We start from the raw sequence: 126,071 nt of genomic DNA on the forward strand, positions 1-126,071 counted from the left end.
AAAAAAGAAAAAAAAAAGGAGAAAAAAAAAGAAAAAACAATCCCAACATCAAAATCAAATAATTGCTGAATCAGGTTTACTGAACTGACCAAATACATTGAAAACACCACTGGGATCACCATGTTGGGACTGCATGATTTTGCCAGCTGCTGAACTAACTTTTAGAGTTAGTTCTCCTGCAGGAGAAGGGAAATTGCTAAGCAGAACCGTAATCCCTGCACAGTGCCATCCTTTGCATTGTCCTGTGCATGCTTCACCACCTGTATTATTCATTGCAGAAATAGCTGGAATTAGATATTGCACTATGGCCCCTAATAAAAATGAATTGTTGGGGTTGTGGGACACTTAGCCAAAGTGCTTTCTTTTGTGTGAATTATCGATGAAACAGAAACAGAGATACTCAGAAATCCTATGGATCATGTGGTGTGTGGTAAACGGACAAAGTGCTTTCTGTAAGTATCATGGCCACCTTTCATTGTGTCACATAATGTACTCAGTATGGGCAATAGTATATGTCCATGAACTGGTCAGCTATGAATCATTTATACCTTAATAAGTATTATGTTAATCTCTTTTCTTATTTTAACACAAAATTTGAATAAATCCTCTATTTGCTGTACTCTAGGCTTTTACTATCATGGTTTATGACCAGATGATGGCTGTCATATACTGTAAAAGGAGATCACAGGACAAAAATAAAAATATAGACAGACATTTCTGTGGAACTGGAATTAGTCTTCCTACTGAAATCAGATTACTGACTTCTTAACTATTTGACACACATTTATTCCAATTAATTTCAATTATGCAAAAAAAAATATAAATGAATATTGAAACACGGATAAAGAAACCATACTCGTTGTCTGTGATCACTAGGCATGATTTTCATCTAAGGTGATTAGTGGAACTCAGAGACAGTCCACTAAAAATTGAAAATTATCTCTCCTAAACAATCAGTTACATTGGGTAGGCTTCATAATAAGACAGTCCTTAAATAGATTAATATGCTTTGAATTTTCTAATGAATGTTGACATGTACATGTTACTTTTGTTAAGGCAGTTCATAATACATAAGAATGGAGAATCTGCTTCTTCAGTTCTGAACTCTTTCATTTTTAGTATTTTATGTTCCAGAAAGATTCATGCACTAAAATATAGAAATATCTCCTTCTCGTCTTGTTTTCTGGAGGATGCCTAGCTAATTTCTGTATTGTGTTCTTCTGTGAATTAGGAATCGCTAGAAACAAAAACGAACAATCTGGATCACAGCCCATTTGGACAGAAATGCGTCCTTTCCATTAGACAAAATCTGTACCATCCTTTGGATATACTGTTTCTTGGATATATTCTATCTTGCTATGTTGTCTGTTCTCTATAGTAAAGACAATGCCCATAATTCATAAAAATGTGTGGGGAAATGTATGTTTATAGTATTTGTGCAAAAAGAAAAGTGTGTGCTACAGGTCTGAATCAGGTATTTTGCTTATGTCATATTACTTCAGTTTTGGGTACGGTTGTATTACAGATTTCAGTGTAGCTAATGTAGATAGAACGAGCATTTTTATTGAGCTTACCCAGCTGCTGCTTTGCAGTTTAACCTTGTCATCACAAAACTGAACAAAGGTTAATTTATGCCTCTAAGCGATGTTATTCACTATTCCTTTTGAAAGCTACATTTTAAGAGGCTTTAGAATTTTATTTAGTAGTAGTAGTGGTGGTGGTGGTGGTGGTAGTGGTAGTAGTGGTATAGTAGTAATTATTAGTATTATGCATTTTATTATATTATGCATTTTATTATATTTTATTATTATATTTTAATGCATTTTATTTTGCATTATATTTGGCATATTTGGCGTTATTTGACATTTCTTAGGATCTTGATGTTATATTGTAATGGAAGCAGGTAAAGAGCACAGTTAAAGAGGGGGAGAGAAATGAGAATGCAGAATTACTGACTTAAGTGATTCATACCAAAACAAATTTACATGTCCCTAAGCATAGATATGTTTTAAGCAAAATTAGAAACACATGTATATATGACACTGTCAGATCAGGGCATTTAGTCCAACAAATCTGAGTTAGTTCCTGTTAATGCCTTTCATTCAGAAAAGATAGAAGGAAATGAAAATAAAAGACTTGTCCAAACATATGTTTTGAACATAGGTGAAGTAAAGAATAATTTCTTCATCCCCACAGCCACTCATCATGTTTCTTAAATTAATATTTTTTACCTGCCCCAATATTTATTTTTTCTGTCTAATTATTTGGCCTCTTATAACACTGATCAAAATAGTCTGGTGAAATCACACTGAAATGTTTATTTAATTTTGTTTAGGAAATAAAAAAAAAAAACAACAACTTACCATAAATGCTGCTGATGAGGCTGGAATATATCCTCTGTCCCGGTTCTCCAACAACTTCAAAACCGTTACTACTGGATTGTTTTATTCCTCTAAAATTAGCCTTGAAAACTTCTTTTTCAGCACATCTGGAGGGGGAACCTATGTGTTTAATTTCGTTACTTACAATTAACACAAATATGACCTTCCTCTAGAAACCATCACAGGTTCCAGCACATTTCTGCACTACATATATGTATGAAAAATAGGCATTTAGAGGGACTTCCTCCACTGTGCACCCAATAATATTGCTTCACAGCCGTCTAAATTCAATAGAACTTTTCCCACCCAGGTATAACAATGCAGGATAAACCAGGCATCTGCCTTTCCCTACTTATTTCAATGAGAAATGTTTCCCCCTAATACACCACCCATGGCAATAATTGTAAATGTGCTCTTATTCTGGTCTAGATTTTTTAATTTAATGTTTTCCTCTCTGTTCTCCTTATGAAGGTCAGCGAAGCTGGTGTACATTTTTTTTTCTTTTTTTTTAATATCTTTCTCTGGTTACTTGTCTAATTCATATACTTCATGCTTGCATCCAGTTTTTCTATCTTTCAATTTATTTCCTGTCCTGCCAACAGCGTTTTATTTCTACAGAGCCATAAGCCAATGTGATGGTAGTTAATGCTGGGCTTAGCTCTGTGAAAAACACTTCTTTCATCTCTCATTTAAATATTTTTTGTCCTCTGTTTTTAACAGTGGAATCTAACTGATTCAGTGTTACCTCTTGTGATCCATGTAAAAAGGCACATTTTATAGCTGGATAGTAGTTGACCCTCAGAGCCTTTAGATTTATCCCCTCTGAAAGCTTTTCATTGTTCTGTTAGCTTTTTATTATCTTTTCTAGCCAGTACATTCTACATCATGATCTTTATGGTAAACAGTATCCTAGTAACAGAAGTAATTGGCTGTTGTACTCAAAAAAAAAAAAAAAAAAAAATAGCTTGCATTGTATTTCCAACAAAAAACAAGGCTGGAGACAAGCTTACAAATATCTGATGGATACAGCTTGAATTTATGGAATAGGAAAGGCTGGAAACACCTGGCATTTAAAACACATACAAGATTTTTGTTTTAGAGTAAACTAAAGATATTGATAGTAAGAGTAAAACATTATACATGCCTCTGTATGTCCTGTTGATGAAGGATCTCACTCAGCAAAGTTCCTGAACATAGTGGGATGATAAAGACAGCTAAATTGCAAACCTGTATTCAAATGCCTTGCTGACCTAGGATCTTTCTGCTCATATTCTTACTAGATATGTACTTAGTCATGTGTTAATACAGAATATTAAGAAATAAAATCCATTAAGGTGCTGTAACTAGTTTTATACCCAATATAATGCAGGTTAAACATTTTTAACTTAAGAAACAAACTCTAAAAATGCTTAGCAGATGGAGCCCTGAAAAATATTTTTTCATGCATAATTCAGAGCAGTTTATTTGTTTGCTTAGCTAGGAAGTATTTCTGAAGATAAAGAAGATGGAAAATGTATGATATGCATTTAGCAATGTAAACTTTTTAACACAGCAGGTAAACATTCACTATAGTAGAGATTGACAGTTGTATATTAAATGTCACGACTTTTTTCCAGACGCTGTGCAGTATTCTTTGAGTCAAGTTCTTTCAACACAATCATAATTGATGTTAACAGAAAATGTAAATTGGAAAAGATCTTAATTCACTGTTGGCAAAACTCTAGTCTAATTGAAATATCTTACCCTAGTAAAATAATTAAAATGTTGGCATACAAAATAATTACTATGACCTTAAAAACAAATTGCTTGACCTGTATAATGATAACACTTCTTTTAAATACTTTCAATAGGATGTTTCTTCACTGATTTGCAGAGCATGGTAAAGACAAAAAAGACCTGAAGGTCAGAGCCAAAAAACCAAGCAAATAAACAAGCAAACAAAGAAGCTTAGCCTTTAAAAAGTGGTTTAAGGCATTTACCTGCAGAATTCTGATCGTGAAAATCTCTATTTGGGTACTGTTGAAAAATTTATACATGCCTCAATTTTTAAAAAAGATTTTAAAGATCCGCGGAGACAGAAGTGGGATTCAACTCCCTAAACACAGATGTCTTGAGATTTATGCTGTTTATACTGGTTATTCTATGCCTTTTTTTTTTTTTTTAAGTCTATGAAAAAGCAAAAAAAAGAATATTCTTAAACATGTCTGATATAATCTTCACATAGCCATACGAGCTAGGCTAGACACATCTTGCTTTTCCCTCCCCTAGGCAGAAATGGGGGCAAGCCCAGTTCTAGATATCTTCATTGTAAGTGTATGAACTGAAATAAGATAAATCTCAGACCTAAAACCACATTTCTACCTATGATAATTTCTAAATCCTTCTGGAGCCAGGGAATACATCCTCCCTATGACATCTAAGGACTCTGATCCTACTTTCAGAACACTTCTGGCAATGCAAGAATGAGGTTCTTCCTGCACAAGCACTGTTTTCTTTCAAACCCTGGGATCAAAGAAGACAGATAATTCCTTCGAGCCTTGCCTCCTCCATATTTTTCTAGATTTCTAGATAGGACATGCAGTTAAAACAAAGCATCCTTAAGCAGATGGCTGGGTGTGAGAGGAGGGTGGGCAAGGAGAAGCACAACACAGTTTCTGCCCTTCCTTGTAGGAGCTTTGCCAGTCTGCAGGGAAGACTCCTAGATGCACCGGGTCAGGGAGAGAGTAACGGCGACAGAAAGTGACTTTGTAGCCATTAGGTATGTCGCACTCTGCTCCAGAGGCAATCTGTGTACCTCATGAGATTAAAAATACTTAATAAGTCTTGAAGTTTCATAGCAAAGCTGTCATCACAACCCAGGTGAGTGCCCTTACCGCTAGGGAATATTACCCTCTTCCTGATTCCCTGGATTTAAAATTGTTTACTACTCAGTGGCACAATTTCAACCAGAAGATGAAGAGTGATTTTATTCATTCCCAGCCTGTACGCTTTCCTAGATCTTGATTTCATCTCTCAACTCCTGATAACATTCTTGCCTCCTCGATACTGGCTTGTTGATGCATGCTCTTCACAAGACTTTGCAAGACTTCACAGTCTTTTTAAAAAAAAATAAAAATAAAAAATTAGGCACTATATGTGGTTGCCCTTTCCATTTGGTCCACGGACTGTGTACCTTCTCTGCTAGCAGAGCAAGGCCAGTCAGTATGGAATGAGATCATGGCTGGGGCCCATTGCCAACGTCAGAAGATGGAAAGAATGCCCAAGGTCTCAGTCTGCAAACATACTCTGCATCCCTTAAAAGGCTTCCTTATTCTACCTCTTTCCTGACTATGCATTCCTTTGGCTTTGTCAGGCTTCTTTCAGGAAAGCTGAAGGTTCAGTATCCTAAGAATCAATTGGATAAAAGTTTAAGGCACAGCTTATACTAGAGAGTTGGTGCCTTACGAGTCTCTGATCAGCAGAGATTTACTGTTAGCGAGATTTCAACGAATAGCAAAAATTCTGCTCCAGTTTGCATTGCTTTCAAGACACAAGAGGAACCTTAGCTTAATCAGATACAATTCCTCAAGGGGCTCCTACAGCATCGCTGCCTTTCTATGGGTTTACCTAAGACTGTTTTATGGATGCTAACCATTTCTTTGCATGAAAAGAGGTTGTTATACTGTTAGATGAAGGTGATTGTCCACTAAGATCAGGACCCTGGCTTTAATCTGTGAAAGCCGGAGTCTGGATCTCAATGGATGATCAACTTGATTCATCTTACGGTGTAACAACCTTTCATGCAAAGAAAGGGTTTACAATATCATAAAATAGACTTAGGTAAATCTGCCAAGCCAACTTTTTAAAGTGAAACTGCATTCCCTAACATGGGTCTGGAGAGCAAAAAGGAGAAACCCAGGAGATAGATACCTGAAACTGAGCATAGGTTTGAAATGTGAAGATGGCATCCCTCTACGTAGTCCGGTAATGAGTGCTTAAAAACAGATAGGTAAAACTAAGTTTCTGCAGCTTTCATTTATTGTACATTAATGCAGCTTCCTGAGCTCTAGCAAAAGACTTATCATTGTCATTAATTTCCAGAATGAGCAGAATACCATCTAGGTTCTAGGGATGGACTCCAGTGACTGAATTTTGTTGAAAGATAATCAAAGAGGGTTGTCATTCAGTAGCATAAATCTTAGTATCAGAGAGGATTTCCCTTTATTTTTAGTAAGTATCATAGAGGAGAAGGATGGGGCATGAAGCAGCTCCTTTTGTAGAATCATCTGCTTTTTAAAAACTTGGTGAGTGATGACATGTCACTGGATGACTGTGCTTTTCATGTGTATCACACAGGGAGGTGTTAGGATCAAAAATTCTTCTAGCATCATCCCTGGATCTTAAACAATTATTTGAACACTGGTATTAATCAGTTACTTCCCAATGCATTACACATTACAGTGTAAGGTTGACAATTGCAAACCAATCAGAACATTTCCCTAAACCTGAATATTTTGTCTATTTGTCAGGAAGAGGTATAACATAAAAGATAAAAGTAAGAAAAAACTGAAAGAAGTTCTCACACATGGTAGAAACTTCTAGCATTCTTTTTATCACTGTCAGCACAGGTAAAACATTTCTAAAGTTTTTTTTTTTTTTTTTTTTTTTTCCTTCCTATCTTCGTTTTTCATTTGTAGGCAACAACGACTATATTAAACCAAAGTTATTCTCTTGCAGCCCAACTTGAGTCCAGAAGGGTTTTGAGATGCTTTGTGTCTAATCTTTTGTAGTAAATATTGCTACCCAAAACAACTTCATATCAAATTCTCTTAAAATAAGTGTCACAATGAAGAGCTCTCCCTTATCATTTCAACTACTTCACAGTATTTTTCACATAAATCAGGTACAATAAAATATTATTTGGATAAAAAGGCTTTACTATTTGATAACTGCAGAATAAATAATGTTGGAGGGTTGTTGGGTTTTTTTTGTAACTGAGGTGACCATATATGCTAAATCTGTTCTCTTCAAATATAGTTTTCTTTTTCAAGGAAAATACCTGTGGCACCATTTGTTTATATATAAGACTAAAATAAATCTACATAGGGAATCTAGCATGAATTATACTAAAGGAATGCATTTAAAGTATTCAGCAGATGCTGTATAAGCATTGCAGGGCCTATAATCCACATCCTGCAAGGTCTGCAATGTTCCATAACTTTGACAGTACAATTAGAGATGTGAGGATAATCAAGCCAGGTTTTATCTTACTAGCCAGCATAGTGCAAGCTTCAGTGGAATTCTGGAATTCAGCATCTTTCCATATGCATAAGAAACCTTCAGTCGGTAAACCTTTCGTTGGTGCAAGCTCACTGCTGTCAGCGCTGAACCAGCAGGTGAAAGCTGTCTTGGGTAGTCTAGAGAACAATTTGCAACATCCTTTGTTTGCTGCACAGCTGAAGTTTTAGGCAGATTCTTGTTGGTTTTGATGTAAATAAAAGCTACCAAGAGCACCAAAATGTTTTGAAAAAGCCATATGCTCTATCGGGGTGTTTCCAGGACTCCCGGGATTATTTGCAGTTTTAGCAGCCTGGTCGGGCCTTCTGGTCCACAGCTCAGTCAAATGCGTGACCGTTGCTGTGTCAGACCCAGATCTTCAGATTAAGATCTGTCACCTCCTGAATGGTGATTCGGGAGTAGCCTGCTTGGTGTGCTTACTCAGAGGCAAGGGGTCCTGCACCCTGTGGGCCCCCAGCAAATTTCCACCTGGCAGTCTCACACCAGAGGATGCTGCTGCAGAACAGACTGCAGTTCAGTCGGCTGCAGAGGGGTCCTGATTCCTCCTGGTCACCTGCAGTCCCTGACAGACCCAGAAGAACCAGCAATTCGTAGGCCTCTGTCTTCAGGTTGGAGATAACACCCAGAAACCATTTGCACCCTGCTGGTTCCCAGTGCAGAGTTTTCTGTGCCAGTCGTTCCTCCTGCCCACGCGGCCCGCCACTCTCCTTGCAGTGTGCTCGGGCAGGATGGACTCCTCTTGAAAGTGGGCATCTCAGAGCATATTTCAGGTGCTGCACAGGCAACGCCAGAAGACAAAGAAACAACAGACAAGATGAAAATGTCTGTCTTATGCACAGAATGGTCATGTCCTAATGTAAGCCAAAAGCCCCTATGTTTTAATATATGTACTCTATTAGAACATAGGATTTTTGTAGTTGTGCTTGCCCTCTTTTTCTTTCTTTTCCCATTTCTTCCTGTATCAGGTGACATCTTATGTGACATTTTCTACATTGTCCACATATCTGAACAACCAGTCCTCACATTACTACCATGTGAAATAAACTATTGCTGGCAAGAGACGGTTCTCACTGAGCTGTGAAGGATATGGACCATATTCACTTATTTGTCTGTAAACTTTCAGTTGGACTTCAGTGAGCTGACACCTATCTCCAAAGGCTTATATTTCCTTTTTTTTTTTTTTTTTCTTTTTTCCTTTTCTGACATACACAAGGCAAGTCAGGACATCTCTAATTTTAAGAGCCAGGAGCCTGTGATACCCAGTCCCCGCAGGGGAAATATTATTTAAATAATTCCATGTAGTCTCCTATGTCTGCTAAGAGAGAATAAATATAATTAGAAAAAATGTGACTAATATCTTTCTCTGAATCCCCAGTGTGCATCTTTTTTAGCCATCTGTTCTTTCTCCTCCAGGCCCCAGTCACACACGTGCTAAACAGTAAGCACAGAACCTATCTGTAAACCTGAAGCCAAGGGTATCTTATACCTCCTAGTTTAGGGGGATCTTCTACATCCTAGTTTTCCAGCTCTTAACCCATACCTTCTGTAGAGAAGGTGCCTTATTGACTAGAAAGTGCACCTGTATCAGCTTACCACTTTCAGCACTTTTTGTTTGCAACAGTTAGAGAAATACTGTTATCCTTCTTTGAGCACAGAGGAGGAACTGAGAAACAGAGTTAAATGACTTGCTCTGGGCTATACAGGGACTCTGTGACAAACGAAGATGTGATACTGTTAAATAATGCTGTAGAGGAGTGCCCTTCCCTCTGAAGCTTAATTCCCAGTTTAAACTGACGTATTCTACAAAGAGGCACCATGTTACAATACCAACGCTCGTTAAATGATAGATTGAAAGTCAGACTCAAAGTACCAGAGCAGCACATTCTCCTTGAGCTTTCCTTGTTAATAAATTGTGAATCACGTATATCCCATCAATAACCTGTTGTGAAAAGCAAAACTTTTCCTTGTTAGATCAGGCAGTGCCATTACAAAAACAGTATATTTTGCTTCTCATTTTATTTTGCAGGTAAACAAGACTACTTTAATTACCGTGATCTGACATGCCATCTCTAGAACAGAAGGTACAGTACTGAAAGGTATAATACATTTGCAATACAGGGATGGTTTATTTTAGGCATTAAATGAAATGGCATTAACATAGAGTATGAAAAATACTGCCCCATTCTTAATAGAATCTTTCTTGAAGGAACAATTGTAAAAACAGATTTCAGATATTACTGCTAAAGTCAAAATATTAAATGTTGTACTAAATTGTATTTTGAAAAATATGAAGTTTGTGCCAAAACCAAGAAACTGTTATTATTCAGTGTGTCTTGGGTGTATTTTAATTTCTTAGATTTCATAATGCAAAGTTAATCCTTGCTACACATTAAATAAGTAGGAGGTTTGCAGAGTCAAAGAGCCCTAAAATGCAAATCTTTTCACAGAGACCACTTTTCATTTTCTGACTGATTAGGGCAAAAGAGCCATCGCAATCAATATGACAAGCAAATGGGAGGACTGAGCGGCAAAGTAATAGGTGGAAAAGTATTAAAGAAAGGCCACATTCAGGCAAGAAGAAATCGAAGCAGTAGAAAAATTATCGTTTTTAATACCTCAGTCAGGCAGCACAGAACAGCTGCTGTGCCTAACAGAACAAACAATTCTTGCACCTGCAGAAAAAAAAAAGAAATAATAGCAACATAGCATCTTCCCCATGAAATGAAGTAGATGTGTATGTCCTTGAGAATATAAATTGAGATGCCGGTTAAGGTCACAGCCCAGCAACTGTGGGAACAAAACAGATGCAACGACACCAAACACCTTGCCTGAGTTACTGCTGTGTACCGAACATGCAACATATTTTCTCCCATATGCTTCAGCAGGCATATTTGTTGAAAAGTTTTGGGTAGGCTGCAGCAGAGCTGCAGGAGCTGGAGAGAGCATCCCCCCACGCCGCGGTGTTCGGTGCCAAGGAAGCTAGTACCCTGGCTGCAGCCCGAGCCGCCAACCCACCGCAGGGAGAGGCATGCAGGCACCAGCTCCGTGCCCCAAGGGGTTCTTGGGCCACATGGTGAGGTCCAAAAATATGGGATTTATGCACCCTGCCATGATGTGGAGAGGCAGCCACTGATCACTGCAGAACAGTACTTGTATTCAAACTGCAGGCTTCTTTCTTCCTAAGTTTATGTAGTACATTCAGTGATTAAATAAAGCAAAGAGGGAATTAGGCCACATGAATCGCCGTCTGACAACTTTCCAGGTACAATATAAACAGTCCTGAGAGGTTATCAGGGAAATACCTGAACAGACTAACTTTATCAGCTTACACAGGACTTTGCTATCTACAGACACCTTGCAGAGCACACACTTAAGATACACAATCATGAACATGAGGTGAAATATCAAAAATAGGACTTCAAGGAAAAAGTACAACATTTCCCAGGACAGGCATCTAGATAAATAGGAGGAGTCAGGAAATTAACTCCTGGCTCCGAGACTGGTGTATCCGGCAGAACTTTGGCTTTTTTGATCATGGGCTCATCTACAGGAAACCAGGCATGCTGGCAACAGGTGGGGGAAGCCTAACCCGAAGGGGAAGAAAGATCCTGGGACAAGAGCTAGCAGGGCTCATCTACAGGGCTTTAAACTAGGTTTGAAGGGGGACGGGGATGAGACCAGGATTACAAAAGTGGTGCCTGGAAGAAGCGTACCAGTGCTTCTGGGTAAAAGTGTTAGCAAGGTCTTGCAGCCTGTCCCAGTGGTGGTGGGGGATGGCGAATTGTGTGACAGCCAAGGCACGAGGGGTAGTGATAATTTGGTAGCTACAGTAGTGCCTGAGTATGATCAGGTGCGAATTAGGGCTTGTCCCCCCAAGAAAGTGGCAGGACAATTAGCCCAGCTGAAGTGCATCTATACTAATGCACGCAGCATGGGAAATAAACAGGAGGAGCTGGAGGCCATTGTACAGCAAGGAAACTATGATATAGTCGCCATCACAGAAACGTGGTGGGAGGACACACACAAGTGGAGTGCTGTAATGGATGGCTACCAACTCTTCAAAAAGGATAGGCAAGGAAGAAGAGGTGGTGGGGTGGCCCTCTATGTTAGGGGCAGTTTTGAATGCCAGGATCTTAACAGTGTGGATGACAACACTGAGTGTGTATGGATAAAAATTAAGGGGAAGGCCAATAAGGCAGACATCGTGATGGGAGTTTGTTATAGACCTCCTAATCAGGATGTAGAAGCCGATGAAGTATTCTACAAGCATCTGGCAGAGGTCTCACAATCATCTGCCCTTGTTCTTGTGGGGGACTTCAACTTCCCAGACGTCTGCTGGAAATACAATGCAGCAGAGAAGGAACAGTCATGGAGGTTCCTGGAGTGTGTGGAAGACAACTTCCTAACACAGCTGGTGAAGGAACCAACTAGGGGAAGTGCCCTACTGGACCTACTGTTTGTTAACAGAGAAGGTCTTGTGGAGGATGTAAAGGTTGGAGGTCGCCTTGGGAACAGTGATCACGAAATGATAGAATTTTCAATTCTTGATCACGTAAGGCGGGGAGCCAGCAGAACTGCCACCTTGGATTTCCGAAGGGCAGACTTTAGCCTGTTTAGGAGCATGGTCGAGAGTGTCCCTTGGGAGGCAGTTTTGAAGAGCAAAGGTGCCCAGGAAGGCTGGGCATACTTCAAGCAGGTGCTCTTAAAAGCTCAGGAGAAGGCCATCCCCTTGTCTCGAAAAACGAGCAGACGGGGAAGACGACCAGCCTGGCTAAATAGAGAACTTTGGCTGGACCTCAGGAAAAAAAGAAAAGTTTACATTCTCTGGAAAAGGGGGTTGGCAACTTATGAGGATTATCAAGATATAACAAAGCTATGTAGGGGGAAAATGAGAAGGGCCAAAGCTCAATCGGAACTCAGCTTGGCCACTGCAGTCAAAGACAATAAGAAAAGGTTCTTTGAATATATCAATAGAAAAAGGAAGACTAGGGAAAATGTAGGCCCGCTGGTGAACGAGACAGGTGCCCTAGTGGTGGAGGATGCAGAGAAGGCAGAGTTACTGAATGCCTTCTTTTCTTCGGTCTTCACTGCTAAAGCTGTCCCTCATGAAGCTGTCCCTCATGAATCCCACCCTCTGAAGGCAAAGGGGGAGGTCTGGAGGGTGGAAGATTTTCCCTCAGTTGAGGAGGACCGGGTCAGAGACTACTTGGCCAAGCTGGACATTCACAAGTCCATGGGCCCTGATGGCATGCATCCGCGAGTGCTGAGAGAGCTGGCGGATGTTATTGCTAGACCACTCTCCATCGTCTTTGAACGGTCATGGAGAACAGGAGAGGTGCCTGAGGACTGGAGGAAGGCCGACATCACTCCAATCTTCAAAAAAGGCAAGAAGGAGGACCCAGGGAACTACAGACCGGTTAGTCTCACCTCTGTCCCTGGGAAGGTATTGGAGCGACTCATTCTGGATGTCATCTCCAATCACGTTGAGGAACAGGAAGTTATTGGAAGTGGTCAACATGGATTTACCAAGGGTAAATCGTGCTTGACCAATCTGATAGCTTTCTATGATGTTATAACTGGTTGGCTGGATGAGGGGAAAGTCGTGGATGTCATCTACCTTGACTTTAGCAAGGCTTTTGACACTGTCTCCCATGACATCCTCATTAGGAAGCTGAGGAAGTATGGGCTAGATGAGGTGACAGTGAGGTGGATTGAGAGTTGGCTGCGGGACAGGACTCAGAGGGTTGTGATCAGCGGCACAGAGTCTAGTTGGAGGCCTGTAACCAGTGGTGTCCCCCAGGGGTCAATACTTGGTCCTATTTTGTTTAATATATTCATTAATGACCTGGATGAGGGGACAGAGTGTATCCTCAGCAAGTTTGCTGATGATACCAAACTGGGTGGGGTGGCTGACACCCCAGAGGGCCGTGCTGCCATCCAGCGTGACCTGGACAGGCTGGAGAGCTGGGCAGAGAAGAACCTAATGAGGTTCAACAAAACCAAGTGCAAGGTCCTGCACCTGGGGAGGAAGAATGCTAGGTACCAGTACAGGTTAGGGGCTGACCTGCTGGGAGATAGCTTGGAGGAGAAGGATCTGGGGGTTGTGGTAGACAGTAAATTATCCATGGCCCAGCAATGTGCCCTTGTCGCCAAAAAGGCCAATGGAATCCTGGGCTGCATAGGGAAGAGTGTGGCCAGTAGGTCGAGGGAGGTCATTCTCCCCCTCTACTCGGCACTGGTGAGGCCACAACTGGAATACTGTGTCCAGTTTTGGGCTCCCCAGTTCAAGAGGGACAGGGAACTGCTGGAGCGAGTCCAGCGAAGGGCAACTAAGATGATTAAGGGCTTGGAGCACCTCCCTTATGAGGAAAGGCTGAGAGAGCTGGGACTCTTTAGCCTGGAGAAGAGAAGGCTGAGGGGAGACCTTATTATGGCGTACAAGTATCTAAAGGGTGGGTTGAAGAAGGATGGAGCCAGGCTCTTTTCATTGGTTCCAAGTGACAGGACGAGGGGCAATGGGCACAAGTTAGAACACAGGAAGTTCCGTTCAAATACACGGAAACAGTTCTTTACGGTGAGGGTGACAGAGCACTGGAACAGGCTGCCCAGGGAGGTTGTGGAGTCCCCTTCCCTGGAGATTTTCAAGACCCGCCTGGATGCAGTCCTGAGTAATGTGCTCTAGGCAATCCTGCTTTAGCAGGAGAGTTGGACTAGATGATCTCTAGAGGTCCCTTCCAACTCTGATAATTCTGTGATTCTGTGATTCTGTGATATTGTGGACAATGAAATTTTGAATGAAACTGCAGCAGAAAAATCAAATAAAGCCTAGGTTTTACAGAGAGAGAAATATACCATATATCACAACATATTTTTATAGGACAGGCTTCAATAGCTCCCAAGAACCAGGTCACAACCTTAATGTTGGCTGACTGAAGCTATTGCATTACTATCATCACACATCTCTTTTGCATTAGTGATGTGCTAATAACACCAAATGGATTTTAATACATTATAATGTTGGAATTAACTAGAGTTTTCTGATAAGGAGCAAGTCACCTTCTATTATCAGACATCAAATCATCTTAGTATTTTGCTGATATGTTCTCCTCCAGTACAATCTGCCAAAGAAAATAGTTTGCCTGCCTGTATAGTGGAAAGAAAATGTGCCTGAAGAAGATGCAGATAAAAATGGATACAGAAATTAGCCCTGGAGTACTGTAGATTTCCCAAGGCCTTGCTAAGAACTCAGACAGCTATATTTGGCTTTAAGTGCTCAAGCCCAAGTTTCTCCTCAGAAAATGATAGATCCTATTCAGAGAGCTTAAATGATGGCAAAGATATTTAAAGGAAGACCAAATTTTATTTATTTGTGATGCACACTACATTCATTAGTGGAAGAATACGTATGGTAGAAAGATAGTGAAAAATATCTTTGTAGTATCATGTGAATTTGGAACTCAGATATCAAGTATGAACAAAACCTTTCATGTTAGCAACTGGGCTATGACCATAAGGGTATGTCTATATCAGGGATTGAAGGATTTGTGGGGTTTGGGGGGTTATGAATTTGGCATGCATATACAAGCCAGGCCCAGAGAGTTGGGGTTGTTCAGCCTGGAGAAGAGAAGGCTCTGGGGAGACCTTATTGCAGCCTTCCAGTACCTACAGGAAAGCTGGTGAGGGACTTTTTACAAGGGCATGTAGTGATAGGATGAGGGGGAATGGCTTTAAACTGGAAGAGGGGAGATTTAGAACAGATATTAGGAAAAAAATTTCACTCTGAGGGTGGTGAGGCACTGGAACTGGTTGCCCAGGGAAGTTGTGGAGGCCCCATCCCTGGAAGTGTTCAAGGCCAGGTTGGATGGGGCTTTGAGCACCCTGTTCTAGTGGGAGGTGTCCCTGCTCACGGCATGGGCGTTGGAACTAGATGATTTTCAACGTCCCTTCCAACCTAAAACATTCTATGATTCTATGATACATATGGAGACTTATGGTACACACTCAAGCACACAACTTGAAGTGGTTTCCTTTTGCAACAAATGTTGCTGCCACACAATAGGACACTAGCTAGGGAACACCATTTTAATGTGGACACAACATTTTCCACTACATAGCCCTCTAGATTTTTATACCACATGCAATGTTAGACTGTTGGCAATCTGTTTATGATTATATATCTATTGATAGAGGTGCTGTTACAGGTCTGCTCTTTACATATCTATCGGTTATTCAATTACAGTCGCAGGTGGACCTTTCAACTTTTATCTGGTTTTAATTACTTGGCACTATGTCCTATTAATGGTGGATAATACTTAGCAAAAAGGACAGGAAAGTGTGCATTTAGTGGTTGTAATTGACATAAACTATAGGTAAATTCCTTGCTGTGTAAGAAAAAAAGCTGAAGCCGAAGATCTAGAAAATGCCTACAGCCTACCCATTTGTAGATGAGGATGGCAACACATGCTTCATACTGATTCTTGTACCATAAAGATGGAAAAGGTGTGTCTTGCCCTCCTTCATTTGGCACATTTTATTGGCTGACATTCTCTTCTACTGCGATGATGTATTTAAAGACAGGTCCTCCTACATAACAAACTCGTCTGAAGGCCAGTACTGCAGTGGTTCAGGTCAGCTACCCACACTCTCTTGTTCCAGTTTGCGAATGGGAATTGCAGCTTATTTATGCCGAGTGCACCTCCAGCAGGCTGCCTTCTGTGTCATAGTCACAGTAGCAAGACTGAAGGAGAGATGAGCAGCACGGCTGCAGCCATGGCTTCCAGAGAAGGTTGTTCCATGACAGCTGGTCAGGGACAGCATGCAGGGATCTGGTGTGGTTGTCTACTGCTAGTTGTATGACTCTGAGGATTTCGTAGAAACGGCTCTCCGTTTCTGGAGTCAGTGCAACTTTCTCTTCAGGGTCTCTGGAAAGATCGAAGAGCAGTGGGGGATCATGCCAGGTGATGAATCCTCCATGGCAGAAGCAAACGTGAGAATCGTAGCAACCATTGGAGTCTTCAGGACTGAAGTTTGGAGTGAAGAAGAAGACTTTCCAGACAGATTCACCTGCAATTTACAGACACAAAACAGCTGGTGATAAAATGACAAACTAAAAGTCCTCTAGTCTTACAAAACTCTAATTTACACCACAGGAAATCAATCTTTTGGTACAACCTCACTGTGTTCAGGAACTGCAGTATAATAAAAAAGTAAAACAAAATTGAGCAAAGCAAAAATAAGCAAAACACGGCAATTTTCATGCTACACATATTTATGAAATAATTATGATCATTTCATTCCCTTGGAAGAATTCTGATTAACTAAATCATAGAAGACTTAAAAGAACTTTATGTTTTTACATAAACAGTGCTAAGAAGATCTGTATAAATATTTACTAAGCCATTGCACTGTCTTCTTCAAGACTTATGAAAATGTACCTTTGCCCCTTGCCGTATCCAGACACTGTTGGGCCATGTCTGCTTCTCATTTTGCTAATCAAAATAATTTCATTTTTACCTTTTTCTCTCTTCCTCTCTTTGTTGCATTAACTCATCCACCTCTTCCATGTGCTTTCATTGCAAGTACCCGGAGATAGTTTCTTGTTTTATTAAGTGTGATGACATGAAAAAGCATAATGGGTGCTAAATTCCTGTCTTAGGCCTCTAGATGTTTTTTTCCAGAAGTAAATAACTGCTACTGTAGTGCAATTTTTAAATGACATTCTGCTTTGTAAAATGGGAACCAAAGGTCTTCATTACGGATTGGTCGTTCTCTTTCAGCTTAATTTGCTGTGCACAAAAACTGAACTGTCTGCACTAGCGAAACTTCAGTTAGTATTTTCTCTGTTTAGAAATACTAATTATTTCCTTGATTAAGAATAAGCAGATATCAGTTGGCTCCTTCAAGAAGCACTCTTGAACAGAAGGCACAGTGGAAAAATCTGAAAATACTTAACAAGAAAGGACTAAACAAAAAATGGCTACTATTTTCCTCAAGTATCACAGAACAGACAGGGAAGGCAGGAACAGACCAGCATTTCCAGGGAAGCAGACCATCTCCCACAGCCAGGAAGGATACAGTTCTCCAGAAATTGACAAAAGAATAATTAGTTAGAGTCAAAAATCTGTACTTTATTCTTAACAAAAGTAGGATACTAAACAGCTGAGGTCTATGATGTCAGACTACCCACCCACTTGAGTGTATACAGACATCAGAAATATATAATCATCAGTAATTCACATTCTTCAGCACCCTATTGCAAACAAAAACATTTTTTGTATCACCTCATTTTTTATAATACTGGGAGAAAAACTCTTTTTGGTATTTTGTTGAATTTCGTTAAGTTCACAGAAAGCTTGTTAATCTAGTAACAGATTGTCACAGATTTATGTGCACTACAGTGGTTAATATTCATTAATCAAATCATCAATTCAACAGAATGGAAGGCACTAAAAATGTGGGAAGGGCAGAGATGAACTGGTACATGCTATGCTGTAACTACATCACACAGTTTTTAAAGATAAAAACAGGTTTAAAGAAAGAAAAGTTTCAGTGGACTAAAGAGTCACAGGCTGCAGTTCTAGCCTACATCATGAATTTAAAGGACAGTAGGTGACCTTAAGATTCTTTACAGCTTCTTTATCCCACAGCATTTTTCACATTATAAGAGATTGGTTCCTTTAGGAACCAATTCAATGACAGAGCCTGGAGACTTCCAGTTCACTTAGTCTGCACTTAAATCAGGGTCGGAGGGGTGATGGTTGTTACGCACATTAGTCTTGGAGGAACCTCTGAATGCTGCTTGGAAGTCAGCAACAGGGAAGAAGCTTTAAAGGCTCAGAGTGACTTCCTGCCACAGACAATAGGGCATGGCAGGCTTTAAAAGGCTCTGGCTGTGACAGCAGCCATGGCACAGTCTTACTGGGGAAAGGGGAGGGGAGGGGAGGGGAGGGGAGGGGAGGGGAGGGGAGGGGAGGGGAGGGGAGGGGAGGGGAGGGGAAAGGAAGGGAAGGGAAGGGAAGGGAAGGGAAGGGAAGGGAAGGGAAGGGAAGGGAAGGGAAGGGAAGGGAAGGGAAGGGAAGGGAAGGGAAGGGAAGGGAAGGGAAGGGAAGGGAAGGGAAGGGAAGGGAAGGGAAGGGAAGGGAAGGGAAGGGAAGGGAAGGGAAGGGAAGGGAAGGGAAGGGAAGGGAAGGGAAGGGAAGGGAAGGAAGCCTTCCTTCATCTACCTTTCCAATAACATTTTGAAAGGCTGGTTTGATACTTGATTTCTTTAATTAATTTCTTTAATTCTTTCTCAGAATTAGAATAAACAAAATCTAACATTCCCCCTTAAATTTCCTTGAACTTATGCACAGAACATTTCCCACAGCAGAAATATGATTCTCATTTACTGAGATTTACATTCTGGGAAGGTATGTAACTCTATAGTAACTATTCCTTCAGGCTCTTTAAAAGTGTTTAATTGGCATGTTAGACAATGAAGAACAGAAAAAGCCAAAGGGCTTTATTAATCAGTGCACCCTGTGCCTTTGTAGACCATGCAACATTTGCCCCATCTGAGAATTTGATTCTATAACACCTATGACTATAACACCTTGATAGAAGAAGAGCAGGAAAAATTTATATAGCTATTAAAATGTCAACTAAAAGAAATTCCAGTAAAGCCACGCACATGAGAACTTTGTGGTCAGGATGTCTTACCTCACATCCATCTTTCATGGTACACTTGTGCTAAATGACATTGAAAAGAAATTTTAGCCAACTTTTTTTTGGTGTTGGGCACTGTAGCACCAGGCCAGTTCAATGGCTTACAGATAGCAATATAGATTTGGGGATTCAAAACTAATGCAAGTCAGTACAAGCAGCTCTTATAGGTAAGACATGGGGAAAAGCAAGGAAGTTGGACCAGGATTTTTTTTTTTCCCTTACAGAATAAAGAATTGTTCAGGTTAGCCTATATACAGAGCATATGGCCTATGGCAAAATCATGCATGGGGCTGGGGACAGGGCATGTGGGACATCACATCATGTCTGAATCACATTGCTAGTGTTTCAAAGAGCTGATGGTAGTTTATCAGTTATGCAGCTATATATTGTCATTATCATACTGCCCAAAAGACTGAGCTCTGGGAGAGCTAAGTCTGTTATTGTGCAATGTTCGGCTGTTGCACTGCAGTGATGTTTCAGCGAGGACCTGGAACTTCATGTGGTGTTGGAGGAACAGCAGTGCAGACTTTAACTGCCGATTTCCCAAGCATTATAAAAACTAAAGCATATCTGTCAGTGGCTGTGGCTGTGGAGCAGCCAGTGTAATATACTAGGAGACATAAAGAGCTGTCAGACTTCTAATCTGTAAAGCTGATGAACTGTATAAGGCTTGATATTAAAGAGAGAGAGCTCTCTCCCAGTCTCTTTTAGCTGATATAAAACCTCATTTTGTCAGAGGGTTAACTACAAGGATCAAATTAATCTCTCAGCAATTAACGATACCTTTGTTCTGCAAAGCATCTGGATAGTAAACTCTCTTTATATAAAAAGATAACCACATGTCTCTTCCTCAGTGAAGTTAGTAGTAAAATTGTCAGGGCTCCCCCACAGTCAAGTATATCAGGAACCTTCCAAAACAGCAGGCAAGTCCTAAGCCTGCAGCACCCTTCAAGATCCTGTCCCAGTGCTGCACAGCTACTTTATTTAGCGTCCATTTTTCCTGCAATTCTCCAGCTCTCTGAATTGTCCAACAATTTCACCTCTTCAGCTCTCAGAATGCCTCTTTCCTTCACATGTTAAGAAAAATAACAGCTACAGAAGCTGTACATATAAATAGCCTCAAATTAAAATAGATTGCAATTAGTTCAAGCAAATCTGCTCTGAACATAATTGTTCAGAGTTCAATCTCCCTAACAGACTCCTCTTCTGTTTTATTATTCTTCATCCATCTATTTATCCTCTCATAGTCATACAGACAACCGTAGCTCCAACAGACAGGTAGCAGCCATGAAATTAAATAAAAATGTCTCAGTAAAATACATTAATATTTCCAAGATGAAGTGACACACTGGATATGGATGTAATTTCTGTTATAATAGCACTGTTCTTAATCACTGATGGCTAAATGGGGTTTTCTGATAAGTAGTTCTTGAAGTGAATAGAAGGTATTACTGTGTTATTGCCTGGACCACATTTTTACTGCATTTAGTCTACGGCAATAGCTTTATAGGTTTGCTGCTACTGTCTTCTCCTTTGTTTATATTATTTTGTTTCTTCTTTCTGGAGAAGAACAAGTTAAATAAAACTGTTCTTCACTGTAAATTGGGGAGCTGGTCTCTCCTTGACTTCAGATGCCTTTGAGCATAACCTTTCGGGCATAGTGTACCGATGTAAATTGCCCACAGACTTTTCCTGAATCTTGAGTGTGCTCTGTAGCCATTGTCAGCTCCCACGCTCTAACTCACACCAGCTCTTCTTCATTTATACAGAGTACCAGATAAAAGCTGCAACTCACTTGAAAATGACATTTTTCAGATAACTCTCGTTATTGTTAGATTGAATCCTTTCTTCCCGCTTCCTATATTGTTAGAATCACTCAGAATTTTTAGGTTCTCTGCTAATCTGATATAAAGTAGATATCACTTATGTGTATATAATCAGCTCTTCAATAATTTAACAAAGGTTTCAGTAGCTAAATTCTTGTAGAACTATATCTAGCACTTAGAGAATACTATCACTTAGAGAATACTATTTGTTTTCTATAAAGATAATACACATTATTTTCATGACTACGTACATTCCTCAAACAGCTAATAAATATCTACTATTTCAGGTTTAAAATTTGTAACTTCTTCATTCTTTAAGTGAAAATTTTGTGGGGTTTTTGATACTTATTTTAAGTATCTAGGTATCTTATGATGTTATATTGTTACATCAGTCAGAAGACAGCACATTATGTCCCAGTGTAGGGAGAGAATAACTGAGTGATATTCAAAGACACAATGAGAACCAGTTGTTGCTAGAAGAGGCTTGCATAAAAACTGTGCAGAACATACAGTATTTGAGGTAAAACCAAGAAAAAAGCCAGTAGTAGCAATGCTTTTAAAATCTTAAGGATAGAAACTGTAACGTTAAGTGAAAACAGAAAGAATTGCACATTGGTGGATAACTAATAATCATACTCAACAACTGCTGGAGGAAAAATATAAGACATAGTGAAATCATGCTCAGGCTGCTGCAGTCAAGACAGAAATTTCATGACTGAGCTTGTTATCTAGAGTAAGTGCTGTGGTACGAGAAGCTTCCACTGAATTCTTTTCAACAGTCAAGATTATCTGCTGAGCAGTAGCAGTTAACAAAAAATTATTTTCCTGAATTCTTCATCATCATCTTCAAAAAGGATTGATCATTTACAGTGATTTTTTTTCTTGTTGATGAAAGTCCCAAATGGGAAGAATCTGTGGGTATAGAAACTATGCTGCTAAAGTAGGAAGTGCTATAATGCAATGTTATGCATCATATTTGGAAGCCTTCATTAACAGCAACATGGAAGAATACACGTTGTCCTGGAAAAAATTCCACCCATAGTAATTTGATGTACATAATCCAGACATTTGCTAAAGATTTGTTTGAAGAATCTATTTATTTGCTGAATGGTCCACATAATTTTCAGTTCATCCAAGCAGCAGTTGATGGCATGCTGAAGATGATAGAAGATAATGTTAGCACAAAAAAAAATTACTGGTCATTTCCAACCTATATTCAAAAGTCCTTGAAAACAGAAAAGCCTCATTTTATTGCTTGTGAGAGAAATAATGTTAATTTGCATGTACTGGTTTTCGATCGGAGTCAGTAAGAGATACAGTTGAAAACCAAGAGAGCAATACACTTAAGAAACAAAGATGGCAAAAAAGAAAGAGAAATCTATTCAGAATTGTGTTTTGCCTTTTGTTCTTTCTGTCCTTCAAAACCACATTTTATTAACAGAAAATAAATTGAGGACAATCATTACTCTCTTACATAAAGTGAATGCAATCATCTGAGTGAAATGAACAGATCTGCAAGATTCAGACAGCAATTTTCCTGATACGGAGCAAACGGACGAGACAAAGATGCAAAGGAAGTCCTAAAAAACTTCTGCAAATATTTTCAGACAAGCTTGAACTAACCAAAACCAAAACCATCTCCAGGAATTTGTTTGTAAATTATTTTCTCCATACATTTTTCAAAATTTGGATGTCAAAAAAACCCTTTGATACACAGAATGTTAATGAAGTATTCTAAATCATTAATCTGAAAATTGATAGTGTGTTTAAGCTTTAAATAGCAAAAAGTATATCTAAAACCAAAGAAATAACTATGCAAAGTTACTTTAAAAGTGAAAAGTAGAAATAGTAGCCTAGAAATTTGTGCCAAAAGAATACTGTATTTCATTTGTTTTATTTAAAAAAGTTGAGGAGAAAGGTGAATTATGCTTCCTTACAGCTGTTTCAGATAGTTGATTTATTTATTTATTTTAACTTAGAAAGCTACTAGCATCCTTTGGAAAACTTCTGAGAAAATATTTTTGTTTTATTTTGAAAATTTCATCAGTTAAGCATAAATGGTAACATAGCAAAGGTGTTCCTTTTGTCAGAGTAAAAAAATTGAGTTAAAGAAAGTAACCACTTCTAAGTGATATGATGCAAAAATCTCAGTATCAGTCAGCCCTAAATATAAAAAATCTGTGAATGAGTAAATAAATTTTGTTTTTCTTGTAAAGACTATAGTATATGTAGGCTAGTATCTGAAACATATGACAATAGCTTTTGTCCCACTCTTAGAAAATGCATGTGTTTGCTAGAATCTGAAACTAGCAAAAGGTTACAAATGGTGTTAAATTTTGAGGTGAATAGCTGAAAGTAAATAGGAATTTGCCTCCTTAGAAAGAAAAGTTGGAAAAAATGGCAGGTATTAAGCCAATTAGAACTACAAAAAAGGATATTACCTGATAGCTTGGGGATGTTATAATACCCAGTGTTTCAGCTGAAAATTGAGTCTTAGGGGTCACAGAAAAGTTTAAACCTATTTCATTAAGGTTGTTATGAGCCTATCATTTGGAACTAATTCATTTGAAGAAATGGAAAGTAGAAGTTTACTGAAGGTCTTTGATGCAGATTATTGTGACTAATCAGCGTATATTCAAACAATGCAAAAATCCCTCAAAATCCTGAATTAAATCTAAACACCAAAAGTACATATCACAGGATGTGCTCTTAAAGATGATCAGTGGGGACTCTTATATAAATTTATTCCTAAGAAAATTTCTATAAGCCTGTTTTCTATTTCCACATGGACCTCTTCCAGGTTAAGGTATTTCAGAGAAATACAGCAGTTTGCCAGTGGACCTCTGTGCAAAAACCAAACACCATTTCACAGTTCTCCAGTCAGCATGAATGCTCGAGTTTGAAGAGAAGAGTTTTAGGAAAGCAATGGGAATATTTTCTTGTCTTGGTGGTATGCAAGAATGATGCAGAGATCTTCAGCTATTGTCCAGAAGACAGTAAGGGATGGAAAAGGGAAAGAACCTTGACTCTCTCCTCCTAATTTCCAGCTTTAAGGAATGCACGTGTGCAGCATATTGAAAAACAAGCTTTATTCTTCTGAAGTGCTATAACCTGCTAAAATCTCCTTCCTACTAAAGACAAGAAAAGAGAAGGGTCTCCTGGGGCTGCAGATAAGATGAATACATTTTAACTGTTCCTTATATAGGACTTAAATGGAGACGTCAGAATTGTTTTGATGAAAGGTTATTTCAGACCTGTCACTCAATTAATACAAAATAATTTTGGCTGGTAAACCCTGTTCAGTCATGCATGAAGTAAACAAAATAATCAAAGATTTTGGGGGGGGGGGGGTTTGTCTGGAGTTTTTGTTTTGTTTTGTTTTTATTAAGAAATGGTTCATTGCATTGGTGTACAGGAGGTTCGGCTTGTTCCTTCCATGCTGCAGCCATTCCTGCCCCTCAGTTTGCAATGTAAACCAGGAGAAAGGGAAGTGCAAATAAGAAAAAAAAAAAAAAAAAACAAAACAAACAAACAAAAAAAACCAGAAAGTCTCTTATTTCATTTCAACTTAACCAACTTGACCCGGAAGTTGGGTTTATGTTCTTACTATGATTAGGAATGAGGTCTTTTTTTTTTTTTTTTTTTTTTAAAGGTGAGGATTTAATTATCCCTGCCCCCCGCCCCCTTATTTATCTCTCTCTTCCAAAGTAGGGGCACACTAGTACGGGGTGGAGCGCTGCAAGTCCCAGGGTATAAATACCTCTGCCTGAGCCTAACAATAACTCTGCTGCCACTGTCACAGAGCAGAGCAGAGGCAAAAAAATACTGTAACAGTATTTTTCATGCTTGTCAGGAGAAACACTTTCCTACCTAAAATATTGTTAGCAGAAATGTGCATCAGTTGATTAGGTCAATTTTCTTGAGCTTGATATAGACAGTTCCGTGGTGCCTGTTCAAGCTAGAAATGCTCTTCTTCCCTTTGGCAGTTCTGTTATTTGACACTTACCAAATGATATGCCCATACTGTGTCACCCAAATTCAGCTGCAGCTGCTCTGATATGAGGATCAAGATAGCAAATTAAAATACTTAATGAGACAGTTTAGGTAAATGACACTTGATGCTTGTTCTGCTTCCTCCAGCTGTTGTGGTTGAAACACTGAACACAAACTAGGGATTTGGAAGACCATTTGGGATGCCTCCATGAAATGGACAAGATCAGGAAGAGAAAGAGAAAAAAAAACAACAAGGGGGAAAATGAAGAGTGAAGATGATGCTCACAAAGCAAGTTAGGTAGCAGGGGAAACAAAATATCTTCAATAATCAAGTAGACTAAAAGATTGTAATGGACTTCAGCAAGAAACAGTAATGAGTGACTCAGATGTTTGATACAGTGCAAAAAGGTATGTCTTCTTGATATTATCAAAGAAGAAAACGAGGAGCAAAGAAAGTAGCCAAAAAGAACTTAAAAACCAACAAACAAAAATACTAACCCCAAAACCACTTGTAAGATAAGACACTTCTCTAGAGAACAGTGGAAGTGAAGGAACTTCTGAGACTAAAAACCAGCAAAGGTAAATGACCCAAAAAAACCCGTGAGGGTCAGAGCTGATTGCAGCTTCTGCAGTTACAGAGGTGAAAGACTCACACAAGGGTTTGACCAAATAAGAGGATCAAAAGGGGTTTCACTATCAGTGAGAATAGAAGCTCAGAAATGGGGAGGAATAAACCGACAGGAAAAGGATGAAAACCAGGTAAAAGGACATAGTGCAGAGGGGAGAAAGGGGCTGCTCTTTGTAAGTAACCTGCTGTAGTAACCTGAAGAGTAGTAAGTGCTGTAAGTAACCTGAAGACTCATAAGTTATTACTGAAGGAAAATTAAATTTTCTCCCACAACTTATATATTCTGAATAAGATAATTGATGTTATTTAACTATTTCATGGGATTGTGTGGCTGAACTAGTAAAGAACAAACATAAATATACACATCACACTGACATTTCAGTGTTTTTCATGCATGGTGACCCTCAAAACCACAAAAGTGGTCTGCAGCACTTGTCTTCTACTGCTGAGGAAATTTCAAGAAAGAATTTTGCTGCAGACTATAACATGCAAACATGTAAATATGAGTAAAACATATGTCTATGTATCTATGGAAACTTGTTACCTGCTGTTACAGAATCATAGAATCATTTAGGTTGGAAAAAACCTTTAAGATCGAGTCTAACCGTCAACCTAACACTGCCAAAACCATCACTGAACCATGTCCCTAAGCACCACATCTACACATCTTTTAAATACCTCCAGGGATGGGGACTCAACCACTTCCCTGGGCAGCCTGTCCCAATGATTGATAACCCTTTTGGTGAACATATTTTTCCTAATATCCAATCTAAACCTACCCTGGCCAACTTGAGGCCATTTTCTCTTGTCCTAGCGGTTGTTACTTGGGAGAAGAGACTGACCCCCACCTCACTACAACCTCCTTTCCTCCAGGCTAAACAACCCCAGTTCCCTCAGCTGTTTCTCATAAGACTTGTGCTCTCGACCCTTCACCAGCTTCGTTGCGCTTCTCTGGACACACTCCAGCACCTCAATATCTTTCTTGTAGTGAGGGAACCAAAACTGAGCACAGTATTCAAGGTGTTACAAGTTTCTGTACAATTCTCTGATAGACTACATTGCCACTGAATGTTGCTATTAAGACAAAGGCTGGTGACAAGGAATGAGGTTTAATGAGACTTAATGAAGTTTATGAAGTGATTTTGGGGAAGGACATCTATGCCTCCACATTAAAAGATGACCCAATCACCAACAACACTTACCTGTAAGAAAGAATAAAAAGATTCTGAGAGAGCTGATAGCTAACAGACAAGGTAAATGACTGTTTTAGTCTTGTGTTAAAGGGAAAATTGAACAAGCAAAGCAAGTGGCACTTTCTTAATTACATTTTAAAGATCTTCATGCTAGTGTAACACAAGTCAGGATCTGTATCTCATCCATATTTTTCTTTTCTGACTATTCTTGTCAGTTCTTTCAGAAGACTGATACATGGATAAACTGCTGTTCTGTACTACACTTCAGTCTTTGTATTTTACTACACAGTCTAACCAGGCTATCTTATTTATAGCATATTTTTAGACAGACCCTTATTTGAACTATTGCTGATTTAAAAGAAAAATGACACTAATTAAATTACATGATCCTAAAATTGTCAGTCAACTTCAAGAGACTCCCATAGTGCCATTCCTGACACAGCAAAATATTAATGTTTTCGACACTGTGAAAAAGGTGCCAAGGCATTTCTAATTTTAAATTCAAGGTACTGAGTAGGATTTATTGCTCATCACTATGCTGCTTCTTAGTATGCAAGTTGACAATCTGGTCACCTCACCTAATTTTGGATCACTGCAATGTGGAGGTCCTTATGTAAGCCAGTTATGAGCCTGTACTGATTTGCTTCTTACCTTTGTCAGAAGACTGCTTTAGGATGAGAAGAATTCTGCTTGTTTCTCTTTTGATGAGACTGATTAGCTCAGGTTAGCTCAGCTGTAGGTGTTTACACTGTAGACATCTACATATTGTCATCACTATCCTCTGAATTTGCTAAAAATATGAGGTGTCAAGAGGCTTGAGGCCACTAAGGAGCCTCAGCGCCCCTGCCCAGCCCAAGGGTGGACCCCCATCCACGCACCCTGCCCATGGACCAGGATTCCCATTTCAGCTCAGCCCAAGGCCATCAGTCCCTGCTACAGCAGTGCAACAGCAGTGTCAGTTCCCAGCCCTGTCTCTGGATGGCCCCAGGTTGTAGACTTTCTTCCAGCTCTGCTATGCTCCCACCTCCTCCTGTTCCTGACTGGACTCCCTGGATGGACCTTGAACCTGAATCACCACTTTGACTCATTGGAGGCTATTGACAGACCCTGTTAGCAGCACTCAGCTCTACTCACTCTGCTCGGGTGCTGGAAGACGTTGTTCTGTCAGTAAAAACACTGCAAGTGCCGGGGTCACGGTTTTGTTTGAGTCACTTTTAGAGTGAAGCATCACCCAAGTTAGAGAGTCCAGCTTCTTGTCTCTCTAGCATTCTCTAGTCCATCTTTTATTTCGCTTTCTAAGATCAAATGTCTACCTACAAGGTGCTGCTGCAGTGTTCATAGATAGTGGGTTAAACATCTCCTCCTCTCAAGCACATGTAAAACCAACATATTTAACCGATATGGCCAGAAAATAAAGAGGTTTACCTTCCTTGTTCATATACATTACTTCTGTATACTTTTTTTAATGAGTCTTACTCATCCTTAATGATCATTCAATGACCTTTGAAATATGATCACCAGCTACAGTACATCTGCATTGACTCTGCTTATGTGATGTCTGTATCTTTCACATATTAATGTATGCAGTTTCCTCTATTCCAGTTGTAGCAAATAAGAACAATAGCACATTTCAGATATTTCAAATGAATTTTCTTTTTGTCATCTGATTCATCCCCCTGCCACTGCACAATTGTTCCCTACAATGTATTTTTTAAAAGCTCTCTTGACGGATGGTGTCTTCTATTGTAACTTTTGTGCTACTATCATTCATTTCCTTTATTGTGGAAGACAAAGACATTTTATAGGCACACTCCTTTCACTTAGTGTTCTATCTACTAACTTTTTCAAATATAAATCCTTCATGAACTTTTGCTGGAGTTTAAATAAAGATTTTGGTGCAGATGATTGTCTCAGAGTTCATAGAATTATTGAATCATAGAATGGTTAGAGTTGGAAGGGACCCCACTGCCACGGGCAGGGACACCTTCCACTAGACCAGGTTGCTCAAAGCCCCATCCAGCCTGGCCTTGAACACTTCCAGGGATGGCTCATCCAGCATGTTCGTTTGGGTTGCCCCATCCCTCAATTACCCATTGCATTATCTACTCTAAATTCCATTTCTACGTCTTTTGTAGAGTTGTGGTCCACTGAAGTGAATGTTAAGATCCCTGTGAATTTACTGAGGGGATGATTTCATCTTGTTTACTTTCAGTTCAACAAAGTATTTCTACCTTAGCTTAAGAATACAAATAATAACCTTATGCTTAAATTCAGCAAAGTACAATGTAATCTGTGACTGAAGCTGCTGTGTGCTCAACTAATTGTTTAATCCAGGATCTACATATGCTCTTCAACTCCCATCAAATCTCCTACTTCAAATTATTTGAGAAAAAAAAATGAATAATTTTTTTTTTTTTTTTGGCTGTCTGTGCTGTTGCTTAATAAAACAGTTAATGAAAACTTTTATTTCTTTGCTACACTGATAGTGATGGATACACCATGAGGTATTTATTTAATGTTGTCTCAAGGTCTATAGGAAGAAGAAACCTGAATCAAGTTTTACCAAGTCTAAGACAAGTGTCATGTTCACTAGACAACTCAAGCTTGTGGAAAAATCAGTGTTCAGCGTTTAGATCTTAGCTCCCTGAAGTTTAAACACATGTCAGCTTGGCAACATCCTCTAACTCCAAACATAAGCTCCTCAGTTACTCAAGTTCCCTAGGTAAAATATTATTGTTCAAGTTCTTATTATCAAGTTCAGGGTAGAATCTTATTGCTCCTTCTTCTTCTGGCATGTACATGGATATGTATACATGATATACTACCTACTATATCCAGGTAAGTTCAGGTGGTTTTGAGCTATGTGGCACATGGACCTGGGTGCAGTATTTGAACAAAGCCCTTCCCACCTCTTAAGCCTGCGGGAGAGATTCAGCAGAATAGAATAGTCCTACACAACGTCCAGAGTCCTCACCTGAGATGTAATAAATCAGCCCTGGAGTGAGTTCATCACAACCTAGAAGAAAGCAGCAATGGAGCTGGGAAACTCTAGTCATTGTCTTTCATTCTCTGTGTTGTATCTCCTTACACTTTTATGTATAAAAAAGACAAAATTGCTAGGATTTAAGGCAATGTTTGATTTCTCTCCTAAAAATGACTATAACCCAGATCCTAACTTAAAAATTCTAGCCAGTCATTTTCATGGGCCATGATGGATGGGGGTTTTTTGATTTTTTTCCCCATAATACATGAGTGGCAAAATTAATTATATTTTTTTTTCTCCAACTTTGAGGTACAGTTGAAGGAGGGTAGGTAGACTGCTACTGTGAATGAGGTCGTAGAGACAATATTTGTTCTCTTTAGCTTGATCTCCTATTTTTAGCTAACTATATAATTCAATGTGATAATTCTAGCATGCCTCAAAGTATCTTTGAAGAGGGCACTTATGTCACAAAATAATCCAACATTTATTATTATTTACTTTGGCACTATTACAGTGCTGTTATGCAAGACATTTACAAAGATGACTTAAACAAAGACAGTCTCACTCTTAAGCATTAAATCCTACATTATTTTACAGGTGTAAGAGTATGTTCCCATAGATTAGAGTTTAGTTTTATAGCTTTAACCCATTATTTTAGGAAGCAATATAAATAAATATAAAACAGCTTGCAGTCTAAAGTCATTCAGTTACACATTGTACTTCCTCAAAACTACTGAAAGTGCTTTTGGCATTACATGACAAGATATAAATTTTATATATGCCCTCCCTCCTTCCTGCAGTTAAGAGTGATGACAGCACTCAAAGGATATTGTGAAATGCAAACAACTGCATACTGGTAGCTGTTTTTTTGGCTTCTGAATCTTACGTTCAATTTTTAATTCATTGTTCTGTAAACTCAGTCTTCATCTCTCAATTTTAGCTGTTTTCTTTGTCAAAATACTTTTTAAAGATCTGTTACAATAGTCACGGTAGCAGGAAACACCAGGACATGTTTTCCTATTGTATTCATTACTGTGGCTCCTTCCTCTATGCATTTTTATGCGATTCTCTACAAGGCATGTAACCATACACACATTCCTCATCTGTTGCAATGGAAAAGAAAATGGATTACATAAATGACGTTCAGATGTAAAACAGGTTTGGTTTAGCATCCAGCAGTGGTTTGCAGTAATCTATTCTGCTTTATACTGTAGTGCATTTCACACTGACAGACGTTTATCACAACCTCAGTCTAATGATTAACTAAAACATACGAATTCAGGCAATGTTTACGTTATTGCTTAACTTTCTCTTACACTACCGAAGATGTCTCTAACTAGCTGGCATTCACACTGAGTATGCCCAAGCTTAAACTCTGTTTCTTTACTGATACTGGGTCGGTATTCCTAACTGAGGTCTTGGCTGTTTAGACATAAAAAGGAACCTCAAATTCAGTTAGGATTAGAGATTAGGAAATCTCCCAATCAAACTGCATTCAAATAGAAACGAAGCCAGGCAGATGGACTTGGTAAACAATTTTGCTATCACCCATATCCTCACCTTTACTTTGAAAGATTTTCCTGTCTTGTTGAATCTCACAGGTCTGCATAGTTTTCAGAACTTTGGATCATTACATTCTTCTTGTCTATCTAAATAAAAAGACCAAAAACTTAAATGTCAAAAAGGTTGTCTGCTTCCACAACCATCTCCCCATGAACAGATCAAAATTTATCAAGGGAGGAATAAGATGCCCCTACACAGACATATTACACAGCCACGTAGGTCCTTGGATGATCAAAGAATGCAGCTGATTCAAGCCTTCCTAAAGGTGGTCCTCTCCCCGCCTGAGACACAAAGTGTTCTCATACACTTCGTCAGAATATGTAGCAACTGAAATACAAAATCTAACAATGAATAGTGGTAACTATGTATCTGAAGTCAATTTAGTCCACAAAGTGAATAAAATAGCTTGAAATTGGTTAAGAAAGAGCAAGTATAATTGTCATGGGAACTTTTTCTTGTATGTCTAGGCAGAGGCTGCATTGATGGGCTCAGCCAAGCACTGAGGTTCACATGTTGATGAGGTACAAACCTGTTGCTGGCTCTTTCACGCTATGGCAAGAACCCTTCTCTATGAAAGAATTAGCATTTATTTATCAAGCTTGACAATATGAAGAAATACTTAGTGGGGAATACTCAGTCAGTTTTGCATGTAAACACTACCCTTGCTAGTTGTAATCATTTGCCAACATCCTACATTTGAGGACTACCCACTAAAGAAATAATCCTTTGCAACATTCGAACAATTTGTACTTAAATTTTTCACTTGATTATGAGATAGGAATTTATAACGTTTTTCATGTTTAAGCTATGTTAAAGAGTCACAGTAATATGTTGACTTTTGCATATCTTCAATCTTCAAAATATGAACACTTCTCATGGTTACTTAAAACGGGATTAAATGCTTTGAAAGATATGTACTCAAAAATATTCTGTGAAATACAAGTGGTACATTTACTTTTCTTTAGTTCAGCCTGATAGTTGCTAAACATTCAAATATACTTCTCAGAACTTCCTTCTTTTTTTTTTTTTTTTTTTTTTTTGGCCAAAAGTCAGTATCCTGTAACTATTTAAAAGCACTGGCAGAAATTAAAACACTTCCTAACTGGAGAGCTGAAAAAATTTGGCATAAACCAGGGAAAAAAAGAGGCCTTTGATAATGCTCAGGAGCTACAGGCATTGTATTTATTGCCATGTTCCAAAATCCGGTTAAAATATTTATCAGCACCTTTTCTTGATTATTACGGCCTCATTGTGAACACCAACATGGTTTTCTAAGCCAGCCTTTTTTTGCAACTCCATAGTCCTGGTGTTTGGAGCTACTTGGCATTCTTGAGATCCCCAGAACTTCAAAATGACCTAACAGCCCTGCTAGGGCAGTGCTGAATGAACTGAAGCAGATGAATGAACAACCTGTATTCGTGTAGAATTTTTTGCAATTCCCAGTCGCTTTTCTGTCCACTGACTGATTATGTTACCATTGACCGTGAACCTAAACTCAGACATTTGTTTTCAGTGCTTACTCTTGTGCTAAGATAAGCCTATAAATGGACTTTGCAAGATTTTTGGGAGGATAAACCTACAAACTGTCAAAGTATGATATTCAATAGAATAATTTTAGTTGTAAAAAAAACCCTGTAAATGTTGCTCATTTTGAAAAACTCAAATGTCACAATCCAAGAGTTACAAATATCATAATCTGTTTTTCGTAATGGATTTCATTTTACTATAACCCATATTTCAAGTATGTTATTTCATTTTCTACAACTAAAGATTTCTACAACTAAAGATTACTAACCTTTTTCCATACTAAAAAGATAAAAATAGAGAATGAAAATCAAAATAATGTATGAAGTCTCAAAATTTTCCTTCAAAGTATAAAAGTGACCATTGCAAACAGAATTCTACGTGTTTTCTATATTTGCTTAAAAAAAATCAGCTATTCTAACCCTCAATTTCAGCATGACACAACAGCTCCATTTTCTTCTCTCCCTCATTCACTTGATTCTACCTCTAGTCTTCTTATGTTGACCAGCTTTATTAGGATGAATTCTTGCAGATAATATTTAGGTTTTTTAGCAAATTCCAAGGCTTTATGGTAATATGTCCCTCTCACAGCACAATTAAAATCATCTTCACTTCTGTGAAACATGTTTCTCCACATACTTACGCATAAACTCATGATTTTGTGGCATACATACAAATAGTCCTTACTGATGAAACTGATTTTCTCTGGAAAAATAAGAAGGCTTTCTTCTAAGTTGTTTTTTGAAAACTGACCTGAACACTCATGGGCTACAGTTGTTTCTGAATCATACAGATATATGCTCTTAGAGCCTCTGGCTATAGCTGAAAATTGGCTTCAGTAGCAACTGTATTGTTTTCAGTACCCAAAAATCGTTGTCAACTATAAATACTACAAACAATTTACCACTCAGTATTATGGAACTGTCAGCATCATCCTCTATAGCTGCTACTCATAACTAAAAGCTTTTATATGATACTTCTGAATCAAAATTAAGTTTGGGGATTAGGCTTTGAGAAATCAGGTAATGAAAACATGATATTGTACAGTGCACCAGATGCAGATAAAAAAATGGGAGGAGGTCTCAGGCACAAAGCATTATTTTAGTTTCTAAGTTAGGTATGCTGCATAAAACAGAGAGGGAAATACTACAACAAATTCCTTTTTTATATAAATGCCTTAATATCCACAGTCTATATAACGTAGGCAGGAATTGCATTTTCCCTTAACACAACATAACCATGCCTAGGATGAAAAAGTAGCAGCTGCTAGGCTGAATGTTGGGATGATTTGAGAGATGAAGAAGAGAAGTAAAGAAAGGGCATGAAAGTGCCTTCATGGCCAGCTGTAGGAAAAGGAGTGTACCTAGACCCTAGTTGGACAAAAGCGTTTGCAGTTCTAAGACACCGTGGCCATGAAGAACTAGTAAGTCCTAATTTTAGTGTTTTCCACAGCCTTCTAGAATTGGAGAAAAATGTATTCAAAAGAAACTTCACAGAACGTTGAGATACCTTTTTTACAGAGTAAGTAATTCTTTGCTCAGGTAGATTTATTTACTCACAATGTCTTGTCTAGCATTTCTACCTCATGCTTTTGTAGAGCTAGGTTCAAAATCTTCGTGAGACCATTTGAGTTAGAACAATTGTGTGATAATTTTTATCTATTTATAAAGCTAGCAGTAGCAAAATCTTCATGACACCATACTTTGCTATTCCCTCCCTCTACTTAACTTCGTGTATATGTATCATGGTAGTGTTTTAGCAGTTCCACCAAATGATTAATTAACAGTGTGGCTTTTGGAAGATACAATGTATTTAGAGTTTGGAATTGGGGGTGGCACTTCATCCCTTGAGAAAAAGAAGAAAAAAGTGTGAATCAACTCAAACCTTCCAAAATGGTAATTTTATAAGGAAGGCCTAGAATAGACAATTACATTTGGTTTGGAATCAGCAGCAGCGCAATAGATCAAGATATTGTTGAGCCCAAACTATAAAGCTTTGCTGGCTAAGTAGTTTTGCTATCAAGGATATGAACTGTCACTAAGGTAACTATAATGCTCTGAGAACTGAGATTCAATCTCCACTTCTCACTGAATGGCACCATACGGATGGATCAGAGCTACAGAGTGAAACTCTGCTTGTACATCATGCTGTGGCATTGAAGAGAGGCCAGATAATCTAATTAATTCAATCTTGAAGATTCTACTGAGTCTTAAAGACCCTTCTCACTGAGTAAGTGAGATGAATGAGAAGCTTGCTTCTGTGATATCATACCATTTAAAATTAATGTACAACATACAGGTAACAGGTTGTAAATGAAAAATTAGCACACACTTAATAATGACAAAATTATTTTATGGAGGACTCACATTTCCTAACAGTAAAAGGGTCAGCCTTTCTTTATTGCACTAGTGCTAATTCTAAAGTACTAAAGTTATCATGATCTTTATGGGGTTTTTCATGGTCTTGTTGACTTTTTATGTTGTGACTGCACCATTATTTCTAAATTCCCCCTCCTATTATGAATGCTAGAAACCCATTTTGCTTTAAAATGCCAAGGTTGAAAAGGATTGAATGAGTCAGTGAGTCTCACACATTTGCATTAGAGTCCCCCATCTAGGAGACCACAGAGTCAATAAAAATATATGCATTACATTTATAATTCTGCAGAATATGCCTGAACTGCAGCTGAAGAATTATTTTCAATAAATTATTTGGTAAAATTTGGAATAATGAATAAATTTGAAAAATGTCATAATGTCTAGGAACTTGTTCTATGCTACTTGATGGACTTTGCCTTTCTACTAAGACATCATTGAGACAACTATGGCAAAAATTACTGGTGAAGTGCAGCATCTTTCAGGTTCAAAAAGCTTTTGCACTAATCCATCTAATAAATTTCTCTACTAAGAACAACAAAACAAGAAACAAAATTAAAAAACTTTGGGTTTTTCTGCCTTTTAGTTTCAGGAAAGTCTGGATGTCTTAACAAATGATACTTGAAAAATGTAATGCATTGTGTCCTCTAATAGTTTGAGACTGAATAAAAATTGGTCTGAAATCAACAGGAAAGTCACAGTTTGTACTTAGACAAGAGCTTTTCTCAGGCTGAAGACATTTACACTGATTATTGAGTATTTCTGGTTGTGTTGGCTTTCCAAAATACTGATCAGGACTTCACATTCAGAAGCACCTACACGGTACAGAGTGCACATCATCCAAAGATGCACATTGGCCTCCAGCATAATATTGTCCAAGTGCACCCACTTCTCCAAGCACCCACTGTTTCCTTCTATAATTATTTCTTCTGCCTTTCATGGCACGGTCTTTTATGGCATACTGAGAAGTCACATTGCTCTTGACAGTCAGGTTTCCACGGAATTTCTCTAATAAACAAACACTTTGCTTTATTTTCTAGGAGTAATAGGATGTCAGAGGCTTTGCACACAAAATACCCTATGTGGGTTCTGCATTCATTAACTATTTGCCTTGAAGAACATATGCCTAAGAAAACATACGCCATTTGAATCTGATTTTAAAATTAGGATGAATCAGCACTATGTTCTGAATGTAACATGAAGAATGCTGCAGGCTCAAATCCAATAGTGAACTAAAGATATTTTTGGAAGTGTAACGCTCCAGATATTGTTAAAGACCCACTTTTTATGTTACTTGGTAAGCTGAAATTAATTTTTGAAAGTTGCCATGCATTTTTATCTATTCTTTTACTTAGTTGTTATTTATATTTGTTTTGACTAATGCTAACTTTATAAATAGATACAAAGTTATCAGACAATTGTTCTAACTCAGATTTTTTTCTATTTAAGTGTTAGCTGTGGAGAATACAGAAAAAAAATCTGTAAGATTTTTCTTTTGTACTGTCACAAGTGCATGACACAATATCTGACAGCAAGCCATTCAAGCTGAAGTTTAAATAATACTGAATTAGCTACTTTAAATGCCTTTGCCTTTATATCATCACTAAACCTGTCAACCTTTCTCTCTTCAGTAAGAACATTACTAATTTAGGTCAGGATATCTTGGATACAATAGACCAGTATGTTATGGTTGCTACTTTTATATGAAGAAAAAGCACTATGATATAATCACTGAAACTCTGTGTGCTTGTCAATGTCAAAGGACATTTACCATGGTCTTTCACTGGGGGAGTGACTCTCTGAGACAAAACTGTTCCTACATCATTTTTACTGTGACTAAAGAAGTGTATTCTTTCTATCTAGAAAGAAAAAAAACCCCAACATTGTGACAATAGGAAAATCTTACTCCTTCCAATGTTTATTCTTTCTTATCCTTTCCCATCTGTTCTTTTCTGAGAAAAGATACGAGATGGGTGCATAAGATTTGATTAAAAAAAGATATTTCTTTCCAAGAAAACAATTGTTTCCTTGACATCAGTTATAGTCACACGGTAGTATTACGTCTCCTTTTGAAGAGACTGTACAAAAGAAGAAGGTCCTGGATCAAACTTCTGTTAAATTTACCTTACTTTGTATGGCTAAGGAATGAAAGCAAGTAACTGTAACTACTGGCATTCTCAGGGTCAATGTGAATCCTTACTAATCTGTAGCAGCATCCTCTATGTCCTTTGTTCATCACAGAGAAAACAAGTAAACCATAAATGGGAAAAGCTCCTCAGAGAAGCAAGCAAAAGAATGGGAGAAACATGTGTAAGAGGATGGGTTCTGCCAATGGGTCTACTGGGTACGACAAGCACATCCCAAAGTTACATATGAAGCTATCATAGCATTCATTCACTGTATGGCAAACAATACAATGAAAAAATTGCTCTCCTATTACTAAGAAAGGAAGGAGAAGGAAGGTGGGAAACATACTTAGAAGGCTTCAGAGAATGTATGAATTGAAATTTATTGTTTATATTAGAGAAAGTAGAAGAAATATTAAGAAAGATCTCTGACATACCAAGTGTTTAGCAATATCTCTAATACTTTCTACTTTAGAGAAAATAGAACTGTTAATTTACTTCATGGATGTCTGAATGATTATGTTTCTTAAATGCTCTAAGAGGACTGAACAAGAAAGAGTTGACATTTTCAAATAGAGGTATATTGGCACCACTTATACTCTAAAATATCCCTCACACACAAATTAATGCATTTCCATTTGCTACTGAGAAGCACCAGCCTCACCTATCCTCACACTGGGAACCTGACTGAAGAAAAAAAGAGTTTTAAGCTGGTTTTGTAGAGCTTCATAGAGGTTTCCCAGTTTTTGCTGCCTGCCTAGACTCTGTCTCCTTCAATCCCTCTTTCTCAGGACAATCTTGTGTTCACAAATTACCTTTCTTTAAGCATATGCATTCAGTTTACAGTTTTTAAATATTAAGACTCAATGTGATATTACCAAAACTGAGGCTAAGAATGGCACTGTAAATAGTGGAAGCCATCTTAATTAACCTTAATTACCCCTTAAGGTATGCATATCTTAGTCCTTTCTAGAGGTAAGGAAAAGTGCAAGGTATTCCTCTTCGTACTTTCACTTCTTCAGAAATACGTCATATTTTAATTCCATTTCACAAGAAAGACTATACCTGTCCAAACCAGAAGTTGTTACAAAATGGCCCTTCTGAGCAGATTTTTACTGCTTTGTGCCCTCTTTATTTTGACTCCAATGTCTTTAGTCAAACAGAACCTGGATGATCCTCTCAAAGAAAAACCCCATTCAATAAATTTATCCTGCATACAGTCTGAAAGCTACAAAACAGAAAATATTCTTCTCTCATTCTTTTTTTGTTGTTTGTTTTTGATCTGTGACAGCTGATACTGCAGAAAAGGCTAAATGCATGACTAGGAAGATCCCCTCATCCCTAGTCAAAGAACAAAATATCTCTCATGAAATACTGTGTACAGTCGGATGCTGGAGGACATTGCAACAGTCAGGAATCACAATAGCTACGAATTCTACAATAATGGTAGAAATTCTTTATGGTGAATTTGATTGGATGATTTTCAGTAATTGCAGTAGATCACAACATACAAGAAACCCAGAATATACACTAATTGAAATGTATCCTTTTTGTTAAGTGAGGCAAAGTGGAAAATTTCAGTGAACTTCTACTGTCTTTAAAAGTCATTATATTTGCATGCTAAGCTAGTTTGATTCTACTGTCTACAGTGCTTCAATTTAACTTGCCATATCAAGTCTCTTTTTCTTTTGTTTACTGAATGACATTTTCCACTGAATAATGAAATAGATTTTGAAATAGAAAAGGTGACGTGCTGCTAGTAAAGTCACTCCAGCATTTATCACGAACAGTAGTATATTTTTATTAGTAGTACCAAAATACTGTGAAGACTATTATGTCTTTAAAGTACAGACTGTATTGCATTACATTTTTCAATGTTTATTACACAGGATTACAATATATTTCCTCCTTATCAAATGAAAATTTTGTGCACAATCAGAGGAGCCTGAAAGATGTAGAAATGCCATTCAACTGTAGATTTGCTCTGTATCTGATGAATTCTCTCCTTATAATTAAGTTGTCATAGCAATGCATTTTTAATAGTACTGATTCATATGCCAGTAATGTTCTGGAGACAGAACTCTTGATAGTTTTTTAGTATTCAGTTATGCTGAATTATAACTTTAGCAAATACACAAGTACTGGTCTACTTGCACTATCAGAACAGTAGATCAGACTTAAATGAGGCCAAAGCATAATCTGACATGCACAACTGACAGAAAGCTGCGTAAAACTTTGAGTGGCTCAGCTCAAGAAAGCAAAGGCAAATCCTACACTTGCTTTGTTTTAAATGTAAATGTTTAATGATTAAAAAACCCTAAGTGATTACACCTCACTAGGCAGAAAGAAAAGTTTGGGGATTTATTGTTTTTTCCAAAGGTGTTGCTTTTGTGTATTGGTACTTAAATGGAACACCAGGCAGCTGCAGAGAGTAAGATTGGTAACGGGAAATTACAGTGCTTTGCTGACTCTGTTTTAGCATGCCTTCCTCTCTGTATTTTTAACAGATCAATTAAATTACACATATTTATAAGGTTTCAAAATAGCAGGAAATCATCCTCCAAGGACTAGGACTGTATGTCATGGTTGTTTCCAAGGCACTAAAAACAAGTGTCAGCATGCATGAGTCTGTGAGAGCGAGACATGAATCACGAGCAAAGAAAATTGCCTGATATTTCATTCCTTTTTTAATTCAGAATGTGAAGATTAATGTGCATTATTTTTTAGTAACTGGCAAAACTTAAGTGGCTCAAAGAGAGACGAAGAAGAAAATGGTGTTAGCTTTATTTTCTGAGACTGAGAAACAGAAGGAGTGTAGAGGAAAGATTCTTTTTCTCATGTCTCTCTAGAAAGGATAAGGCTTAAATTTTGTAGTGTTGGTTAAGAAGAGCATTACATAGTACACATCCTCTAAATGCTCCTTCAAAGGGCTGATGAAGGGGAAAGTATATTGTGAATGCAGTAACTGTCCTAACTAATATGTCTTAATGAAGATGTGTATTGATTTGGTTATGAGGAATACTTAGCCTCTAAATGTATAAATGTAAAATGGTAATTGTTTACTCTGAAGTTTCTGACCTTCCTTCCAGGGAAGAGAAACACACCTCTAAGTCAGACTTTAGAAACTTGCAAGCAAGGGAAAGGTGTGCAAACACTGTAAATTTCTCCTACACTGAATTCACCTGTTTCATATATAGAGCCTAAGAGTGAAAAATTAAACCAATTTTTCTTTTTTTCTTTTTTTTTAGACTGAAACGCAGTGGAAATCTAACAATGGCAAAGATAGTTACTAAGGGAACTGTGGAGTGATGGAGGCAACAAGGTACCAAGTGATTAAGTGATTAAGATTAACTTTTGCTTCCCTCTTGTTTCCTGATATATGCATTTTTCCTTAGGATCAAAGCTAATCCTACACTTTGGGTGTCTAGGAAAAAAAGTGGAATACACAAGCTGAAGCTGACTTACTCACTAAGACTTCCCAGGAAATAAATAAGGTAAGAAATATGATAATATATGCATTAATAAGTGCATTAATGGATTGTACCCCATTTAATAAATAAACAAACATTTTCCTTAGCAGTTGTAAGCTTTCTCTTCTATGAATTTCTAGCTGTTGCCGCTTTGTTCTTCAAAAAGTGCATCTTCAGAATTAATAGAAATTGCAAATTTAATTAAAGGATCAGCAATCTATAATGTAGTCTCAGACTAGTTGGACAATTGGGTCCTTCTAATAAGGGCCCACCACCAGAGCTGTGCAGAAGATGCTGAACATGGTTGAGGTTATTTATTTCATACTACCACGGTTTCTTCCACTAAGGCTCAGGTATAGTGGGAAGCAGAGCTGGTCAGAGTTTGTCGGGTATGTACAGGCATAATCTTCAGCTAGTATGTTTTTATATAATTCCAAAGTACCTGTAGTCAACCTAGTGAACTATCTGGGGAACACAGATAAAGAACAACACAAGGCTTTCCTGGTGTAAAAGATCATTTACAGTACGCAGAAAAGACAACTGGTCCTTGATGACATTTTTTTCAAGAATGTCCTGATTTTTCTTGGATAAGGAATATCACCTCTTCAAGATTATCCTTAAGAGCATTAAGTATATGCTTCTGAAGGTCCTCTGGGAATTAAATGCTATTCGCCTGACTGATCATTGGCAAGGTGCAACTAAAAGATTAGAGATCCTACAGTCATTTCTGGATACTGGAAAATGTGTGTGCTCACAGAGGAATGTGGTATTTAGGTCATAAAGCACGTTAGACATGGAATACGTGTAGAGTTAGAAATGGTGATCAGTCTATACCCAAACCCTGAAGACTTACAGCCTTATAACTGATAACAGTAGCACTCTGGGGTTAAGTGAAAGTTGCACAATTTTCCAGCTTTCTAGTCCGCCTTTAATGAACATGGCCTCATTCACTTTCTTGGATGTATTCCTAAGTATAGGGAATGAACTGTTGCTATAGGATACTTCTAATTTAGTTGTTAGCTGCTAGGCAAAAGCTCTGCAATGTTTTGGATCAAATATATGAAGTAATTGCTTCTCCAGGAAAAAACAAAAACAAAAAAAAACCCCAAACATTGCATTATATTTCTGCTTTTCTTGTGTTCATTTTCACATACCAAAATATCACTTAGTAGCAGAAATAGTGACTGTGGATGGACTTTGAGATTAGCTGTAAAGAGCGAGCTGTGGTGGAAGGCTAGAAGACAATAACACTCTAACTAGTAATATAATGCACTTTGAACTTATCAGTTGCTTCATATAGAGCTGCTGAGATATCAGAAGAAAACCCAACCATACTCGGTTTTCCACAAGAGTACCCACAGCAATGCAGATAGCATCAGGTGCGTACAGCTGTAATGCAAGTATATTTATCTCTGTACAACAATAACACATGGGAGAGAGATAAGGAGGGGCAAATCTTTAGCTGACTGTGACAAATATCTTTACAAACACAATCACGTTGTCTACATGGAAAAGGCATTTCTGAAGATCTGACACTGGACAAGTAAGAAAAGAGAATATGTTGAGCACTGCTGGGGGACTGGTGTGGAAGAGAGTCGATAGGAATATCTGGCTATTGCCTACTCTCACACTACAACGTAGCCTGACAAGGTAGTACAGCAAAAACCCTTCCATACAAATATCAGCTCAGTGTTACGAAATTGTTATTGCCAGGTTCTGCGTGGGCTTTCTCTTTTGATTGCCTTGGAGAAAGGATAAAGGGAGAATCACAATCTACATTGTTTCCCCTCAAGTAAATACAATGGACTAGTCCCTCATCATTGCTCCCCTTCATTTCCCATTAAACTTCCCTTCAGTGAATAACAAAGGTGAGCCTTTCCTCAGACAAGTGGTGCTTCCTCTTGCAAAGGTGCACGTTTAAGAAAAAAAAACCTCACTGCCTGCCTGGAGCTCTGCCTACTTATCAACCTCATCATGACGCAGAACAATTTCATCTAACCTCAGATACGAAATGGTACTAGATAACGACATCTTCCGATTGCTTGGTTCTTCCTAACGATTATCAGATGCAAGGCATATAAGCAAAGTAGTGGTAAATAAATGTTATATATAATATTTCCCCTTTTCCTAGTTTAAAGTCCAAGACAGGTAGAGAGTCAGCCTACAGATGACCAAGAAGACAAAGTTTCCAACTCATTTTAAGTTTGCACATTAACTATTAAGCAAGTCCTTTCACAAGGTACTTAAACCAAAAAGTGCTACACCAAATCTTGTCTTGGATCATCATATTGAAGCTGTAATACAAGTTATCACTTTGAGTGTCAACTGAGACCAGACAAATGTGTGTTTGACTTCATTCAGTACAGAGATTTTTATAGAAAGGGAAATCGGCTTTGGTTAATGTGGAAATTGCTACCAGGAACAGCAAGCTGTTAGTTAAAAAGGAGAAAAACAGTGGGAAATGCTTTTTTCCTTGGCCTACAAAGTGGAATTATATTGTTCATAGAAAGCATGAAAAGGGACCCTATAATAGTGTATTAATTTATTGGATAATTATGACTTTGACTTGGTGATTCTCCTATACTTTCCTATCCCAATAATAAAAATGGCCAGGCTGACATCATACTTGTGCTGTTATTAAGCAAGCCATCCTATTACCTGTATGTTTTTAGGAAGACGTAACACTTAACCTTGACTACTTCATTCTGTAACACAGACTCTCTCTCAGGCAAGTTTAAAAAAAAATAGTTTAAGATACCATAGATCTTAGTACTGTATGGATATGTAATACTAATGCATAGCAACAAACTAATGTCAAACAGTAAAATGGTGAATAGGCACATTCTAGCAAAAAGAAAAGTGAAAAAGAAGGGAAACGGCTAGATATTTTCAACAATTTATTTGTTACTATAACCCAAGGCTTTTTCCTCATTCTTTTCAAGCTGCAATAAAAATTATATTAAATATTTAAAATATGAGCAGGCAAGTCTACTTACTGTTTCCTGGATGCCAGCGCACTGCATTTAAATATGCATTACAGTAATGGAAGAGAAATTCATGCTTGGATCGGGTAACTTTTCCTTGAAGTAAGGGCATCAGATCATGTCCATCAATAATTCTGAGTAAGAAAGCATTTCAAAATCATAACAATAATCCAAACCTCATTTTAGTGAGAAGGTATTATAACTCTGCATTTCCACTACTTAAATAAATAAATCTGAATGGCCACCTCCAGTTGGTCAATTCAGAGAAAAACCTTCACGTGCTCTTCCCCTTTGATTTTTATATTATTTAAGGAAACATTAATTTTACATTTTGTCATTAGGAATGGTTGTTTCCTAAACCCATTTTTATCTTTTTTCTTTTTTCTTTTTTTTTCTTTTTTTCTGAGAAAGCAACCAGATGTGAATAAAACGCTACAACACAGTCCTCCAGGTATACCTGCTCACACTGTTTGGGAGTAGTCTGGCCAAAGTAGTCCAAAATTAAGAGAAATATATGCTGTGCTGTGTTACTACCCCCAGAAGTAATGGTAAGAACTCTGTCCAGCAAATTATGTGTGCCAGAATTTAAGAGAGAATTAGTCATTTCAAAGTTGAAAATGAACTATGTTTAAATATGTGTTTATTAACTAGACACACAGAGAAATATACACGTATATAAATTCTCTAAATGCTGCTGGACAATTTTGACCATGCTTTGAAGGGGTCAGTCAATTTACATCAAAACGGAGTTATAGAATAAGCAAGGCATTTAAATATTTCCATAAATAAAGCCTTTGAATTGCTGGAATCAGCTGGCAGGGGAGAAATCACAATCTGCATTTTTCACCCGGTGTGAATTACAAATTTTACAAGAATTTTTATACAAAATTACTTTTTGCTGATATACAGATCAGCAGGTAATTCTTTTTTAAGCATTTTGAGCAATATCTCTTAAAAACCTTTTGGAATCTTTTTAAAAGTTTTAAAATGTCTATGTTAATTGTCATTACCATGTAAAACCCTTTTTGCATTAGTAGAACTACTACAAGAGAGACACTAACTTCACTTTTTTAATCCATGAGCTATGTCCTCAAACCAGGACAATGACTATGAAATTCTTCACAACAATTGTATGCAACAGCATCATTCTGAGTAGGACTCTTCTCAAAGGATGGGCAGGAAGACATCCTGGAATTCCTAAAACTGTGTTGTCTGAACTCTGCTTTCTGGGTTCATCCCTGATGGTGGGGATCAGTTGATTTAGAGTCTTTCCCACTTTCAGTTTGTCATGTTTTCTGCCTGAGTAATGCACTCTTATCTCACCCCTGCATTATCCTGCTCACTATCAAGCATGTCTATCGTACACTTTCTGTTCTACATCCTGTTGATGGGGAAAGGGTGTCTCCAGTAATATGTCTCCAGTACTCTTGTATTCCCACAAGTGCTGGTTTCAGGGGGATATATGAGACTTTTGCTACTGATGGCATTTTTCTTCTTTAACTAGGAGTTCCTCCTCCTTTCCTTCTTAACCTGCTGCCTCTCAGCGACTGAATCCTAATTGGAGTCGTTTCTCTTATTTCTCAGGAAGAATTCAGTGGAGTGATAGGAATTCAGCTGCTGGATCAAAAACGTTTCAAGCTAGTCCATGACCTACCATCAAGCAGTAATTATGGTATCTAGCGTACACAGAAGAATCAGAGTGGAGCAACTCGCAAGTGGAAGTTACACAAGCATACTGGGATTTCTATCAGAGAGATCAAAATAAAACGTCAGTGCTTAGCCTTCACTCAAGCAATATGAAAACAAAGTGCATAAGATCTGCCCACATTAAGAACGATCTGAACCGCTCAGGTTCAATAGAGTTATTGCTTCTAGGGCATTTCTTGGGACCAGCCTGACTAATTTTTCATGTCTTGCACATGTCCTGCCCTGCCATTTCCTTCAAGCACTCAATGAATCATCATTAGCAGAGTGTCTCTGCTCACCACTGTTTTTCCCCACGTGGATTCTGGGTACTTTGTGCTCAAAAGCTGTTTATGTATGGTAGATGTGTTCAAAGCATATGCATATCAGCAGGTTTCTCCACTTATTGGATTTGGATGGCAACAGAGTGTAGGTTGCTCGCTGCAGAGACTGGGTATCTCCTGAACAAGACAAAGCACAGGGATGTAGGAGTGTCAATAAAGCATCTTATGAATTTCAGAAGTCCAGTGGGTTTTCTTATCAGGCTGCAAAACTCTGTAAGGGATTATTTTCACTAACTTCATAGAGAACACAAAAACCTGTGAGAAAAGCCTAGATGGGATTTTGCTGTGTTTTGTTACACTAAGCAGGCCAAGAGTTGAGCTCGTAAAGTAGTTTAAAATCATTTACACTTGCAGGTCCTTTTTCTATGACGTTCACTCAGGCAGAACTGAGCCTTTTTTGATAACATTCATTTTTGCTTTTAGCAAATAATTCTAGGCCTGATTTGACAGTATGTTGCTCTTGGTGGTATCCTCTTATTTTCTGCTTGCTTGGTGCTTGTTCTGCAAGCTAAGCTGTATTTACATACAACGTTTCTGTAAAATATATCAGTGTGTCAATATGAAGTAAGTAAGTATGTAAGTAATGAAAAAAAAAGTGCTTTTAAAATATATTTTTTTCTTTCCCATCTCACATCTATCTTAATAAACATCACCAGAATGTATAAAATACTCATGAGACTTTCCCTAAAACAGAGATAACTACAGAGCGTACCTGTCAGAGGGCAACTGTGCCTCGGCAAGTTTGACTATGGTAGGAAATATATCCATGTTACTTGTTGGCTCATCCATATAGGCACCAGCCTGTATCACTCCAGGCCAACGGAGAAGCCCTGGCACACGAATACCTCCTTCCCAGTTCATTGATTTTCCACCTGAAAAATGAAAGTTTTGTTTGCTAAGTAATCAACCTCTTCTTAGAAAAGTACCCCCCTCCCACAAGATTAACTTTCCAAATATTAAACATCCTGTCTAGACAGAATCTTTTCATTAAATGTATTTATCTTATTTTTAATTTGCTAGGTTTAGATTTTCCACCTACAATCAGTACCTTTCTCACAGTAAATCTACTAATATGTTAGACAGAGCTTATGAAATGTATTTTGTTTACAAACAAAATTGTATAACAGCTGTAGGAGATAAAAAGGCACCTTGCAGGAATCTTCATATAGAATTTGGTCTAGATAGTGTGCCACATAGCTATGTGAAGATATAACCAAACAAACAGGAAGCAAAAATAAATTGACATATGCTTAGATATCTGAAGTAAAAAAAAGAGATGTATGATATTTTATTAAAAATGGTGCTTAATGACTTTAGATAGAAGAAAGTAATAATTTAAGTATGTTACTGAATTTTCCAATTCAAAACATTAAGAAGAAATTCACTACTGTGATGGTAGATCTCATGATGCTGTGAAAACCTTTTCTACTTCTGAACCAGCACAGTTGCATCAAATGCACTATCAGCTGATTGCATTCAACACTACAGTGCAGCCGTTTCTTTTGTTTCCGCAATATCCACTGTTGCCCAGTCCTCCCAACATCTTTGCAGCAGGACAATTTGTTTCTTCTTTGACAGTATTTCTACCATTACTTAATATATAATTAACACTACTCTGTATGAAGAGCTATCACAAGTACTACTATTAATGTCTTACACAGTCATGTGACCATGTACAGCACTGCAGGTTGATCTTTGAAATTAACATATAATTTGGAAAAAAATATTGCTGGTAAACAGATAGGTTTTGGATCTGGTCTGGGCCAGGCATTTACACCTAGACTGAGATTGTTTTATATTATAGAGATGTCTGAAAGGAAAGGAATATGCGTGTGGAACCTCTGCCATTAACTGAATCAAACAGCAATTCATGGTTCAAACAAACCTACTATGAGCCTACTTCTCCTGTATCTCACTTTTTCAAGTAAAAAAGCCCACAAAAATACAAAATATTACAACAAAATACTTCAATAGTTCTGTATATTCAGCCTTTTAGACCTTCAAAACACTACATAGTTAATATCTTTGGTGTCAAGCCCAGGCCTTGCCATACACTCTGTCTATCTTACTGACTCCTCGATGATATTTTTATTTCAGCATTGGGGGATTCGGAATGCACCTATTTTTCTACGGGTTTTTCACTGCTCAATAAGGTCTTCCACAGGTTTTTCAGTGTACACAGTCCTGTGGTTGAAAAAAATTTAGCTCATGATTCTTTATTATATGCGATTTTTGCTTACATTTTCATGAGCTTTATCAGAATTCATAATATTGAATAGTCCAGGACACATAATTATTGAGTCTGACATCAGAAAACTTGAACTTTCTAATATCCAACATTACATCAAGCAACAATCTTTGCTTAAGTTGTTTTTGGAAAGCAGTGCCAAGTTCAGATCTCAACAAGACTATCTGTCTTTTAGAGCAGTTTTAAAACTTTACTCTTGCCACTGCAGCAAATGCAATTCCATTCTCACAATAAAGTGCATGGCTACCTATTCTAAAACCCAGGAATGAGATACATAGATAATTTTTGTTTATATCCTTGTAAAAAATGTAATTTTCAAAACAGAAATCTAAAGATAATGTAGATTAAAGTTTATAAAGGGGTTATTTGGTGAGGTTTAAAATACCTGTCACCTAGCAGAAGGAAGTATTCACCCAAAAGTATGTTGATCAGTTAACAGGGTTGGGTCAAAACCAATGTAGATGTCAATAGACTGTGTGCATCTTCTGTAGAAAAGATGACTCTATCTATGTACAACAGTCATTAGGATTTTAAAAGTTTGGTGATTATGTGTTACCTATCAGGAAAGTGTCAAGATTAATATCCTGGCTGAACTATGGTTCACAGAAAATCCTGTTGAGCAGGAGTAGTTATATCTGAATAAAAATACAAGTGTAGTATAAGCACATAAAATTACAGACATCCCTAAGTTCATATATTTCTCAGTGACCAGTTATGACAGGAAGATGATTTAGTTCCTGAGCCGGATCCTAGTTCTGTGTACACATCACAGCAGCTAGTTGGCTGGACAGTATGGACAGACAGAAAACTCTAAGAGCTGATCTATGCTGTAGGTGGCTTTAAGTGTGAGGTTCCTTTTATTGCTGTATACTTGTCTGAACCTAGTAACAGTGCTAGCTAGATTGGATTGTTTAAATAAATTCTCGTTTTTCTGTTGCCTCCTGTGTAATCTGAAGACAGAGCAATTTCAAGGTAAGTGGTGAATCCCATTCCCACACATGTTGCAGTTCTTAAAACCTAGATATTGGATCACTTTCACAGCTCCTAGGTTCACAGTCCAATTTTCTTGAATCACTGCAGAAGAGGACAGAAAACTTGCACATTACCCAAGCACAAAGGGAGCGCCGAGCAAACTCGGCTTCCCTGCTGTGAGGTACAAAAGGCAAAATGGACTCCACCGCAGGGCTATCTCCTCACTTATGCCTATGAAGAAGTGACTGCTGTTTTCCTTTCAAAAGATTAATTGGAGCATAATTTTTTGATATCTCTGGAGGTTAGGAATATCAGGGAACCAGGGCAGGAATTACAGGTCATTGCGGAAGACTGTCTTCTATTATCTATGCCTACGTGGTGTTCATCTTTATTAGAACCGTGTTTAGTGACATCACTAGAGTTGCTTAATGCCATTATATGATTACAAATCCCTTGATATACATTGTCGTTAAAACTCTAGCTGTTAAACGTTGCTCAAGCTATCTGCATTCTTTTTTTATTAAAAAATAAATCAAGGTTTCACTACCAATGCTTGAAACACGAAGCAAACATCCAAAATAAAATTGTAATTAGAATGAAAATTTAAAATACACAAAAGGTCATTATTTAAAAATAAAATCTCTTGCTATTTCAGGATCTGACTCATTAGTTTTGTATTTTGCTTGGACTTGACAACACTGAAACAGAGAAAAGGCAGTAACCTAGTAGTCTGTATGCCTGGCAGACTCTAGGCAGCCAAGGTATATATTATTTTTGTTCTCTTAAATTCTTCCAAAAATATTTTAAAACCAGCATAAAACACCACAGGCTGTATTTTCATGCTTAGCTATCTATGCTTTCTGAGTAGTTGCACCCTTCGGTGTTATATTGAACAATAGCCTCCATTCACCTTTCCTGAAAAATCTGCAGAAGGCAGCAAAGTACAGGCATAACTCTCTGCAGTCCTCCACAACATGATGTCAAATTTCCATTTTAACCTCCTGTCAAATCTTAGCTAAAAGACTATCTTTTTTTTTTTTTTCTCCCTGTGATTTAAATTGACTGCTATTACCTGACTCTGGGAATAGAGCTTTTACAAAGGATGATATATAAAGGGGAACTCTGTGGTATATCACTATTAATATTTTGAATGATGAATGATGAAAACTATTTAAAATAACTTTTTTAGATCACTTGGATTATAACCATACTGACCTTTCTTCTTTCTTATATTCTTCTAAAAACAAAGGTTCCAAACCCAATTTATTCTCTTGAATGATAGACAACTACAAGGAAATTAATTATTCTACCCTTCTGTAGTAGACTTTATGCTACAAATATCGACAATCAAAACTGGTTACTATTGCTTACCTTATAAAATGATCAAACAATAATTTATTATAAATGGCAAGCTCACTCTTTATTTTACTGATTTTCAATCTGTTTCATGTAACACTTTTGTTAATTTTAAACCTGAGCTGTTCTTGTACAGGTGAAAGTACTAGACATAGCTCATTTGGACATCTTGTCATCTGATGTTTCTTCCAATCAAATGAAATGGTCTCTCAGGATATTTTCTGTTTCAGTCAAAATTACAAGATGGGTTGATTGTTTAAAAATCTGGATCACTCCAGAGAGAATATAAAAATACAGCACATTTGAAAAAAAAGGTCAATTCCTCCTCTTATTAAACTCTTATTAAACTCCAACTAATATCACTAAATATGCAATAGTGTAGTTCCTGAGGCCAAAGTAATGGTCAGCTTTATTTTTCTGTGGCTTACAGATAAGAAACCATTTACTAATAGCTTCAAGAAACACTGTTGAACAAACTTATCACTGCAGGATATCAAATTGCATAAAAATAATAAATTTCAGTAAAATATTGGGTGATTGATTCCTCCAGTCCTTGTTTAGCTCTCACAGATCTGTAGCAGATTTAAAAAATCAGGGTCTAAATCCTTAAGAAGCATTCATTGTTATTTTTTATGGATATTAACAAAGTAGCTACATATATACCTATTTCTAAGGCACAAAACACTTAAAATGAATGTTGTTCAAATTCTTTGCCATTATCATCATTTGACTCCGTTCCCATTGGCAGCAGAACTCATGACCCACTCTAGCAGCATGACAGTAGCCAAGCACCTGTATGCATTGTGCTAAATGCTTCATAAATACAGGGAAAGACAGTATTTCTAATGTGCAGGTCCAAGGTGCAGACAAAATATATTTAGCTACATATCCAAAAGAAGCTGACAGTAAGAGTATTAAGAGATGCAAGGAGACTCCATAGAAAATCCCATATGTAACAGAGTGGTACAGATATCAACAAGTGATAATGAGGGAGGACTTCCACTGTCTGCATATGTGAAATAGTATAATGAGAAAAAGTATGAAGAAAAGATTTTAATGCCTTCACTGTTTACTTTTATAAGGTTTGTAACAGGAGAAACTATTTTATAACACACTGAAGCTAATTCAATAAACGAGTCACTAAGCAACTAAATAAAAATTACCACAAAATAATTACATTCAATATCTCAGGGTACCGAAGAAGAATATAATGGCATCGTTTAAACCAGTCATCTTAAGCTGCTTGTTTATTCAGTTGAGAGAAAACTCCATTCATCTATTTATTCTATTCATCTTATTCTAAAGGAGAGATTTAAATATTTCAGAAAAACTAACCTTATTTCTGTTCCTAAAGGAAAGCTAAGGTGAGTCGCTCACGTGGGCATGCTTAAATTGCAGATGTCATACTAATGAGAAAGCGAGTGAAAAACACTGAAGCAGAAGTCAGTGCAGATGCCCTGCATATCACATACAAAAACAATATCTCAAAGTTCCATACATTTTAACAGAGAAATGTCACAGAACATGGAAAAAAAAAATTGCTGGAGAAAATACGTCGAAAGTTTTAAGAAGAGACTTCAGATAAATACAATAGTTTCCATATTTCAATCTGAAAATGTTAACATTAACAGGATAATAAGGACCATAATTTGTATGTTGTAAGTCATAATAACATATATGGTATAATTAACTTAGAGTTTATAAATGATACATCATATACGACTTACATGCTAATATATGAAAAAGCTTTGAGTGGTTCAGTATGAACAATAAAGAGCTAAAGAGGAAAACACATAGAAAGCAAGATTTTTCATAAAAGTATATCGTGAACTGGAAGTTTCCAAAGGAACTAATAGGCCCAAAGGACCCATTGGCCCAATAAGACCACAGGAACTACTAGGTTTCTCAGAGAAACCAATCATTTCTCTGACCAGTTTCTTATCAAACCAGTAAGTAACCAGAAAAAATATATTATCATGTATGCACCCAGAAGTCCTTCAGGAGTTCACGTAGGAAGGTCATGAGTTGTGAAGAAATTCTTACTAAAATAGCCACTGTTGTCTTGTTTTAGAGGCTGCATTTAGATTTAAACCTTTGAAAGATCTTTGACAAGGACCTTCAGGAAAAGTTTCTGGAACATTAATCATGGGCTAGGAGATAAAAGGTTGTCATGAATCAAAATCTGATTAACAGGCAGGAAACAAGAGATAAAACAAACAGCCTATGACACTTCTCAAAAAAGTCAATAGAAATCTACCTTGATGCTACTCTATGTTAAAGTTCCTTGTTATTTTAATATATTTACTTCAATTTTGAAAGGGAAGTGAGCTGCAGAATGGAAAAATTCATGTATCACAGGTTGATCAAGTTCAGAAGAAACAGATAATGGACGTCACACAACAGGAAACAAGATGCAAGTACAAATTCTGTAAAAATATTTGCAGTGCAATGAACATTAGAGAAAAAATAACTGAACTTGTATTCAGTCTTAGTCTTCATACCAGTCTTAGTTATTCATACCATAAACTTCACTGCATACTTAAGAAAAAGGACCTATGCAAATACTACTGCTTAATGCACATCTGTAACCGGTAAGATATAAAGGCAACAGGTTTCTACAGGACGTAATGGATAATATTAAGAAGAAAGTATATAAGCAGGTAGTGATACTTCATGGCAAAACCCGAAAGGCAATACTTGTAAAGTCATTTTAAAATAACATATTGCATAATTAGAAATAATTCACAGAAGAAATTAACAAGAATTTGGGGACAAGGAAAAACTCACCAATTAAGAATGATGAGAGAGAGAGACGTGAAAATTCTTTTCTGAGTGAGGTATTGAAGGCAAAGAGGCACAATAAAAGTACACAAAACAAAGGTAGGTAGGGAAGGTATAATAAGTTTTCCCTCCTTTATCAATGAGGAAACTATTCAAGGAGATATTCCATGAAATTTGCAACTGTCCCATTTCAAAATAGTAAATAAAAGCATCATGTTCTCTATACTGTGAATTTCATTAACAAAGGATTTAGGCTATGCTAAGAGTTTAGAAAGACTTGAAGTGGAATTTCATCTTCATATGATGAAAATTTGTATAACTAATGCTAAAACTCTTTGTAGAATCTAAACTGTCAGGATTCATATTTTAAACCGAGGTCATACTATCTTGGATTAGATCTTCTTAGGGATCTTTATTCACTACACAGCTCCTTCATCTTTCTCCAAGGCTTCTGATTCTGATAACTTTCTGATAAGAAAAGGGCCACTGGAAAGAACAGCCATTATTTTGATCCATTACTTCAATATCCACAGAATAAGAGAATCACAGAATTATTTAGGTTGGAAAAGACCTTTAAGATCATTGAGTCCAACAGTTAAACTTAAACTGCCAAGTCCACCACTAAACCGTATCCCCAGGTACCACATCTACATGTCTTTTGAATACCTCTGGGGATAGTGACTCAACCACTTGCCTGGGCAGCCTGTTCCAATGCTTGAAAACCCTTTTGGTGAAGAAATTTTTCGTAATATCCAATATAAACCTCCCCTGGTGCAACTTGAGGCCATTTCCTCTCGTCCTATCTCTTGTTACTTGGGAAAAGATACCGGCACTCACCTCACTACAAGCTCATTTCAGGTAGTTATAGAGGATAAGGTCTCCCCTCAGCCTCCTTTTTTCCAGGCTAAACAATCCCAGTTCCCTCAACTGCTCTTCATAAGACTTGTGCTCTAGACCCTGCACCAGCTTCACTGCTCTTCTCCAGACACGCTCCAGCAGTGTCCCTCCTGTAGTGGGGGGCCCAAAACCGAACACAGTACTCGAGATGCAGCATCACCAGTGCCGAGTACAGGGGGACAATCACTTCCCTACTCCTACTCACCACACTATTCCTGATGCAAGCCAGGATGCTGTTGGCCTTCTTGGCCACCCAGGCACAATGCTGGTTTGTGTTCAGCCGGCTGTCAATCAACGCCACCAGGTCCTTCTTTGGCTTTCCAGCCACTCTTCCCTTGTAGCACTGCATGGGGTTGTTGTGTCCCAAGTGCAGGACCCGGCACTTGGCTTTGTTGAACCTCATACCACTGGCCTGGGTCCATCGATCCAGCCTTCCAGATCCCTCTGTAGAGCCTTCCTACCCTCAAGCAGATCAACACTCCTGCCCAACTTGGTGTCATCTGCAAACTTACTAAGGGCGCACTCAATCCTCTCGTCCAGATCAGTTAATAAAGATATTAAACAGAACCAGCCCCAATATTGAGCACTGGGGAACACCACCTGTGACTGGCCACCAACCAGATTTAACCCCATTCACTACAACTTTTTGGGCCCAGCCATCCAGCCAGTTTATTACCCAGCAAAGAGTACACCCATGCAACCCACAAGCAGCCAGTTTCTTCAGAAGCAAGCTGTGGGAAATGGTGTCAAAGGCTTTACTAAAGTCTAGGTAAACAACATCCACAGCCTTTCCCTCATCCTCTAAGCGGGTCACCTTGTCATAGGAGATCAAGTGTAGGGTGTAATATTACTATACAAAAAAGAATTAAAAAGGATATCGAAGAGATAAACCAGACTGTGTATGACAGCAACTAGTTAAACAGTATGTCAGCTCTGGTTTCTAATTTCAAGGGCTATCCAAATTTTGGTGACTGTTCCACCATCAGAACCCAGAGTAATAAAACCTTCAAATAGCAATTTCCCCTTTTTGCGTTCAGTCTTGCAGTGCTAGCCTAACTCTTCAAACTCCTCATAAATTTTATTATTCGTTCTTATTTGGCTGGATATCAAGACAAATCAGTGAGTTAAAATTGTGGAGATCTGTTGAGATCTTTTGATTTTATTGCTGAGCATACTGCTCCAGCTCTGACAAGAGTGTTAAGTAGCTTGATTCATATTCACATTCATGCAGTGCTCGTATACAAAAAGGTAAGTATTAGAGATTGTCTAGCAGAGACAGGGAGAAAGGACATGCATGTCTCCCTGTTTTGTAAACTACTCATCAGAAGAAGCAAATTCCTAGGGCGTGCACAAATGAGCACAAGTAGCGTAAAGTTCGTCCTTTTGCTTTTTGAGGCATCTTGCTTCATCAGTGCCTGAGACTTAGGGCTTCACAAGTCTGGTTTTCATTAAATCTGCAAGAGATATACAGCCCCCTAACGCATCTCATTGTACATGACTGTTAATACAAATAAATTCTTATGTATGAAAATTGTTAATTATGCAATTAATTGATCACTTCCACTTTTGCCCTTTTTTAAAATGATGCATAAATATACTTGTTAAATTGAGGATTGATATGGAGAGAGGGAAGACAAAACAGATTTCATTCTATTTTAAAATTATAAAAGTGTATTCAACCGATTGCATAGGTCTTTTAATTTCTTATTAATTTATTAAGAATGTCTCTCATACAATATATATTTTGTTTCTTATACAGTGATTATTTTCTTTCCCATAGTATATTCCAACATGTGCCAGCATAGGTGGTAACTCTAAACCACACAATTCATTTTGAAAATAAGAAATCCTATCACTCCTCAAGTAACCCTATCAATCAGATTTATTATTAATTCAAGTAAGATCTATTTCAAATTGTTCTCCATTCTGTAAGTGTGAATACAAAATTCTGCAAGGTTTGATAAAAAAGACTTCATTCAATCAAAGTTCTCCAGGAAGGCATATTCCCCAGCGTATTTGTCTTTCTTTTCCTCCTCGTCATTTATCCTGTATCTTTTGTCTGGCATTCTAGCAAGCAAATATTTTTTAGAGCTTCTAATACACCTCAGGCTGTGCCTACAGCTACAGATATGTAACCATATGGTTCCTTAATTACTTAACTCACTATGTAAGGCCTAAGTGCTAACGTTCAAGATACATTTCACTCTGATGTTAGTCCAGGGGACCCATGTGATCGTTTGTAACCTCATGACTTTAGCATAGCTATTTTTTCTTGCGTAGCATTTCTTCGTAGCTCTCTTAAAACATAAGGGTCATTTCTCAAACAGATACTTACTAAAAACTGCGGAGTCTTCTCACTCAAAAACTTCACTGTATTGTTATCATTTACTGTATATGTCTATCTTTCTTCCTTTTTGTAGTTTTGCAGATGATGATACAAAACTGAGAGGCATGGCTAATCCACTGATGGTTGTGCTACCATCCAGAGGGACCCAAACAGGCAGGAGAAATGGGCCAAAAGGAACCTCATGAAGTTCAGCAAAGGGAGATACCAAGTCCTGTATCTGCAGAGGAATAACCTTTAGCATCAGCACAGGCTATGGGCTGACTGGCAGAAAGCAGCTCTACAGAGAAGGCGGTGGACAACTACCTGAACACACGAGCCAGCAATGTCTCCTTGTGGCGAGGAAGGCCAACAGCATCCTGGGCTGCATTAGCAAGAATGTTTCTAGCAAGGTGAGGGAGGTGTTCCTTATCCTCTGCTCAGCACTAGTGAGACATACTTGGAGTGCTGGGTCTAACTGCAGAGCTCCCCAGTACAAGAGAGACACGGACATACTGAATTGAGTTCAAAGGAGGGCTATGATAATGATTAAGTGGTCAGAGCATTTAACATATGAGGAGAGGCTAAGAGATCTGGGACTGTTCAGCCTGGAGAAGAGAAGGCTCAGTGGGATCTGTATGGATACATGGATTTACCTGAGTAAAGTGGACAGAGCCAATGGTGCCCAGTGGCAGGACAAACTGAAACACCAGAAATCCCATTTTAACTTAAGAAAAAGCTTTTTTTTTTTTTTTTTTTTTTTTTTTTTTGTGGTGAGGGTGATTAAACAATGGAGCAAGTTATCCAGAGAGGCTGTGGAGTATCCACCATTGGAGATTTTCACAACTTGAATGAACACAGCCCTAAGCAACCTGCTTTAGCTGACCTTGCTCTGCGGGGGCTAGGACTGCCGACCTTGGGAGGTGTCTTCCAAACTCAACGACTACATGATTTTGCAATTCTGCAACACTACTTTTTAAAAAAATTATACCTAAAGGCAATTTGCTTCTTTCTCTCTACAACTAAAAGTTTCAAGTTTGGTAAATGACTTTCCAAAAACTGCTGGAGTTCTTTGATTTTTTCCCCTGAAATATGAGGGGAAAACAAATTACACACCTACTTCCTCATGAAAGAATGAAAACAACTTTCATTGGTAAAGGGACAAAAATATGCACCATATTTCATGAAAAATAATAACCAAGCATTCTTACCCTATTTCAATAAGATTGAAGATTATTAAAAACGTTTTGACGTTCATTTTCCTGATGCTGTGTGTCCACCATTTGCACACTGGAAAAAACTGTTTTCTGCACTTTGGCAGAGGGAATCCTTTATTTCATATTTGACAATGCTGTCTATTATCCAGTGGTGTATTACATTCCTGATGACTAAAGGGAACACCACATCAGGGATATGGGATATGAGTAAGGCTGTTTGCTAAGCTGGAATTTTTCTTTCTACAAGATCAACATATGGCAACAAAAGCAGTATCGTTTACTATTGTTGTGTGATATCACCAGGAGAAAGTGTATTACAAAAACATAGACTCTAAACACATTTTTAGTCTCTCTAGAATAAACAGATTTTGGACTATTAATCTTCTCAACACCTGCAATAAAAGAATACAACTAAACTCTGTCCTTTTAACTAAAGTTTCTCCATTTCCAAATCAGTCTTCAGTTCAGTAAGTTTGTTATGCATCATTTTCAAAATGCTCTTCTCCAACTCAGACACTTCTGCTTGAAATCATGTCTTCTTCTGGCTGTTGTGGAACTTGCCCATCCCAAACTCAATCCAGTTCCTCATTTTTGTTTTTAAAACTATCTTCCCTTTTCTACTTTTTCTGTAATGAATACACTGGACTCTGTTGTTCCTTCTACCGTCTTCTCTATATCTTGTCTTTGTGTGATCCCACTCACTCCATTTAGGTCTTACTCATGATTTCTGACAGCTCACAAACCACCTTTTTTTTCCCTTTCTATTCTGCTATAGAGCCATGAGAGTAAAGTACTATGAACTGACACCCTTCCAAAGCTGTATCTCTGGCCAGTTCAAGAGTATATTTGCTAGTCTTAAAACTCCACAGAGCTGAGCATTTACTCTGGTTGAGTTGCTGTATTTGACAAGTAAAGCTCATATATTTACTGCCTATGTTTGAATTTAGAATGAAAGGCATGAAAAGCTTACTGTTAAAGAATCAAGTTTTGACCTTCTTGGCCATAGAGTACATTACAGTTTTGGAGCAAAAATAAGGAGATTGATTCTAACACAATTTTAAAAAATAATCAGAGAATGTTCACCTTTATATATGCCATTGTATCCTCCATGGACTTCTCCAGAACTGGAGATTTCTTCAACATGAGCCCCTTGGTCAGACGTAAAGTATACAAGAGTATTATCGCTCAGATTATATTTCTCCAGCACGTCTAGAACCTGGCCTAAAAAAAAAAAAGAAAAAAAGAATAGCCTTAATGTCTTTGAGTGGCTTTTTCATTAGCCTTGGCAAATACAAGTATTTTTGTCCTTATGCCTTTTCAACATCACTTTCCATATAAACATTATTATACATAGCAATTGACCCCGTGCAGCGTAGAGTAGGGGACAACTGCACAAGGCCTGTTGCAATCAGAACCACGGTTCGACTGCTGCAGGGTTTCTTGAAGTATAGAATGAGAAGATTCGTGCACATCAGAGAAAAGGGCTGATCCACAGAGAGCCTGTGACCGTTGGAAGAAGTTGCTCTCATTCAAGGAAACCCCTCAGCAAGAAGGTTCAAACCACTGAGGCTATCTGAAAGACTCTCAGCATGCAGAATAGAGCTAACAGTTTGGGGCTAAGGCTTTGCTGCCTAGCAACCTATAGAGGCATCATGACAAAAATCTCAGTGTGAGTGTTAGAATAAGACATTCTAAGAAAAAAAAAAAAAAGAAAATTAATGTATGGAGTCCCTCTGGAGGCCGTTGGCGGATAAGGGAAGAGCCACTGACATCATCTATCTAGACTTGTGCAAGGCATTTGGCACTGTCCTGCATGATATCCTTGTCTCTAAATTGTAGAGACGTGGATTTGATGGATGGACAACTTGGTGGATAAGGAATTGGCTGGATGGCCACATTCAAAGATTTGCCATCAATGGCTCAGTGTCCAAGTGGAAACCAGCGATAAGTGGTGTTCCTCAGGGGTCGGTAATAGGACTGGTGTTGTTTACCAACTTTGTCAGCCAGCTGGAGAGTGGGATTGAGTGCACCCTCAGCAAGTTAGCCAATGACACCAAGCTGTGTGTTGCGGTGGACACACTGGAGGGAAGGGATGGCATCCAGAGGGACCTGGACAGGCTTGAGAGGTGGGCCCATGCAAGCCTCATGAAGTTCAACAAGGCCAAGTGCAAGGTCTTGCACATGGGTCGGGCAATCCCAAGCACGAATACAGGCTGGGCGAAGAATGGATTGAGAGCAGCCCAGCCAAGGAGGACTTGGGGGTACTGGTGGATGAGAAGCTCAATATGACCCAGAGATGTGTGCTCGCAACCCAGAAAGCCAACCACATCCTGGGTTGCATCAAAAGAAGTGTGGCCAGCAGGTCAAGGGAAGGGATTCTGCCCCTCTACTCCACTCTTGTGAGACCCCACCTGGAGTACTGCATCCACCTCTGGAGCCCCCAACATAAGGAGGACATGGACCTGTTGGAGCAACTCCAAAGGGCCACGAAGATGATCAGAGGGCTGGAACATCTCTCCTATGAGGACAGGCTGAGAAAACAGGCTCCAGGGAGACCTTATAGCAGCCTTCCAGTACTTAAAGGGGGCCTACAGGAAAGATGGGGAGAGACTCTTTATCAGGGAGTGTAGTGGTAGGACAAGGGGTAATGGTTTTAAACTGAAAGAGGGTATATGTAGATTAGACATTAGGAAGAAATTCTTTACTGTGTGGGTGGTGAGACACTGGAACAGGTTTCCCAGAGAAGCTGTGGATACCCCATCCCTGGAGGTGTTCAAGGCCAGGCTGGGTAGGGCTTTCAGTAACCTGATCTAGTGGGAGGTGCACCTTCCCATGGGAGGGGGGGTTGGAACTCTATAATCTTCAAGGTCCCTTCCAACTCTAACCATACCATGATTTTATGATTATCAACCCTACTGATTAATCCCTAATGTGTTAACATGTAAGAATAGATATTGGCTAAACTCAGAATGTGGAAGATAATAAACACACACACGTGCACATATTTAAAAGAGGGAGCCACATGGATACACTCTGAAACTCCAAGGCATCATGGGCTCACATTTCATTTTCACAAAGGGCTCCTCACACTACCTTGGCACTGTGGAGAGCCTTGCAGAACACATAAATTACATTCAAACCTATTTAGACTGAGCTTTTAAAGAGGGTTTCTGTATGAATGAGAGTGAAGCTGCTCTTTGTAACTTGCTCCAGTGAATTTTATACTGATTAGGAATCTAAAATTATTGGTCCTGGAAAATGACCAAAGTTTAAGAATATACTCTTCACATCAGCCTGCAAATGAGCTTTAACCTTGTCCTTTAGGGATCTCACAGCATATAAAGACAATTCCGTCTTCACAACCATTTTATCTTTATTCTTTTTACTTAAACATCCAAGAATGGTCCGATTTGACTGTTAATTTTGATTTGCTTACCTGTCCACTAAGATTTAATTCATCAGCTGATGCCCAACTATCATGTCAAAGAGGATGAGATAAGAATTTTGAAATAGAGAGCCTTCTTTAATGGTTTTCAGATCATCATTTCTGTTCCTATGCTCTTTTGCTGGCTAAGGAGTAGTTACCCTACCTTATTGCTACCGTTTCTACTTGTCTTTTAATGTTCTAGCATTCTAAAACTGCCTTGTTAAAAAGGTTGACTGTCTTCATTTCTCATCAGCTCAAATGACTAGGTCATGAATAAAGGAACATCAGCAGTTAAATCAGTGATACCTGTTGGTCTCGTTTGTAAACTAGGAGCAAAAAAGAAATGTAAGAGTAGGATAATTTGTTTATGCAAATTTTGAAACCTCGTGGGAGTAGAAATTTCCCAACAGAGCTGAGGAAAATCTGTTACAAAGGCTGACATTTTAAAGTGGGTAGGTTGAGGGAAAATCATGCAGATCCATCTGACACGCCATTCTTTTGCTGCAGCAGGTGGATTTAGTGCCAGGAAAGAAAGAGGCAATTTCCCATTGGCTTCTGAGATTGGAGAATGTGCTTGCTAAGCAATTATAATATCCCTTGGAAAGGCAGCAACGGTGATAAAAAAGTAGAGCATATAGATAAATTAGGACATTATGTGTGATATTCTGCCACAAGACCTCCAGAGTTCCCTTCCAACCCTTATCAATCTATGATTTTATGATTCTAGGATAATAATAATAATAAATGGGATTGCACAAAGAACTATACGTGCAATGACGTGCACAAATGCATTTTTTTAACTACACAGTTTTCCTTGATGAAATTTTCAAATTCACCCTGTATATAAACCAAAATTAAAATAAAACAAGAATTTGACTCAGTACATCACATTAAATGATCTCTGGTAATCAGAGACACCTGCTGTCATTCAATAATGTCCATTTTTATTTCCTAATTAATCTGGAAAAAAAAAAAAAGAAAAGCAATGAATAACGACTTGCTACCACAATTAATTAAATAAAGCAGTCATCATTATGTTGACTTTTTTTTTCCAAATGAGGTTGAGTAGCTTGACTTCACCTGAAAAAAAAAATTATAAAAATCTGACACTCAAGTGTTACACATTTCAGAAGAAACACCCCAATAAAATCATGTCTCATCCAAAACTTGTTGAACTCAATGGTACAACTTCCATATCCTTCATTTGAATTTTTAAACACGAAGAGGATTGGCTACATTAGGGTTAATTAACAAATGCCAAAATGACGAATTATTTTAGCAAAACCATTTTTCAGTACAGATGGACTAATAGTGGTAATTCAAATAACACTGTTGTCAGAGAATGGCAGTCACAATGCACTCGCAGAAATGGAGCAAAACTTCCATTTCTATTTTTGGTTTGAACACTGACACCTTCTAGAATGGAAACTATAAATAAGCAATAAAGTGTGTGCTACCAGGAGATAAGCCTCATTAAAGTGCATTTGAATGATGTGGCTACTGTTAACACAAGCAATTCATTTACTTATTAGCATTTCTAAATGGTAACCAATACAGAAGAAAAATGCAAAGGATGTATTGTGGATCTCTGCGAACAGATATCTTTCACATGCAGTATTATCAATTTTGGAAGCAAGTACTACAAAGTCAGAAAAATACATCCTTTACTGTTTTCTTATGACAATTCAATTTCTTTTTTATTCTAACTCCTACATGCTTGTTATTTCTGTAGATTTCACAGAGACTTTAAAATTAAGTTAAAATTGATGTTTAAACATTCCCAGGCAATGCCAGTTAATGAACAAGGAGGATTTTCATCTAGCCTACTTTCCAATATGATTGGAAGGGTATCGTATGTCATGTGCTCTTGAATTACAAGAATGGGGCTTCAGCTGGCTTAGTATCCCCTTTGAGTCCCATTGCTGGTTGCAGAAAGCAATACAAATTTTAAAAGGCTTTTGAATGTAAAGAGTTTATACAGCATATAAACTGTAGCATAAATAAGTCAAAACACTGGGAAAACTGTAGCTCTGTTCAAGCAACAATAGCTTGCTATCCCCAGTGTAGGAAATTATCAATAAAAATGGAAGGATTCTTGATTGAAAAGATTCACTTGAAAGCCATGTTCTAAAAAATTAACAGCTGCACTGATCTCTGTGGATGATACTGTTTACATTTTTTCTGATTTGAACAGAACAGATTTGGAAAGACAACATTTCTGAACAACAAAATCGATCTAGCACTGAAGGAGCTGTGTAATTTCTGAAGCTATTCAGCAACTAGAATTACAGATCAATTTTTTCCTACTATTGCCATTCTCGGAATGTATACCCCAGCATAGGTGGCTAACATTGCAGCAAAGGCATTAGATCATTGGAAAATTCTCTTTCATTTTTACTTTTTAAGATAGAAAACAGATTAAGGACAGCATTAAGGTTGCTTGTTTTAACTAGTACATCAATGTTCCAAGTAAAGTTCCAATGTAAGTAAAGCTTCCCCCAAAATATACTGAGGACTGGTCTCTACAGTCTGCTGTCCACTCTTACTTGAAGCTATGTTAAATTATAAAGAGTTGTTTCATTCTTGAAGTGAAAATGCCAATTTCAATGAAGTGATAGCCGTGTGAAAGTGGTGTGAAAGTGGTAAGTGCAATTAACTGTTGTTTAGAAGGAAACTGAGAGTGCCATGGCACTATTCAACTTCTGTAGCACAGCATGAATGGAAGCTGAACGAGCCTCTCTAATGCTGAATGTAATTTCTGGAGTTTTGAACCATGTAAAACTCCTGCTGTACTCATCTACATTAAGATAAAGGGTTTATAAAAAATGACTATTCATTTGAAAACAAGGTACAAACACTGAAAAACAATAATGTGTTTACAAATGTGTTAGTGATTTGGAAAATTGTTCAAAGGTTTAGTCAAGCAAGCATAGGAACAAATGCATTTGATTCATAAATTAGCTTACTGTCATTTGAAGTCAATAGGACGGAAATGTTGTTTGTATTAATTTGAAATAATTTGGAGTCTTTCTGAAATTATGAATAAAAAGCTCTAGAATACAGAATATCTCTGTGTTATCTAGGCATTAGGACAAATCAGTCTCTACTCCTCAGGAAAGCAGTTTGCCAGATTTGAATAAACAACAGGATTGAGAAGGCGGGTTAAGGATCTGTCTCAGGACAAGACAGCTGATGATAAAGGGAATTCCTGTAAACATAACATTCTTGTCCCACGACAGCAGACTATCGCATGCCTCTGTTGTATCCAGAAGGTTACTGTGAGCTGGAGACAATTATTGAACAAAGAGTGAGCTGGGAAGATGAGCCATCACATATCTGCCCAGAAGAGACAGGGTGGTTTTTGGGGGGGGGTTTATATTTGCTGCTTCAGAATTCCCTACTGACACTAATAGAATAGATTAAATTATTTCAGTTGGAATGGATCTACAGTGAACATCTAGTTCAACTGCCTGACCACTTCAGGCCTGACCAAAAGTTAAAGCATGCTACTAAGGGCATTGTCCAAACGCCTCTCAAACACTGACAGGCTCGGGGCGCTGACCACCTCTCTACGAAGCCTGTCCAGTGTTTGACCACACTCTCGGTAAAGAAATGCTTCCTAAAGCATATTCAAAATAGCATCATTAACCAGAATTGCAACTAACTTGTGGCCAGCTGAAGGGGTTCATCTCTGCGACTGGCAAGCCAGGAGTGCTTTGAATACATGCACAAGCTCCTATAAATTAACCCTACATGCATAAGTATCTGGAAGCCTATATTTCTCCCAGAAAAGATATTGAAGCCACTCAACTATATAGCCACTACACAGTAAACCTCTTGGGACCCTCTTCCTGCTACAGGAGTTAAATTAAGGTAATTCCAGAGTTCATCATCTCTTCAGGGCTCAAAGGCTAAGATTTAATCTTGCAACTTCTGCACATCATCATTCACAAGATAACAGTCATCTTAATCTCTATGTTGATTCTGTGTGATGAAAAAAGATACTTCACTCTTTAATGCACTGATCTGATTACAAAATCCACTGACTAAAACCTTTGTATAAAAACAAGCTTAGTAACTAAGACCAAGACATCCCTATCTTAATTTTAGCTTTTGTACATTTCAGGTTATAAATATGCAAATTTTTCTGTGGTATGCTCAGAGCCATCCAGTTTCCCCTTGATAAATATGTAAATCAGTTTATCTCTGCAGTGGGGAAGTAATTATCACTTTCAGACCTAGTCATTGAGCACAACACTTGAGGTAAAGATGGAAAATAATAAAACCATTGACAGCAACACAAGAAGTGGCTGCACATATGGTGAACAGTACATAAACTCTGCATGCAACTTGTTTAACATTCAGAGCTAGAACACAACCACTGGAAAGTGAAAATTCTGGGATGAAGCAATAGGTTGTTATTAAGGCACGTTATCTAGCCACTCAACAGAACACATCCAACTAAGAAGACGAGTGATTCTGCATAGAGGAAGCATTACCATATGAACGTCAAAGGTGAGAATGAACACTAGTTAATATAACTGTTTTAGTAGAACAGAAAATAAATTCATAACTAATTTAAAAAATATTTAATAATATTTCCTGCTGAAAGAAAGTGGAGTGTAGATTCAGTGGAAAGTTTTCAATCAGTCCTACTGTGCTACCATGTTTTTTAAAGTTATGCTATGGAAACAGTCCATACAATGAAGTCTTCTGCAAAGCACAAAGCTGGAGTCTCAAACATGCTACATTCCTGCTATGATAGCTTAGTGGGCTCTTCAATGTCAACAGGATGTTCTGCCAAACAAGTAGCATCTGGTTCTGAAAAAGCACATCTATATTAGTGTTTTAATTTGGATCAGTAGTGCACATTTACAGTAAATCCAGTCATGAACAGCTAATATATTTCTATTTGCATAGCAAAGTCTTCTTAGATTTTGTGACCTGGATTCCCTTCAAATTAAACAAAACTCGAGGAGGGACTCCAGGAATGCACCTAAGGCACTCACACAACTGATGGGCATTCAGTCTACAGGACCACAGCAGAGCTGGTCTGAAGTGGATTTCCTGACTCTGCTGGACAGTCTCTCTCCAGCTTGGAAGACAGTTCAGACCTGCCACCACTGGCAGTTCAGAATGCTGTAGGATTGATGAATCCTACCCTGAAATTCTGCTGCTAGCACAATCAAGCTCTACCTGTGCATATTGTAGATACATACAGTGTACATATCTACATCTGACACAGTTATTATAAATATTTTTCAAAGTCAAACAAGCAAAAGAAGCATTTTCATACGCAGCTCAACTATCGAGATGAATGAATTTGGCCCCAAAAATTCTGAATTCTTTTCACAATGAGATAAAGTGAGGCAATTGCCCCAGATTAAACTACCTACAATTACCATTCAAATCAGTAGTTGTTAGGTCCACATAGTCTGTAGAACATCAAGCACTTTCGTATTGAATTCCCCTAGACTCAGGGTGAGACAAATAAAATCAGTGTAAGGGCTCGGAGGAGGGCAGTCTTTTTAAAAAAAAACAACAAAGCAACTTTGGTGTGGGGTCAGCTAAGCTACCAGCATGAACTTGCTTTCTGTTTGGATTTGGATTGCCATGTAACTGTAAACTTGTAATTGGCTTGTGACTGTTTATACAGTCTTTTAAGTATAATGCGTCTTTCAGACCCTCAGGATAAATTTTTAGCATAGTGCACAGCAGATTAGGTATGCACTGCTTAGCAGCTATGAATAAATCAACCAAATTTTGACTTAGAATTATGCATAAGTTTTTCCTAGAAATCAGTACCACATCTCTTATTTTTCTTATTCATATAGGGTTCAAATTATTTTGTAAGTGCGAAAGTTGGAATGATAATTTAGATATATACAAATACGTGTGGGTAATAAAGCACAGAATTAAGATGTGGTTATGAAAGTTGTGAAGATCTGCAAGTATAGCTGCAATATCAATACAGACAATGCAGTACGGAAAAGTTTTCATATTTACATCAGTAGTACAATACTAATGATGGATCATTAAAGGTCAAAAGTATAACTATTCAGTGGCTATGTCCTTATTAGTATTTAAATTAGCTAATAAATGCATCGCTTGAAATTCAGTTTTAGACCTTACATCTGTTGAACATAAGGCTATGTATTTCTAATGTGAATCTTAATTTTTAGCCTACTTAAAATGCTAAAATATGAGAGATGGTCATGCAATTTTAGGAGGGTCCATTACATTTGCATTTTCCATGACAGCTGTGATAACTTTTTGGCTAAATTTGCATCTTCATTCTGCACACATCTGAGAATAAGATGCCATTTCACACATACAACTGAGATGCATAATGCAAAAGGCACTGCCTAGTTCCCCACTTCGAGGTCTCCCATGTTTTCTTTAAATTTTGGAAGGAATTTCTTGAGGTAGGACCTAGGTAAACTGTAATGACAACCGAAGAATGCTATTCATTTTTGAATTAGACTGTCAGGTGAAGTTAAGGCTTCAGCTATTTGATCATTCCAGTAGATGCTGATAGTGATTGATTCAATAATTGTGGAGTGATAAAAGAAACTCTTCTCTATATCTTCAGAACTTTAAACATTTATTAATGACTGACTCAGTTATAAACTGAATATGTATATGCTCTTAGATCCAAATGCATAATGCCGACATGTTTCCATATTAAAGCATGAAGAGTTATGATGAATTTAAAACAGGGCAAGTAATTTAACCCCACATTTTAGTTCTCTGCACTTTTCTGAAAATTTCGAAGTATTTGTCAGTGTTTTTTTATGAAATAAATTTGGAACTGTGATAAAATTTGTTGACAGTACAGTCTAAGCATTTCTTGTCTTTCAATGGCCAAACTTTTTAATCTTTGCTGAATTTGGGAGCAGGTTCTAAACATTTGCTATAAATCATATATCATAAAGTTAAAAGGAGTTTTATCATGTTTGAATTAATATTCCTCATGAAACCTTAATCCTTTTCATTTCTCAGCTCTCTGATTTTAATTGTGAAAATCTAATCTTACATGAAAGATTAACTGTGCATTAACTCACCCCCAAAACAGAAGATGCCTTCTTTTTTTTTCCCCTGACGTGACCATCACCACGCACACTTGCTCCTTCACCTATTTCTCTAATTGCTTCTGGGCAACTCAGTGGTTTTTGTGCCTAAGTACTACTAGACACTTGAAGCCTACTGTGCAATCACCATCTCCAAACCATGCTAGCTGTGAATGAATCTCTGTACAGACACTGTTAATACCAATAAGAAAGCAAGCCTGACTGTGAAAATTGTCCTCAAGAGAATTTTCTACTAATGAATGTAAACTCAAATCTGTCTTCTCTAGACGACATTCTGAACTTAGGAAAAAACAACAAACAAATTGAAGCCCACAAATCTTTCTTTATGATTCAGCTTTTATTTTTCAACTTAATCTCCTTCTTCGTTTTTTGTTTTTTGTTTTTTTTTTTTTTTTCTCGAGTGTGTGTGTGTGTGTTCAATATGACAGTATCTATGCTGATTTAAACCCCAGAGGATCCTTTCAGAATGAAGGCAAATAATTTTTCAGGTCATCCTCATTGATCACAGATGACTAGCTCAGAAGATTGCTCACTGTCTTATGAAATGGGACTTTGATTCCTTAATTCATCTAAGTGCTCCTGAAAAAAAGTTCCCAGACTATTCGGAAAGAGCTTTTGTTAAAGTTTCATAGTAGTACTCAGTAGTACAGCAGATGTCTACTTTTTTTCTGGTCCAAGGCCTGGAAAGAGCAATATGTCACTCTCATCTTAAATTGTTTGGAAATACCTGAGGTCTCTGCTTAGGCCAAGACGTACTTGATGCCCCCAAGACATGGTAGGGGCATGAGATCATCAGACCCGTTTCTTTGCCTTTTCTCTACCTAATTCTTACTCACGAATAAAGCGAATATGTGATATGTGACATTACTAATATAGTTAGTAATCTGAGTTTACAAAGGTTCACCAATATGAATGCTATGTGTCGTTTGGTTTGTAATGGGAAGTTACAAAAAAGGAGTTATAAGACTTCCTTGTTGAAGGCCAGACAGATTTCTGGAGGGGTCTGCTTTGCATACAAGGATCACAGTGAGATGTGTTTTTTAGGATAAATCTGAAGCCTAAATTTGAGATGAGAAAGGATCATGGACATAACACCACAGACCAGATGAAATATTAACACAGATACAAGGAACAAATTAATCTAACTGTAAATAGATAGTATTTGCGGAAGAGAGGGGTTATTGCCAAGGTAAACTCCCCAAAGCACAGATGGCAAACAACCACTGGAAGGCCCCAGCCAGCACATTTCTTAGTTATGGGAATAGCACTATTCCTATGGATAAAGAGGCAGGTACAGGCTTAGTCCCTACCTATTAACATATTGTTTTAAAAGGATTCGTTCTTTCTATACCTAATAACATCAAATCTAAGGATGTTGTATATAGATAGACATCCTTGAATGGGAAAGGTTTGAAATCTCCACATTTCACATGAATAGTTCCATAACAGACTGGAGTTTCACTATCGCATACAGAGAGAAGTAAGTATACAACAGCAAATAGATTTCTGCTCTCAAAGGCACTAGAGAAGCATGGCTAGCTATATTCAGCAACTGACTGTACCATTATCAAGATTTAACAATTAAATATGACAACAGTAGGATAGAACATTTGCATACATTTCCTAATAGTGTATTTATTATACTAGTGCCTCCAATTTAAAACAATTATTTTCTACTCTCTTACTGCATGTTCCTAAACTTAATGTGAAACAAAGGAAGTACTTAAATGTCACATCACAAAATCATTTACATTCTGTGAGAGAAATGTGATAAAATTCTCCTGTATTTTTTGCCAAGAAAGTCCTCAAAGCTCTCTTTAACATGGCCATCTACTTTTTATGAGCAGCACCTGGGGGTCGTTGCAACAACTGGTTCATGAATACAGTAGAACCACACAAAAGTTGAAATGTGAATGGACTGAGAAATTAGGGATATGGGGCTTGACTACCTCAGCTCCAAATTGACAAGAACATTTAGGATATGTCCCATAAAAGTGTTTTAGGGATTTCTTTTGTTTAAGGACACCTGCCAATTTTGTGCCTTACTAAAATAATATTGATAAAGAAGCCATCATAGCAGCTCTTTGCCCTTAAAACCATGCTACAATGTTAAAAGTTTGTCCTGTAGAATGTATTATGATCGACACAAAGGAACTTACATTATGTTTTACTCTGTCTTGAATCGCATCACTTTATGTTGTTGGAAACTTTGGCCCCATTCAGGACTTCATGACACAGATGGGACATTTCAGCCCACTTTGAGCTGCACAGACATCATCCTTACCTTTGGCTTTGGTTTTCCCTCTACTTTTTTGCTAATGGGCATTTGACACTTGCATGGTGTTGCACCCTGCCTGAAAGCTTCTGGCAGCCACATCTGCTTCCCTCTGTTTTGCCAGCTATTGCTGGCCACATGCTTAGCACTGTCTTGCACATATTAGAAGCTGGACCATTTGTTCACTACCTCTCTGACATTATGGTTAAACTTTGAAACCAAGTATACACTTCTATTACAGGGTTTTCACTTCTTTTTTCTTTTGTTTTGTTTTTATTAAAAACAAATCAACAGGAAATGCAGATTGTTTGCATGGTTGGGATGCCATTTTCTTTAAAGAAATGCAATTTTTTTCATAGAGTATCCATATTTGTTGACTTCAAGTCAACCCGGTTCAACTGACTTCAATGCAGTTACATCATCCTATGCAAAAAAAAAAAAAAAGACCTATCCCAGCCTGGCTACAAAGAACAGATATTTATCTGTGTATTTATCATCTTGTTTAGTCAAGAGACTGCCACCTACTTTTCCAACCAAGTCCCTAAAAAATGCCTCTTTTTAAAAAACAAGAGTAGTTTGAGGGACCCAGGTATCCACCAACTACAAAACACTTCTAAATTGCTACATAAAGATCCTGGTCTTCTTAATTTATTCTCATTCTCAGGCATGTTTTCAAAAATCATGTATCAAATATTCTGATATTCTCAAGGTATTGTATTTTATTTTTTATCCCTTGTTTCTTTTTTAAAGAAAATACTATTTACTATTTAACACTCATAGCAAACTTTTGAATACATTCATTAAGGGTTTCTTATTGACAACAACTAGTCAGCAAGAAATTGAATCACAGACTTCCTTAGCTGACAAAAGAAATTCTAACTTCAAATTTACAAACTTCAGAGCTAAGAATACCCAGAATTTTAAAAAAATTATCATATGAAAATGTGTAATGACAATGGCTCTTTTATACTTTTTGACATTACATGCTATTAAATTATTCAGAAAGTTTCAGTATGATATGATGATTTTACAAAGATCATAGACTCATAGAAACAGAGAATGGTTGGAGTTGGAAGGGAACTTCAAAGATCATCTACTCCAACCCCCTTGCCATGGGAAGGGACACCCTCCACTAGACTAAGTTGCTCAAAGCCCCATCCAACCTGACATTGAACACTTCCAGGGATGGGGTATCCACAACTTCTCTGGGCAACCTGTTCCAGTGTCTCACCACCCTTATCATAAACAACTTTTTCCTAATATCTAATCTAAGGCCCTGGTAACAAGTCTCTCTCCGTCTTTCTTATAAGACCTCTTCATATATTGGGAGGTCACTATAATGTCTCCCTGGAGCTTTCTCTTCTCCAGGCTGAACAACCTCAACTCTTTCAGCCTTTCTTCAGAGGAGAAGTGTTCCAGTCCTCTGATCATTTTTGTGGCCCTCCTCTGCACCTGTTCCAACAGGTCCATCTCTTTCTTGTGCTAAAGATCCCAGAGCTGGATGCAGTGGAAGTAAAATCATTTCTAACCCACAAATATCTCATCCACTGAAATACAAGAACCTACAGAGCCTGAATCCTTTATCCTCATAATACAGAAATGCTTGCAGTACTTTAAAACCAAGTAAACTGAAGCACCTAAGGTCAAGTTAATCACACATAATTTTAGGTAAACTAAGTGTGACATTATAGATGAGTCCATCTAGTAGTTCGCTACAAGGGCACTTTCTGATAAAAGGAAGATGCTTCTCCTCTTTCTCCTGCTTTCTGCTTTCCTTGGAAGCTGGTTAGGAAAAAGGAGCTAAGGGAGTGAAGGGTGGTCTGCCTCCCCTCTTTTGGTAGCAGCAAGCTGCAAGATCCACTGAAGGTGTAGAATATAACTTCATGCTGGTCTAAGGTACAGATTTGATTATCTTGAAGTCTCTCTTTCATCATCTCTAGCAAACAACTCAGCCCTTAGGGGTCAGGTGTTCCTTTGGATATCGAGCTTACTACTGTAACATAAAATCTGTCAGGTGTTCTCAGGGTTACTACAACACGCTCTTCATGAGGAAATGTTATAACGAAACTTTCACTGGTGGGTAGGGAGACGGAACAATTTAGGAAGAGAAACGTGCATACAAAGTACAAGAACTAAGCCAAAAGAAGGGGGGAAAAAAAAAAAAAAAAGAAACCATTCAAAATTGTAAAAAAACCTTTGAGTACACTATATGAAATATGCAAAAAAACCCCAACAGTAACATTAAAAAATAACAGGTAAGCAAATATAATAAAGATTCAGTGTCAGGTTTTCTTAAACAGTACCCTAAAATGAAACCCTATTTTAGAATCAAGTAGTGAGAGAAAAAGCTGAAGAACAGCAAAGTTACAACTTCATCAGCCCGCCTTTCATGAATCACAGCATCATTACTCTAGTGCTCTCCCTAATCTTAAAAAATTCATTATTTATCTGCTGGCACAATAAAAAGCTTCTGTAATGCAAAATACACAACTGATTTCTAGAATAATGATCTTTGTTAGTATTACCAGCCTGCCTATTATATAGTGTGGTTGTTTTAGCAGTCAGATGTACCATTGAAAAAAAAAAAAACAGCCATAGTCAATAAAAAGGCAGTTCTACCAACCCCATCAATAACAGCTTATTACCACCTGGAATTTCAGCCTTGTGATTCAGCAGTGTGAAATTTCTGCACGGCCATTCACTAACAGGTACCAGCCTGCTGATGAACGATAGTTTACAACACATAATCGATATTGTCATAAGTTTTATCGTATGACTACTGTTTTCACTGAGAATTAGTTCCCCTCTTTTTTAACAGTATGGTCTCAAATGAATTAACATAAATTTCAAAAGAAGCGTTAAAAAACTCCACGTCTCTCTCCAAGAAACAGCAGGGAACATTTTAAAGGAATCTCTAGGATTCTCAGTATCATCATTGAAACTGAAACGCACACGATCAGTTTTAGGTCTTTTCTACAGTTAAATTGAGATGCAGTCAGATATAAATAAACAGTAAAAGCCTGGAAGCCATTTCCTGAATCATCACAGAAAGTGTTCATATCATTATAGTTCATATGCTGATGAAGGTATTTAATTATCCTTTAAAAATACCACTTAATCGCCAATACCAGAAGAAAAACGGAGTTCCTGAGTCCCTGTGCACATTCTAACCATTTTCCACATCCAACACAGATCACGACCTGGAAGGAAAAACAGCTTGCTTTCCCCCCTTCCTCATTCCCATGCCAGCTGAATTAAAGTCCTAATGCTTTACTATAGATCAAGAACTGGATTACTGAGTGACTGGCAGCAAAGCCAGTAGGTAAATTTACCTCAGTAGGTAAATCTCCATGCCTCAGTTTTTCTTATGGGAAAAAGATTAATGAGATCCCTTTATCTTAAAAAGACTTTGTGAAAATGCTTATTTGCAGATCTGTTATGTACCCTAGTGAAGTAATGCCACAGAAAAGATGAGAGATGTCAAAGAAGTCTGTCTTCAAAACAGAACTTCAATAGCGTGTGTTAAATAAAACATGAGAATTCATATTTAACAATGAGGAATACACCTACTGTTAAGTAGCTGCTCATTAAAAAGGCACTCTGTGATGAGGAGACAGGGTTCCAACGGGAAAAGAAATGGCATGTAAACATATGCTTAAAAACTGTAGCATAAGACACAAGCACAGGAAGATTGATTTTTCCTATCTTTGAGTACTTGACTTCATAGCCTTACAATGTTCACTTGTGCCTTCCACATGTTCATATGAATGTATAATTATTCACCGACTGTATCAGTTATATTAAGGTACTGGGTAATTCACTATAAAACTATCTGAAGGTACAAGGAAGGAGTGTGGGCAGGAAGGCTCAAATGCCCAGATTAAAAATCCTTAACATCTTTAGTTTCTCTGCTCTTTTGTTTCACATTGAGGCTTCTTTCATAGAGATGTAACTTCTACCAGCAACATCCTTCACCTTTGCATCCTTTATTAAAATCGCGATAACAAGCTCCATAAATACCTAGATAGATATTGCTTTCAGTGGCCAAGTGTTGAAGAAAAAAGGACGGCAAAATCATGTTCATAATTGAGTGCTGAAAAGGACACCAAAGTGAGCAAAGGGAGCTGTAAATCATATCTCTCTGCCATCCTGATCCCTTGCTCTTATTAAATTCCTGTACAGTTTCTTTGGGACAGGCCAAGTGCAAAAATCCTCTTAACAGCTTCATAGTATCTGTGCTAAAAAAGTCTCTATGTAGAGGCGCTCCACCAGCAAAATCTTTAGCATCTTCTTTCAAACTGCTTTTGCAGTCTGTATGTTGGAGCTTATCTACAATTTGGATAAAGTTAGCCCCATTCAGTTTACTCATTGCAACCTGTATCCAAGTATACACAGAAATCACTGTACCCCTGCAGGTCAGTTTTGGCTTAAAACTTTACTGTGTTCTTAATCTCACTGGTAATGAGTTTCCCCACCCACCTTAAGCGAGGAATAAAATCCAACCATACCATTTATATGCAAAATTAAATTTTAAGGGCAAAAGTTAGACAAATGGTGGCTACTACATCCCATTACAGAACTTCCTGTCCTCATTGCTTGGAGAGTTGTTGGGATTCTCTTATCCCTAGCTTATCTAAAACAAGCTTTGAGCTTTATCCTACTAATGGAAATTAGTTTGTCTCAAGAGCAAGGCTAATTTTTTCACTGATGATAGCATTTTGATCACAACGCTAGATGTCATTTCACTGTTTTTGTATTAGACCCAGTTTTCAGAGGTCCATAACTAATAGAAAGCCTTTAAAATGTTGAAAGTTATGTGATTTCATTTTTGTAAAGTAAAATGCACAATGTACTAACCCGTCTTGTGCTGACAACTTAACTCCTGTGGTATCAGATGCAAATGAAATCTGTTCAGCAGCTGGCAGCAAATTTTGAACAACACAGCACTAGTACCACCAGCTGCATTACACTGAAGTTTTCCACCATGGAGCGCGCGTTACTAAGACATTATTTAAACTTGACTGATTAAAAAATGCTATAAGAATGGCTGCTTAAGATGTGCTTTGTAATCCTGTGAATAATGTTCTAAGAAGGAGCTTTGCAGTGTACAAAGACGCAATATAGAAAAAGGAAACTGTACTTAAGGAGGATTAGGTAGCTCAGGAGGCTTATCATAGTGGAAACGGGAGTCTTTCATCACTTAGTCACCTCTTAAATTCAGCCCCATTCAGTAGTGACTGAAAGTCATTGCTGCTTAGTGACATATAAAATGAGTTTGGGTTTTAGCCCAGATCGTAACTGGAAAGCATCCACATCATAAAAGGCAGAACCACAAATGCCTTTAATCTGCACTCTTATTGACAATTTTCCCAGATCTGACCTAAGGAGTGAATGTGCTTCAAGAGCTTAACTACTGTTTTAGCTGAAGAAACAGCCTCTTAATGTTAGGGCAAGAGCGGGATGGCAGAATGGGTGGGAAAATGCTGTTCTAGTCACAGAGTACCTGTATTGGCTGAGCACCTTCTTCCTCAGAGATGCTGGCTGAACGTCTTTCATGATCACAAAAACAGCTTAAAAATAAACCTTCTAGACTTGAGACGTATACCAGTATAAATTCAGGAAAGCAAGGTCAAGGAGTGCACCATTAGCATCATGCATCACTCTCCGGATTTTTAGTTCCATCTTTTAAGTTTTCAGTCTCAGCTAAGTTTATGTCACATTCATAATAGCTAGGTAAAACGATCTGAGCCTGATTATCCACCACTTCTGAAAATGTGGCATCATTCTGCTTTGCTTATCTTTTAAATCGACTTTGCACTGTTACAAATGACTACATCAGGTGAAAAGCCATGATAAATTAGGTTTATGTCTGCATACAAGATTTTTTCTAGAAAAAAAAAAAATAGTTAAGGATAGTTCATTCATTTCTTCTCAAAGCAACAGGAATTTATTTTTTTTCCTTTCATATTATGAATGATTATTTTGATTTTTAGCATAATTCAGAATTCTCAGAATATTTATGGTATATGTTTAGATTGATCCTAACAGTAGGATTCTAAATAGAGGTTGAAAGCATACAAATACATTAAAGTAAAATAAAGATGTAAGAGTTCACAATAACAGCCACTAACAATTATATTTAAAAGAAGAGACATAGGTTGCAGATGAAACTTACCAATACTATGCTGTTTCCCAGAAGGAGAATAGTTACTGCTCAATATGGGAAAGAACATTAAAAAAATTTAAAAATCTAGGAATGCAGTTTCACGGAAGTACAACGTGAAATAAATATTAAAATTGTATTTTAATTTCTTTGTAATAAAAATAAGAAGTCAAGTTTAAGACCTCATAGGCTTGTAAGTTTAAAATAATTATTTTTAAATGAGAAAGTAAACGCTTTTACTAAGAAACTGAAGACAGATCACATGCTATTATGAAGGCATATAAAAACTGAAAAACTGGGGGAATGCTTCATGCTTCAGAACCTCAATAATTCTTTGGCTGTAACATTCAGACCCTTCTTTTTGTTTTGTGAACGCTTTAGACTATAACACTTTCATCAGAGCGAGAATTTTACAAAGTCTTGTGGGCATAGTTCAGTTTTGTGCCTCCTAAATATTTTACAGTTTTCCAAAAGCAACTTTCTCTTTGTTTCTGAAAACATTCTTTCCATCTGTTACTAAAGCAGTGTACTTCTACTACTAAAACAGAGAAAAAAAAACCACAGGGTTCAATAAAAATGAAATTCCACTATTAAATTGGAATGCTTTACACTTAGACCCTTGATTCACATCACTCCAGAGTTGAATAGAAGTAGAGGACGTGCTCAATCCAAACACATTGTGTATTATCTATTTAAACATATACATATTCATCAGCTAAAAGGCATATAAGCATTCAGTTTTTATTATCTCACATTTAGGCACTGTAGGAATTAAGAGCCACAGCATAATCCTACACATACATATTGATATAATCTCTTTTACAACACCGGGAAATCTAATTACAGAACAGGTAAATTAGATGTTTCCACAGAGGTCTGGAGTTGACTTGGCAGAGCTTTTGCCCTCCACTTTGAAAGCACTGTGAAGATACATGTTTATGGACAATTCATAATCATGATAACAGATGAATCAAAGAAAAACAGTGAAAAGCAGCCTGATTTTAAGTTAGTCCTACTAGATTGAACCCTAGCTGGTCTTTCTCAGTGAAATATATTTTACTTCTGCCTTGCTGTATTTCATTTCATATTGCCCCAGAGAGTTGTGTAGCAGATGCTTTGACAAGTCATAAATGTTCCTCAGGTAAGGTTCAATTTATTCAGATATCCAAGGTTTTAATTACATAAGTACTTTCAGTTAAAAGAAAGTTAGGCACTTTATTTCCTTGTAAGAAAGATATCTATTTAAGGTATCACTAACATCTTCAAAATTTGTTGTCACTGTAGTAAAACAAAATCGCAAAATTGTTTGGGTCGGAAGTCATCTTAAAAGATTTTCTAGTCCAATCCCCCTGCCACGGGAAAGTACATCTTTCACTCGATTGTGTTGCTCAAAGCCCTGTCCAACCTGACCTCGAACAGTTCCAGGGAGGGGACATCCACAGCTTCTCTGAGCAATGTGTTCCAGTGTCTCACCATCCACATTGTAAACAATTTCTTCCCAATATCTAATCTAAACCTACTCTCTTTGATTTTAAAAATGTTGCCCCTTGTCCTGTCGCTCCTGTCTCTCCCTGTCTTTCTTATAAGTCTCCCTCATATATTGAAAGGCAGCAATTAGGCCTCCTTGGAGCCTTCTCCAGGCAAACAACCTCGACTTTTTCAGCCCTTCTTCATAGGAGAGATGTTACAGCCCTCTGACCATTTTAGTGGCCCTCGTCTGGAACTGCTCTAAGAGGTCCATGTCTGTCTTGTGCTGGGGACCCCAGAGCTGGATGCAGTACCCAGGTGGGGTCTCACGAGAGAGGAGTAGAGGAGGAGAGTATCATCAGAGTATCTTGCTTCTGTTTGCTTCAGTGAAGAGTTCCTTGGTCCCTCTAGACTGACTTTTAAAGGTTATGTCTGATTTTGTTTCAAAATATGAATTGAATTTAGTGAATAGCTTTTTTCTTTTCTTCAGCTTTGCACAGGATCACAGAATGGTTGAGGTTGGAAGGGACCTCTGGAGGTCACCTTGTCCAACTTCCCCTGCTCAAGTAGGAGGAAGGAGCCCAGGACCATGTCCAGATGGCTTCTGAATACCTCCAATAAGGGAGAGTCTACCACCGCTCTCAGCAACCTTTACCAGTGCTCAGTCACCCTCACAGTTAAAAAGTTTTTCCTGATGTTCAGAGGGAACCTCTTATATTTCAGTTTGTGCCCATTGCTTCTTGTCACTGGGTACCAATGAGAAGAGCCTGGCCCCATCCTCTTTGCACCCTCCCTTCAGGTATTTATATACATTAATAAGATCCTCCCTCAGCCTTCTCTTCTCCAGGCTGAACAGAGCTCCAGTCCCAGCTGTCACAACCTTTCCTCATAGGAGAGATGCTTCTATTAAGGAGTCCCTTAATCATCATCATGACCCTCTGCTGGGCACTGTCCAGCAGCTCCGTATCCCTCTTCTACTGGAGAGATACGGAGCTACTCTCTTCACACATAACTCTAACAAACCTTTTAAGATATTTCAAATACAAGTTACATGCAAGATGCATTGGGATTTATTTCCATTCCTTTTTTTCTAATTAACTACCATCAGGTGATGGTAATATTTTCTTGGTATAATTTCATCCTAAGACAGGTCAAAAGGTCATGGCAGAGAGGAAGCTTGCAGGGCATTCACATAATAAAGATATCCAGACAAGGTCCCCACTCTACAGTTACCTAGCTTGTGTCAGACTACAATTTCTGAGATTTTTTTACACTTAAGCCATTCAGTTTTGATTGTTCTACGAAGGATTAAGAACTGATATGTAGTTTTGCTACTGTTAACAGAAGATTAAACAGCCACTTGCAAAAGTGGTGTTGAATTAGTGTGTCTTCACACAGCTTGCTTGCAGGTCTACAGGGGGCTCCAAAACTCTTTGCAGTGATCTGTTTTGGATTAAATTAGTGTAATGCAATTTACATCAAAAAAATTTCTGAACATGTCCATTTCTTTTTCTATACTCAATCAAGAATGAAGGAATGAAGGAAGGGAAGAAGAGAGGAAGGAAGAAAAGGATAATATTGCATTCATTCATTTATTTTTCCATTTGTAGACTGTAAGATTATTTCATCTGCTCTCATATGAATTATAATTAATAGCATTAATAAGGTGCTTAGCCTACATTGAAAGAAAATTAATGTTATTAGCCAGAGAATAACTCTCTAAGGCATGTCACATGCAGTGACATTATAACTGTGAATGCTTTAAATATTGAATTCTGTTATACACACATCAGTATGCAAAAGCAGTAGACACACATGGCCCCAAAGCTTATTCAGAGACTTTGTATTTTGTATTTTTGACATGGACTGCAATTGTACTTCTCAGTATTGGTTTAACAAATCACAAACATGAAATATTCAGAGGAGTATTTTATTCATGCATCTTATAGGTTTTTCTCCTCCTAGCATGGAGATTGCCTTATAATTGAATTATTGTCCAATTAGGTAATTGATTCTCAATAAGTAAGCAAATGAAAATGGAGTAATTGTCTTCCATTTAGAATTCTCAGTCTGAGTGGAATTCTCTGTCTTACTAGAAAGGCTGTTGCTTTTTCTCCTGCAAATGGCAGCTAAAGACTTCTTTCTGATTCCAGCTGATCTCTCAAATCAGGAACAATATTTCATTTGCATTTCATGGTCTAATATTGATATAACTTTTTCATCACTGGTACCTGACAGTCCAAACTTCTACTTATAACTTCTCTTCAATTCTTTTTTTTTTTTTTCCAGTCATCCACAAGGGTTTTACACAATATTTCCCACTCAGCAGACAACACATTGTAAGTTTCTTTTAGAATTGTGTCGCAGTTGGAGTTCCTTTTCCAATCAGATGCCAAACATGTCTAATGCTGTACTATAATGAAGTTTTCCATACATTCATTTTTTTCTTCCTACACTTGTGTTGTCTTTAATTAGAGGGTTTTGCAGCATATTGTTATATCTGGGCTATTTTGTTCTTACTGCTTTTGCAAATTGCATTCATCTATGCATAAACACTAATTTCTGCCTAGTGAATGATAAAACCTCCCTTTGTGGAAAGCTTACAGTTTTCACTTTTTCAGCTTTTCCAGACAATTTTGTTTGACTTTTCTACTGTAACATCTTTAGAGGCATTCCAAGAAAATACTGGTTACTGACATCAGCAATACAGTGAATAAATCTACTTTGTCTGACACAGCTGATGCATTAAGACTGGAATTTTCAGTGAAGGTTAATGGAAATAAGTACTCCCTTCAATGGAAAAAAAAAAAAAAAAGAAAGAAAAAAGCTATATTATTCCTTCAGACTCCTTTGGAAATGTCAGCCATAACTTTTGTCATCATTCTAATAATGGAGGTGAAAGTAACAGAGGAACTAAACATATTTTCTATGTCCTGGAGCAAATGCGCAATCTGTCAACAGAGGAGTCTTACAAGACGTAAGCAAAACCAAGTAACCAGACCTCCAACTGAAACAAAATTTGATGCTTGTGTACTAGTTTATGACAGATGAAGATCTGTTTCCTTATTGATTAAGCCAGCTCTGCTGCCCCTGATGTGCCTGCAACGGATTGTAAAGGACAACACATGCGGAAACTCGTGTATCTCCTCTCTGAGTTTGTTCAAAATTCTTATGTTATCACCACTGAATTTGTAGCTCTGATTTATCCCAAGATTTTTTTAATAATATGCTTGTCTTATAGTTTGGTTTGTTTGGCACATCTCCTAAGAGCCTGTGGTCATTCTGGAAGAGTAGCCATTTTCAATCTGTTACTACCTCTGCATCTTTAAAGAGCCTGCATGAACATCTCAGCTGCCTTAGTTTCCAACTCGCTGTTTAAACCCTAGAGCTACTCTCCTGAAGGAGGCAGCAAAACGTAATGGCAGCAGCGAATGACCAACGAGGCTGGGATAAGCTAACTACCATGGAACAGAAAAAGAAATAGTAAAATCAAACACAGACAGTAAGACCAGCTGATGCTCAGTAGCTTACTACAATGTGGATGCAAGCAGAAATGACAACACATGCACACTTCTATCTAATGCAAGCCCTTGATTAACCAAACGCTGGTGGCCATTGACAGAAGTGATAAAGACACAGGGTGTAATACAACTGGAATGAAGCCACTTTCATCACAAAACCTGATTTACAAAAGAGGTTTTTTCTGTTTAATCCACTTACCTTCCACATTGAAAACCCTTCCTAATAAGTGTATCACAGTTTCTCACAAGGCTTTTCCCCATTTTTGCAAATACTTCACTAAATACATTACAAATCACTGAATGTGCTGTGACGCCTTTTTTCCCCTAGCTTCTGCAACTAGATCTCTTGATGCAATATATGCAAAGGAATATATATTATGTTTCACTGCACAGTTTAAAAATAATTCAGAAATATGTATGCACCAAAGCTGAATATCTGTTTACAGCAACTTAATAAAGAAGTAACATTCTCTTGAAGAAAGCCAATTTGCACTGAGTTGTAACTGAGAAGACAATTGACTTGGGGTATATGGGAAGGAAGAATGTAAGCTCATCTTTAGCTTGTAACTGCTATTTTCCAGCATGATTCTTCTCAAATATGACCTGTTAGTCTTTTTCACAGGCAATTATCTCTGGAATCAGAGAGTCATTCCAATACATCTAGAGATAAGGAAATCTTGTTGAAAGATGTAATGATAAACTGATTCCCAGCCTCAGAGAGAACAGAAGGCTCTGAAGGACAAATTGTTTGGTTTTGACTATTCTTCATGAACAGAAGTGGACCTCACCTGAGTGATTTCACTAATTCGGAGAATTCATTAAAATAATTAGCAAATTACTTTTGCTAATAGTGCACACTGTAGTCACTTTATTTGAAAATATTTTGATAGAAATACCATGTCGTTATTTTTCAAGTGAGCATATTGTTTTATGAGGACAACCTGCCAAGGCCAGATGGCACCCAGAGGCTCATGGGGCTGGATTCAAATATTCTGCTTCGAATGTCCACAGTTATAGTGTCTGTAGCTCTGCTAAGTCCCTACTGTATGGACCACCTTCATAGTCAAAGAAGAGAGCAGGCATTTGTAGGACACAATAAATTTAATCATAAATTAGATACTACAATAGACCAGATTATTGTGCCTTTTAAATTACTGTTTCTTTCCCCTAAGTATAAAGGACAAGTATACTGTCAGATATACTATAGACATTGAAATTGCTGAAGCCTGCATTTGATGGACATGAATTTCCTCCACTGATGTTAGAAGCACATGTAACATACCTACACTCCAGTCCATTTCCTCCACTGCATCCCCATATAAACCATGCTTGCTCTTTCCTCTGAAATTTTTTGAAGCGTATAGAGCAGTATGGACATGAAGGTAAGACAGGACAAGAAGAAATGGTGTATCGGTGTTCCTGGAAAACAAAACAAAACAAACCCTCAAACCCTTAGTATTTTTATAACAAAATTTACAAACATAAATCTTTCTACAGTAGATTTAAAAAAAAAAAAAGAAAAAGGATTACTGTAATTATTTACAGGGTAGTTCTGAATACACACAGAGTAAAAATGTCATTCTTAACTGTATACTGAATTGCAGGCAAAAATAAACAACAAAATCTAATTAGTGTTTGTTATATATATTGAGAGGGGACTTGTTTAAAGCCAAGAACCTAGCTATTTCTGGCTACAAGCACCCTTCTTCATTTTACAAGTACATATTTAAAAGTCCAAATACAATTGCTGTTAAAAACTTCATAACTACATATATATATGAAACACAATTATCTTCCTCACAAGGTCATATGGAAGCTGATCAACTAGACTATTATGAGGACCAGGGTCAAACATACCATAATATCATTGACTATGTTAAATCAACTATACTAGTACTTTTCCTCCTTCTTTATCCTGCACTAAGGTATATGGCCAAATCTTCTCTTGCTATTTAAGGCTCTGTGTGTGTATGCATGTGATCAGTACATAACACTACAAATACGTTGTACCAAAAAAGTACAAAGTACATACTAATACAAAGAAATATTTTTCCTCTCACAGTAATGAACAGTCTCCATTTTCTTCAGTATATTTCCTGAACTGATACAAAAGAAAGAGTGCAATAAATTGACTCTCTGTAAATTTTGCTGTTCATGTGATCTGTCAACATGATATTTATGATCAGTTCCAGTAGCCTGTGAAAGCACAGCTCAAGTAAGAACTTTTTCTTATTCATTATTTATAGAACCTTACTTAAAATCGTGCAGTAGTAGCCAAATTTACTGCTATACGCTGTAACAGCATTTGTAGTACATGATGCATATCGTAAATACCAGTTGAATCAGAAAAGCACTACCCAGAAAACTTGTCTGGATCTCACCTTAAAGCACACAGATGATTACACAGTATTTTTGGCTTTATTTGCCATATTTTCTCGCACCAATCTGTGGTGGATAATACCTGTGATTCACATCAACATCAAAGGGAGATTATGCATTTCCTCATGCAGTTGATTCATCCACCTTTCAAAGAGGGATGGAATAATACAGACATGCACATACAAACTGTTACTTTAAAATGAAAAAAAAAAAAAAATCTAACGTTTAGAACCTGAAAACAGTCTTTTAGTGAAAGGGATTCATACAACATCAATACTTTACTCTTAAAGAAAAATAAGTAAGTTTAAACTAGTATATTTATGATCCATTTTTCCTCTCTCCTTGGTTGGATCTATTTTTGCACAAGTTGCATGGTTAAAGCTTTCTTTTTTACTCGCATAGACAGCAGTACATAAACTCAAAATGGGAAAATTTTATCCAGATTACTCACTTGATAAGTGTGTTTCTGACTGGGACTTTATCTTCATAAAAAGTATCTCTTTTTTTTTTTTTTTTTAAAATGACAGAATAAATAGAACATTTTTCATGTGGAAAATGGAATCAAAATTATTTGAATTCCCTTCAAATATGTGTGCATGCATCCTGATTATCTTAACATTATAAAGTACAGATTGAAAAAAATAGACAGTATTGTTGATCAAAGATACACTTTCCATGAAGTTATGCTTGTTACTATTTGAGAGTTCATATGTGTGAGAACCTTTCATTACTGCAGCAACAAATAGCACATGAGACTTCTGAGTCAATTAAAAAGACCGAAAACATCACTACTTCAAGTAAAAAAAAAAGTATATATATAAGTTTAATATTTCATATGTATGTTAATGTAACACTGACCTTTCATTAAAGAACATTTCTGCAAGGCAGCTGATTTTTGTTTTACAACCTGCATATTTTACTGCACGGGTTATCTTTGACTCTTTCCTTAAACACAGTTCACTGAATTTAGGGTAATATACGAATTCTAGGGGAAAACACCACAAAAATCTACTTTATATTTACAATGGTGCAGGCAAAATTTACTTTTCATGCAAACTGCCTTGTTCTAACGTCACAGAGATAGGGCATACTTCTAAATGCTTATCTGTATTGCTAAACGTGAGTATCAAAAGCCTCCACTTTAAATGTTATTTTCAAGATATAATAACTCAGGTTTGGTTTGTTGTTTTGTTTGTTTGGTTTTGTTTTTTCTTTTAAATGGAACTGACACAAAGATCTACATTTCCTGAAGAGTCATTGAATCAATTTGATATAGAAGGGCACTACATCATTCTCTTCTTTGCAACTCAAATTGACAGGATCTGATTGACAGCTCGCTGTCAGTGGAGAAGTGTCTCACCTATTAATATCCTATAAAAGATCACGGGCAGCTATTTATCTCCTGCCAAAACTCTTTGAGGAGAATCATAACTGACTACCTTTACCATGACCTTGAAAATGGAATGACAATATCAGCTAGTAGGCAGGGGAGAAATTTGACAATAACAGCTTAACTCCTGAACCACTTCAGTAAACAGCTCCTTCAAAAGTGTATTGCCACTATCTTCTACACAGTTCAAACACAGTGAACTTCAGTTTGAAAAGATCTGAGATTCACTTACTCAGACACAGTAAAAATTTTTATCCAACATGAATCACGGAGTCTTTTCAATCTACTGAGTAGCCAGAGAGATTACACACACCTGACATAAGACATTCTTTAATGTGTGTTTAACCGATCTTGAAAACATCTAAATGCATCACCTTGCCGGTGGCTCCTCTGCATTGCATAGTACTGGGTTCTTCTTATTTAGTGTGAGGAGTCTTTACATTCCTCAAGGCTTTAGTTCAGGCTTGAGCTGTAAAACACAGCTTTAAAGTGGGTGAGAGAGCAAGTTACAATTAATCTGACTTTGTGCTTCACACATGGGTCTTTTAACTTTTTCTTTTTTGGTGCAATTTTGTTCTAAATACTTTCTGGATTGAAAACTCCTTGGGTACTTTTGTTTGCTTTTCTGTGCATTGATGTGAATCTGAGACCACTGCAGCAGAGCGACAGGTGTGGCTCTGAATTTGATGGCCTGCGGTTGTCAAATCAAAGTAAGATTTCAAGTATGATTCTATGTGAGGAATGAGATGGGACCACGGACTCCATTTTATTTTTTCACAATAAATTCTAAATTAACCTTTAATGTGATGGACAAGCACGATCTTTCTGAACAACATTTTTTTTTGCTAGATGTGAAATTATTCTCACATTCTGCCATAAAGCACATACTTTTAACCCGTTAGACTACTACACCCTCTATACCAGTGAAGGTATATGATTCACAGCAGCTAACTATGACAGCAGATATACTTGGCTTTGCCGGAGCTGGGCAAACACTGTGCTGTGCTAAAACTGGATTAAGAATTGCTTCTGTAATCTCCAAAATCTTATAAATTCCAGCTAATTCACCCATAGGACTGAAATAGTCTGCAAAGAACTATTTGAAATAGATATAGGAGTAAAATATATTACTTTTTATAAGGATATGTACATACAACTTAATAAAACTTATTGAATGAGAATGTCATTTTTGCATAGTCACAGTGCACCAGTCACAGCTAAAATGAAAGAAAACAAAAATGTTGACATATATAATCTGAAGATATATTTTCAACACAAATATGTAACAGTGTGTCAATATAGGCAGGTGCAAACCTAACTTTTCCTCTCCTGTAACTCTCCTTTAATAAAAATATTCTTATTCAATATTCCCCCCAGTGGATAAATTCATGCAGTGCTTATTCCCCATGGCTCCCTCCTCTACTTCCAAATTAGATCACCAATTAGACAGTACGCTTTGTGACTGGACTGGCTGAATGCACTTCATTAATCTTTGTTCCTGCAGAAGGAAAAGGTAAATCTTGGCTTAGTTTTATCAAAGCAGGACTTTGTCCTACAAGCTGGATTCTTCTTTGTTCTTGCCTCTAACAGTGTTAAAATCCTTGTTAGTATGAACGAATCCATGAATTAATATGTCCATCTTACTTTTTCAAAAGATGCACTTTAAACAGCAAATCTCATATTTTCAAAATTTTTCAAAATCAGAAATAAAAACCTCCAAACCACTTGGGGGTAACTTATCAAAACCAAAAAAGGTGTTGAAAATGGAGTGAGAAAGGGGAAAAAATGTAAAAATATGGAAAACATGAGTCTTTCTAGAAGATATTAAAAGTGGGATGTGTTTCTACTATATCTGCATTTGTGAAATGATTCTTTCATGCAAATAGCCAAGGTACTTTCGACATCTCTAATTTCATGCCTATTTCCTCCTTTAAATGCTTAAGGCAAACAATTCATGTCTGCTTTTATGTCCTTTGTAAATAATTTTTTTTCTCCCCTTCAAAAAGTATATTCTCATAAGTATGGGAAAAAAAAGAAATTTCTCACCTACTACAGATTATATTCGTTACTAAATCCCTGTGTCCTGCAAAACTTTGGAGCCCAGTTTACATATCTTCCACTTTTTAGAAGTGTTCCATTTACAATGCAGTCTATCACTCAGCGCAGAACTAGTGAGGTCCTTAATCATTCTTAAATGACTTAGATGACTAAAATCTTCCATTTTCAGATGACCCTAAAGTATATGAATAAATATGTTAGTTCTTCTGTTCAGAAGGAACAAGCAGAGGGCTGAGAAAAAGCATGAAGATCCAGCAGAGTTGTTACACCTTATATGTTACTACCCTTTTTTTAATATACGTGCACATATACATCGTGTGTATATAAAGATACACAAACTCTTCTCTATAATTTGTATTTTGATGTAAAATATAAAGAATCTTCTTATAGATTTCTTATAGATTTCAGAACTCTAACTCCAGTACAACATGCCAACTGCCTGATCTTAAGACCTAGTGATATATGGAAAAAGTCTAAACCACAGTCTGCTAAATTAGATGAAAATAAATTTGAATATGTGTTGTAAGTGATTCAAGGACTGAAATAGATGAGATAGATAAAAAGAAAATTATAATTTTATTAACTGTCATCACAAAGTTTTGAATATTATGGTTATGCAATCTATGACTAAAAAAAATAAATCTGCATGAAAATTGTATATCTTCACTATAGCTTTTGAATATAAACATGTTTGTATGCAAATACCGTTTTTCAGAAGTTAGAATTGATTAGGATTTTTCTTAAAAAAAAAAAAAATATTAACTGTGATCAGCTATCCAAAATCATCAGAGATGTATTCTGTATCACAGAGCTATCACTTTTGTCTCATTAATTTCTGATATGTTAAAAACAGGTTTCTGGCATTTTCCAAATCTGGATTGTCTGTGCAGCTGGTCATTAAAGGACATGCTGAAGATACATGAGTGACAACCACATTGAACTTAACATGAAATAATTAGAATCCATTTGACTTTCAAAGATACTGGAACGTCTAGAGAATGTTCTGATAGGTATACAATATTACACGTTTGCTCTTGGGAAAAAGTAATTAGAATTAACACACCTGCCCACTTACATTAGGGTGGGGAACTAAATTAGTATTTCTTTTCACACACTGGATCTGACACTTATAATTGTACATTGTATATATACTTCTCCAATGCCATTTCTGAACTTCGACTATTTTATTTGCTCTCTTTCAATCTACCTAGGAACAAAGGAAAAGTAATACACATATCCAAGACTAAGGAAGAACAAATACAATACCACCTCTCAAAAAAACAGACCAAAGTAAGTGTAAAAGCATACAGCTATATGCTCTGAAGAAATTATAACAAGACTTGAAAAATACTAAATCTAATTATTACGTAGATTGTAAGAAGTCATAAAGCTGACAATATGACTGAGAAATAGGTAGAAAAGGGATTAATGTCAGGAATTCCATGGCCTGAACTGTGAAGAACTTATAAAGGTAATACAGGTAGTAGGTATAACAAACATATATAAAAGACCCATGTTGTAATTGTTATATATATATAACTATATATACATTCATATATATTATATATAAGTAAAGCATTAAAGGGGCCATATAGGAAGAGCCAGCACTGTTGAAGACTGGAGCTTCATCATATATTTATTGTAAAGATAATTAACCAATTAAAACAGGCATGATAGCTGATGATAAAATGTATTAAGGAACAGTTAAGGTGAATGACTCTGAACTCTTCAAGTTCAGGATTGTTTGAACTCTGGTATACTTGTGCACAGGGATTACTGGTGTACAGGACTGCGCTTGCTACTTATTGTATTACTTGAACAAAAGAAGCCTGTATGACAAATCAAGTGTTGAGGCAAACGTGTGACTAAAGGAGGGTTGAGGCAGACTGCTCGCTGAAAGAAGTGGAACGACAAGAAAGCCATGGAGCAACTGCGGCTTCCAAAAACCTGGTGGCCTTTGATGTATGACTGCCAGATGTCTGACTGCTGCTGCAAGCTGGTTGCCTCTTGACGGCTGTTCCCCTACAAATGGCCGAAGTCAGTAGACTAGTCATAAAAGCAATGGTCTACTGGTGCACTGGAGTTCACAGGTATGAACTATATAATGTCAAAACCAATGTGTCAAATCAAATATTGATTTTGTTGCTCGCACTAATATATAGGACAGATCAGTTCAGTGAATATTAATCTAATTACTCCCAGCCCCAGGAGCAAGTTTTATGGTCATATACTTTGCATGTGAATTCACTACAGGGCACAGTTAAGATTGCTCGAATGCCCTAATTGCTTCTCAATACATTCATGTGCTTGGATATTCTTTAACTTAACACTGACTCTGAATTGTCTGGGTTATAATTCTCTCTATAATTGCAGCATTCCTGTAACAAAGTTTATTGTAAATTACGAATATGTGCTATTAACCTTGACTGCAATTTAACATCACTTTTGTCTGGAAACTACATTGAGAACTGGGGCCAAGCACCCAGCTGATGTAAAGCCACTTACCTACAGCTGAGTCAACAAAGCAATGCTGACTTAGATGACACGTTGTCTTGCCAGCTCTAAACACTGACTGAGCTATACAATAACACCCTTATGAATATTAATAAAGTTAAAAGAGTTACTAGCGTTCTAGCATTGATTTCCAATCTTGAACTCACCTGCTTTGGAGCTACCAATTTATTGTCATTGCATTGAAATCAATGAAACACTCAGAGATATAAAAAATATTGTGAATCGCTACAGGCATATTACAAACTTGTAAATCATGGAATATTCTGCCAACATATAGTTAATGTACTCAAGAGCCTTTTAAAGTCACCACAGGCTTGGCCACTAAGCAAATAACCTCTCAGCCATTTGCAAAGGGGGGTATGTGTGTAAGTTTGTAGTAAACAAAGTACTTCACTGTTAAATTAGCTAGAATGCAGATGAGAAGGCATCTTAATATCTATCACCATTGCCAAGAGGAAATAAAGATATTTTAGTTTATTTATAAATACTCATGAGAATGTTGATTGTTGGGAAGACTTACTTAAAGAAATTTGATAAAAAAAAAAACATATTATTTTGGTATGATGAGGAGAGATCGCCACATCAAATATTTATAATGATAGAAATGACAGAAAAATTGCAGTATGAGATCAAGAATTTAGATAAACATTTTTTCTTGCTAACAGTCTTGATGACCACTGCATGCAGTCGTTAAGTGTAGAAAATTTAGCTTCTGATTCTTTGGTATAAGTTCTCATTCAGCAATGACACCATGCGAATGTATTCACAGTAACTACCTGGTACATATGTCCTTATGGATACCAATTAATGGGTGCACCAAATCAATGATGAAGAACAGTTTCCTACTGCAGAAAAGTCAGATTATGACTCTGCATCGTGCTTTCATATAATAAAGTCACACCACAAGATTTTTCATATTTCAAGTTACATTAAATTCTCAAGAATGAAATTCCTAAAAAAGTTAGATGTTTTTAATTTTTTTTTCTGAAGCATGCAAACATAGATAGGTTTTAATTTTTATGGAGAAAATAATTACATACCCTATACAAAAAAGTCACTTTTACAAAAAATATTAAATTCAGTCATTTTTTAAAGGAAAAAACGATGATAATATATAATTACATATTCCTCACGCCCACCATTTCACATTATTTTTCTACTTTTTCAGAAGCATCGTCACTGTGAAATGCCAGTATTAACTTAGAGCACAGTCAGAAACCTACCTTCCTATAAACTGCATGGCTTCCTTTGTCAGTCTCTGAGTAAGGTTCTCATAGGATAGTGGTTGCTGGATAATCTGATGGTCCCTCATTAAGAAGCAGTTCAGGTGTCGAAAATGATAAAAGAAAAAGATCAAAACTGCAAGTGAAATAGCCGTTATTAACAAGCAGTAACCCAGTGCTTGGAAAGGTACTTTGAGGAGGCCAATGTACTGTGCTATTGCCAAAGAGACCAGAGTGACTCCAGCGATTTGGATTGGGATGACAAGGGATTTCTGAACCCCTTTTAAAAATACGCTGCCTTGGCCAGGTTTGCAGTCTCTAAAATTGGTCACAGTAAGCCCATAAAAGTAATCAAATCCGTGACTGAGGGGGTGGTGACAGAAGTCATTACTGCTTTCACAGTTCATCCCAAGATGCCACTTTCCTACAAAGAGAAAAGGACAGGGAGTATTTTTGTAGTTAAATCATCCGACTTATAATGTGTGCTACTCCAAACACGAAACTGTCACTACCTGACTGATATCCCCCCACCCCCAGCGTTTATTGTGTGCATGCCGATTTTCTATCATCTAATCTTTCTTTATGCCTTCATCAAAGACTTTGTTTCGCGTCTGCCTCTTCATTTTAGTTAGAAATCGTTTGGCACAGCTCCTGATGGAGACCATTAAATTCTGAGTGGGCTAGCAGGTCACTGAAGAGCAACAGAGCCCTGACAGACAGTTAACTTTGAAAATGAAGCCTTTGTGCGTGTGTAGTTAAGTAGTCATAAGAAAACACTGTTTAGTAGCATCTACTGCTTTCTTAGGAAGCGCCAACGTGGACTTATTGAAATATCCTTTCTGATTTTTTTCTTGGAAATCATTCATAATTGACTAGTATTAAAAAAACACCAAACAACAACACGGTAACAAACAGGAAATAAATCAAGAATAGTGAAATTACCAAGGCATTTATTATCTAAATGATTGCAAAATCTCTGAAATTGCCAATCTCTATCACTATATATATGTACATAGTGAGGGAGATTATTTTTATCTATATATATTTCATATATATAAATAAAAAAAGAAACAGTAACAAGTAAATTACCACCAAATACTATCTCTCACAGCATTTTGTCTCACTAGGAAACCATTTTAATTCTGCAATAATGTTGGACACTGACTGACACACGAAAACAGTGTGTCTGATTTGCCTTATAGTAGCATAATCTATGTTCATGCTGATTACAGTAAATATCTAGATAATTCATTCTATGACTCAGGTACAACCCTTTACCATATGCTTATGCATAGCTTAGTGCAACAGACCTAACTGTTTGGTAGCTGTTATTTAAATTCAAATGCATAATTAAAAAAATATATTCAAATTCAGCTGAGCTTATTGACATAAATTATGGCTTGAGTTATGCTCTTTGGTCTCAGCATGGAAATGTGTTGAATATTTGACAAAACATGTCACCCTGGACAAAATAGATGATAATATATATTGCTGGGCCTAATTTTATTTATTTTTTCTGAATCAAATACCTAAACATGATCAGAGTAATTCAGGGGTTTTAATCTTGAAAGAAATAAATAAAAAAAATCACAAACCCAATAAGTCCTCAACCCCATAACCTAGCTCAAATAAATTTGAAATATTTTTTCTAGACCCTTCGGGACAGACATGGCAGGAAGTGCAAGAAAGAAAGCATGTATAGAATTTTCCCCTTTCCTTAACCATCCCGGTTTTTACACATCTGTAATACAGAGTCCTGATGCAGACAGTCCCGAGCATCTCCTGGGTCTAGAAGAGCAGCATATCCTTCCTGCACTTCTGCCTTTGGCAATGATAACTGTGGGTATTGCAGTACCAAAGAGGGCGAAGTTGGGGGTTAGTTCTGATTTTTTTTTAAATACAACCAAGCAAATGGGCTTGATATCATTATTTCTCTTTCACAAAGGACAGAACTAAGGTATGGGATGGGAACATCATGTGCCTAAGTTCACCTGTCAGCAAAGGTGAAGAAAAATACCACAGAAATCTTGAGCCTAATTGAATGCTTAGTCCAGTTCTCCTCATATGTCTCTGGACTGTCTTAGGTTAGAAATATCTTCTGTATATCACAGAAGCAGGTATCAAAGCATTTTCAGGTCTGCTTATGTGCCAGTGAAATGGAGGCCTCTACAGCTTTCTAAGCCCATCAGAAGTTTTCCCCGTTACTGTCAGATGGCCCCTTACCTGAGGCAATATTCTGCTTTCCGCAGGCAGAATGACTCTACTCACTACTTTTGACATGGTCCGGTGAACACTATCGTGTCCGATTACAAAAACAGCAATGCTGTTCAGCACTGTACTGAATTTTTAGATGTTATAGTGGTGCCATAAAGGACCAGCTAAGACTGCAACTTTGAATTTCATTCCCGGCAAGCACAGACACAGATTTTGGAAAATAAATGCTTCAATGCATTCTCTTAGGTTTACATGACTGTCTTTACGGAACAATCATAAAGGCAGATGTGTAGCAAGGTGAGCATGAAATAACTCTCATCAAGTTAAATAACTGAAATAAAGGTAGAGGCTTATAATTGTGAATATAAATGATCTTAAAGCTTTAATTTTTATTTTTTTGCTGTTATTTGTCAATCTCAAAGTACCTATATTTCAGTAAAAAAAGATGAAAAAGAAACCCAAAGAAATTAAATATACTTTCAAGGTCATTTATTATGACATAAAGAACTTTGTTTAAACTGGATCTCAATAAAACTAGACATTGCAAGCCAGGGCAGAAGAATCTTGCAACAAGAAATTAGGACAGGGGAAAAAAATAGGATCTATTTTTATCGAAAGGGTTTCAGCAAGCACAACAAATTGTTCAATGTCAAGATGAACTTGGGCCTCAAAAAAAGATTTGTTCAGAAGCAACTTAAGCCAAACAAATCAGAGAGCAGGTTAGTTGGGAAAAGCAACAGAAGCACTGGTTAAAATTATGTCGTCAGCTGCGACTGAAAGACACAATTGCTGCTCTCAAATGGCTGATGAGGTAGAGGGATTTGATAGATCCTGCTCTACTCTGAAAAACCAAGCGATGACTGGGGCCACAACACAAGTTTTGTTTCATTCCTTGTGACAATAACCCCTGCCCTGAGCTACCATTTCAACAGATTATTGTAATGTGCTTTATGCTCTGGGGCCCTTCTGAATCTCAGAGCGGTGCAAAATGCTCTCACCTCTTTGCCAAGTGAAGCTTCGTATATGGACACTTCACAGAACCATCATATGCCTTGTAGCAGATTCTACCAAGCTTTTGAGTGAAGTTTATGCTGCTAATTGTAAATTATGAGTACCTTAATAGTTTGAGACCTCATCTTTTTTCCCTCCCTTTTGGCCACAATTAAGATTTCTGCAGTGCAAAAGCAATGCAATGAAAGGTAAGTGGAAATAAGAGGCAAGTCTTATTCAGCCAAAAAACTTCGTTTGGAACTCAGTTTTTCGGAACCCAGAATGCTGGAAAGGATGCAAAAATCCATGTTTCCCTTCTGCTTTTCCCTCAGACAGTTAAAAAAGAAGCAATCTGAAGACTGAGTTATATATACGGATATATTTCCTTTGGTGTGGTTTTGTGCTCTTCAGATAAATGGTAAAATGCAAGATGTGGAGCAAGATGCAAAAAAATATTTTATGTGCTCAAAGAAATATATTTATATAAGATATACATAGCAATAATAATGTAAAGCATAAATCCATCTATTATTAATATGGTCAGATTTTAATTGGTTCTACTAATAACTGTTCTATTAATCCTACTTCATAGACTCAGCCAATCTTGTATTTCTCACTACTGTGATGGTGCATCCAAATACTACAACACTTCATTCTGGAGGAAAGGTACCAGTCCCAATTTAGCGATTAGTATTTTAAACTTTGTAGATAAGCTATACAGGTGGATTTTAAACTTCCCTGGATGCCAGACAACACACTGGATAACAGTAATGGGAAAAAGTTGACCTTTACTGAACTGTAATTGAGTATAGCAGTAGTTAAAATGATACCCATGTACTTTTAGGGGAATTTTTGCATTATGAATAGCTATTTCCTACAAAACATCAACATTTCTTGCTACTTTCCTGGATACTTATCCAGTGGAACATTACATATTCTATGCAGCTGCCTTTTTCGAGAAAACTTAGTTTTGTTGCAGATCTTCTGACTGCATCTCTTCCTGTCAGATCTATTGGATGTCACCTTCTTTGTGTCACAAGGGAAAAACAGTGAGGTAAAAAAGTGTATACATAAAATAGCTTTATATCTAAAATATAATTAGGGACGTATCAGGAAAGAGGAATCATATATTCAGAAAAGGGAAAAAAAATAAAAAAGATAGGAAAATGCATTTAGCAAAGAAAAAGATGTCCTTACAGAGTAAAGAGGAGAGAAACTTGGAGAAAAAAAAAAAAAGTGACAGTACAAGCTTGAGGAACTGAAGGGCTTCAAATTACCCTTATGCCAATCCATCACCAGTACAGGATTTGACAATTAATTGTTTGGGAACTGCTGAGTTAGACTGAACCAAGCAAAGACTCCCTGACCTAGACCAATATGATGTGATAAGAATACCAGCAGAGGCAGCAAATGGGCTGGCTGGGAATCAGAGTCTGTCTGTCTAGTCTTCAAATCTACATAATTTTTCTTTTTGTCATTTACATATACTTTACCCTTAATTTTAATGCACTTCTTGATTTTTGGAAGCCTTCATTATACTCTAAGGATATGGTAATATTACATCTTATGGTTTCATAGCTATCATTCAGGCTACTTGGAAGAATTGTTCATTAAGCATCATGGAGATAACTTCTGGAGATCTAAGTGGCAAGCTGTCATGTTGCAGTGAAAGTAGTTAAAAAAAGAACATTAACTAGGTCAGCCCCAGAAAATGAGTATTTGTATTACAGTACTTATTACAAACAGAAAAATGATTTTTTGCAGTCTTTAATTGAATATGGAGCAATAGGAATTAACTCCATGATGAAAATGACAAATTATGAATGGGGCTTTTGCACTACGGTTCAAATCCACCTGCACTTCATATACTTCTATTAAGATTTTCTTGTTCTCTGTTTTGAATCTCTAAGACATGAAGATATTTTATACTTTCTAAGACTGGGGTATAGCCAAGTAGGATTTTTTAATTAGGAACATCAACACTGGTTACCTACACAATACAGGATATTTTTTGAACAGTGGTGTGAATTGTTCGCCTTGCTAAACAGCCTGATTTTTAAACAAAAATTACACCCTAAATTGCAAGCTTTTGTTACATTTTAAAATCAAATTGGGTGCATCGAGCTTCTAAAAGAATATAGTAAAATTCCAGTGTGATGTTCTCTAAACATGTTTCCCATACAGAAATGTATATTATGTAATATACATAAAGTATTATGTATTATGTAATATACATGAAGTTGTATTTCACAAAAATCTTCTAAAACATATGCAGTGTGGTATAAGTCAGTGGTCAAATTAGGAAAAAAAAATCACATTATTTAAATGCTATACCTTTCTCATATTCATTCCAGTTACGTTTAATATTCACCTGGTGGGATTCCTTTTACCCATCACTGGGTATTTATGATACAGTTAGTTGTCTGAACTATCTTTATAATGAGAGAGAAACACATTTTTATATTAAACATCTATCGCTGGATGAGACTAATTTCCTAGAAACACCCATTTCTGTCTGATGACTAAGAAGAGAATCCAGACGGATACACCAGGCACTACCTCATCTACTTTATGGATACTTGAAAACTGGTGAAATGAATCCCACCACTGTGCTGACTTGTACCCTGCGAACGATCCCTCATTGTATCTGTTGTAACGAAACTCCTACTTACACTCAAAACTTTTTAAGAGCTTGACTAATTTTCAATTTATTCATCATGTTGCTCCAGTACCGTGCACAATGAGACTGTAACTACACAAATGAATTAGACATATGTACCTGATTAGTGTTTCACATATGTATGGGAATGTGCTCAGCTTTGTGCCAGAAAAATAAACTCATTATGCTGTGAGGGTAAAAAGCTTAATGCAGACCCTTAATAGCCTATATGGAAAGCTAATGTTCTTTTGATTGAAATGAATGAAAAATAATGCTGTGTATCTATGCAGTTTTACCTATTAGAGCTGTTGCATAACCTCTCTGCTTCAGGAGTTCAGAAAAAGTTATTTCTTCAGAAGGAAGTCCCCCAGAAGAGGCAGAAAATAAGAAGACACCAACTCGTGAGAAGGCAGCCATTCCTAAATACAATGAAAATTAATGAGACTTGGATAATATAGTGAAAAAATTTCCATACATTCTTTCTGCATGTACTTTTTTGATTTAGGTGGCACTACTTAAATGACATATTACCACCAGACACTAAACGTTGCAAGTGGCAGATACAATCACCCATTTAGCTGAGCAATGTCTTTTCTGTATGGACACTAGAAATTGAGAAGTAGTAAAAAAAAAAATCTGCTTTTAACTGTGGTGCCAGCCGTCACATAAAGAGCTGTAGCCCCTTCTGTAGATGTTCTGAGATACAGCATACCTGAAAGAAGTTGAGCTTGCATAATTTATTTTTCATGTACACGGGGAAGGAATAGAGCAGAGGACTGAGCAAGATTACTCCCAAATTCTACTCTCAGAACTTCCACTTTCCTCATACATGGTTTTCAACAAGCCTTTAAGGTTATGTGAGAGACGGGAGTTGAAGTAGGGCAGTCTTCCATCTGGGCATGTAAATATCATGAGGTCAAAAAAAAAGCAAGAGAGAGTCTGATTTGGGAAAAAGAGTGGCTAGGGCACTCAGCTTTGATGGGAGAGGACCGGTGCTCCAATGGCATGAAGACACGTGATTCAATGTACACAAAATGGATTAAAGCAGCATTGGGTATCAGATAACAAGACAACATCTAAATAAGACACAGAAATTTGCATGTACTTAGAGTCTGAGGAACACAAACTTGAGCTTATAAACTACTCTCAGGATGAGGAACTTGAGAGTTCAGGTTCATGAAAATTAGATTACTAGCATTCCAGATGAGAGCTGGCTCCGACTATAGATAGACATAACAGAGGCTATCTATGCAAATCTGCGCAGATGTATCTCCAGGAAGTCTGAATTATGCAACTGGATGATTGCAATGCCAAAGTTACATGACTGATGTAGACAACCAGAATCTTCCCTCAGGTATCCCTTGTGGTTAGATGAGAAAAAGACTCGTTAGACTGGTTTATTAAAGAAAGCTCAACCTACCCTTCAAATGTTGACTTCAGTTTTTCACCACAGCTAGCTTTATTGATCAACAGTTTAGGCAGTTTCAGTCACCTATACATATCTATACTTTATTTATTACATATTTATTTATATTTATGTACATTGATCTCTTGTAACTGAAATCAGTATAATTCCATTAAGTTACCAGAATGAAAGTACATAACCATGATTTTATTTTTTCATAGTTACCTTTCTCTGAGTTTGTGTCTCATTGAACACTGCATTTTGGAACATTTTTTTTTTTTTCACATCTTGATTCTAGTATTTTCTATAATATTCTTTTACTAGTTCTTCACTGATGTTTGGTAGTAGTTCATATTTAGCAATTTCATAATTTAGTTATGACAAAGTTCAATTTTTGCACCTATATGGAGATGATTAGGTATGATTGAGAGCAAACCAGTTAAGAAAGAAATCAGTCCAAATGCAAATTTTTCAGAAATAAGAACAAGGATCATAATGGAAAGTGACCTGTGGCTTTACCTACAGTAAATATTAATAGCAATATAACTGTAACAGGTATATAAAATTTTCCTTTGCAGCTGAATGTAATGGAAAATTTAGCAAGTTATATTAGCTGGCACTTTTGCAGGAGCTTGTTACCTGATTTGAATGAGCACAAACGTATCAAGTAGGCTCCAGAGTCTTGCCTTGCTTTCATTCCCAGAAGCAAGGACAGGATGTTTTATCACTAATGAACAAGTGATCTGATTAATGTATAATGATCCTTGCTAAAAATGATGTTAAGGGAATGTTAAAGTTGTATGGCTAAGCACTGAGGGGCTCAGTCCCAGCACACTAAAATAAACAGACTGGATCTTTACTGATTCAAACGGGCTTTGGATCAGGTGCTTTAAAAGTAAGAAAAGCTATTAAATGCACGTATTCATAGGATACTTAACACTGTGTATGGGTAGATATGCAACAAAAATACTTAGAAGAGGGAGATTTTTTGCTCTCTTCTTCCCAGCTTTAAGGGCTGCTGGAATACCTTAATGACCTGTCCTTCAACCCCTCCTCTGAAAAAATAACTTTTTGCCTAAACCAAAAGGTTTTCTAGAAACAGAAACGTCTGAGCAGAAGGTTTTACACTGGATTCGTCCATTGCATCTTTCTAGATGCATCTCTGTGATACTCAACTCTCAGGATGCCCACCAACATCCTGGGAACAGCCTGAACACAACTGGGGAGGCAGGCAGAGCACACTGGACAGTGGAGGAAGTCGATGGAATTTGGCTGCACCTTCCATTAAATAACCGCAATCAGATTCTTTCCTTGGTATGTTTAAAAAACACTTTGCTCAATAAAAAAAGCTTTATTTTTGTGTTAACACTTCTGACATGTGAGAATTTCCCATATATATGGAAGATTTCAAATGCTGACCAACTCTAATGACCTTGATTAGTCACTGAAATCCGTACCTAACCCGGTAATGATAAAGATCTCAAGGAAGGCCAGAGAAAAAAAATGCATAAAGTTTACTGCAAATAAAAGATGATCTTCATATATAAAGTAGTGGGATTTTACCTGATCTGATAGGATATCGCCCCGTCAGGAAAGCTGCCCTGCTTGGAGTACAAAGTGGAGATGCCGCTATATGCTGAGTAAGAGTCACTCCTTCCTCTGCAATCCTGTCAATATTAGGGGTTCTAGAAAAATATGTGCAGGAGAAAAAAATAAAAGAATACACAAAGATGATTATTTGTAAATGGGCACAGTGAGATCAAGGCATCCGAGGCAAAAACTGTCAGGAAAATCAAGTTGAGACTTACTGTATGCAAATTATCAAAACCATGGTGGTGTTGCAATTCCAAATACTATTGTGTCAAATATTTTTAAATTAGGTGTCAACAGTGAACTGAGAGACTGCAGCATTGTGCCAAAAACCTTTTTCCGCACTTTCATCTACTCTTCATGGCCAGTACCAAACCGTGACACCTGGACGTGTTGTATTGCATATTTTTCAGTGCATTCCTTGACCCAGAACTGTAACTTTGCTACTCACATGGCCTTTCTGCTTCAGCAATGGGGGGAGGAGAGACTGGAGAAAGGTTGTGCTTCCTTACTCCCTGCTTGGTGTCACTTCTCTCATTCCCCAGCAAAATTTTTTTGGCTAGGGGTAATGTTGTGTGGTGGTATCAGTTATTCAGAGATTCAAAAGGTCATGACTGTGCTAGGCTCCATATTAGCAATGTTTACATGTCTGACATGACTATGTCTGCAGTATTCGATCCAGGAGCATACCCAAGTTTCTGTGTCTGCGTGGGAAACTTGTCTGTGACCCGGCTCATCATGCACGTGAAAATTGGTTCCTGCAGGAAGAAATTCTGTGCCCTTGGTACTGCAGAAAGCAAACTAGGAATGCAGACTGGCCAGGAGCTGCGGTATGCTCTAGTAGGTCCCTGACCTGGGAGATTAATGACCGTGACCTTGAGGCACAGTGGTCCTCCCATCATCTAAGTCTGCACAGTCAGAAACGTTAACTTTCCAACAGACTACTTTGCTATCTCTAATATCACCTATTGATAACAAGCAGTATGACAAAATTTCTTCATACTCCAAAGATCTAATTCTGAATCGTCACATCAGAGAACATAGTTCCTGGAGCAGTTCTGTTCCTTAGGAGGGGAGTGATCCAAGCATCGGTGTTGTATAAACTTTTTTTCCTGTTTAAAACTAGAAGCTGTAACTTGAGTCATTTTTGTTGAGTTTGAGTTACGAGAAGTTTTTCCTTCCAACTAACTTTAGCAGGAACAAGGGTATTTAACATTTGACAGGACAGTGCTTTCAGCCTGAATATTTTATTTTACTTGATGAAAGACTTTGCACCACTGAAACACAAAGACTAGGTGCAACTTGTGCTGTTTACACATCCATCATACCTAAGCTGGTAGTAAGGATCATACTGGGGAACACTGCTGAATTATTCAGGTATATTAACATTTGTTTTAATGAATTTATGGACTACAGCATAAAGGAAAATGAAGGAAAAAAATCAGCACTTTATTTCCAATTGGTTAGTGACAAGCTTGTCTCAAATCACATGTGCTTAAAAATATGCTTAATTCATAGTGTTAGCATCATGTATATTTTGAAAGAAAATTGCTGATTATACTTTGCTCCTCTAGACCTACCTTTATTTGGTTTGTTGCTCAATTGTCTGTTTATGATGCAACTTTTCAGCAGGATAAATACATCGATAAGTCTTTTTTTCTTGTTAAGAAAAGAAAACAAAGATAAAATATTTTATTCTCTGGAAAGGTTATTAACTTTGGTTAACCGAATCAAACGTCTGAATGTTTTGGGGTTTTTAATTTTACACATCTAAAAACCTAAAATCTAAAAAAACCTCAATATAAAATAAGTAAATAAAAAAAAAGTAAATAAAGCTATGACTCCCCCAAATATATCATCATACCTTAAGGTTCTGTTCCCGTAACATCCCAGGTCTCCAATACCAAGATCATCAGCCATCAGTAAAATGACATTGGGATTTGAAACATGGTGGGTATTGACACTGTTTATGGCACACTGGCAAATTATTAGAAATAAAAGGAGTCTCATCTTCTTCCTGGTATGTAAGAAGAAGTGGAAAATATAATACATAAAGAGCGCTTTTTTTAAAAGTTGACTGTTAATTTAACTTAGACCTATTATTGCCCTGGATTGTATAGTAGAAGAGAAAATTAGATTGTATATTTTTATTTGCCTTTTTTTCTTATAAGGGTGGGTTTTTTTACAGTATTTTCTCTGTCATATTTTTTAAAAATAAAAATGCATCTTTTATTATATAGCTAATCTTTTCTTCCACAGTTTTACACAGATGAAGCCTTTAAATAACAATGAACAAAGAATTAGTGAAACATCAGTGACAATACTTTTGCATACAAAGATGCACTACCCAGCAGTAAATCATGAGTGCAAATAAGGGTGTTTTTTTTTTTTTCCTTTGGGTATAAATGTGACTTGAGGAACACAGAAACTGAAATCATTTAGGATCAAAATTTCCAAGGTTCATTGCAGAAAAAAAGTTAATCAATTCTGCTACTGAATTAAATGACTGAATTTCTCTTCAGTAAAGGAAAAAAAAATGTTGTTCAAGTTTGTTGACAAGAATAACTATTATGACAAAGGGGATAATGAAATGCACTGCCAAATTATTGAAAGGAATGTTTAAGAAAAAGATCTTCACAAATGTTTTAAATATCAGGGCCTATAGCAAAATTATGTAAAAATATTTGATATCATATCACAATGTTCTACAAACAATGGTCATGATATATACAACTTAAAACGAGAAGAACATATTGTACACAATACTACATACCATCACGTGGTTTTATGATAAAAGCACAGTTTATTTGTGGATGTGCATGCTATAAGTGTAATTTTACCTAAACATGGACTTGTCATAGCTCTGTTTTAAACTGCATTTACTATGGTCTGGCTGAAATTGAGTGCCTCTAAGCTGTGGTGGACTGTGCCAGGTATATACACCAAAAAAGAACAAAGACTTTGTCTCTCTTGCCCCTAGTAATACTTCTATCTTTTCTGCATGCAGGTAGCTTTTTGCAAATGCAGATGTGGCATGAGTCATACCTGCACTCTGGATTATGCTGGGACAAGAAGGAAAGCAGAGAAAACCAAGGCTGATGTAGAATTTTGAAAGTGAAAGGGTAGGAAAAGGAACCAGAAATGAGGATTGCCAGAGAGAATGGGGACAGCAGGTCAAGAAAGAAAAGAACTTGTAAGTCAGTGAGTTATGGCAGATAAAAGTAAATGGAGAGAAGATAAAGAAGCCAGAACTGGAAGAGCTGGTACAAAGAGACTAGACATCAAGGGACAGAGATTCATAAATTAGTGAGGTGTGGTGGGTAAAAGTACCTGTAGACAAGAGGAGGTAGTCAGAACTGGAAGAACTTGAACTGACTTGAATAAAGAGCAAGAAGGGGAGCTTCAGACCCAGCTGGAGTGAGATTTGCAGGTTGAAAGGAGGAGAAATGGTAGAGGGTTTAAGAAACTGGAAGGGATAGTATGACAGTGGACAGGAGAACAAATTGAGGAATGAGGTGAGAGAACTAGGAGTGTCTGGGATGAAATTGATGAGGATTTATGACTAAGGAAGCTGAAGGGAACTGATTGGAAAGAAGAGATTATGAAGATAAGACTCGGGACTGACACAAGTGAGAAGACATGAAGATAGTGGGGATCAACCAAGACAGACTGGGACTTCTGTTTTCCAACTTTCATTATTGCCATTCTGTCAGAAACTATAGGTGCAAAGAGGTTTTTGACTCTTTTAGTGCTTGTTCACATACAGATAAAACACTAAGAAGTATATTTGCTGATTTTTACTGCTTAACATACACTTTAAAACCCATTGACCTCACTTTGATCACAACAGCTCTGGTTATGACTTCAGGTGACAACACCTAAAGATGCCAGCCTTATCACTGCGGCAACTCATCGTTACCTGGTTCACTTCATGGGAAGCAATCTACTTCGTATCAGACATGGAAAACACATACACAAACTTTAAGACTAAAATACTAAACACAGTTCTGCTTGGTGGGATGCATCTAACCAACCTTCATCAAATTACCATACTAATAAAGCTGTGTAGCACCTGCCACAGTGCAGACTTTAAATCTGTGCAGTAGATCTATATTTCTTCCCTGAAAGGATAAACGGGCGTGAATTGCTTCCCACGCCTCGCACGAGAACAGCTAACACACTGCGCCCACGGGATAGGAACAACGTGCTGCCATATCTGATGTTCCTACTCCACTCTTCAGACTGAGAGGGTCTCAAGGTCCATGGCAACAGGGGTGTTGAAAAGGGTGACATATATGTTGGTGACATGGTACACAGAGTTGCATGGATGCTCACAGGACCTGCACATTTATTTCACAGAATTACTGAATGCCCTCAGTTTTGCTGTAGGCTTCACATTGCCTGAATAAAACCTAGAAATATATATTTCTGCCACTAATAATACCACCATTTTAAAGGCACAAAGCTAGCTGTTTTTCAAGTTTCACAAACACTAATTCCAAGGTTTAATTCAACTGGTCCAAGCGAAACATCTTGTGTTTTAATTAGAAGGTATGGAACTATGGAGAGTAGTCTTTCTGAATACGTGTGAGGTCTTTAGCCTGTAATGAACAAAGAACTTTAATTTTCCTTTTACTGAGCAAAGTTACTGTTGGAAACCGGAGTAGTAGCTGTTCTTTATTTTCCAGAATGAAAGAAATCTAAAAAAAAATAGTGAAATATCTTAGAAATTAACTGACTACAATTTATCTAAATTTAGTGCAATTTCAAGTCTGTGTAGAGATAACATCAGCAGGAAATTCACCGAAGTACCTACGAAAATTAAACATCTTGGTCAAAATTTAAAATCTTGTGCTGTATATGTTACATAGCCTCTTCATATAATATTTTTAAATAAACCTACACAGCAAAGTTAACAATAATTGTGCGCAATATCAACTGGATCATTGTCATTTGCAAAGTGGCTGAAAATCTCTTATGGTCTGGATCAACTCCTGGAGAAGTTAGCCTCATTTGACACCTCCGTTTCTCATTTTGCAAATCAACAACAAAAAAAGTGTTGTTGAAAGATGTCTCTGATACAGTGTTGCTGGATACTCCTCCAGTCTGAAGGAGTATCTGCAGACACCCTCACGCATTGGGCTATTTGCTTCCACCTGATATCATGTCCCTGAAGTGAAATCAACAAGGAAACAGGAAAAAAAAATAAATTAATCTCAACAACTCTGATTTCTCTGGTGTACTCTCTCTCTGCAGCAGACTTTCATGCATCTTGAAGGGATGTGCTTGGAAAGCAAGAAAAATTGGATGGATGAAATTGAGTGGAACGGACAACAGCAAAGAAATTCGGAGGAGCAAAAAGGGAAGGACGTGAGAAGAATGAAGCTCTGAGAATGCTGAGGCTCGTCTGTGTCAATCCAGGTTTTTTAATGGTGAAAAGACAGGCATGTGCAGACCTAACATGAAAGTGAGCACCAAATCAGATGAAGCTTTCGCTTAACCTAGCATTTTATCTCCAACAGCAGCCAATCCAAATGTTTAAGGAAGGAACATAAGAAACCTGGCACGTATATTCTTCTACTAGTGTGCCCTTCTTGCTTTTGGCAGTCAGTATTTAGTGTATTTTAGACAAGAGACCACTGTATTCAGTAGGTCCCCGTGGATCTCTTTACCTTCATGCATTTGTTTTAGTTCATTTTGAACCAATTAACTTTTTTTTTTGCATTAAATCAATATTCTTTTTTTTTTTTTTTTAACTTCCACAACATCTAGCAATAAGCTTCAGCTTTGAAGACTTATGTTCTAGATTGAGGTGGCAACATTTTTCCTTAATTGCCTGTAGGACACATAATTGCAGTTTTTACTCCCTGCTTCACTTTCCCTGTGATATAATAGTACCTGCTTTGTTCCCAAGGTTGCTGCTAAATTGATTAGATTAAGAAAGTGCTTAACTTGTTACAACGAGCCATATAAGAATTCGGATTTCACACATGCTATTTCAAACTACTATAATTTAATCATTGCATATGAACATATATACATGTGTACATACATAGACGTGTCAATATACACGTCTGCACATGCACGTGGGTGAATATACACACATATCCTACTTTTGCTATGTATCTTCAAATAACATTATTTGGATTCTAATACATATTTTTTATTTGCACTAAAACAAATTAAGTGTAAATGTGTAAGAACAAATGGATGAAAACAAATAACAGACATAATCCACTATTTGTTGATATTTCATATGGATTTACCAAACACCTCTTTTAAGTTTTATTTTTCTACATTAAAAAAAATGTTGGCAGATCATATAGAAGCAAAAGAGTTGGGTTCTCCCCCCAGGGATAACTGGCTTTAGATATTGTTAGTTGTTCTGTCCTTACCCTGGTTACTACAGACACATGCATCTCTTACAAGAAGGATGATATGAAACTCTTTCAAACTCTTCTTCCCAACTCCAGCATTTTTATTCAGTTTGATTAAGCAAATTATCTCCAAATTACTCTTTTAATATAACAGAACCCTTTGAGAAAATGCTTAATACACTTTATCCTTGAAGGTACAGCATTTTCTGATGAAATAAGCAACATTTAAAGATATTCACCTCATTAAAAAATGCTGTGCTATCCTTAAGCAGTATGCAAAAAAAAAAAAAAAAAAAAAATTACCTTGCTTAACTGAATGCCAGAACTCCAAAAATTTCCCTGAGTAATAAAAATAATACTGTAAATAAACAAACTAGAAGAAAACCGTGCCCTCCATAAGATTCTGTAAAATGAAAATTCCTCAGCTTCATAAGAAACAAAAAAGTTTTTAAATTGTAACATATCTTAAAGTAACATACTAAATATATTATTAAAACTTTCTGATACCAACTTAAGATTTGTTCAAATCTCTCAATTAATTCTTCTCTTACAAGTCGGACATATCTGTTGCATCTTTTATGTCATATGACCATGAAAAGAGAAAGAAAACCATACGCTTTTGGCCTGCTCCTAATGATAATTCATTTAGACAAACAAACCCTGCTTTGCATTTGCCACAAGCTAAGACCATGCAAAAAGTCAGTTAAGGCATCCTAACTGATCACTGGTAACTCAATCTCAATAATATGATTGCTTCTAATATTTATTTTTTGTTAATAGCGTAAACTCACTATTTCTGAATGCTGATTTTTCAATATTTTGCTATTTCTCTTCCTCCCTGGTAAGGTACCTTCTCAGAATCCTCTCCAGCCCTCAGAGTCAGATGTGCTCCTCCTGGTTCCTCAGGTTCAGGCACATTTGACGTGCTTATTAGTTATCTTTTTTTTTTTTTTTTTTTTTTTTTCCTGGCAAATCCTAAGTGACACAGAAATCTTCCATCCTACCTATTGGTTAGGCACTTCAGATTCAGTGCCAGATTAGGACGACTTTTTGTTTTCCGGGTTGGAACTGATTTACATTCAGCCCTCTCATGGTGAGGGCAAAGAGGGCTGGGTCTGTCTGCATCTGTAAACTGCTATCTCTGCCTGTAAAAAAGCTGGAATGCTTTTCTGAAAAATATCATTAGATTTCAATATGCATCTTCTGGTAACTATGTACATAAATGAAAATCCGTATTTAATTTATTAAAAGTTGTCTCATTCTAAGACAGAAATTTCACTTAACACAAGCTGGGAAAAACACCAGAACAAATAATCATGTTTCTTCTTCAAGTATGATTAATAACTGGGTCTGAATCAAATAGAGATGAAGCCACACAGCTCCATCAGATGTAAGTTCAATTGAAGCATCTTTTTAAAATGGTTTCTCAAGAACTTTCTGGTTTCATCTCAAATAAATTACCGACCTTAATGGCAGTATGAATAAATAATAAACATTATTTCTGGTAGTAAATTATAACCTGAATGGAAAGTAAGATTATCTTTTTTGATATAATGCCATTATTTTATTTGTAATAAAAAAACTGTATAATTACATACACATATTAAAGCATATACTCTTTTCCATGATTACTGTTTCACAATATTCCTTCTGTTAGCCAAATGCTCATTAGCTATCTAATTTTGAATATGGGCTCTGGTCAGCAACAGAATAAAGAATAATCACAAGATAACACAGGTAGTCATCCAGTTATAAATCATACTGAAACAGAAAAATCTTTCCATTTAAAAAAAAAAATGATGAGAGGAAACAGCCTCAAGTTGCACCAGGGGAGGTTTAGAATGGATATTAGGAAAAATTTCTTCACCGAAAGGGTTGTCAAGCATTGGAACAGGCTGCCCAGGGAAGTGGTTGAGTCACCATCCCTGGAGGTGTTTAAAAGACGGGTAGATGTGGTGCTGAGGGACATGGTTTGGTGGTGGAGTTGGCAGTGCTAGGTTAACAGTTGGACTCAATGATCTTAAAGGTCTTTTCCAATCTAAATGATTGCATGATTCTATGAAAAAAAAAAGCTATTCATGAGTAACTACTAGTGACTGTGATATGTCACTTGATTGAAATGAGGCAACTGTTCTAAACAATTAAGGGAAGTCTTTCAGATTCAGTAATTACACACGCAATGAGCATGTATGAAGGATGCAACTCTGCTCTGTTTTTATGGTTCACCACTTCACAAGGATTTTAGGTCTGTATCTCTCTGCATACATTTTGTGTTAAGTGTAAATATGTAATAAATTACCACTGGATGTTGATGGAACAGAAAGATGAGACAGATAAGAAAGCTTTGTTTCTGAAATCCATACCAGCTTCAGTAAGAATTACATGATGCTTACTGGCATAAGCAAAGCTGTTGACATATACTAAAGTATCTGGTTTAATGTGTGTGCCTATTAGAATAAGAACTTTGTAACGCTATAATAACCAATGCAACAAGACACTTGCTTACATGCTTTGAGGGCTTAGCTAAACCCATCCATGATATCTAGCTTAATTAATAGTTTTGAAAGCTGTTGAGTCAGGGTTTTTTTAATGTAGGAGAGCTAGATGATGTGTGAAATGACTATTTTTGATACTGCCTGTTTCAAGAGTATCAAATGGACACAAAGAAGAACTTGTGAGACTAAAACCTTGTACTTCTGTTTTTATGACAAGCAAGCAGATAGAGACTATATAACTCTACGGGACTACAAGTCTTACACATGGAATTAACAGAAGGGTTTCACTATGTCCATTTGAATTGGATCAACATATAAACCATAGCTTCATCCCACTGACTGGTTGCGAACTCTTCACCCTCACCTAACTATAGCCAAACCAGTCTCTTCTGAGTTTCCATTCATATTCAACGTAACAATCCACAAAATCTTTAAAAAGGAAAAAAAGAAAGTCTAATTACACGTAACTTTGGACTGAGACACTAAACTCCACCAATACAGTGCCTCCACAGGTATAGTGCACACATGTGAAGGCTGGTATCTAAGTCCTGCTGTAAGTCTTTGGAGGGACAGTAAGACAAATGGCCAACCACTTAACACTAGATTTTAGTTTCATTCAATTTGAAAGCAGTTTCTAAGCCTTTTTGACCAAAATGGTAGTTTTTAAATGCCTATCAAAGGAAAACATGAAACCTAACAGGAGAAAAAAAAAAAAACTCAACCCCCCCAAAAAACATCTCTCTCCACTGGCATCCTCTGGAGTCTGTAAAGATCAAAGATTTGGATTTTATAATATAATATTATTGCATTTTCCTCTATCTATAACCACTTTTCTAGTCGAAGTGGCTTACCAGAGGAATTGCAGTGAGACGGACAGTTAATTTTTCTTTGCTACATAAAGCTAGCAAGCAGCACATCAATAAAATGATCTACTATTATGTTATACTATTTCCAAAAGGTTGTTTCATTTAAAGAAAAGAGAAGTTGTATTTGCGTTAATTTGTTCTCAAAGTGTGGGATTATTATTTTTAAAACAGCTCTACTGTTATTTATACTTGCGTTATGATAACACTCAAGGACTCTCAATACAGGTGATTGTACCAGACACAAAAATTGAGAAAAGGCTGCATTTAGCCAATATTAATATTACCCATGTAGAAGTGAAATGCCTAGACAGCCCATATCAACTAGGCACTCATGGTGCAACCCAATCCACCTGAATTTATTCATCTTAAAGTTACCCATTTAGCCTGAGCTAATTATCTAGGCTTCCTCTCTAATTAATAGGAAGAGACAGGCACCGTAAGAGGATGATTCATCTCTTCTTAAGATTGGTATAATGAAATGTTGGAAGTGATGCTCATGATCTCTTTTCAGACTAGAAAGACAGACTAAGCACATACTTTAGACTAGATGTATACAAAAGGAATAAACTTACATAAAATAAATTCTACCTTGATGGTGGGTTGCCTGTTCTATGCACTCAGCATAAAATACGAAAAAACAACTTTGTGTAACAAAAAACCACTACATTTTACAATTAGTATAATGTGCTCTACCAACCTTACTGGTGTAACAGTTTCTTAGTCTGTGAGTAATTCCACTGAAATCTGAGAACCAGGGACAACTCTTCATAAGTTTTAGTTGCAAAATTTTGCTCCAAGGGATGCATATAAGTATTTTTCCTTTCCAGATTGCACAGCAATCTGATGAATATTCCACCTTAAATATTTTATTCTTTCATTACTCTCAAACAAAAGATATTTGATATGAGTGATTACATCCAACAGCAAGGATTATTTTATAGGAACATTGGTAATTCTCTGATTGAAGTCAGCTATAGCCAACCCTGGATAGGTTACAACCACAAGTCTGATCAGACAAATAAACTTTATCTCTGACGGAGTTCTGACAAAATAGAAATTAAATTCCCCACTGTTACTTGAGCCAGATGATATTTCAATGAAGGTGTTGTGTCAGAGGTTACCAACCAACAGACGGTGAGCTCCGCCTGACTATGTGGTTCACAGCCTACTCCCTGCTGCCCTCTTGCCTAAGGGCTACACACAAGGCAACCAAAACAGCCTGTGACGGCCAGTCATTACTAGACCGTATTACCTTCTTTCATGAGGTCCTTGTCACAGAAGAAAAAACACTTTGTCCTCCTGGGCCACCCATTGCCTCACTGAAGGGACTGAGTGCAACCTGCACCAGTAACACAGCAAGAGGAGACGTTTGGAGTGAAGGTGTGAAGTGGAGACTAGGCAGGTGGAAGACAGGAATCTGAAGTTGAGCCAGGGAAAGTGGGAGGAAAGGTGTTTTTTCTGTGTGTTAAAATGTCTGTCTTTTTTTATTGTTTCTCAGTACTCCAATCGGTAATTAAATATTTATGCTAACTGGCAATAACTTATTTCCCAAGTTGTTTTGACCACGACATTACCTGGTAAGTGATTTCCCTGTCTTTATTTCAATCCATTGGTTTTCTCACTCCCGCTCCTCCTATTTTTTCCTTTATCTCACTGGGGAAGGGAGGAACAGAGTGAGCAGCTTTGTGGGTGCTTGGCTGTTAGCCAGGACCAACCCACCACATTTAAAATGAAAAGGGATAAATGGATCCAATGGCAAATTACTTTCATTGATTACCATTAGCCAAAAGTTTCTTTGTTGTGACCCAATCCATCTAGATTCTAAGAGTGAACCTTTACCAGGGAGAGAAATGGCAAAGTGTTTTAAGTAAAAAATAATTCGAGATCAACTGACTTATGGCATTGCTGGTGTAAGAAGGAGGCTCACAAGACATAAATGAATAGCTCCTCCTTCCTCTTAATTTGCACATGTAAGAGACATTTAAAATAAACAAGTGTAACTGCTTATTGAAAACCAAGTTCCTTCTCTACTGTTTCTGAAACAAAGGGAAAACTTATGTCATACAACTAATATTCAGAGAATGCTATGTCCTCATTCCGCAAATAGTCATGAACCTGTCTCACAACAAACTGTTTGGAATTTTTTTTTAACAAAAAACTTTCTAGTGGGCAAAAAAAAAGGAATTTTAAAGAAAAAAAAAGGTTTTTTTTGAATGTAGCAATTTAAAAATGAAATTGTTCTCTGTTACTTTTACATCTAGAAAAATAGCCTGTTTAGCATTTACAAGATGAAACCAAACCACTTCTGTTGTTCTTATGGGCTGGGAGATATTATTACTTCGTTATTTTGAAAAGGATTAAAAGATTAACCCCCAAACCACCCATTTTTTATGACCTAATGCAAAATTAGAACAAGGAAAATAGAATTATCCATTCATAATGTTTATTTTTCCCCAATAAACATGGTGAAAAAAGTTTCAGAAATGGGGGGGGGGGGGGGAGGGAGTGAGATGGTAAGTCATTTTCCAACCAGCTCTAATGCAGAGATACTCCACTAGCATTAGGCATTGTAAAGACTAAAAGTACAAAATAGCTTTAAAATCAAATACAATCATTGGAAAACAGGTTTGAAAACAAAAGGCAAGGATTATGAAATTAGAAGGTCTTACAAACCAGGAAAATACTTATCCTGGAAAGAACACTTGTACAATTAGGAAAAGAAGGATTCTGAGCTGCATAGTGGCTGCCTCATTGCAAACTACATAGATCAGAATCTTCTAAAAAGTGTGCAAGCTAAAGGACAAAGACATTTACAAAATAAGGCATATACATTAGCCAACTTTTTTATCCCTGTTCCTAAGATTTGATCATTTACTAATTTCAGTAAGTATACAAAGGTATAACTGACTCACTCCCCCATCAAGAAAAAAAAATAATAAAAATAGTGAATATACTTAGCTTGGTGAAATATTTGAGGGATAGAATTTAAACATCATAGGATTAGGCAACATTTAGAATTAAAGTCTTAAAATAAGGGATATCTAAACCAGGAAATAATTCTAAGACTAAAAATATCTGCCTACAATACAAGAACAGGCTAAGTGGGTCCTTAGAGTCTGACAGGGAAAAAAAAAATCTTGAATAAACAGTGTAGACGTGCATATATCATATTACTGCAATACAGGAAAAACAGCAATGCAAGCCACAATGTATCAAGGTTCCTTCTCCCCTGTGTGAGTAGAAAACTCTTGCTCCTTCCCTCTCCTCCCCTTCTCTTTCTTTTCTCTAGTTCTTTTTTTCTCTCTTTCATAGAGACTTGTAAATTCTTGCTGTTAAAACAGAACACCATCCCTTCACACATAGGAGCTGAGGCAAATCCCCAACATAGTAATACTCTAGTAATTCATTTTCACCTTGCTTTGCATGACATTTTAAGAGCATAAATAAATATAAAAAGTATTCCAAAAAGGCATTTTTTCCATTTTCTGGTGGTACACCAGTATTAATTTCCTTTTAACACTTGAACAGTTTTTCAGTTACAACTCCAGGGGTCTCATTATCTTTTGGCCCGGACTGGAGCATGCTGCAAGTATGTTTGAAGTGAATAACATGCTTTTTCAATCATATCATAATGTCTTGAAATAAGTTTTTAAGAAAGGACATTTTTCTTCACCCTGTGCCTTTAGATACAACACTACCTTAAGTTTTTAAAGGATGGATTCTGTTCACCAGTGAAAAAGAACATATCAGCCTCTCTGTCCAACATGCATTTTTCAGGACTAATACTTTACTGCTATTATTAGACAACTGCTATAATAGACAACATATCCAGTTGTCTATTATAATACCTTATATGAACTGGAGACATGACGCTTCTTATATAGGTGAGAGTAACTTCTGTAAATGACTAATCCATGTCAACAGCTTTTAATTTTCTTCATCATAGTTGCCAGTTCTGTCAGCAGTGCAGAATAGAAACACTAACAAAAAAAAAAAAAAAAGTAGCCTTCTAGCTTACTGACTTTGACTTCTAATTAAATAAATTTTATAACACTATGGATTCCTGCAGAAAGCATAGTCACATACAACACCGTATAACCACCAATCTGGCTAGTTTAAGACAATGTCAGAGGAAAACAGGTCTGTCTGATCTCTGTTCCCTGAGATTTCCTTATGAGTATGGCTGATCAACTGATTCCTTAGCATGGCAGAAAAAAGAAGATGCCATTTTTACACCATTACCTTTTAATTTAAAAAAATTGTCCAGGATGTGAAAAATCCAAGATCACTACCACTGTGAACCTGAAGAAGTTCAAACCTGTATGTTCACAGCTCAGAATGCCATAGCCACAATTCTTGTTAAAGCACTTAACAACTCATCTCAAATATCCCATCTTCCTCCTATCCCTATCTCACCCTATCCCCTCTTCTCACCCTAAACTAATTTTATTTCATTCCTCCTCACCCCCAAACTTCCTCTCATTCAATCAAGAAGAGACATTTCTAAACCATGCCTTATCCTATTCCAAATCCACTCCTACTCAAGAATCTTGTATTAATGTGCTATTGAACTCAGGCTGAATACCTCTTGGATGCAGCTGCTCGATTTCTCCAATTCTGCTTGCCCAGATACTGCTATTATCACCACCATTCTGCCATTACTAGTCTTGCTGCTGCTGCATCTGGCTGGTTGCCTCCTCTTCTCTTTCCACAACATAGGCTCTTCCACCGGCCAGCAGTATACAGTGCTCCCTGTTGGTGATGGTGCCTCTCCTGGTATTAATGCAGCCTCAGCTGCTGGTCTGACAGGGATTTAACACAGGTCTGCACTTACTAAATTCCACCTGGGGAGCACCCTAAGGGTAGAAGCAAAAAATACGTTTGGAAGAAAAGAGAATGTACGGAATCCATACTATTAGTGAGTCACTACAAAACTGCATAGCAAGCATTACATCTGGTCAGATTCTGTTCAACACTTGTTTTGCTTAAACAGGCTTCTCCTCTTTCATCCTCCTTCTTCTTGTCTCAGTGTGGTTGCCTGAATGTAGTCTTTCTGTTTAAGCCCAGCAGACACAACCTATCTAGAAATGATGATATTTTTTTCCTTGTCTTTTCTCTTTCTCTATTATTCCTTGCCATCCTCTCTATCTCAGTGATTCCTCTTAAAGATGCTGTCCCCTCAGTACCTGTGTTTACCCCCAGTTAGCAGGTTGGAGATTACAAAGGAAGAGATTAGATTTATTTAGTATCACTTAAAAAGTTACAGTTAAGTCTTGCATGCTTCCACCTTTGAATCAAAGATTTTGTCAGATTACATACACCGCATACAAACCAGAGTCACTTCAAAACTACAAGCTTATTTCAGAACCTAACCCACTCCAAAACTATTTAACAATTCATTTCCATTTGATTCTTGAAACAGAGTCCGTAATCAAAATTACATACACTTTTAACATTACTTTTTAAACAACCAGATCTTAAGAGGTAAGAGAAAAACCACTGTTGCACAGCTGTTCACCAACACCCTGCTTTCTTTTTTTGTTCAAAATGCTTTCACTATTCAAGTAAAGCTTATACTCTTCTTAACCCGTTGTAGGTAGGGAATGTTCTACTCCATTGCAGTACCTAATAACAAAGTGCACTTTGTTACAAAATATTCCACTATAGTTGACAGTATCTTACAGAGAAGAGTAGACATTACTAACATAATTTTTTTCTTTCTTATATAAAATACCTTGCATTAAGTTAATGAAGAAAAGACAACACTGCATATGTTATTCCTTCTCATAATTGCTAATTTCCTGCCATAAAGAATTTGCTTTGAGCTGTGGAAGAGTATCAACTCCAAGTACATGTAACCTCAACGTTTGCAATGAAACTATATAGAAATGATAGATATGGGGGCAGGAGAGGCATTTTACCTTGCAGCACGGAATTGTTTCAGTTTCTGCCTCTAGTTTTCAAAGAAGATGGCTGCGCACTTATTATCAGTAAATGGGTACAAAGTCCAGTCACATGAACTGAAGCAGAAGGGTGGAGAGGAAGAAAGACAACCCTGAAAATGACAACTTGTTATACAAAGCTGACAATGTTTCTTGATAAGACACTACTTCAGTAGTAGGAAACAACGTGTTTTCATCATAATGCCTATATATACATGCCTAACCACGATACTTGGTTTCGTTCGTGGCTGAAGATCTCCTGTTAGGCTTTTCAAATGCTAGTGACTTTGCATCATATTTTTGGAAAACAAGGGCAGTGTCAGAATCTCAGGTACACTTCTGCCTTCAGTACACATGGTAAGCGTTCCCACAGAATATCTGCAGAGCAACTTCTGAGAAACTGCATTAAAACACCTTTTAAAGTACAATTTCACATCAGTGGTTTTCAAACTTTTCCATTTGAGGCACACAACAGTTTAGAAATTCTCTCTACATAAATACTGTACACCATAGCCCATCCTGCTTTGCTTACTACGCAGTCTCTTAGAAACTGTATGTGACCCCAGAAAATGACCGCTCCAAGGACCCTAATATGAAAAATCATTCATTAAATTTTGAAAAGTGCAAGCTAGTTTATGTATTATTCTCCTCCCTCCACCCAATTTATGTATTTTTCATAAGGAAACTTGATCAGGAAGAGAAAGATTTATGTCCAAAGATGTGTGACAACCAATGCCAATGAAAATTAACAGAATCCAAGCCTTATATTCTAAATATAAAATTTTAATTTTCTTCCAGGCAAAATATTGAACCTAACAATGACTGGGAGAAATCAAACTGAACCAATGTTTTTGAACAGCTGCCTAAGTGCAAAATTTAAATTATGTTTTTCTGTGGTTCAAAAAATCAGTACAGCTTGTTCAGAGCTTTTCTCCTGTGTTTTTCCTCCCTCTACTTTAAAATAAGATTGTACTGTAACAACTGAGAAACAATTTTAAATTATCAACCTTTTCTCTGTCTCAAACACAAATATGAAATTCTAGCTCTACCTTAAACCTTTGAAAAACTCTGCACCTATTGTCTTGCAGTTGTTGAAAGCCTTAACAAGTGAAAATAAAGACAATTTAAAAAAATCTTGTCAATCTCCCTAAAATAAATAACCAAGTAGTTTTTAATCCCTTTGATCAACCATATTTTTAGATAAACCATATTTTAGAAGGTACTGAGAAAAAATCCTTCATATAGGCACAAGAAGCAGTACAAGAGATACAACAAATAAGATGCAACATCCACAGGCAAAACACAAAAATATTTGTACTTCACCAAGTTTCCTATGTGCATACACTGCAACTCTTCAGAAATGTATAATAATAACTATATACTTACAATAAATTTTATTAAACCAAATTATTATTAAACAACATTAATTCAAAAACTTGTGATCATGTAAATTAGAGAAAGTAGTGATAAAACAAGGATATGTATGCCAAAGTACAGATGGACTGAATGAAAAGCAGACTTGTCTGTACTAATTAATGTGACAATTCAAGGCATCTGATATGGAAAACAAAAATGCAGCGTAAAAAGATCTATTCGTTCTAACTAAAATAGTATGCAAAAAATTTCAATGAGTTAATGAGTGAAAAAACAAACACCCTCCCTCTTTCCTATGCAAATCTGAGCACTGAATGAAGACTGAATGGAGGGGTTCTCTTTCTTTGGGTTTCTTCTCCATGTTTGATTAGAAATCCCTAAAGGGTTCTAAAGTGAAAATTACTGAATGACTTCAAAGCTTAAGTTCGACTGAAAACTGAAATGCTAACAGGAAGGCTCCATTTAGGCTACAGTACATAGGGTACCACATTACCTACTAACATATTCTCCAATGACACAGAACAAACCTAAGTTGTTTAATGGATATTATCTTTTGGGGAGGGTTGTTGGTTTTTTTTTTTCCCACATAGATGTAAACACAGAGTCCAACTTTGTTTTTCCTTTCATAATTTGTTATAAACTTTGTTTTTTAAGATACTTTGGTCTTCTGGTCACCAAGAAGCAGACAGTATCTACTCATTTATATATGAACATTCATACATATAACACAGTTCAACTCACTGAATTGGTAAAGGAAATAATTTTTTTCATAGTGTTTGGGAAGAAAAGGAGATAGAAGGATGCATGACTGTATTTATTGGAATCTAGTGGAAGGGCAGAGCTGCAGTCAGTTCCTGCTTGCCTCAGTTCAACAAAACATCTCTGCCAAAGCTTTAAAAGTTTAGGATCAAACTTAATCACAACATGAAATGTTCATCTCCCAGGTACAATACATATATCTTTGTAAAACCAAACCATGATACACTGCTGTCTTAGACCGGCTGAATGTTGAGGCACATCTAAATGCTTCTGCTCCCGCATAAATCTGCTAATACAAACTTGTATTTAACAGGGATTCAAATGAAATATACCAACAACATAGCTAAAAACGGAACAAAGGATATCTGTCAACTTCTATCATACTTCTATCTTCTATCTACTCTACCCAAGGAGCTGATTTCAGAAGATACTTTTGAAAGTCACTCATATCCAGAATTAAAAGATACAGCTCTGCTGTTCCTAGGGACTTTGTACAAATTGGATTATTGAATGTTTAAGGATATTTATTCTGCAACAAATCTTCAGTGAAAAAATATGTTTAAATTTCATTCTTCGTCTTAGTCCAAAACCACCAGTAACAAGTTTCTCTCCAAAATTTCTGTAGCCATGGAGTTATCCTGAAGAATTTAGGGGAATCATCATACGAACTTGTGAAATCTGTGGATTGCAGAGGACTTTGTACAGTTCTGAGGAAGTCACAATTGCTTTTATATATGGAACTCAGTGATGTGTTCTGATGATTTTGGTATTTTTTATCATGGTTGTTCTTAACTTTTAATTAAGAGTTGAATATAGGAGTTCAGCTAGAAGAACGTATCGGCTATGCCATACCAGAATAAAGATACAAGTTTTGTAGTCACTATAGTCATAGTTTCTATCAAATAGCTAAGCTATCTCAAATCACACACAGAACCAGATCTTCAAAGAAAGATGGGCTTGAATAGACAGGAAAAAAAAATATATTCCATTGGATCTACTAGATAATATATTTTATTTTATTTCCTGGATGCAATGAAGTCAGAAAAAGCAGATGAACATGCAGGTCCCAAGACTTTGTCAGGTCCTTCAGGAAGCAACTATGACCCAGCTAAATATATTCCAAAATTGCAAGTGGGCAAGGGTTTACTGTATTTCCACCAACTTTAAAAAGCTTTAGTGCTGACACCAGCCCAGAAGACGCTAGCAGAGATTCAATGACAAAAGTGCCACCTACTGAATGAAGCTCTAAGCTTCCAGAAGCTTTCCTCAGAGTTCTGCAACTCAAGAATGTAGCCTAATCCTACCTCATTTCATGACCACAACACAAGGTAGCTAGTCTCTAGATGGCATGTCTTACTTAATTAGGATATACAGCCATCTTAATATTAGAAGTCTTGTTAATCGCTTCTGGAAAATTGCATTAGTCTAATTTTTTCCAGATGAGAACATAATTGTTGGCCGAAAAAGAAGAAAAGTCAGCGAAAAACAGATTAAGGAGCCAGGTTGTCAAACATGGTCATTAATATAATCCTCATTCCCTATTTCTTGCAGCAGCCACTGGTCTAAATGATACACGCAACATTTTTGAAAGAGTGATACATTCATTCTGAAACACAGCTTCTTGCAGATAGCTGCCTCATCAGGCTTGCAAGATAATCATTCTTTATACTTCAAAAATGCAGAAAAATCTTTCAAACTGTATGAAGAGGTATTAAGCTTTTCATGAGTTAGATATGTTGCCACTGATCTCTTTCAGTGAAGTATAATACTGACTACTCTTAATTAATGAAAAGTGATCCATAAAGAAAATTTTAAATTAGACAAGTGGCAACAAAAGTTTTCAGTTTTTGGCTTAGTACAAAATGGGGAACAACCTGACTAAGCAGCAGTAGTAAAAAAAAAATAAAATGTAAGAATTGCAAATCATTCATTAGTGAACAAAATAAAACTATGGCAAAAACGGTATTTCAGTTTTTATGCCAATTCACAGGAATTCTGTATCTGGGACTAAGAAGGCAGTCTGTTAGTAGAATATGGCCTTTCTATTCATCACTTATAAAAGCCACAGCTACAAAAATCTACCCAAGTGCTGGAGTTCTCTAAGGATACAGAAAAACTAGAATCCTGAAGAGCAACCAAAATGCTAAAAGCTTCAGAAAACATACCTTACAATGAAAGGCTGAAGGAATGAAGTTCGTTAAATAAATTAAAAAAAAAGAAAAAAACACACAGAGGAAAAACATGGGATATCTTAGTAGAGCAAAAGATTCATGGAAAGATTTAGAAAATTTTAGGCATAATGTCTGGACAGCCATTTTAAACGTATACAATTCTGCCTTAATGCAATTCATCCAAATGAACATCTCCTGTGGTCTTACCTATATGTAAGCACACAAAATGGATATATAGGAATCTTTCAATCCTGCAGTGTCACTGTGAGCAATCATTCACCTTCAAGAACCCAAGGTGAAATGTTTGAAATGCACTTAGATGGAGCTAGCTGGGTTAGGGAAAAAAAAAAAAAAAAATCAGGTTCTCACTGGCTTGACAGCACTGGGACTACAATGCTTCCTTGTAGGTATCCCTAATATCTAACTGTATCATTATTTACAAGTGTTGTTTCTTGTTTTACAAATGAAAACTAGTATCTGTTACTGATCTTCTTTGCTAGTTCAAAGTATAAAATAAGAAATAAGGCTACACTATCTTCCCATACATTTTGTTACAACACACTGAACTTAATTCCCCAAAGCATGTAAACATACGCTTAACTTAAAGTAGGTGGACAACCTAATGAAAGGACTATTTCCTCACCCCCAAATTAGTCAGTGCCCTACATGCCAATGCTCACAAATCATATTTAACATTGGCTGTCCACAACAGCATGTTCTGGAGTACACTACCAGTGTGTGTTTGTATGTCTGCACTTGTAGGGAGAAGGAGAGGGCAGCTGCTTCAGGAGGGAAGAGAATTCCCAAAAGGGAATTATGACTTGGTGAGGAGGTACAGTAACTCCTGCAGCCAAGGAAAAGTTCTAACTCCCCTAGTCAAGAACAGCCTATATATCTAACTCAGCTGCAATGGGGACTCAAGAAACAGATGGATAATTCTGCATGGTGCTGGCCCCTCTCCTCTCCCTTCCCACCATTTCTGCTTCCTGATCAGAGCTGCTACTTCATATGTTCCAGCATGGTGTTATGGCCTCTCTGGCTAGACACACAGATGCTAGAATCACTGCAAAAACAGAAAGGTTGTGGTACTGTACAATAGCTGCTCTCGAACATTCTCCCCGCACTACCTAGGCTGATAGCGTGTTTACCCTGATCACGTAGACATTCTGGGCCGAGTGTCAGAGACCTCATTTATCTCTGCCGGACTCTTCTAGGTTGATACAGAATTGTAAGGGCATGCACCCACAAGTAGGCAGAATGCCTGAGCTCTGGAGATTCAATTTTCCACAGCTTGCTGCACGCTGAGTGGGGAACATGCATATAAAACTTATCTGGAGCATTATAGATCAGTGGCTTAGAGACCTCGTGACCCAGATAATCACAATTCCTTCCCTCCCTTTTCCATCTGACGATGTAATTACTGCAGCCTTTGAAGAGGTTGAGCTTAGGAACACAAGACTGAAAGGGACCACTGGAAGGGTAACTGTATTCAGTTCTACACTTATTGCTGGTAGCCAAGTGATATATGTCTCACTTAGGGATGCTGACAGAATGTGTATTCCACATGGCACGACAAATACAAGAAATTTCCTATAATCTGTAACAATTGAACTGTAGCAAAATGAAAAAAACAAAACAAAACAAAACAAACATAGCCATAAAATTCACATGCAGACAAGAAACCCAAAAGCATAAACAGTATTTTATGCTCCTGCCATAATGGAAAGCTAGATAAATAAAGTTGCAAATGATCCTACAGAGGAAGCCCACATCACACATGAAAAGCAAAAAAAATATACAACACTTCAGATATTATCTGGGGATGCATTCCCTTCTGCCCTAATCTTTCTGATAGTTTAAGGCTAAGCAGGACCCACCCATTAAGCACTTCAGGATTTCAATTACAATGACACTGCTAATCACCTGAACACTTTGTCTGCATGAATGCAATATTTTACTGGATGATCAAAATGATGTTAAAAAGCTAAATCATAAAATATAGAGGAAAGACAATGATTCTCACTGACTTTAATGGAAAGGAAAAAAGGCCCTGAAGCATGGCATTACGCTTTCATTGTCCAGCTTCAGAAACTGTTCGTTCTGTGTACCATCCCATCAATAAATAGAGCAATTGACGTCTAAAAATATCTTAAATCCCTTGTTCCCTCTTGTGTGCTTGGTTGGCTTTCCTGGAATTTCACCCCTCATTGCTGCTTAAGAACCTTTTTATAGTGCTTCATCTAAATTTACAGATGACCAACATTTATCTTCTTCATTTTGTTCTCCTGAAGCATAACACATCATCTTTCTTGCCTTTGTAACTAACTCACTTGCAACTGGTGGCAAATATCAAAATCCAGAAAATGGACAGCTCTCCTCCCCCTACTTGTTTGGCTGTAAGACAACCCACACCGTTCATTAAAGAGGATATACTCCCTTTTGAGTTATGTAATCAATAAAACATGACTTAGATCAGCAGGTATATGGCATTATTTCATTGTCTTAAGACATGTGCTCATTTTCCCTTTTGCAACCATAAAAACATGAACTGAAACAAGAAAATTCACTTAATTCATATTCTTAGGGTGAAAAGCTCTTGTTTGGTGACATCCAGCACTGGGAGGGGGTTTCATTTTCTGAGGGCTTATAGGCTCAACTATAGCAACTGTTGTGAATCTCAGCTGATACCTGAATTAAATTACATTTAACTCCAAGTCATTCCAAGTAATTTGTTCCTAATAGTGGGTTTAACAGCTGTTCAAGTAAATCATTGTGAAAGCTTTTGAATTACTGGATTTATTCAAGTCTTTAGATTCTTTTTCAATATTCAAACCAAAATGGATTATAATCTGTTTATCCTCTTTGCCAATGCGCCTGCAGAACAAGAAAAATAAAGTCAGTCAATTTCCGTGTGAAATACATAGTGCATGATGCTCCTATCAATGTTACAAAAATATTACAAGTGAATTCCTGTTTCAAGCACAATATGAAGTAGTGAAATAGGAAACTGCAATTTTTGAGTCAAGTGTATTACCTAGGAAAACACTTAAGCATATTCTGACGCTTTTACTCGCCAGAAACTTAAGTCACAAACACTTCAGTGATGTGGAAAACTTCTTAGCTTCAAGGTAAAGAAAGCCCAAACAAACATACAAAGGTTAAAAAAAAGTTATGAGAACTGCGTACAAAAAAGATCGTGTTGCATACTTAATAACCTCATAACCTAACAAAGGTGTTTTTACCTTATCTCACATGGAAGAACAATAAAACCAAAGTGATTTTAACATATTATTACAACACCAGAGAAAATAGACTTGTTTGGGGTAAGAAGGAACAACTATAAGCAGCTAATTTACAGTCATTTAAAAACTTGTATATGTACCAGGTAACACCATAAGATGTAAAACTTGGCAAATAATTATTTGTCTGCTTTGGTATGTGCCCAAATAGCAAGTTAAATTCATTAAAAAATGTACATGAAGTTAACTGTCTTCTTCAGACTTTGCAGGATTCAAGTCTCATGATTCAAGCATGACTACATCTCAGTAACCCAAGTTCACCCTTCACAATAAGGAGACACCAGGTTAGTAAACCTATAACTAACTACCAGTTTTCATGGTTACTGTACCTCCACCACAGTATGCTTCCCACAACTCAAAAGTTATTAAAATAAAGTCCTCTTCACTTGAAACAGGCTTAAAATAAATAAGAAAAAAAGTAGCAAACAAAAAAAAATCAACTGCACAATTCTCAATCTCAACTTCTTTTCACTCATTAAAAAAAAAAACAACAACTACTGATGAGATGTTTGAGACAAGTATTTAAGACAGTTCACACACAACTTAGGTCAGCATTTTCACTTTTTACATCTAGAAAACTATGGTCCACCACAAATTAAAAGTTCTGCTTGGACTTTAATCCCATTTTATTCTGTTAGCAAAAAGACTTAGTGACGCTGAATAAACCAAAACAGTTTGTCTATATTGGGAAGATTTTCCGGCGTTTGAATGTAGCTTTGAAGAATCAAGTAAGCTAACATTATGTTGATTATCATTGATGAGCCAGAATAAAGCAAAGCAAATTGAGATCGTCAGCATGTCAGGGTAACCTGTCTGTCTTGAAACGTGCACAATAAAATTTGTATCACAGACCACTTAACTTTAAAAAGGTTCATCTTGTTTATTGCACTTTGTGTTTTTTTTTTCCAAGTAGGTTGTCTTTAGGATTTGCACTTTAAATGCTCAAAATTTTTGCATAAGACTTATGTTTTATTAGATGAACTGGTGGTTTGCACACTAAAAATAGTAAGTAGCTCCCCTTTTGGAGAGGGGGGAGGGGAAGGTGGAGTTCTGACCAAAATACTTATGCTTTTCTCTAATTAGAACAGCGGCTCAAGATACCTGACTGATGTAGCTTTCTTGTGAACAAGTACAGGTGTTACTATGCCAACAAATACAATTAAAGATGGATTTTACAGAATATTCAATAATTAGAAAGGGAATGAATCCACCTCAGGTAAAACTGCCGTACTACCTCATTACTCACCCTCTTGAAATTTTTGCCACAACAGCGTACACTCTCACAGCAGAAACACATTCTTCCTTGGAATAGCAGAATATTACAAGTATTGAGATTACTATAATGATTTTTTTTCCTTGTAACAGATTAACACTTGATTTTCTTTTTCCTGTTAACAGATTAACACTGTTCTGGACATACCATATTTAGCATTTGGGCTTTCTTTTCATTCTAGCTATGCTCCCACCTAAGTGAACTCCTACGAAAACTGACACATTTGCTGTCTGAAACAAAAGTTGGAGCATTGAGTTTTTGTACAGTGTTTATTGGAGAAACAAAAGAGCTGTATGCATTCTTAATACTCATATTGTACGGTTACGAAGAAAAATTTAAGCTGGAAGCTTAAATTAAATGGACCCAATCTATGCAAGAACTAACAGATATCATGCATGACATTTTTAAAAGACATTCAAGGCATTGTGCAGTCTTTTTCCTAGCTGACACAGGCAGGGCCTAACCAGCATTTTCAAACATAATCATTACAAAATGAGGCAACTCAGAAAAAAACAAGAGAACCAACCCAAAACTCAAAAACTTTGTTTGAAAGTCAATTTTTATTATTAAAAAGGTAAAAGTAAGGGCCAAGAAGGGCCAAGGATGTTTTACTTGTCTTCTTATTTCCAAGATAGGAGGAGGCATGAGGACTTTGTGTCTATGATATTTCTCACACACATAGGGTGAGGGCTCTTTTAAGGGCTAGGTTTTGGTGGTAGGCAAGATGTGTAAGGGGGCTAAATTAAAATTCAAATATGACTGCATGACACCTACAGTTAGGGCTTTGAAAACCACCACTAACTTGCTGAAATGGTGAAGTATCGCCAATTCGAACGAAGGCGCTGGCTAGAAAAGACAGGAGTTGCTGAGAGGCGTACCTACGGACAAGAGGCAGGGCTTCCCTGACTGTGAGGCCACCACTAACCATTGCCTTCACACACAACTGCAAAGCAGTACAAATCTTCAAGCCAGCATGTCACCTTGGGAGCCTGTCATCGCTCTTTTCGTGTCTGCTTCTGTGACTGGTATTTCAACGATCCTGATGCCCAACAGCGAGTTACCTGCATGAAAACACACCAAAAAAAAGGAAAAGGCTGATGAGGAAAGTCACCTCTTTCCCTCACAACTGCCCGGTCAAAAACAGATGATGTGTCCACGCAGGAAGATTTTGCTTCATCTCAAGAACATTGGCTTGTTTCTTGAACAGCAAAAAACCACAACAAAACAACACCCAAAAAACCCCAAACACAACCCACAATTGATTATTCTCACACTCAGCAACCCTTAAAAGATGGGTTTACA

At 37.1% G+C, this 126,071-nt stretch overlaps 1 protein-coding gene across 1 annotated transcript; it reads right to left on the bottom strand.

Annotated features, from left to right (window-relative positions):
* Positions 1-15,966: 15,966 nt before the first annotated feature.
* On the bottom strand, positions 15,967-104,506 carry STS (steroid sulfatase; the record flags this gene model as incomplete). Its single annotated transcript, XM_082493137.1, has 10 exons — positions 15,967-16,721; positions 44,039-44,160; positions 46,766-46,925; positions 58,931-59,068; positions 83,074-83,210; positions 91,356-91,779; positions 97,515-97,637; positions 100,187-100,308; positions 102,078-102,230; positions 104,415-104,506. The coding sequence occupies 10 exons, from the start codon at positions 104,504-104,506 to the stop codon at positions 16,339-16,341; spliced, it is 1,854 nt and encodes a 617-aa protein (XP_082349263.1). The 3' UTR covers positions 15,967-16,338.
* Between the last annotated feature and the right edge of the window lie 21,565 nt (positions 104,507-126,071).

This window comes from Vanellus vanellus, assembly GCF_965231255.1.
Source record: "Vanellus vanellus genome assembly, chromosome: 1".
NCBI lineage: Eukaryota > Metazoa > Chordata > Aves > Charadriiformes > Charadriidae > Vanellus > Vanellus vanellus.